The following is a 140,562-nucleotide window of genomic DNA, read 5'->3' as shown; positions in this document are numbered from 1 at the left end:
ATATCTTTGGAACCAAAACATTGAAACTTGTCGAACTAGGAAAGAAAAAAAAATGACATTTGGCATATCTATCCATAAAATCACCTTCAAATTTTGCATGTGTATAATGAGACCTTCCCTAACGACTACATCCCACTATACGCTCCACTATCCATATTCATCTTCAAAACCACTACAAAATCCTGCAAACCAAGAAGTAAATCATCCAAAAAATCCAAACTTTTCCCTAGATTTTTTAGAAAAATGAAATTCAAGAGAGGAGACGAAATCGAACAGAGCAACTGAGAGCAGGGTTTCCTAGGTTCCTATTATGAAGCAACAGTGTCCAAGAAGATTAGCAAAACTATGTACATTCTGGGGTATAAGAATTTGATATGGATGACAATTTAGGACCTCTAACAGATTATCAGCATCAAGGAGATTAGGCTGAGGCCACCGGTCGTTCCTTTCCTTGTAATACCCGGAATTAATTTTAAAACTTAAAATTAATGCATAAAAGTATAAATTTTAATTTTATAAATTTTTATTTAATGTAAAATTAGAAAAAAAAATAGGTGGATAATGATATTGAAAATAATTTTAGAAAACAAAGGTAAAAATTTGGGTTCGGTGAGTATTTTTAACAGAAAAATTAGAACTGGATGTCAAAACATAATTTAGGAAACATATGCCATGTAGGACTGCCAAGTTAGCAGTCTCGACGAACCGGAGCATGCCGCGTGGCAAGGTACACTGACACAGTGCCACACAGGAGCCATGCTGGTAATCTGCATTTTCGCGATTGGACGGTCCAAATTTATTTCCACGCACACAGACGGTCCAAATCTGTTCCCTCCTCAGGCACGATCGGACGGTCGCAATTAAATACAATGAACGCTCTATATTTATTTTCTCTTTAAACGCGATCGTACAGTTCAGATCGAATCACGATGAATGGTTCAGATTCCTTTTCTCTTTAAACGCGATTGGACGGTTTAGAACAAACGCGATAAACGATCCAGATTAGAGGAAGACAGATATAAATACCTCACTTCACACTGAACCCTAAACCTAGGCGCCAAGCCCCCCTCCCCCCGCCCCGCCGGAGAAGAAGAACCCATCGCCGGAGAAGGGAGCCAACCGCTGCCGTGCTGGAGCCATCTTCAACTGCCAGAAAAGGTAAAAATTCTTCCAATCACTCAAATTTTGATTTTGAACACCTCTATGGCTAAATCAGAGCTAAAGGACCGACAGATGGGCCAAAAATCGCATATAAAGTCTAGCAGTGCCGCTATAGTAAAAATTAAAAACTGCCTCCGATGAGCCCTTCCCGATTCCCATTTCATATGATTTTTTCATTATTGTAATCACCATTCTATTTTCTATAGGTTGATTGAAGAAAAATGTCCAACCGCAAAGGTGAGCCAGCGGAGTCACCGCACTTGAAAATTCCGCCGCCAGTGAGTTTTTGTTTTTCAATTTTTTTTTGCCAACGAAGCCCCTTTAACGTATTTTCTCGCAATGATAAGTATAAAATCGGCCGAAATAGACCAAAACTAGCCAAAGCACCACCGCAGACAGCGATACCGTCGCCGAAGCACGTCGGCGCCGCCGTGTCCGAATTTTAAAATTGGCCAAAAAAAAGGTTTTTAACACCGATTTTGAGTTTTTTTGGGATATTTCTAGGTACTTGAAGTGTGTTTTAATCCCTGAAAGAAAATTCATAGAACCCAAGGACCGCCAATGGGCGCAGTTGAAAGTTTAGCAATTTGGAAACCAATTCGGGTAAGAATCCCTCACCTTATTTCCTGTTATGGAATTGAAGTTTAATTATAAATAATACAGTATTTTGTATAATTTAAAAATTTTTTATAATTAATTACAGGTTAATAGTGCAAGCGAAACCGATTATTAATTACTGTTTATCCTATTTTAACTAATTAGTTGATCTTACAGTTTTAAATGCATAATAATACACTAGAGTTGGTAAGATGATTCAGTTGTGTTTCTTTGATGTATGTGTTGCTTGTCTTACGTGATTTACAGTTAAATTGTGAAACTGAAAATTAAATGTAAACGGAAAATTGTTTAATTATGTGAATGAATGAACAGTTGTCTTACTGGATATCCTGGGAGATGGTGGACGGACCAGATACATAGAAAACCCTACTTTAAACGTTGCATCATACCGGACGGGGTATCAAGGATTGGTATTTTGGCACTCATATCAGACGGAATATGGGGATGGCCTGTTTCACTCTTATACCATACGGGGTATTGAGGGATGGTATTTTTGATGCTCATATTGAACGGGATATGAGGACGGCTGGTTAGTTAAATAATGGTTCATCTATAGTGGGGACATCACTATGGACCCTCATGGATACTAGTAAGCAGATAAAAAAGAAAAAGTTGTTATTCTTACTTACTTGAATATGAGGTTATGATGTTGTTGAGCTATAGTTCCTTTAGGTCGTTGAGCTATTGAATTTGTTTTCGGGGATTAAAACATGCTTAAAGTACCTAAAAATACCCCCCAAAAATCCCAAATCGGTATTAAAAACTTTTTTCGGCCAATTTCAAAATACTGACACGATGGCCTCGCCGTGCTCCGGCGGTGGTTTGCCTCAAACTACCCGTTTTTAGCCAGTTTTAGCCTATTTCAACCAATTTTATACTCATCCCTACAAGGAAACACGTTAAGGGGCCTCGGTTAGCCAAAAAAAATCAAAAAACAAAAATTCACTGGCAGTGGGATTTTTTAGCGTGACAGCACCGCCGGCTCACCTTCGCAGTTGGACATTTTTCTTCAGTCAACCTATAGAAAACAGAAGGGTGATTACAATTGTGGAAAAATCATATGAAACGGGAATCAAAAAGGGGCTCGTCGGAGACTATTTTTGGTTTTTTTCATGGCAATGCTGCTGGACTTTACCCACTATTTACAACCCATTCGCCGGTCTTTTGGCTCCGATTTGGCCATGGGGCTGTTAAAAATCAAATTTCGAGCAACTAGGAGATTTTTTACCTTTTTTGGCAGTCGGAGGTGGCTCCAGCGTGGCAGCAAGTAGCGGTTGGTGGTCAGCTCCCTTCTCCAGCGACTGTTTTTCTTCTCTAGTGGGGGGCTAGCGGTTAGGGTTAGGGTTTGGTGTGAAGTGAGGTATTTATATCCATCTCCCTTTAATCTGGATCGTTCATTGCATTTGATCTAAACCGTCTGATCGCGTTTAAAGAGGAAATAAATCTAAACCGTTCATCACAATTTGATCTAGACCGTACGATCGCGTTTAAAGATGAAACGAATCTGGGTCATTCATCGTATTTAATCGCGACAGTCCAATCGCGCCTGAGGAGGGAACGGATCCGAACCGCTCGTGTGTGCAGGAACAAATCCAGACCATCCAATCGCGGGCATGCAGATTGCCGTCTAGCCTCCCGCGTGGCACCGCATCAGCGTGCCTTGCCACGTCGCTCGCTCCGGCTCGTCGGGACTGCTGACTAGGCGGTTCACATTTTTTTTAAATTACAGTTTGACCCGTAGTTTCTAATTTTTCTTTCAAAAATATCCCCAACCCCAAATTTTCACCCATTTTCCCAAAATATTTTTCAATTTCATCCTCCACCTATTTTTTCCTAATTTTACATTAAATAAAAATTTATAAAATTAAAATTTATACTTTTATACATTAATTTTAATTTTTAAAATTAATTTCGGGTATTATAACTCTCTCCCCCTTAAAGAAATTTGGTCCCTCAAATTTGTCTCTCTCTCACTCAATCAAACAGTCAGGGATATTGAACTCTAAATTCTGATTCTAGCTCCCATGTGGCCTCTTCCAGTGTGTGATTCTGTCATAGGACATTAACAAAGGGAATTTTTTGATTGCGGAGTACTCTACTCTTTCGGTCAACAATACCGACCGGTACTTCCTCGTAGGACAGATCCTCTTGAAGTGAAAGAGACTCGTGGGCCAAGATGTGAAAGGGGTCCAGGTTGTACTTGCGTAGCATGGACACGTGAAACATATTGTGGACCCTGAAAAGTTCTGGAGGCAGTGTCAGTCTGTAGGTGGTAGTGCCAATTCTGTCTAAGATTTTAAATGGCCCAATAAACCAAGAAATTAGTTTCCCCCTCTTGCCAAACCTACTAATTCCCTTAAAATGAGTGATCTTAAAAGGAACACCCGATTACCTTTTTCAAATTCCAAATCTCTTCTCCGGGTGTTCGCATAGCTCTTCTGTCTGTTCTGAGTCGTCTGAATGTTCTTCCTGATCTTAATTATTTTAGCTATAGTCTCCTCTACAAGATCTGGACCAAACAATCTCCTATCACCTACTTTTTCTCAACAAATCAGTGATCTGTATGGGTGGCCATACAACGCCTCGTACGGAGCCATGCCAATACTTCCTTGGTAGCTGTTATTGTAGGTTAACTCTATCAGGGGTAAATGATCATCCCAATGGCCCCTGAAGTCAAGAACACAAGCTCGGAGCATATCCTCTAGTGTGCAGATCGTCCTTTCTGATTGCCCATCGGTCTAATGGTAGAATGCAATACTAAGGGTCAGTTTCATTCCCATTGCCTACTGAAAACTAGACCATAACTGAGAAGTGAACCTAGGGTCCCTATCGGACACTAATGTCACTGGCACTCCATGTAATTTGACTATCTCCCGGATATACTTTCTTGATAGCTTGTCCAATGGGTCAGTCATCTTGATGGCCAAGAAGTGGAAATACTTGGTGAGCTTGCCACTAATTACCCAAATGGCATCATGTCCAAGCGTACCCTAGGCAATCCTGTGACAAAATCCATTATGATATGTTCCCACTTCCACTTCGAAATTAGTAATGGTTGAAATAGCTCGCCTTGGTGTTGATGCTCTGTCTTGACCTGTTGACATACCAAACACTTGGAAACAAAGTCGGCCACATCTCTTTTCATCTTGTTTCACCAAAATCAGGGTCGCATACTTTGATACATCTTAGTGCTTCCAAGATACATGGTAAACTTTGAGCTATAGGCTTTTGTCATGATGTTCCTTTTCAACTCACTGTCATCTAGAACACACACTCTATCCTGAAATCTAAGCAACCCATCGGCAGAGACTCGAAAATCTGAATTAATTCTCTATTATGCATCTTTTTTAGGGCTACTAGGGTGGAATTTGTGGATTGGGCTTCCCTTATTCTCTAGATCAACTCGCGTTGAACAGTCATGTGGGCCAAACATATGACTCTCTTCAGGTCCTGAAGTCATACCTGTTGTGCGGCCCCTATTACCCTGCATTCTGAAACCATCAAGTGAGCTGACATACCTGCAATTTTTCTACTGAGTGCATCGGCTACTACGTTACCCTTACCCGGGTGATACAAGATGTTGCAATCATAGTCCTTGAGGAGTTCTATCCCTCTTCTCTTATGCATGTTGAAATCCTTTTGAGTGAATATATTTTTTAGGCTCTTATGGTTAGTATAGATTTGAAAAGTCTCCCCATACAAGTAATGGCGCCAAGTCTTTAAGGCGTGGATAATCGCGGCAAGTTCTAAGTCATGGTTGGGGTAGTTTTTCTCATGACTCTTCAACTGCCTAGACCCATAGGCTATAACCTTCCCATGCTGCATTAGAACATAACCCAACCCTAGATAGGAAGCATCACTATAAACTGTATATCCACCTGATCCGCTCAGCAAGGCCAACACAGGTGCAGTAGTCAACCATTTCTTTAGTTCTGAAAAACTCCTTTCACCATTCTCGTTCCACTCAAACTTGATGTTTTTCTTTGTGAGCCGAGTCAGAGGAGCAGTTAGGCTAGAAAATCCTTCCACAAACCTGTGGTAATAACCTGCCATCCCCAGAAAGTTACAGATCTTCTTGATCGAGGTCAATGTTTCCCATCCAAGCACTGCTTCAACTATTTCGAGGTTCACTGACACTTCATCCTTTGATATGATGTACCCTAGGAAGGTAGTCTGCTCAAGCCAAAACTCACACTTACTCAACTTTGCATACAACTTATTCTCTCTTAGAACCTGCAAAACCTGAGTCAGATGGTGAGTGCGTTCCTCTCTGCTTTTTTTTTATTTAAATAGACCTAGATATCATCGACGAATGCAATGACGAACTAATTCAGGAATTGTCTGAAAACCCTGTTCATCAAATCTATGAAGATGGCTGGTGCGTTGGTTAGTTTAAATGGCATGACCAGGAACTCATAATGTCCGTACTTGGTTCGAAAAGCTATTTTGGGAATGTCTTTAGCCTTGATCTTTATCTGATTAGTTGATCTTATAATTTTAAATGCATAATAATACACTTGAGTTAGTAAGATAATTCAGTTGTATTTTGTTGATGCATGTATTGCTTGTCTTGCGTGATTTATAGTTAAATTGTGAAACTGAAAACTAAATGTAAACAAAAAATTGTTTGATTAAGTAAATGAATGAATGGTAGCCTTACTAGATATCCTGGGAGATGGTGGACGGACTTGGTACATAGGGAATACTATCGTGAACGTTGTCTCATACCGAACAGGGTATCGAGGATTGGTATTTTGGCGCTCATGTCGAACAAGGTATGAGAACATCCCGTTTCACTCTCATACTGGACAGAGTATTGAGGAATGGTATTCTTGGTGCTCATACCGAATGGGGTATGGGGACAGTCGGTTAGTTAAAATGTTGAATAATGGTTCACGAGTAGTGGAGACATCCCTATGAACCCTCATGGATACCAGTAGGCAGATAAAAAGAGAAAGTTGTTGTTCTGGATAATTGAATATGAGATTATGATGTTGTTTGTGTTATTGACTCTATAAGTCATTTTTGGAAATCTCGTTACGGTAAGTATACAATAAATGATTTTATTTATGATAAATGAATTTACTTAATTTAAGAGCTCCATTAGTTGTTTTTATGATTTTTACCACCATTCATTTCTCTATCAGTGAGTAGTGTGACATTCTTACTAGACTAGTGTAGCTCACTCTTTCATTAACCATTTCAGATCAAGAGGATTAAGATCTAAATCCCGATCCACAAGAGGGTTGCGAATAGGATGCCCAGTTATTTACTTTCCATTTATTTCTTTGATTTTTCATTTATTCTTTTAGAATGGTCATTCCCATAATCCTATTGGGTATTTTAAATTATTGTGTAAGAAATGTGAACTCTAACTTTATTATTTTGCTTTCGCATTCAATTTATAATTAATCTCTTTTTTAGATCTGGGTCGTTACATTCCTAGCCAGAGATTTATCTCCGGGTAATAAAGTTGACCCCTTTGACAATAATGGTTGGTGGAGCAAAACTATCAGTGAAAAGAAAGGATCTGGGTATGTTGTGCATTTTCATTCCACTGGAGAGACCATCACTTTGATAGTTCCGCTCCACCAACCATCATCGTCAAAGGCATCTGCTTTATCACCCGGAGATAAATCTCCAGCCAGAAAAGGAACGATCGGCGGCCTTAGCCTAATCTCATTTATGTCGATAATTTCTCTCAAAGGTCCTTACCCATCATCCTCTATCAAATTCTTGTACTCCACAATGCACACAGACTATGACTGTCCTTGATACTGAGAAGTTGAGGATTCATTTGGATTGGGTTAAAGAAAAATGAGTCTCTAACAAGTTTTGGTATTTTTAATCTTTTCTTCTTCATTGTTTTTCAAGTTCAATTTTTTTAAACTTATTTTTTCATTTTTTTCAACATATTATAATAACTATTGTTATTATTACTGATGTCTATATTGTTATTGTTACCGTCACATATGAATAAATATTTTTAGTTAAAATTTTAAAGACTTTAAGAAATCTTGAAAATTTTCTACCTTCAATTCATCACAATCTAGATCTAACATTATTAGACATAGTTAAAGTCTCATACACCCTTTAAGAATTTAGATCTCTTCTAATATTCGATGATTTTTTTCTATCATTTAAAGTTCAAACAATCAATTTAAAAACTCTTTTTATTGAAACAATAATTATAGATCAGTTCTCAATGTTATCCTTAACTACCAAGAAAATGGAGATTTGACTATAAAAATAGTTGAGAATGTGATAGCTCGAAAATATTTTCGAGTTAATTTCTTATGTTTGATATATTTAATTTAGCATTTATGTATTTAAAATATATAATAACGTTAAGAACATAGTTTAGAGTTAAACAAAAAGAAAAACTGAGAGACGTGTAAAGAAGTTTATAATGACTTGCTATTTTGGTCTTATGAGCTTAAGTGGGTCTAATGGAATCTATTGGGCTCCATTTTGGCTCAAATTTAGCTAGCAAGTAGCTAAATGATAGATAAAGATGGGGAAAGAAGTGCAAGAGTGTGGAAAAATTTAAAATAAACATTAAAAAGTATAAACAAAAGGTAGAAACCTTTTAGATGAGGTAGTGATCTTTTAGATGAAGTGGCATGTGAAAATTGGTAACATTTTAGATAAAGTAGCGTGTGAAAAGTGGTAACCTTTTAGATAAAGTAACATGTGAAAAGTGATAATTTTTTATATAAAGTGACATGTGAAAAGTAATAACCTCTTAATGAAGTAGCATGGTAAAAGAGTGACAAACTTTCTCTCATGGCTCCTCACTCCTATAAATAGGGGATAGGATAATGGAGGAAAAAACATTGTGGATGGGAGAGAAATAGTAAGAAACATAGAGGTGAGGGAATAAGAAGTACGAAGTCTGTGATTTTGTAAAAGTATTGTGAGATTTTTTAGATGAAAACCTTGGAAGAATCTACTAAAATTATAAGAACAAAGAAAAAGAAAGATAAGAGGAAAAAGGCTCACTGTCAAAAGGAGGTTATAAATCGTGAAAAAGAAAGTGACCAAAATCATCCCAAAACTTTGTCGGATTTTTTAGAAAAAAAAAATCATAACTAAAATCAAAACTATGTCGAAATTGAGATTGCGTGTTACACAAGGAAATTGAAGCAATATAATGGGAGATTCTATCCGAGTTGATGAATAAATCAATAAACAAAATTAAATATTTAAAATATAATTGCTAAGAACCTAAGATAAGTGGGTATTATAGATTCATTAGTTTACGTAACTTTGAAATATTTTACGTATTTTCAGTATAAAAAATATACAAATAGATGTTGTGATATTATGTTTTACATATTTTTGGAAAATATTTTATTTGTACTTTCGTATGTTTTATTATACATTGAATGAATGTAATATTTCTACGACTCTGTTATGGATAATAAAGTTAATTTATTCAAAACTAAGTTAAGTATATTTTACATAAATAAGTGTGCTCCAGTCATTACTCCATAAGAAGGGGTGTAGTCCATGACAAAGTAACATGTGTGGAAAAGTTACTTTTGTTCTTGTACATTTCTCGCTCCTATCATATGAATTCATGGATTTGAGGAATTTTTTGTGATATATTTAATAGTTAAACTTTTATACTAAATTAATTAGAGTGTGATAAAAAATATAGAGGAAACAATATGGTTGACACAACCACGAATCACAATCACATAATTGTTACAATCATAATCACATAGTTATTAGGCACTCAATTTAACTTAAAGAATATTTATGATAAGTTTTATTCATAAGTAATAATAAAAATTGTGTTAAGTCAGTCATGTAAATGTCTATATAACATGAGTGTTTTACAGTATGAATAAACCTTCTTGTGTGTCTCAACCTCTTGATGTTTTATAGTTTGTTTTAGCTAAGTAGGTTTTAAGCACTTGTTCATGCTTACATATTATCATGACTAACAACATAATGAAACAAAAGTAGGAAATAAAATTTTAGAGAAATCCAAACTAAAATGAAATTGATTTAAATTTGAAAAATCAATAATATCGATATCATTGTGATTTGTAAAATTTTCATACGTGTGTTATACTATATAGATCGTAAAACTTTTGTATACATTTTTTTTTCTTGAAAAAATCTTTATCAATATCATTTTAGCTTAGAAGAATATGCCAGTAATAAGTGAATTGAAAAAGAATTCTATGAAAATTGAGATAATATACTCTTGAATATATATACATATATGTATATGTACATATACATATTGTGATTGAGGAATGTAGATAACCATTCTATTACCTTCAACTACAAAATATGTATTTGCTTGTTTCAATAATTTAGGACCTGAATTTTCATCATCTATTTTCTGTACTAACTTATCTAGTCTACATTTTTTCGTCATTGTTCTTTTATAGAGTGATTGAAAGAAATTAAGTTCTTAGAAGGTGATGGAATTGGCTAGCAAACCACAAGAAATTACTAGATGTTAACAGATATAGTTCGTCGAATTGTAATGTTAATCACTGTGATTCATTAGTAAATTTAATGTGAATAAGATAACTGAACTTTTCTCTTCACAAATAAAAAGTTTGATCATATTTTTGTTTCATTGTGACTACTCCAATTAAGGAAATCTAATTGTTATACAATATTTTTTTTATTTGAATACATCATGACTCATTAGAAATAAATCTAACTCACTCATTATAGCTTCACTAATATAATAATAATTTAAATATTTAACCTCTTTGTATCAAATATTATAGGTCGGCTACCAGCAGCACATAATACACTTATAAAATGGTATATTCTATATTCTCAATGAATTTGAACTTATGATCTTCAAATAAAGCACAAAAATATTAATCATTACGCCACTGTGTCTATGAATTAGATAATCAAATGTAATTGGTCACAAACATTAACTTAACTTTTTTTTAAGTTTTCAGTAATTGTGGAAATTATGTGTTTAATATATCCAAGTAAATTATAAGATTTAATTTATAAGATAATTAATTTTAAGAAGATAAGTCTTAATTGAAGTTTTTGAAGTCAAAAACTTTGGATTTTTTTTAAATGTTTTGTGTTTTGAGTTTATAAAAAAACAATTTTCTGTTAAGATTATAATTTTGTGACTTGAAATGAGTTTTAAGTTTGATTTATGCTAAAATAGTGGAAATTAAATTATAATATAAGATAAAATAATTTATCTTATATTTTATTATGTAAGTCGTACTTTGACTTACTTCAATTGCATGAAATTTTTATATTTAATAAATAATTTTAAAATATAGTATAGTAGGAATATACTGGTAAAATTTTTAAACCATAAATACAATAAAATTTATTATTAAAAAATTTTAAAATAAGAAGTACTAAATCTAACTATGTATATACATGTATACAAATAACTGGCAAAAATTTAATGTTAAAACAAATCTGTCTTTATTAGGTAAAAAAATCTCTATAAACAAACAGAAAATGTTATGAGGTCACACAAGGAAATGGAGTTAAAGGAGAAGAAAAATAAAGAAGATGAATGGTGGAAAAATTAAAAGAAATAAATTATTGGGTGAAAAAAGGAAATATATCTACTTTTATAGTAAATTATAATTTGGAAAGTTAAGATGTTTTATTAGGAAAAAAAAGATAAAATTGTAAATTCATTAATAGAATACCAAGTCTTTTTACATTTAAATTTATTATTTATTAATATTAAAGGACTTAAAATTTTCAAAATATCTATATAATTCAATGAATTAATTAGTATAATTTTGGAAAGAAATCAACAAAAGTTGGCATATTAGGAAAAGACAACTAGAAATTTTGGCATATCTATCCAAAAAAATCGACTTAAAATTTTGCATATGTATAATGCCACCTTACCTAACAGCTATAAAATCCTACAAACCCAAAAGCAAATCATCCAAAAAAGATCCAAAATTTTCCCCAAAGAAAAATGAAATTCAAGATAGGAGACGAGATTGAAGTGAGCAGTGGAGAGGAGGGTTACCTGGGTTCCTATTATGAAGGAACAGTGACCATGAAGGTAAGCAAAACTACATGCCTTGTGGAGTACAAAAATTTGATAGAAGATGACGGATCAGGACCTTTGACAGAGATTACTGCCATCAACGAGATCAGGCCTAAGCCCCCCGTGGTTCCTTTCCCGACTGAAGATTTATCTCCAGGTGATAAAGTTGATGCTTTTGACAACGATGGTTGGTGGATTGGAACCATCTGCGAAAAGAAAGGGTCTGGGTACGTTGTGCATTTTCATATCACTGGAGAGACCATCACTGTCCCTAATACTGAGAAGTTGAGGATGCATCTGGATTGGATTGATGAAAAATGGGTCTCTCCCAAATTTGGGTATTTTCAATCTTGTCTTCTTCATCATTTTTCAAGTTCAATTTTTCTTTTTTTTCCACGTATTTTCGCATTACTTTTTGATGGATTTTTAGCTATGATTTTGTGGTTATTATCATTGAGTTTCACTTGTTATTGCTTGCCTTTCTACTGTCATTTTCTTGTTTGAGCTTAGCTTTACAGATATAAACTAGTGAACCTAAGATCAGGTTGTATGTGGCTAAGGTAAGAGGATGGATAAGCTAAGGCCCCTTGAATTTCTTTAACTAAGGTTTATAAGAGAAGGTTTATATATATACATATAAATGAAAATGATAAGAAATTACTTATTTAAGGGTTGGTAGAGTTATTCATCTCTAATACTACTATTATTGTTGTTATAGTTATGAGAATTATCGTAATTATTACTATTATCTATGTTGTTATTATTACTATCACATATGAATAAATAATTTTCAATTTAAACTTTAAAAGACTAGAAAATATCACAATATTTCTACCATCTATGTATCACAATCTAGATCAAACATTATTAGATATAGTCAAAGTCTTATAAATTCTTTAAGAATTTAGATCACTTTAACATACAATGATCTTTTGTCATCATTTAAAGTAAAAAGCTTATTTATTTGAGATAATTATTGGAAATCAGTTATTGATATTATCCTTAGCAATTGAAAGAGTAAAGATTCGACTATAACAGTAGTTGACTAACGTATGTGCAAAATATATTGTCATTCTTGTGCATTTCTCTCCTATGACATGAATTTACGTATTTTAGGGTTTTGTGATATATGCAATAGTAGCTTTTATAGAATAAAGACTTGATATGAGAATTAAAAATTTTAATTATAATACTAAATTAGTTTAATATAGTTAGTGAGTGATTAGAAATATAGAGAGAAATACAGTGAGTAATTCTAATTATAATCATAGAATTATCATTATCATAATCATAATCATGTGGTTGTTAAGCACTCCATTTGATTGAAAAAATATTTATAATAAGTTTTATTCGTAAATAATAATAAAAATAATGTTAAATCAGCCACTAGTATCTATATAACATGAATATTTTACAGTATGAATAAACATTCTTGTGTGCTTTGACCTCTTGGTGTTTTACAGTTTATTTTAGCTAAGCGGATTTTGAATATTTGCTGGTACTTAAATATTATCATGACCAACAATAGAATGAAATAAAAGTAGGAATTAAAATTTCAAAGAAATTCAAGCTAAAATGAACGTGATTCAAATGCAAAAAATCAATAATATTAATATAATTCGGATTTGTAAAATTTTTGTATGAGTTATACTATATAAATCGTAAAGCTTTTGTATACGGGTTACTGTTTAATAGTATTTAAAAAAAAAACCGATATCAATATCATTCTAGCTTTGAAGAATATGCTAGTGGTAAGTGAATTAAAAAATAATTTTATGGAAACTGAAATAAAATTTACTCCTCTATAATTGAGGAATGGAGATAATCATTCTATTATCTTCAATTGAAAGGTTTTGTATTTGCTTGTTTCTTCAATTTGGTATCTAAATTTTCATTATCTATTTTCTATACTAATTTGTCTAACCTAAATTTGTTCTTCATCGTTGTTTTACAGAGTAATTGATGGAAACTGAGTTCCTAGAAGGTGATGGACTTTGCCAAAAAATTAGTACATTTTAACAAATATAGTTCGTCGAACTGTAATATTAATCAATGTGATTCATTAGTAAATTTAATATTAATGAGATATTTGAATTTTTCTTATAAATAAAATAGTTATATCAGACTTTCATTTTATTGTGACTATTCCAATTAAGAGAATCTAAGTTTTACGTTATATTTCTTTCGTTCGGATATATTATAACTCACTGGGAGTAAACCTAATTTATTTACCGTAACTTCATCAACATAATAATAAGTTAAATCTTTAAACTTTTTGTATTAAATATTATAGATCGGTTACCGCCAATACATAATACAACTATAAGATAACAAATTTTATATTCTTAATGAGTTTAAATTTGTAATCTCAAATAAAGTACAAAAATTGGAATCGATATACTACTGTATTTATGGTGATTAGACAATCAAACTTAATTGATCACAAACATTAACTTAACATAATTTTTTTTGGAAATTATGTGTTTAAATAACCAAGTAAATTTTTTGGTTTAATTTATAAGATAATTAATTTCTTTTTTTTTTCATTTTGTTAGCAAGTTCTTTGCTTAATATGTTGGCCAAATAAGATTTAATTTTTTTTATGTTAAAATCATAATCTTGCAAGAAAATTTGTGTCTTGAAATGAGTTTTTATGTTTGAGTTATGCTGAAATAAAGAAATTAAATTGTAACATGAGGTATAATTGGTGATTAGACTAAAAGATAAACTAATTTATCTTTTTTTTTACTTAATAAATAATGTTTATAATATAGTACCACCATATAATATACTTTTTTAATCATAAATACAAAAATAAATGCAAGAGATTAATATATCTAACTATATATGTATATGTATTAAATTTAAATGTCCAAAATTTAATGCTAAAACAAACAAAAAATCTCGGGAGGTGACACTAATAAGGAAATGGAGTTAAAAGGAGAAGAAAATGAAGGGAATGAAAGTGGACAGAAAAAATTAGTGATATCTTTCATGTGTATAATTGCCCCTACCATAACAGCTATATATATCCCACTGCACGCTCTACTTCCAAATCCGTCTTCAAAATCATTACCAAGTCCTGCGAACCCAGAAGCAAATCATCCCAAAAATCCAAACTTTTCCCTAGATTTTCAAGAGCAAAATGACGTTCAAGAGAGGAGATGAAATCGAAGTGACCAGCGGCGAGCAGGGCTTCCTGGGCTCCTATTACGAAGCAACAGTGACCAGGAAGCTCAGCAAAACTATGTATATCGTGGAATACAAAACTCTAATGAAGGACGACGGTTCAGGACCCTTAAAAGAGATGCTCAACATAAACGAGATCAGGCCGAAGCCGCCTGCAGTTCCTTTCCCGACTGAAAATTTATCACCAGGCGACAGAATTGACGCCTTCGACAATGACGGCTGGTGGAGTGGAACAATCACCGAAAAGACAGGGTCTGACTATGTAGTGCATTTCCCAACCACTGGAGAGACGATCCGTTTCTCTGATATTGAGAAGCTGAGGTTTCATCTGGACTGGGCTGAAGAAAAATGGGTCTCTACCAAGTTTGGGTAACTTCAATCTTCTCTTCTTCATCGTTTTACTAGTTTACTTTTTTTTTTTTTCCGAACCTATTTTCGCATTTCTTTTGGATAGTCTTTTAGCTGTCACTTTGTGATTATTATTCTTTGAGCTTCATTTGCTGTTGCTTGCCTTCCTGCTGTCATTTTCTTGCTTGAGCTTAGCTTTGCAGATATAAACTGGTAAACCTGAGATCAGGTTGTATGTAGTAGCATCGGTAGGCTAGGGTAAGAGGTTGGGTAAGCTAAGGCCTCTTTGGACTACTTTATTTAATGTTCAGGAGAGAAGGTTTATATATACATATATATATATATATACATATATATAGATTGTTATTGAGTAATGTGGATATCCAACTGAAAGGTTTATATTTGTTTGTTTCTACAATTTGGGATCTAATTTTTCTTTCTTGTTGTTTTACAGAGTGATCGAAGGAAATTAAGTTCTTAGAGGGCGATGGGATTGGCCAGTAAACCACATGAAATTAGTACATGGATTTCATGTATGAGAGAATAAAGTAGAAGTGAAGTGAATGATATTTGTATTTGGATTGAAAGTTAATGTTTATGCATATTGAATTCTTGATGTTTTATGATGATGGATGTTGTTTTTGGGATTTGAATCCATCAAAATGTTAATCGGATATTAATCATCTTTTAACTCTATAATTGATTTGAAGTAATTTGAATAATTTACCAACTACGATTTATTTACATGGTTATTACGTCCATTTTTGTATAATTTTTTAACGAGATCGAATACCATAAGAAAACTTTTTTATTTAGTTTATAATGTACATTATCTACTATAGATACGTACTATAGTTACGTGTAATTTATGCAGTAGATTTATGATAATGAATGTGTAGTTTTCTCGTTGTTTTATGATGGTGGATGTTGAGAACAACGTTGTTTTTGGGATTTGAATCGATAATAATGTTAATTATATATTAATCATCTTTTAGCTCTATAATTAATTTGAAGTAATTTAGATAATTTATCAACTTTGATTTAACTGCATGGTTACTACGTTAATTCTCGTATAATTCTTTAACGAGTTCGAATGCCGTAATATATTTATTTTATAACGTATATCATCTACTATAGATACATATTATAGTTGCGTGTTGAATATATTAATCATCTTTTGACTCTATAATTTATTTGAAGTAATTTGGATAATTTATTAACGATAATTTAACTGCATGCTTATTACATCAATTCTTGTATAATTCTTTAGCGAGTTCAAATGTCATAAGAAAAATTTTTTATTTAATTTATAATATACATTATCTACTATAGATACGTACTATAGTTACGTGTAATTTAAATTAATAATAATGTTAATTAAATATTAATTATCTTTTAACTCTATAATTAATTTGAATAATTTACCAACTCTGATTTAAGTACATGATTATTACGTCAATTCTTGTATAATTTTTTAACGAGTTCGTATGCGATAAGAAAATTTTTTTATTTAGTTTATAATGTATATTATGTATTATAGATACTTACGTGTAATTATATATAATAGATTTTTCATATCGTTTTATTTTAAAAATAAAAAAATATATATAATTAATATAAGAATAAATTGTTTGAAATTTAGTTATAATAAATATATGGCTGCTAAGTTACTATTTTCTAAAAAATATATTTAATCTAAAATTCTTCGTATAATTTATTTGAAATTTAATTTAATAAAAAATAAAATATATGGAATGACGTGGAAAATTGAAGTACGTCGAGTCTTAGATTTTTTTATGTTTTTTATTTTTATTTTTTTTGGGTCGGCCATATCATATCATATTAAGAAAACAAAAATAAGTATCAAGAGCAGCAATTTACCTTCAGTGTATGACAATGGCGATACTGAACTACATATCGGCTGCTTCAACAACACCACCAATATCTCAAGATTCATCAACACCACCACAATCTGCTCCAAACCCGAGACCCACCAAGATAATTTTGCCCAAGAAGAAGCCATTGAAATGGTCGACAGGTGTGGCACCTGGCGACTACGGCGGCCCACCCGCCACCACGAAGCTGCGAAAGTATTGGGGAGGAGAAGAAGAAGACCCAATAACCTCTGATGAATTTATATGGAACAAAGATTTCATGGGTCGGATGAAGAGATTAATTCAGGATTCAGAAGTTTCTTCTCCGGAGTCAGTTCCAATTAAGGTTTAAATTCTCTCTTCTTAGTTTGTTTCAGAATTTCATTCATTCTTCGTCAAGCTTGGTCCTTTTGGTTACTTTTCTCCAATAACTTTAAAATGGGATTTTGTTGTTTGAATGAAATATATGTTTGGTTTGTATATGGAGAAGAGGTTCTGAGCTAAATTTGTTTGTTTTTGTGGCTTGATTTTCGATCAAGTTTTTTTTTCTCCCCTGGTTATAGTTTTTTAGGCCTGTTAAGAATCAATGCAGTTCTTCTTCTAATTGCCTAAATTTCCATGGATCTGTTAAGAGAGCTTCTATGATACTGTTAAGTTTGCTCATCCAGGAGTAAAGAAAGAGAAAGGGATAATTAGTAAAGGATGACTTTTCTTAGTCTGTGGAATCTCTTTAATTTTATATTGAATATCATCCTAGATGAGACCAAATAATGGAGATATTAAACCTCCAAAATTTCTTTTTCCCCATCTATCTGCATTCAAATAAATTGGACGAATTGGCTTTGGTGTGAACAGGAAGAGCCTTCTGGTTTTCTGAGCTTAAATAGAGTTATGAGCCTTGACAGGTTTGCTCTCACATACTAAGAATTCTAAGTTACTTGAATTATTTTAGAAATTTTCTGTCTACTAATTTTCGATCAATTATTCATGTGAATGGTGGATGCATTGATAGTCTGGAAGTTGACTTGAGCAAAGAACTTACAACTCTGTCAAAGCCTGTGTTAGAGCAGCATGATGATGTTGCACCTCGAGTAAGATTAATGGCGATACGTTTTCATTTGGATTTCCAACTTAAATGCTAGTTATGCATTTCAATCCTTTCTATTCCTCTATGAAAAAAACATAAATGATCAGCAGAGTAGTGGGAGCCTGTCTCGTAAATGGAAGTTGGTTCCAACACGTCGTGAACAAGAGAAGTGGGATAAAGCAAGTAAGGCTGCTACTGGTGGCAGTGTAAGTTGTTAGCCTATCCTACATGTTCATTGTCGTTTAGTATGCACTCACATCGTTACATAAGCATCCATTATGATGACATCTTTCCAATTTCAGTATGTAATTCTTTGATTTTGATAGTCTTTTGATAGAGGTCAAGCTCTAATCTTTTGTTTAAAAGAAACAAAGAAGAGTAGCATCGAGAACGTGATATATACTTGTCAAAACTTTAGATTTAGGATGTTTTGCAAGGAAAATGCTTCATGCTGCTTTATACATTCACAATGTTTTTGTTTCCTTCACCACAAACAAAAGAAAACTGAAAATGTAAGAGGAATTCTCTCCGAGCAATTCTGTCTCCTCTTTTTTTCTCTCTTCAGTTTTCACTCAGTTCATTGTCACTATTTTTTCTCTCTATACATTGTTGGTACATGGAAAATGATTTTGCTCCTCTTCAGAAATTGCAACTATACATGAGAAAAAGTGACACTGTTGTTGTAATCTATTAAATTATAGGACTGTTAAGAATTACACCATCGAAAATTAATACAGAGTAATATAGGAAATTTGGGCACTGCCTGTGTATCAAATGTTTCCTTGTTTGATTAGTTCCCATTTCATCTGTTGACGCCTTTCTTGCGAGAACCACATTGATGTGGCACAACAAGAACGAAGTAGAATTTAGAAAAATAGAAGAAGAAAATAGAATCAAATCCATGATCATAGAATTGGCAGCAATCACCATTACAGGGTTGTTAGGCATTTGATCAATATAATAATATCAATAGTTTTTACAGTCTAAGCAGTAACAATAAAGCACCCATGCATGGGGTGCCTACTTAAACTAATATGGCTAAATTTATGAAAAGTTGACATAATAGGGCTGGAAATAAAAGGAAAAAATATAACAAACTATAATAGTCCTATACTAGTACAAGTCTTGTATTAGTAATGATACTTTAGGAACGCAGTCTTTTCCGTATAAGATTACACCTTCTCAAAGAACTAAGATCATCCCGCATCACTTCAGTTTCTAATTTTTGCGTTAACATCTTCCTTGCTCATTCAAGTAAAAGAAATAAGATATAAGAGCTTTTGAAAGTGAATGAAGAGGGACGAAGAAAAACAAACTTGGGTTTCATTTCCTAACAAATGAAAAGGGAGGAAGGAAAACAAAGTTGCTCTTCATTTCCTAAACTTGTATATGTTTATACTTATAAACATTTAAGTGACAGTATGTAATAATTTCCAAAGATTGTTTTCATTTTTTATTATGGCGCGTGTTTTATGTAAACATGTATATGACTTTAGGAAATTAAGCTAAAAATGTTTTTTTTTTTTTTTTAAATAAACTAAAAATGTTTTTATGTATGAAACTTAGCCTTATTTTTCCGTTTTCAGTTTTGGCTTCTAATTAGCTGTGGTTTGTAGGATGTGATGTTTCGAGAAATAAGGCAGCCTCGAGGTGATCCGGAAGTATTGGCTGCTCAATCAAGGGAGCAGTACTTTAAGGTAATTTGTTCACTTATTCTAGTATCTAGACTTAAATCACCATCTTCTCATTTTACACTCATTTAGATCCATGTTTCCGGCTCTGCAAAAATTAAGTTCTGTTTCTTGTGTTGATATATTTTGGGTCTCTTTTGCAGTTAAAGAACAAGTTGCAAATCCTCACCCTTGCTATTGGTGGTGTTGGTTTAGTCTCATCCTATGTTTCGTATTCTGCTGAAGTCACAGCTAGGTTAGTATATGCGTGCAAATGCTCAAACTTTAAACTATTGGTTAATGCAGCCGCATTTTCTTTTCGAAATATTGTTTGTTAATGTCAGTTTTCTGAAAAAAGGTTAAGGAATTTCCTGTGAGGCCATTCTTAAATGGAAAATGGTCCTTACTGAATGGGAAAATGGCTTCATAGTTAAACTGGTCATATGGTTGTTTTATGTAGTTATAGTTCTGCACTTCTATTTGATTTTTTCCCTTCTGAATGCCCATATATTTAAAATCTTTTTTAGGTCATGTTTATTTGAACTGGTTATGGAAATTTACAGGATCTTAATCTTTAAAAGATTTTGAAGCATCATATTGAAGTATTTCGGTGTTTATTCTTCATGATACCTGAATTTCATTCAATATTTTTTGTTTGCAGCTTCGGTGCTGGATTGCTTGGTTCTATTGTGTATATACGAATGCTGGGGAGCAGTGTGGATTCCATGGCTGATGGAGCTAAGGGGCTAGTCAAGTATGTATCTCTTAATCCTTTATTTTCAGATTTCTACTATCTTTATTCAATTATCTTACATGATATATCAAAATTTTAGTATCTTTTGTTCATTTATGAACTAATGCTCTCAATAAAAGATCAACGAGGCTTGTCAAGTATGTAACTCTTAATCCTTTACTTTCAGATTTCTATTATCTTTTCTACGTCAATATTTAATATTTTTAGTTCATCAGTGCTTTCAATAAAAACTCAATTAGAAATTAACGTTACTCTCTAAGAAACTGAGTTTTCCTTTTTCATTTTTCCAAAATTGAATTAACCTATAAAATTGTAGAGGATTACACCAATGGGATGTGCTTGAAATAAGGAACTAAAGAGTTAGTGTTGAATCTGATGAAAATAAGTTTCCATTTGTTTTTGTTCGCCTCTAGGATATCCTTGTTAAGATGACTTACCGGAATCTGTTTGCAGAGGGGCAATTGGGCAGCCAAGGTTGCTTGTTCCTGTTTTATTGGTCATGCTCTACAACCGGTGGAATGGGTAAGTTCATTGCCAATTTCTCTCATTCCTACACTAGTATGGAAGCTAATAAATATGAAAACCTATCTGTCCAGGGAAATATAGTTTTCTACCTCTTCTGATTATATCTCTGCCTTCTTTCGGCGATTGCTGATCTGTTAAATCAGATCTTGTGACAGAACTTCTAGAATTATTGGCTCTCTGAAAGATGGTTTCTACGGGAATATTTGTTTTTTGTTCAAATGATTGTTGCAGCAACTCATTATTCATTCTAGAATTTGAAAAAAAAAGTGTCCGATTAACTACATTATACTTATGCTGACTATGTGTTTGCATGGGTGCAGAATCCTCGTTCCAGAATATGGATACATGCACTTAGAATTGATTCCGATGTTAGTGGGATTTTTCACATACAAGATTGCCACCTTTGTTCAAGCTCTAGAGGATGCTCTCCCTGCCGTTGGCAAAAATACCTCAGTTTAAGATACTGCTTATACTTCGGCAAAAGCTATCGTGCTTAAAATATACCCTTTTCATCATTGGGAATCTTCAAAGAATATCCCCATTGCAGCTCAGAGAGGTAGTTGACAGATTTTTTTTTTAACTGTTGCTACATACTTAAATAATAATTATAAATTGTTAATGAATATTCATTTTAGCCCATAATTGGAATTGAAATAGAGGTTCATGAGTAGAAATTGGCAGCTTTACTTCATCCAACTTCCTATTATGTTTGCTGAAATTCATTTTATTTGGTATCAGTTTCCCTAAGGCTTATTAAAAGTGAAAGATTTGTCTGGTCACTCCCAAACTCGAGGGATAAGATTTATGTGCTTTATGCTTTTAGGGTGAAGTTAGAGGTTCCACCTGGACTATGAAAGTTAGGCTTAGATTCTTGCAGAAAAGTTTGAGGAAATCTTGACGAGAAGCAAAATTAGCAAGTATAGATTTGCGTATTTGAATAAGTTCTCTGGAATTTTTCGAAGCCTGTGTTTTACGTTCAGCTGATTGCATTGCCAATTTGTTGGTGATAATTTGCTTTCTTAATAGCCTCGTGATGGTTAGAGTAATGTTTATTCATTGTGATTTTCATGATATTTTTCTGATATTAATGTTTCAGTTGCATATCAGACTTCTGCTTCGAAGTTAAAGCGCAACCAGGATTTTGGAGGGAAGTTCTATTTCGGGTGTAAAGAAAGAGAGTCTTGTTAGAAAGGCAAGAAGCCATCACTGTAATTTTTATTTGATTTATCGGTCAAATATTTGCATCATGAACCCAGAAAACTGTCACTAATATGGGAATTAGATGATTTTTTCTTTAATTTTTTTTAATCTTCGTGTCAGTACAATGTATATGTAGAAATATTCGTAAAAGTTGAAACTGATTGTTTAGTATGAAAGAGAGAACATAATTATTGAACTAAAATCCGTTGATTTTGTTTGGTTTAATACGTGTGAAGAAGATTTCATCTTCAATTCTCAGGAACCTCATTTTTGTTTTATTATTTTTCGAGTCTGACTATTAATCTGTCGATCTTGACAGTAGAGAGTGAATTTCACAGCTTAAACCTGGGAAGCTTTTTAACTCATTTCCTTGTCGAATAACAAAAAGAGATGCTTGATTAGATAAGACAGACTTGTGCTTTTGCTTTTCTGTAAGTTGATCCTACAATGCCATGTAAAAAACATACAGTTTGCAGCATTAGGAACATCAGAATATATTAACATAAACAGTTTGACAATTTATTGGCTATTGGTTGAAGAGAAACACATTTGTTCGTCCGAGATCTATATAACATCGAAAAAGGGTGACATACATACATAAACATATTTAACATTACGGGGACACAAAAAGACCTCCTCAACCAGTGTTCTGCATGCCCGCTGCAATACCCTTCATTGTCAAAATAAGGGTGTCCTCAAGGCCAGGTGCATATTCACTTGTGGGGTTAAGCTTCACAAGCTCTGCCGCAGGCTTGCTTGATTCCATATAATCTTTCGACAAATGTGGCCTCACCTTAACATGGAAGTTGGGATCACGGATCTGCTTCAGAGTATATGCTTGGCATACGTTGAGTGTTGTAATGTATGCATCACGAAGACGAAGCCTTTGCTTCAAGTAGGGATCTCCTTCGAGGAGATCTTTATGCCCAGCAATCTACAAGAATACGAAAAAAAAAATTGAAGATTGTGTTAAAACCTGGCTGTAGCAAGCAGTTATTGGCGATGACTTTATCCCTGATTTGCTTCACTCTGATTATAGAAGTGCATTTACCTTTTAATATATATATTCAAGGATTCAAATTTCCATTGGAAACTTTCCGTTCCTAATAAAATATCTGGAATTAAAGCTAACGAACTTTCCTAATATATAGATCTTTAAAAAAAAATAATAATACTAATAAAAAGTGTAACCAGTATAATAAATCTATAGTACCAAATCAAAGAACCAAAATAATGTAACCATCTCTAATTTCGACATTTCATTCTCTACTTCTTAAAAGCTCTTTTATTCCTCTCTTTCCACACCACCCAAAAATTTGTCAAAAGAAATTTACATATTTTTTCTTTTTACATATTCCCCTCTAAGCCCAAATCTCCTCCCTCATCAAACCCGCAACAATCCAGTTAAACCCCTAATAATCCATACACCATTGACCAAAGATTATATACAACAGGATACTATAAAAGTATGTGATTGCAGGATTCAGCTGCATCCTTGGCAAAGGCAACATTCCCTAAGTATATAGATAAAAAAGGCTTAATATGATGATAGTCTTAAGAAAGTAAACCTTAGCAACCAAATGTCATGGAGACTTCTATTTTTGGATTTTCGGATTTTTAGTTTTTCTTTTCTTCACAAGTATCAAATGTCATGGAGACTTGTCCTGTCCTACTTGTCATGACACAAGGTCAGATAGGAATCCTGAGTCCCCAACTTCTCCCTTAATTTTTAGACAAAGGTTAGAAAGTGCATAGTAGATTGATACCTGGAGGAGAAGGCTCTTTGTTTCTTCATAGTTATTCCTCAAATGCTCACCAAACGACCATAACTCTTCTGACACAAGGAGTTTATCGTATAAAGCAGCAATTCCTGGGTCTCCCTTGGCGAACACCATCTCAACTAAGTCAATTGTAACCCTAAAAAAAGGCCACTGATTGTACATCTCCTGGAGCATGTGAAGATTCTTAACATCTTTCTCAATGATATACTTAAATGCAGCTCCAAAGCCAAGCCACACAGGTAGATGGAATCTCGTCTGCGTCCATGCAAAGATCCATGGGATTGCACGGAGTGATTCAATTCCGCCACTTGGCTTTCGTTTTGATGGACGACTCCCTATGTTCATCCGACCATACTCCAACTCTGGGGTTGCCTGCAGCCATCAGATCAAAAATTTTAATAAAATGTTGTTCTGATGGTTATCACAAATTATTATGGAGCATTTTGTTTCAGGACTGCTCGGCAATATTCTTAATAACAACTACGCCACTTATTCCATGCAAGAAACTGACAGTGCCATTAATTCCAAACTTGAGCAAAGTAGACATAATTTTGTAAGACCAAATTAAACTGAAAGACAATAATTAGTTGAATGATTACCAGGCGAAAGTACTCGACAAAACGAGGTTCCTGGAAAACTATAGAACGGTATTCTTTTGTTGCAATGACTGCCATCTCATCCATGAGTGCACGCCATTCTGGCTTTGGGGAGACTGGAGGGTGCATACCGTGTTCAAGAGTAGCAGCTGTAAACCGCTGTAGTGTTCTGAAGCACAAATGTTCCTCTCCAAAGGATTGTTCAATAACTTCACCTTGAACTGTAACTCGAAGTGATCCATGAATTGTGTCAGGGGGTTGAGACAATATAGCAAGGTGAGTCGGCCCACCTCCTCTTCCCACTGTTCCACCTCGGCCATGGAACATTGTAAGCTTAATGCCATACTGCTTTGCCACCTTTACAAGCTCTTCCTGAGCTTTGTATAACTGCCAAGCAGCAGAGAGACGACCAGCATCTTTTCCCGAATCTGAATACCCTATCATGACTTCTTGCTTCCCATTGATCCGATTTTGGTACCAATCAATAGAGAAGAGACGGGCCACAGCTGCAGGAGCAGCTTCAAGATCAGCAAGTCTCTCAAACAATGGAACAACTCTAAGTGGATGCTTCACTCGACATTCACGTTGTAAAAGCTCAACAAGTAGTACATCAGATGGGGCTGTTGCCATTGAGATTATATAGGCACCAAAATTATCTGCAGGAAGCTCAGCAATGACATGAAATGTGTCTAATACATCAGTTATTTCTTCAGTTTTGGGAAGATCAGGACCAAAAAGGGGGCGTTTGCCACTGAGCTCAGATAAGAGCCATTCTTGTCTCTTCTCTTCAGACCATTCACGATAAGATCCAATTCCCAAGTGTCTAGTGACTGCATCGATAACATCAGTGTGTCTGTCAGATTCTTGCCGGATATCAAGTCTAACAAGTGAAAGCCCAAAGGTAGACACTTGACGTAAAAAATCAAGAAGGCTTCCATCAGCTATTGACCTATCACCGCAAGAGCAGAGTGACCCATAACAGAGTTCAAGAGGCTCCAGAAACTACAGCAAAATAAACATAAAATTAGATCAGATGGGAGAAAAAAACAAATTAAATCAAATAAATTCCAGTGGGAAAATTGAACAGTGGCAACCGATTTCTCGTGACTTGCACTAACCATAATGGTTTTCAAGCTAAGCACGTGGCTTCTTACAAACAGTAGTTGACTACTCAGGGCCTTAATCTATAAATGAATAATGCAAACACCTAGCGACAAGACATTCCAAGTTGATATAAATAGAACTTCAGTCTCTTTCTAGAGAAAAATCAGCAAAAGAAGTTCCATTTCAAAATAATACAAATATATTTCATATTGACTGCTCATATGGAATTAACTTTACTTGGTGCAGAAATATTTCAACAATATGATCAGTAAAACCAGCCGCATCAAATGTATGATAACCCTTACCCAAAATATGAAGGGTTTTATACCCATGATCCTTGATACTTTTTTGTTAATCTCCCCTACAAACATTAGGTTTCTATACTTAGGTACAAGCATATATGCAACCATTGCTAGTGATTCATGCTATAAAAAACTTACTAATAACCTCTCCTGTTAGCCAATAGCTCAAAATTTCCTAATGTTTTGAAATATTTGATCTTGCATCAAGGAAAAGTTAGTTTTGAGAACTTTGAACAATCTAGTCTCGATATTACATTCCAGAAAAAGCAGTTAGGATACATAGAAATGTAAGTTCAAATGTTCTTCAAATCAAATTACAACATGCATAATATGGTGCGAATTTTTAAGATATGAAAATTGCAGCGAAGACCTGCCTCACACAAAGGGCATGAACCTACTGGTTATAATATGAAGAAAGTTTGGCAATCTAGCTCTTACTTACATCTTTATGTAAGATCCTATTTCATATTTTCTTTTGAACTATTTTACATAGATACAAATCTTTATTTAACTTTAGTAACAATATACTTTTTTTTGAGATACACTTTAGTAAGAATTATGCATTTCAAAGATTACTCAATAAACTAAAAGCAGCCACAAAGACCATAAATTTTAGTGTCAAGGCAACAATAAGAGTCTAGCACCACAACAACGTATTTTCTTAGCGCGCAAATCACCATACTTAATATCATCTGATAGAGGAACAATATTTTTGTTTATGCTGTTCAAGAAATTTATTAGAATTGCAATCAATAACTTCTTCTGAGTTGCATAAAGATAGAAAAGGAAAGGACCTGCTCAACATTTGTAAAAGTTGCATCCTCGGGAATCTCAGAAATCCCATTGGCTAGTAACTGACGAGAACGTTCACGTGTATTGTACAGCTTATCCCTCACATCACCAAGAATAACACGGTAGGGTTCATTGGGAGGAATTTGTTTCCAAAATTCTGCATCCATGAAAGACATTGAGGAGAAAGAACGTACTGTACTTATCATGTCCAAAGTGTAAACCAATTTAGCAAAGCTAATGAAAATATCTTAAAAGAAATTATTCTCCCACTCAGCTTAAAAGTTTGTGGAGATTTCTGCTGAGAAATATTGACATCATCACTCTAAAAGATCGAACACAACTGACAAATAAGAGCATTTGAAAAAGAAAAAAGGAACACTGATGAGTTCTCGTAAAAACTACTTCCAGTAACTCTGGAGATTGAAGTAGAAGAGGGCACTAGAATAAAAAAGAACTAGAGTTAAGTTTAGGAAAATATAAGAAAGATGAACAGGTTCTAGAACAGAATGAACACAAAAAGAAAGGAAAAGAAAATGCCAGAAATGAGTTTCATGAAAGCATCAATAATTTAGTCCAGAGCGTATGGAAAAATCTATTTCTTCACCTATATAATGTTTTGCATCCCTCCTTGAGGACCTATGAAGTTCATCTGCACGAGCACGTAGTTCATCATTGCAGCGCCACATTGACAACTATGAACATAATTGTAGAAACAAGAACAAGCGCAAATGTCAGTGCCATAAAAAATTATATACGCTCAAAGATTAAAATGGAAGAAAAAGAATGTCCGAGAAAGGAAGATGACTTGAGCACTAACAAAGTAATAATGCTTCAAAGACTAAAATGACAAGGGAATGCCTAAGAAATCATGATATTCCTTTGATACCTCAAACATAAGGTCTTCTATTTGGGAGAAGTACATGTTAGCAGCCATCATTCTGGCCAGTAAGCATACATCTCTGGTTACTTCAGGAGTTACCCGGGGATTTCCTGTAGTCCACAGACATGTCAACAAACTACAACCAAGAAAGAGCTCATGTTTCAGACAACTATGATGCATAAATGATTGGTATGGGCAAGAATGACAGTGAAGTAAAGAGAGAAAAAATGAAAAGGGAAAAGGAAAAGTTCACCTTTCCCGGAAGAAAAGAGTTAAATCTCTAAAAAGTTCAAATATTTTTATCCTCATGTCCTGTGACGTGGTATAGGACAAGAACTCAATGTTTTTGTGTCAAAATAAGAAAGCCAAATAACAAATGTTTCATTAATCAATTTCTTCTACATTGTAATTCCAAAACAATGATGCAGAAATAAATGTGTTTGTATCCATACATATTTGTATATCTAAATCCTGCTAGTAATATCTTCACTACATACTTTCATCCTGATGCAGAAAAGGAAGATCCTAAAGGGGAAGGACTACAAAATTAAAGATATTTATGTAATTACGATATTTTACATATCAGAATATTTACACTCCATTTGGTACTTCAAAACATTTTTCTTGTTTCTATTTCCTAAATTCATATATGTTTATACATAAAACATGTATTATAACAATAATGCACAGAAAATGATAGTAAAAATTATGGAAGGAGTTTGAAAGAATTAAAAACAGTTCTTAAGATTTTCTTTTAAGAAACGTATCAAGCAAGCCCATTCTACCGTACATACAATTACATAGAGAAATATATGAAGTTAAGAAATAAAAACTAGAAAATGTTTTATTTACTAAATAGGGTCTTAGCTTTTCTCGGAAATAGTAAAAGGATTAGAAGGTTAAGAAATTTATGTTGCTTCTACCATAGTTTAGTTCATATTACGAATTCCTATTTGGTTAGGTGTTGTATGTTCTCTCTGTTTGCATGGTCTATGCCTCCACAAAGTGTAACCCTATTTAAAGATCTCCAAGTTTTGCTCATTGTTAAAATTTTCTTTAGTATTACTTCAAGGCCCTCTTTCTCTTAAATCACATCCTTTAGCTTCAAAGACCAGAAAGAAGTTAACATTTGTTGCAGCAATGGTCTCCTCCACCAGTACACAGAAAAGAAGCATGACAAACAGAAGAATGGAAAATTAAAAGGTCAGGAAGGACATAAATCCAGCAACTACAGCATGTGGAGAAATATGTACCATCACGATCTCCACCCATCCAAGAAGAAAACTGAATGAGCGGGGCATTGTAAGGAACACGTTCATTTATTCCTATGTTCTTCAAAGCAGTGTCAACACGCCGCAAAAATTTTGGCACGCCTTTCCAAATTGTTTCATGGAAATAACTCATTCCTGCTCTCATTTCATCTTGTGGAGCTGGCTGAGTTCTTCTGATCTCATCTGTACGAAATGCAGCTTGAATCTAGCAAAAAGAGAAGATGGATGTAGTTAGCCTTTTGACAAACATGTTCCTTCTAATATTGTATTTCTTTGATAATAAAAACAAAAAGAGGAAAGAACCTCAAATATCCAATCATGATTAACAAAATAATGTGTGATTGGCAGTATTAGGAGTTTCTGATTAACACAATTCCCAAATACTTTCGAACGGTAAGAAGACGACAATTAATGCCAAACTCTTGAAATCCAGCATTATAAATTTACTTTCCAATTTCAAACAAGAAAAGGACCTAAGCAAATCAACTAAGAAAACAAAACCAAAAGTCATCTGTGAAATCATAACTGATAGTTACACAAAGGAGTTTTAACTCTCTTGCATAGCTAACCAAATCAAATAAGTTAGCACAAAGCAGATTCGCTCAAAATGAAGCATGTGATGCATGCCTATGTTACAAAAATGTCAAACTTACACAAATGTGGTTCAAATAAATCAAGCATATATAAAATTTCTTTCTATAAAAATGCAGCCCTTTCTAGTAATTCTACACAACCATATTGACATATGCACAGGTTACAAGGTATAAGTATCTAAAACATGACGTTACCTATGTGCATTTCTGGACTCTCATTACCTCAAACTTTTCAATCTTCATTTAATATCATACAAGAAAAAAGTTATTTTACCTTAATTTAGAAAGCAGTTCTGTACCTACATGCATCTGGACATATATGCACACAGATGTTAATGTATCCAGTGTGCATGCAGCCCATGTGTGAGAGACGAATTTAAATATTACATGATTAGCTCCGGAGACTAACAACAGAAGCACTATTTTTAGAATTCAGAAACAAAGACTGGTTTGTGATTCGGCATTTTAATATGCCTAATATTTACAGCATATGCTCTCATTAAAAAACGGGGTTCTTCTTCATTACATCAAATATGCTCAAACTCAAACATGTTATTTGCATGTTAAGGGATATTAGAATTAGAAAAATATAAAGAGCAAAAGAGAATTTTAATGGTATATCCTAAGTAGCATTCATGTCCTAAAAGGAAAGAACTAACTAAAAGTTTAAGAAAGGAAAGAAGCGCCATTATATTGTTACATTTACACTTTGATTTAAGTAGAAGGTCTACATGAATCCATGAGCCATGAGCCCTTTATATAAACACATAAGATAAACAGCATTATATCAACAGCATCTGCCTACCTCTCTTTGTAAAGCCTCATCAAGTTCCTGCTTATCATCAGGAGTGATATCCTTCGCATATAATTGGGTCAAGCAATTGCGGATCCTAAAAGGTTAAATTAACAAACAATTATGTCAAACTTCTAGTAGATACTATCTAATAACTGGAAAAATTTCTAAGAGACATTAATCATAATAGCAACTCTCAGATGCTCTCCAAAGACTGAGAAACAGTAAGACAATACCTTGCATGCTTCTGAAGCAAAGATCTACGGACAGATTGAGTAGGATGTGCAGTCAAGACCAAGTCAACAGTCTGGTTTTTCAAAGCATCAAACACTTCTTCAGGTGACTTCTTCAATTGCAAAAGCCTCTTGAAGGTTTCTTCAATGTCTGATTCAGTTGTTGCAGAATTCTCATCAGCAAAATCACCCTTCTTAAGTTTGATCCTTCGCCGATAAGCAATTTGAACTTCTTCAGCCAAATTGGCCAAGCTAAGCATGTGGGAAAATGATTTTGTAATAACTATTGAATCTCCAGGATCCAAACTTGTCAGCACATTCCCAAGCTCCTCTAATTTCTGAGGGTCATGCTTCCCTTCATACTCAGCTGAAAACTCGTAACATTCTTGAACCTAAACAACATTAGATTGCAAAATGCAGTTACATATTCTGTCCGTTTATAATCAAAACTCTGATTAGAACCTTCCAAAATCTTCATCAATCAACTCATTTAATAAAATTAACTTTACTAAGTGCAACAACATTAGGGGAAACAATTGATGAAAACTAAAGGCTTGACTCAATAAATCTCATATTTCCACAAGTTTCATTTTTCTTTCTCATTATCACTCCTCTGATTTGTTTAAATCATAAAAGTGAAGACCCAGAGAGAATGTATTTTTTCCCTTCAAAAAAAAAAAAGGCGATGAAAGAAACTTTTAACTTAAATCTCAGTCCAAGGCTTGAGCATCAACTAACATAACAACAATCTAAGGAAAAAAAAAATCCCAACTAGAATTCAAACTTAGCCCGTCAAAGCTCACACAAGGCAAGAAAAACAAGGTAGAACTTCGCTTGCTTTACTTTTCAAATTGAAATGAAGTCTGAAATTTCGATAAAACCGAAAAGGGTCTCGACGAATGTCGACCAAAACATCTCTTTTATGGTTGCATGCAGAAAAAGTTGGTCCCCAATTTTTGCGAACATAATTTTTTTAAAAAGAAAGAAAGAATTGCTTGGAAATGAAAGACAATACCGTTTCTCTAATCTCCTCTCCATGTAAATCTTGAAGAATATCAAGAAACCGATCCAATAGCAAAGCATCATACTCCACCAGCTTATCATCCTCAGAGACCTTCCTCGGTGCCAGTAGTCTCAACTGAGCATCTATCGATGCCATCTTCTCCAAATTCCTAGTCGGCATTTTTCCTCCTCGCTCTCACTTCGCCTTCTATCTGCTACTCTATATTTTTCTGCCTCTGTATTCAATAAAAAGGTGATCAAAACCACGCAGCGAATGATACAAGACAAGGAAGAGTTAAAAAGAGTAGAAATAATCCAAAACCCATTTGAAGAAAAAGAAAAAACAATTGAATTGAATCTGTGGATGAAAAGAGCAATACAGTGAAGTGAATCTCGTGACGAGCAGATGATAGAAAATGGCTGAAGAAACAAGTTTCTTATGAAGTTCAACACGAGAAAGCTGACGAGAAAGGAAGAGACTTGACTCACGAGAGAGGAAGAGGGGAAAACTGAAAATCAGAGTGATGAATATGCTGTTTATTTATAGACTGATGGAGAGGAGTCTGGTGTGGGTTTTGGTTCTTAAAGCTCATGAAAAAAGAAAGAGACAAAGATGGTGAAGCGTGTTTCTCTGTGGATCACCTCGATTTCTAGAAATGAAATTACAAAAAAATAAATAAATGGAAGCTTGTTCTTATTTCCATGGATCGGTGGGCGCCGCACTAAAATCCACCACCCTGCTAGGCCTGTTGTAGTTTCGTGAAATCAAAAGGACAAAAAAAAAAAAAGGGAATTTCATGCAAAATAAAAAATAAAAATTATTTTTGATATAAATTTATATTTTATGTTAAAATTTATTTATAAATTTATATTATTTAATTAAATTAAAAAAATTAGCTTCATATGAAATTTAATGTAAAACTTAAATAATATTTTTTAATTCCATAAAATTTAGTAGAATTTTGAATGTAATTGTTCCAATTTTACTTAAGCTCAAATTTTATTTTTTTTATATGAAACTTTTATTATCTTTTAGATTATGTTTATGACAAATTTTAAAATATTTGAGAATTTATTTATAAATCTATAGGTTATTATACTTATAAAATTACATAAAATATATTAAAATGACTAGAAATTCTATTTAATATTAGAATAATGTATTTTAAATTTAATTTGCATTATTTTAATTCAATATAGAATTTGATATTATCTCCTTTTTTAATTATTTAACCTAAGAAAGATATTAGCAATAATTATTATTATAATAATAAATATATATTTCACCTAATTAATAAATATATAAATTATTTGCTCAAAATTATTGTCATCATTATTCATTTTATTAATTAAAGAATATTTTTTAGTAATAAAATTTAGTACAAAAGCAAATATAATAAGGAAACAACTACAAGTACCCCATATATAAAAATGACTACTAATTTCAAGACCACAATAAATTTGTGTTAAGATTATTTATTTGTAGTAGTACGGGATATAAAGTCAATAAATCTCAGTAAATTATAAAATAAGATTTATAATTACATAAATTATTAAAAATAATTTTAAATATAATCTAAATCAAACTATCGTGATTTACTGAAACTATTGAATTTAGAAAATAGTGAAGTAGTTCGGGAATTGAGAATAATATATAATGGAGAATGTTTGAGGTTTGATTTGATAATAGATGAAATTAAAGAAACCTAAAGCAAGGCATGGAATTTGATTCTTGTTGCTTTTGGTGAAAGATGATCTCCAATCCTTTTATTTTATTGCTTAATTTTCTCATAAAATATGCTAATTTTTTTAATAAAAAAAATTTAGTTAAAAAATGATAGAAACAAATTCTTTGAGATGATCTTGAAAAAGAAAAATTAAAACACTAACATTAATTTATTACACATGTTTTTCATTTTTTTCAATAGAATATGTTACATCTATAATTAGTTTATGTGGTCATAATGTTTTTAATTGTAAAAAATAATTGGATTTAATATGTAAAGAAAATAAATAGAATTTTATATGAATTCAAGTTATGAAGATGAAGTCAAACAAATGTATAGATAATAATTATTCAAACTATTCTTATAATATAACGTTTAAAATTATATTTGAAATAAATTTAAAATTGAAATTATATTCGAAGAAATTAGTTATGAGGAAATGTAAATTGTGTATTAGATAACAAAAAATTTAGAGATATATAAAATTTCATATACAATAAAAACAATAAATCTCAACTTTTCTCCTAACAGTTATATAAGTGAAAATAAACTTATTATCTTTTAATTTAAAGTTACACTAACGTGTTAACTTATACGTAAATTTGTTTCATTCTTAAAATCTTTCCCTTCTCATCATTCATTTATTATTTTTAGACAATATAATATACATCAGATTTTTCTTTCTCGCACAAATAAATCATAATATTGAAACTGAAGATTGTATTTAGTGAGTTTAACAATTTATTATTTAAATTACACACAAATTCTTATGCCTAAAAGTAAGTAACAACAATTTTTTTTTTTAAAAGAAAAGTTTTACGAACCAAATGCAAGTTGGATAGTTTCATTAACTATTAGAAGATGATATTGGTAGCCAAATGGTAAAACCAACTTGAGTTTCTTCGTGTTGTTTAATATTTCTTATCGGTATATTTAATAATTAAGTATTTTACAAGATTTTGTGTATAGTAATTTAGATGAAGATTTTTTTTTTCTAACTCACAAGTTTTCATCTTTAATTTACTGTCTCCCTAATAAATTTTTTACGAATAACACTTTCTCTTATCTCCGATCTAATTTTACATTAAAATATTTAGAAAACAGATATATAATTACTCACTTATAAATAAAAAATGAGTTTAATAGATTTATTTAGAATCATATCAAATTTAATTATTATTTTATTTTAAAAAAAAAGTAAATACGAAATAGCTTTTTTTTCAACATTTTGCGGGAAATAAACATATGTAACAATAACAATATGCATATATACATATATATATATATATATTGTAAGCAATTTTCCAATGGGATGAATTTTTTTTTTTTTTTTTAAAGAATTAAAAAGTGGGAAATGGCCCTTAAAAAATTCGAAAGGGTAACTTTTAATCTTTCTGAATAAGCAAAGTGGGAGAGACAAGTTTCGGATGTGTTTCTAAATATTTGGACACAATTAATTGCATGACATTTATTTGAATTTATTTCTATTTTTATTTTTAAATTTAATTATTAATAATTTATGTTTTATATATAAATATTGAACTAATTGTATTCATATTTTTTATTTTTGTAATAATTATTTTGTATTTCTTTTATCATACTATAAATTATTTAGAAAAATAAAATAAAATTAACTTTGAAGCTAAAAATAATATTTTTTTAAAATAAAATTTATTATAATTGTGATATAAAATTATTATTTTTATTTTTAGAAAACTAAAATTTAAGTAAATTTGTGGCTGGAGATGTTAAATACACCAACGAATTTTTTTTTCTTGATAGAAAAATCAGATACGTTTCTATTCGTTGCCTCATAGACTACTAGCTGGCTTTTGTGATTTGATTTTTGGCTTTTTCTTTAAAATTTAATTCTATGGTCTTGCACATGCACTTTTTTTGTCTTATATATATATATATATATATTATTTTTAAGAAAAATCTCTATTTGTTTAATTTAGTATGTATTTAAAAAATAAAGATGCTTTTGTTTGAAGGAAAATTATAAAAAATTATTTTTTAAATTAAAATTTTAATTTATTATAATTATTTAAACTAATAGAATTTAATATTTTTTAATAGAAATTATAGGGTATTCTTATTTATTAGTTGATAATAATAATAATAATAATAATAATAATAATAATAATTACAATATTTAATAATTTAAGGTTACGAATTTTTGTTTTTTTTTTTAAATTTGAATAGTATTTTTGAATGTTACATATAGTTTGATTATAAAGTAACTCATGAGAAGAGTTATTAAGAGAATTATGATATTAATTAACATACCCTAAAGTTTGCTTCTCTTCTTCTCATAAAGACAATTAGTATGATAATATTAACATTGTCATATTAATATTAATATTATGTTATTTTTCATTTAGTTGTTGTACATCATAATTATTTTAGCAAAATATTTATAACAGAATATATAACATTAAAAAACTCTTTTCATCCCGTATTAAACTTGTAGTAAGACAAAGTATGTGGTGATAGAAAAATTAACTTAAAGTACATTTGGTGAGTAAGGATGAACATTTTATGTTTAAATTGAATTAACCAATAAAACTAAACCGACTAAACTAATCTGTAATACTCGGATCCGAAATTTGGTCCGGGATCAATTTTTGTGTTTATAAAAATAATTAAAAATATTATTTTAATTTAATTTAATTTAATTATTTGAGAAAAATAAGTTAGGGACATAATTAAAAGTAATTTTGGAGAAGATTTGTGAAAATTTGAGTTTGGATGGTATTTTTGAAAGAAAAATTAGAAATAATGGAATCAAAATACAAAAATGAGAAATTCGGTCACGTGGGACGACCCAATTAGTAGCCACGGCGAACCAAAATACGCCGTGTGGCAAAACACGCTGACATCAGCGCCATGCAGGAGGCCTTGAGGGCGATCTGCGTGTCCAGTGATCCGATGACCCAAATTCAATCCAATGCACGTGAACGGCTCAGATGCATTTCCTCCTTAGACGCGATCAGATGGATGAAATCAATTGCGATGAACGATCTAAATTTGCCCACGCAATCGACCTAAACAAGCAACGATCGGACGACTATTCTCGTTCCATGTCGACGCGAATGGACAGCCCAAATCGATACGGGATAAGTATAAAAATATCGCGTTGTAAGAGAACCCTAACCTTAGCTGCACCTGCCTTCGCCAGAGAAGGAGACCAACCCCCAGCTGCTGTCTCACGGAGCCATTACCGAGCACCAAAAATGGTAAAATTCTCTCATACCCACCGGAATTCAATTCTGAGTCTCTCTATGATCATATCGGAGCAAAAGAAACGGCAGGTGAGCCGAAAACTGCCGACAAAATCCAACGGAGCTGCCACGTCTGAAATCCTAAAACCCCTCAAATGAATCCCTTTTTGCTTCTCGTTTCACACGATTTTTCGACCATTGTGTTCATCATTTTTTTCTGTACAGGTTAACCGAAGAAGAAAATCCAGCCGCGAAGGAGAACTGGTGAAACCGTCGCACCCGAAGATCTCCCGCCGGTAGGTTCGATTTTTTGTAATTTTTCGATCAACTGAGGCTCCCTAACATATTTTTCTGCAGGGATACATGTAGAATCGATCAAAATCGGTAAAAACCAACTAGGCTGAAGTGAACCATTACCATGGGCGACAGAGCCGACGCCCGAGCACGGCAGCACTACCATGCCAGAACCCTAAAATTGGCTAAAAATGAATTTTCGACATCGATTTGGGATTTTTTGAGTATTGTTAGTTGTGTGACGATAATTTTTTATTTATGCAGGAAAATTCAGAAAATTTGGGACCCTTTAGGAGGCGTAGTAGATAGTGCGGTGTCTCGAAACATCAATCCAGGTAAGGATCCCTTATCCTATTCTCAATTACGGTAAATTGATGATTAATAATTGATAATTATATATTTTGAAAAAATTAAAAAAATCTTTAAAATATTACAAATTACTAGTGGAGACAGAACCAGTTAGTTCATATTGTCCTGATTTTCTATATATTGTTTTGTACTGCCCATATTTGCTTACTATTATACTGTGCATGATTGAATTGATGATTTTTATTATTTCCTCGATTATTTGGTTATTTGGTTCGTCCTGCATTGTTTATTCGGTATTCTGATTATTTGATTATTTGGTTACGCTGAACAGTACTGCGTATTTAAATGTCATTTGAATTAATATGTGAATATGAAATGAGATATTGGTCTGCTTTAGTGGTTGTTTGAATTATGAGAATCTAAATAAATGAAAGCTTACTGGTCATCTTAGGAAATGGTGGATGAATCCGGTACATTAAAAATCTACCGTGGACATTACCTCAATCGGACGAGTCTGAAAAGTCCCATACCGAATAGGTTTTGGAAAATATAGTTCACCCTTATACCAAATGGGGTATTGAGACGATGGCGTTTTTGGCGCTCATTACTGGACGAGGTATGAGAACGATCGAGTTAATTGTCAAATCTTGATACTAGGTTCACGAGTAGAAGGATATTCTTATGAATCCCCAAGGGTCCCAATAAGTAGGGTAAAAAGGAAGGATTGCTGATCTTATGCATAAAATTAAAATATCATTTGGTTAATTATCTTCATAGGTTGATTTTGGAAAAAATCGTACGATAAGTATCGAATAAAACGTTTTAAAGTCAAATGTATTTACTTAAAACAAGGACTCTATTAGTTGTTTTCTGATTTTTACCAACATTCAGTTTTCTGTATCAATGATTAGTATGATATTTTTACTAGATTAGTATACCTCATCTTTTCATTAACCATTTCAGATAAAAAAAATCAAGATCCAAATTACCGTGTGTCTTTTATGAACCACGTTGAAGGGATATTTCCGTATCCCTATTGGAAAATTTAATTTATTGTGTAAAAAATGTAAATATTAACATTATTATTCGCTTCCGCATTTAAATTATAAATTCATTTCCCTTTAAATTCTGATCCCTTACATAATCAATTTAATTTAGTTAGTTATTTAATTTCGATTGAATCATTTTCGATTTTCTCAGTCAAGTATTATGTTAAAATTTTTAAAAAATTGAAAAAATAAACTACTTATTTTAAATATTATAATAGTTAATATATATTATTGTTAATTTATTTTTTAAAAAATATATTATATTTTTTGTTTTTTTGTAAAACTAATTTGATTAAACTTCCTTCATGGTTATATTATATGTTTTGGTTTTTTTTTTTTGTATAAAACTAAATTGATTAAATTTCTTTTGCGGTTCTGATTTCAATTCTAAGAGATCTTTTAGTTCAATTTAATTTAATTCTATGATTAATCAAATTTTTTACTTTTACAAAAATTTTAAACTTAATGAACTAAAGATTTCTCCTAATTAAGTCTAGGATTAAAAACAAACATAAATTTTTCGAAGAAAAAAATGATTCATTATGCAATAATTTATTATTAAAGCATGGGAAATCAATAATTTGAGTTGCTAATCATCTCTAGCTTTTAAAAGAAATTCTAGGGTAATTAAAATGCGTCTTAAATAAGTAACATAATGTATGGGAATATTCTAAGGATTGAAACATAAGATGCCAAGGCTTCCGTATATAAATATATATATATATATATTTATATAAAGGATGCCTAAGGCATATATAAAGGGTAAGCAATATGAGAGTATAAGGTATAATGCATGTCACATTTGTTATCTTTTTTAAGGATCTCACCACTTTTACTTTTTTCTTTTGTCCCCCAAAATAAATAAATAATGATAAATATTCGATTTTCATATTTGAGTGTACAACTTTTTTTTTTTTTCTCTTTTCTCTTTAATTAAAAATTTATTTGTGTATAAGTTCAATTGGGTGAAATTTATAATAGAAAGAGAATATTAGGACTCAATTATTTAGTTTTTTTTTTAACTCTAAAATCATTTTAAACAATAAATTAAATTAATTATTTCAAAAACTAAAAATAATACCATTTTAACGGTCAAAATATTTAACTGATTCTTATACTATTTTAAAATATTTAAATTGACTCATTTACTTTTTTTAATAATTTCAGTCATTGTATTTTTTAAAAAAATTATTTAGTATTTGATCGCACTAACATTGTTAGTAGAAAATGTCTCGTGGACCTGAGTTGGAAATATGTTGTAAAGGCTCAGAGCTTACATGAAAATAAAGTCATAAATTAAATGCGAAAGCGAGATAATAGAATTAGGGTTTACATTCCTTACACAATAATTTAGAATGCCCAATAGGGTTATGAAAATGTCTCTTCTGAAAGAACAAACGAAAATTAAAGAAATAAACGAAAGACAAATAGCTCCCAAACCTTCCTAGTAAGGGACTTTCCAGCCCCGTTCGATTGAGGTAACGTTTACGGTAGGGTTCCCTATGTACTGGGTCTGTATGCCCTTTTATGGGTACCTATTAAGTCTTTCCTACATAGATTTCCATCAGTATAACAATCAACCATGCGATAACCAAATCTCATTTTATATTCATCGTTCACTTAAACAATAATATAGTTTAACACAGCCAAATAACCAATGACCGGGATAAAGACTCGTAATGCAGGGGAAATAAATCATAAAATAGCTAAAAAGACCATAAAAATTATCAATTGAGTTACGCACAATATAATAGTAAATAAATATAGCCAATATAGGAAAATAAATAGAAAATCGAAACGACTGTGAACTAATCGGTTCTGCCTCTACTAGTGACCTGTAATTATTTTTAAGGTTCTCTAATTTTTTCATAAAAATAGACAATTATAAATTATTATAACAGATAAAAGGGTGAGGGATCCTTACCCGAATCGATGTCCGAAATACTGAACTTTCTACTACGCCTACTAGCGGTTTTCAGATTTTCTGAATTATCATTGTAGAATCTAAAAGACTTGTCACGTACCTAAAAATACCATAAAAATCCGAAATCGATGTAAAAAATCATTTCCTGCCAATTTCAGAGTTATGGCACGGTGACACCGCCGTGCTCCAACGATGGCACCACCGCCCACGACAGTGGTTTGCTTTGGTCTGGCTGTTTTTGATCGATTTGGCTGGCTTTATACATATCTCTGCGAAACAATACGTTAGGGGGCCTTGGTTAGCCGAAAAAAATCAGAAAATGAAAATCTATCGGCGATGAAATTTTTCGGGTGCAGCGGCTCTGCCGGCTCACCTATACAACTGGGACTTTTTTCCCAGTCAACTTGTAGAAAATAAAACGATGAATATAATGGTGAAAAAATTGCACAAAATGAAAAACAGAAAGGGGCTCATCAGAGGAGGTTGCGGGTTTTGCTCGCGGTTTTCGGCTCACCCGCCGTTCCTTTTACTCTGATTTGGCCATGGGTGTGCTCGAAATCAAATTCTGAGCGGATTGGAGAATTTTTACCTTTTTATTTGGCGGTCAGAGGTGGCTCCTATAACAGCCCGTGAAGTCCAAAGGAGATAAATTATAAATTTAGTGCGGAAGCGAAATAAATAATTAAGTTTTACATTCCTTACACAATAATTCAGATTACCTAATAGGGTTACGGGAATAACCCTTTTAAAAGAAATAATGAAAAATCAAGGAAATAAATGAAAAATAAACAACTTGGCATCCTATTCGCAACCCTCTTGTAGATCGGGTTCTGGATCTTGGTCCTCTTGATCTGAAATGGTTAATGAAAAAATGAGCTACACTAGCCCTGTAACACCCGGAAAATTGGAAAATTTTGTTATTTTATTATTAATTATTTATATTAAGTTTAAAAAAAAAGTGTCACGTCAGTAGACCCAGTCAGCAGTCCTGGCCAACCAGGACCTGCCACGTGGCAAGACCACGTCGACCGGGGACGGGCCACGTTGGCGATCCGCGTACGCGCGATCGGACGGCCCAAATCTAGCGTGTGCACGGACGACCCAGATTAAATCAAAATGGACGGCTGAGATCAAAAGGCAAAAGGGTATAAATAGAACCCCCACACCTGACCACAAAAACCCTAGCCGCCTGCCCTCGCCGGAGAAGACGAACCAGACGCCGGAGAAGCTGGCCGCCGCCACCCGCCGCCGCACTGGGGAGATTTTCGATCGCCGATCGAGGTAAATTTCATACCCTCGACTCATTTTTCCACGCTGATTTCCCCTGTGGCCAAATTGGAGCTAAAATCCCAGCCAAACAGCCGGAAAACACGGCTGAAACCCAGCGGCGCCGCCGCGTCCCTCTTCGGTTTTTGCCTCCGATGAGGCCCTTCCCGGCCTCCGTTTGATGCAATTTTTATATCACCGTGATCACCATTCTTTTCTCTACAGGTTGATCTGAGCCGAATCACTAAAACACGAACCTCACCGGAGAGCCGCCGCACCCTAGAGCACCGTCGCCGGTAAGCTTCGATTTTTCGTAATTTTTTGGCCCCCCGAGGGCCCTAGGGTTGTTTTATCGCAGGGACCGATGCAAGTGTGGCCGAATTCGGCCAGAAACGGCCGAAAACGGCCAACCCGAGGCGAATCGCCGCCGCTTGCGTCGCCGAAGCACGACGGAGCCGCCGTGCCAGAATTGCGATATTGGCCAAAAAGGGGCCCTGGGCCTAATTTGGGATTTTTTGGAACACGTGCAGGTACCAGTAGTGCGTTTCAGTTCCCCGGGAAAAAATTCAGGGAAAAATAGGGACAGCCTGTAGGCGCACTGTGAAGCCGTGTTCGGACCCCGAAACGAGTAAGGACCCCTCACCCTATTTCCTATCACGGTATTAAAGTTTAATAATGATAAAACGGTAATTCTTGAATCAACGAATGTGTGAAATTGCTTAAGGTCGCTAATGGAGCCCGAGTCTAGTGTGTTTGTCGGTTAACTGTTATTTGGCATATTTTACAGTTTTAAATGCAGTATGAGGTCTGATGTTTTCATTTCATTGTTTCGCGTGCATATTTTACTGTTTTATTGATTATGGGTTGAATAACTGAGAAACTGATGCTGTATGTTGTCTTGTTTGGCATAAATTACTGTTTGCTTGTTTGTATGTAAATTGATGATGCTGACTGAGGAAAAGGAGAATGAAAGATTATGTAAATTGATAATTGTATAATGTGGTCAGCCTGACTAGATATCCTGGGAGATGGTGGACGGACCGAGTCCGTAGGGAACCCTACCGGGATTGTGGTCTCTCATATCGGACGGGGTATGGAGACTTTATATGTTTTGGCGCCCATACCGGACGGGGTATGGGGATGGCCTGTTTCACCTTCATACCGGACGGGGTAATGAGGTTTATAGTTTTGACGCCCATACCGAACGGGGTATGGAGACGGCCCTGGAATCTGATTTCAGGTGTTAAGGGTTAACGGGTAGCGGGACCCCTATGGATCCCCATGGATACTAGTAGGCTGGTAAATGAGGGAAATATGTTGTGTAATGATTGAATTACAAAAGGTGTGATAAGTATTATGTTGTACAGTTTATATGATTTCATGATGATGATAATGTTATTGTTTTTGTATATTGTTTTATGAATTTCGCCGAGGTAAGTGGATGGTAAAGGTTTTATTATTAATAAAAAGGATTTGTTGTAAATCATGCTCCATTGGTCTTTTTGTGTTTTTTACCCTCCTTTACCTCCGTGACGGTGAGATATCGTGATGTCTTTACTGGGCTAGTGTAGCTCATCCCTTATTTAATCATTTCAGATCAGGAAGACATTGTTCCCGAGCCCGTCGCGCAGGAAGACGACGAAGGGGACGCCTAAAGACTCCATAGTCATATTCAAAGCTTTTACTTTCGAGTCTCTCTTTTAGTTAATTTGATCTTTTATATTTTGAGCACGTTTTTGATTTTAGTGTAAGGGATGTTAATCGAAATTTTGACTTCGCTTCCGCATTTGACATTTTTAATACACATATTTCATTTTAAATTTCCGGGGCCGTTACAAGCCCAGTAAGAATATCACGCTACTCACCAACACATAAATGAAGGTTGGTAGAAATTATAAACCATTTACCACATGCTTACCATAATGAGATTTTCAAAACCAACCTATAGAGTCAAGAACACCATAATCTCATATATAATCATTCGGAACAACAACTTTTATCAGCCTACTTGTATCCATAGGGGTCCATCTTGATATTCTCACTACACGTGAACCTTTATTCAACATTTTCAAATAACGAGTCGTCCCCATATCTCATCTGGTATGAGCACCAAAAGATACTATCCCTCAATATCTCGTTCGATATGAGCGTGAAACGGGTCATCCCCATACCCCGTCCGATATGAGTGCCAAATTACCAAGTCTCGATACCCCGTTCGGTATGAGACAACGTTCACGGTAGGGTTCTCTATGGTATTCAATCCGTCCACCACCTCCCAGGATATCCAGTAAGGCTATCGTTTCATCCATTCACTTAATCACATAATTTTTTCGTTTTTCCTTAGTCTCTATTTTTCAAACCAACCGTAATCACATAAATAAACAAACATGCATCAGGGAATGTAATCATATCTCGATTTTTCAATTTAACAATAGTCACGTAAGACAGCAAGACATCCATTCAAACCATAAAATTGATAAATCAGATACTATCATGCATTTAAACTGTAAAATAAATCAACAAAAATCAACAGAAAATAATTTTCGGTTCTGCCTCCATTAGTAACCCATAATTAATTATAAATATTTTTTAAATTTTACGAAATACCATATTATTTAAAATTAAACTTTAATTCTATAATAGATGATAGGGTGACAGATTCTTACTCAATTTGATGCCCGAAAGGCTAAACTGTTGATTGCGCCTACTGGCGGTTCCCGGATTCCCTAAATTTTTTTTTTGGGAATCAAAACGTACTATAAGTACCTACAAATGTCCCAAAACAAAAATCCAAAATCAACCTCATGGTCCAATTTTGGCTAATTCTGAAATTCTGGCACGGCGACTCCGCCGTGCTCCGGCGACGGGCGGCGGCGGTCCACCTTGCGTCTCTTGTTTTTAGCCGTTTTCAGTCGAATTTGGCCGATTTTGCATCGATCCCTGTAAGAAAACACGTTAAGGGGCCTTGGTTGGCCAAAAAAATACAAAAAACTGAAATTCACCGACAGCTGGGCTCTCTAGTGCGGCAGCTCCTCCAGCTCATGTTGCGGTTGAGTGTTTTGCTCAGGTCAACCTGTAGAGAAGGAAATGGTGATCACAATGGTGAAAAAATTACGCCAATCGGGAATCAGAAAGGGACTCATCAGAGGCATTTTGTGAAATTTTTCATGGCAGTGCCGTCGGACTTTGCCCGCAGTTTCTGGCCAATCGACTGGTCTTTTTGCTCCGATTGGCCATGAAGGTGTTTAAAATTGAATTCCAAGCAAAGGGAAAAGCTTTTACCTCTTTTGGCAGTCGAAAAAGGCTCCGGTGCGGAGACAGGTAGCGGCGGCTCTCCTTCCCGGCAGCTAGGTCTTCTTCTCCGGCGAGGATGTCTGGTGGCTAGGGTTAGGGTTTGGTGTAAAGAGAGTTATTTATATTCGTTCTCATTTAATATGGGTCATCCATCACATTTAATCGAGACCATCCAATCGCGATTAAATAGGAAGTGAATTTGGACCGTTCATCACAATATAATATGGGTCGTTCATCACGATCTAATATGAACCGTCTGATCACGTTTAAATCTGACCATCCAATCGCGTTTGGGGATGGAACGCATTCAGGCCGTCCGTGCGTACGGAAACAGATCTGGGTCGTTCGATCTCGGGCACACGGATCTCCGGCGTGGCACCGCGTCAGCGTCCGTTGTCATGCGGCGCGCCCTGATTCGTCGGGGCTGCTGACCGGGCATTCTACGTAGCAAAACTTTTTAAATTTTATTTTGACCCCAGATTTCCGACTTTTCTTTCAAAAATACACAAAAAAACCCAAATTATTACCCATTTTTCCTAAAATTATTTTCAATTTTATCATCCATCACATCTCCTTCATTTTTACACTAAATTAAATTAAAAAAAAATCAAAAAATTATATTTATAATTAATTTAATTTATAATTAAATTAAATTGGGCGTTACAATACACGTTCAATTTGAATCTATATCTAAAAATGAATTTCATGTGGAATTACATAACTACAATATTTTAAATTTGACAAAATAATTTGTTTAAAAAATATTTAGTATTTAGGTGGCATCACTGTCCACAGAGCCCAAGAGAATGTTCTTGTTGACGTGAAGTCCAGTTTTGGGCTAGTGACAAATTAAAAATTGGGTCCATTATATATATAATTGGGTTTATTATATATAATTAAACTATATTAACATGTTAAAAATATTACATCGTATATTACAACATTTACATTCAATATATGTATGTATGTAATTATGTAATATTTATTTTAAAATTTTCAATATTTTTTAATTTTTTTTTTAAAAAAACCCACATTTATTTGATGTTTTTTTAATATGAGTATGCATATATACATGTAAATATATGTGGGGTTTTGAAAGATATTCACTGTCGTCAAAATAGGACAAAAAAAAATTGTGAAATGTCTTAAAACCAAGCGGCTTCAGAGGCAATGTCCATTGTCATGTCCAATATGTATGTATATATAGGGCTAGGGCACCCGATTAAAACGTATCATATCATATCGTAGTCTTTTTTATGAAAGTAAAAAGGTTGTGCTCTTATTATATATATATATATATATATATATACATATATGTGATGAAACTGACATATTTGTCTATGTCTCTTCCTTACCGGCCGGTAGGGATCATCACAAGTACCTACATTGTTTAAAATTTTCAAAACAAGTCGAAGTGAAAATTTATATCATCCTTTGTGAAATGTAATGTTAGACATGATTTACAGACTTTGTTTTGTCTTTCATGGTTGAAGAACTCTTTGTTTATTTTAATGTATTTGGATAATAATTGAGAGCGTTCGTTTCAAATTTTCGTAAAAATTTGAGAACTTTATCTCCCGATTTCAATTAATAAATTTCGATGGAATAAATTTTTAGTCCTAAATTTTTTTATGTTTATTACTGTTATACATATTATACCTGTATAAAATCTTAAGAGAATGGAATATGTTCGAGTTGATATAAAAGTTTATTTTACTTTGAGGAATACTATCAAGGTGTTAATAATTTTTCGAATAGGCATATTCTCATAATGGAACTATACTCTCTCGATCATATAAAAAGTGTTGTTATTAATATGCATGTATGGATGTTCAAATTTTGATTTAAATTAAAAAAAAAAAAAGGCTATACTGAACCGAACAATCCAAATATTAAGGAATCAAATAGAGAAAGAGAGTCTAAAATATGCCTCGAAATGAACTCGGATACACTACAAACAAGCAAGAGAAAAAGAAAAACGAAAATGATACTAATTTGTCAGACTTATAGAAGAAAAAAGAGTATCTTCTTTCTATTATCTCACGAAAAAATTATTTAATACGTTCATAATGTGAAATCTTGGTTAACACTTCATTGAATATTGATATAAAATCAAAGATATTTTGATAGTAAATTTTGAATTGGTTGAAATGAGTATTTGGCCCGAGTTTCATTCTCAGTTGCTTTCAAGTGGAGGTTAGCCTCTAGATGAGCAAATTCAATTAAAATAAAAACGATCATCGTGTGTTTTGATTTCTATATTAGCAAATTTTTTATCCAATAACGTTTGTGCATGATTACATACGGTAGCACATCATATTGCACAAATCATCTACATATTCGATAGTGATATGTTCCTAATTTGATAAAGAAAGACACTCGTCATGTTGTCCTGGTATATACGATTGAATAGAAATGTTCTTCCACCTAATGCCATTTGCTTTATAAATTTCTTAACATTTTTCTTTGGATATATGTATAAATATGCATGTATGTAGATGGATGGTTATCATGTTAGGCCTAATTTTACAGTAGAAAAAATAGATTTTATAGCATATTAAAATATAAGTAACAGAAATTATTCAAAAAAATTTTATAACTATAATAGAAGTGTTATACACGAGAGTAGTAATAAAAAAAATAATAATTATGAGAAAGAAATTGTGGGTTTTATCTAAAAGTAGTATAAAATTTCTCTAAAGTTTATTTATTATAATAATTAATTTTATTAAGATTTATCGTTATAATATATATATATATATAGACAAATTGAGTAAGACAATAATAATAATAATAATAAAGAGGAAATTGAAAGAAGTCGGCAAGATACTCGAAAAGTGAAAGGTATGATTGTAAGTGTGCATGCTTTCTTGTCACCCAACGACTACTCTATTCTTAATCGTTCACTCATCTTTTTAGTTTTATTTAAAAAAAAAATAGAAAAAATAGGAAAATCACGAAAAAAAAAAGAAATTAATTTTAAAATTATCTATAAATAATCCAAATTTAATGAAAAAATTATAAATTAATTTTTATTTATAACGCTCTAAATCTCGAATGCAGAACTAGTTGTATCTGAAATAATAAATTTGTGCTTTAATAAGTTTCATAAATGGGTACGAAGACATCTCATTCAGAAAAAATGTAATTTACTAATATAGTCCTGACACACTATTTCAAATTCGTCCAATCATTATGTCTCATAGAAATATCATAATTCAATTTATATATTCTTTCTAAGAAGGAAAATCCAAATAATATGAGATTTCAAAGTATAATAGTATCCATTCCAATTGTAAAAAGCTCATTGGGAGAAAAAAACAATACGAGCAATTAAATTATAATTCTAAGGAATTCAATTACCAAAAATATATTAAAAAACAGAAAAATAATTTTAAAACTATCTGCAGATAATCCGAGTTCAGAGTTAATAGAAGAATATGAAGTAAGAGATCTAATCATTGATTACGAATCGATTTTTATTTGTCATACTCTAAATCTCAAATGCATATCTAGTTGCACGTAAAATAATAAAACTTGTGCTTTAGTGAGTTTTATAGATGATGGAGTACGAAAACATTTCATTTTGAAAAAATATAACTTAAGAATATAATCATAACACAGTACTCTAAATCTATCCAATTATTACTATAATTCAGTTTATATATTATTAGCGATCTGAGTCAGCCACTCATCTTTTAAATGATGTACTCAGTGATGATTGATAAGAAAACATATATAGTTAATATTTCTATAAAAAAAAAAAACTATGTCTTATTTTATTTAATATTCTTACATTATGCACATATTATTGCTTGATGGAGTGCACCAAATGTATATAAAAAAAACATTATCTCATGTTATAGAGACACATGGCTTAAAATTTATTATTACATATTATTGTTTTAATGTTTTTTTTAATTTATTTATTAAGAGGTAATAAGCTATCTAGTAATTAACTATGGGATTGAACCTCTTGTCTAATTCTATCCCACCCAACTAAAGGTAGAGAAATACACTTTCAACCAATTATTTAATTAGATGAAGAAAAAAAGTTCCAATAGAAATTATTTTATTAATTTTCATATAATAATCTTTATATATACCAACACTTGAATTAAATTTCACTCATTCTTAATAAATAAAAAAAAACAATCAATAAATTAAAACTTGTTGGTTTATTCCATGAATTTAATATTATATTAAAATTCTCGTTCTTATATATATTTCTTCTGGTTGATCTACGTCATATTCTATTCACGTAAGATGATACACACCCACTAAGAATTTATCTGGTACTACTACATTATAGACACGTTGAAAACATAAATAATTGTAACCATATATAATCTAAAATTAGAGTAATAAAACGTCAATCCTCTGAGTTTTATTTGTAAAATCTCGATCTTTGGTAATCGAAATCCAAAATTTTATTTATTTTGACCTAGATTTTTATCGTGTAAAATATATATTGACGTAAATATATTTTGAATAATGGAAAGTAAATAGGTAAAGAAAGAAAAAGTTAAATACCAATTTTGAAGCTACCTTTACAAATAGTTGAAGAGATTTCCCAAATGGGGGGCAGCTTAGGGCCTCCAAAAGGTTGCCACAGTGCCCAACAAGGACAAGCCTTAAAAGTAAAATCGTACGTGAGAAAAAAAAAATGTGAAAATGAGAAAAAGATTAGGAATCGTACATTACAAAAGCTGGATATTATAAATTAAATTTTTTTTTTCTTTAAATATAATATCTTTTTTGGTCAAAGATACAATGAAAAGCAATACCCACATGAAAATTCATATATATATATATATATATATACATACATACTAGTAATTATTTTGAAAAATAGAAATAATTATTATTAATTATAGATAATTATTACTAGAGAATAATTATTTACTCCTCTATCTACTTTAGTTATTAATTACAAAAAAAAAATATTATTATTAACACTTGGTTTATAATTTGTTTCCTAAAACAATAGGATTTTTACTTTCTTGAAGTATAAGTATAAATGTATAAGGCAAACTTTCATGAATTTGTATCTCACATGAACAAAATAAAACATATAAATATATATATCTATATGTAGAAGGTTTAATTAAGAGTAAACATGTAAATATTTATGTATAAGTAATAAATATTATTTATTGAAACAATTATTGCTTAATTTAATAATTGTTACATTTTTTTTAAATCATAATAAATTAAAATGTATTCTCGTAATCTTTTTCTTCGTATTTCTTTCTTAAATGAGTTTTTTTAATTTAGATAAAAATTTAAATGTATCGGATGAACGAAAGATTTGTCTTTAAATAACGTAAAAAAAATATTTTATGTTATTAATAAATAATATTACGAGTATTTAACATATGTTAATTTTGAGTATTTATTGAAAAAAAATATTAAATCTAAAGGAAAAAAAGAACATTTAAAGAATTAAATAAAAGAAAATTACAATATATATATATATATATATATGCGCACAAACATGGTGGCAGAGTGCAACAAAACACACAGCTTTTGCACATAAAAGTCCAGCTTAAAAGAAAGCTTCAAGTCTGAGCATCACACAACGCAAAACACATACAAATATACATATACATACACATATACATACACCGTAGATGAAAACAAACGAAGCATGTCAGAAGCTGATGGATTTTGTTTCTACTTCACTGCTGCTGCATTTTGATTCGAGTCTTGTAGATTTGTCAACAAGAAGCTGCCTTCCATCTCAATCTGCTACACTGAAACGAACCCGTCTTCATTTCACTTTGTATATATATTTATACATACGGGAGTCACTGTATATATTGAGTGGACGATATAAATTCAGACTGTCGTTTGATGTTTGGTGCATGTATGTCTAGGGCTCTTTACATATTTCTTTGGAACTGTAGCTGGACTTGGATTGTGTTCGTGTTCTAACTTTTGAGATTTAAGTTACTTGAAAAAGAATATTTCAAATTATGAACAACACTTTTAATTGCTTCTTTTTAGAATGTACACTTTGTAAATGTCTATAGAATATTGACCCTAAATAATCATTTTTTTTAATTAAAGTATTTTGAAAACAGATGGGTAAATAGTGCTATATATATATATATATTTATGCAATTTATCAAATTTTAACAGAGTAAATTAAATTATTTGGGTCGAAAATTATTTACTTAACACATTAAATATATAGATTATGAACAATGTTCATACATTACATAGTCAAAATTTAAGAACTGAATTGAATTAAACCAAACCCAATATTGAAAGAAAAGATGGTGAACAATCCTTCAAACTCCATTTTTTTTAATTTTTCTTTTTTGAATTTCAGAATTGAAATGCCAAATGCAGCCTATGAAACTGTGTAGTGATGAATGGCAGAAGTGTAAGTTTCTGGGGTGCAAAGTTCATACTTATACCTTGGATCCCTGATCATCCCATTGTGTATACGTGCATATACATAGCATACAAATATATATATATATATATGTATATGATGGTTTATTTATATAGATGTATGTAAAGGGTTTGTGTATGAAACTTGAGAAAACTAATTTAGCATATATATATATAGAGAGAGAGAGAGATACATGAATGGAGTTAAACGAAAACTGAAGGCCCAAACAGAATCAAACAAAAGAGCATATAGACATACTTAGCTGGGCAAAACGATCCCGACAAGCTGCATGTTCATGTCAATATAATTGTAAGAAGTTAAACATTGAAATCGAATTGATTCATTTTTAAAAAAAAAAATGATTTAAAAAGGCTATAAAACATATAAATAAACACAAATTTAATTGCAAAAGTAGTTTCCGAATTTCTTTCTCAACTCACATTATCTCCGATACATTTCAATTGTGACAATTACCCGTTTCGGAAAAAAACTTTCTTTAAAAAACCCGTGATTTTATTTTATTTTTTTTCCGAGAAAAATAAATTCAAAAAAAAAAAAAGAAATGTGTTTATTGAGTTTATAATCAGTAGAAAGAAAGTAAAATAGTTAAAAAGAAAAATTATGTTACACAATTGGGTACGAGACTAGATTAATGTAGTGATGAAGAAAGAAGAAATCAACGGCTGTGATGATATGATGAAATCAAATGGTCCCACTTAAAGGGGGGGGGTATCTTCTTCAGAATATGGTAAGGGTCCTACTGGGAGATTGTTCAGCTGTCATGTTCATAAAATAGACCTGTAGTGTACCTCATGGTTCCCCACTCTCAAATCATGGCAAGTAGGAATATATATTTGGTGTTTGCAAAATCAACCGCATTAGGTTTAGTGCCAAAATGTGGTCACATGCCAACCTAATCTTTATTTTCAGTAAATCAATTCATGGTGACCCCAAAAATATATATATATATAAAGAAGAAGAAGAAGAACTCATCATTCAATTTGTTGCCAAGCTTAGTTATAATCACTTAGTTGACTAATTGCAATATGTTGATCATGCGTATGCTCGCAACAAATACATACATATATACCTACATATCCCTAGCTAACTACCCATTTAAAAGCCAAATTACCATCTACTTTGTATATCTATCTAAATCTATTCCCAAATATTCATATCTCCAAAATTAAAACTCACGGGTAGAATCTATCTGTCGAGAAATGAGTTCTTGTACTTAGCAATGCCTAGGAGCATCTCCTGGTTCTCAAAAATAATATCAACTATTAAAAACGTAAGAATTATCGTACTCAGAATATTCAAAGAAAGTTTTAAATAATTTAGATACAAAATATTTTTAAAAAAATTTAAATATGTATGTCTTAATTTACTCAAAATATTTAAGAATACAGTTGTGGATATCAATAATTTTGTTATATGATCATTATGAAAAACACACCAAATTAGTGAAATGCCCAAAAAATAGTTCGTAATACCTTTAGATGACGATTAGAATTTTAGAATTTTTAAGTACTTTAATTACAGCAAAGTACTTTGAGTACTTGCTGATTTTTAATTTTATGAATACGTTAAAATCTGTATGGTTAGAATATTGTCTTACATTCTTGATATTCGAATTTGTTCTTACATGTTTGAATTACCGATTATGTTTTTTGGAAATTTTATCTACTTAAACATATTAGTTGACATTTTAATTAATTAATATAAAAACAAAGGAAATAAGGGTAAAAGTCTAGAATTAAAATTTTTTCCTAATTTATTATCAAAAACTTTTTTGTAATTGATGATAAAGGAAAACATATAAAAATTCAAATGAAAGTAAATGTATGTACTACATGGAGATCAAATGATGAAAATAGAATTCAGCGTTTTGAGGAAGAATCTTTCTGACATCATAGAGAGACAATGTATTTTAACAATGATGTTCAAATGATCTGGGGTATTCTAAATATGAAAGTGTTAAATTAGTTAGATGGTGACTTAATATAACACTACTTGTTACCTTTTGGTCGCACATCTCATATCCTGTATGAAGCATAAGAGATATATTGATGTGGTAGGATATTATAGTTAGAATGACTTGTGTGGTCGAGTGAGAGATATTGTATAAAACTAGAAATGTTCACAACACTTATTATAAAAAAAATACGATTATTTGTAAGACTATAAGAATTAAACCTTTATCGTAAAAAAATATGACTATTTGTGAGTATATAAAGAAAAAAAAAATTATTTTTATTCACTTAAGAAAGCAGATAACATTTAAAAAAATATATATTACAATTCTCTCTCTTACGTTGAGTTAAAGCATAAATAAATTTGGGTTTTAAGGTGTGAAGATTATTTAGAATTCTAGTAGTATTTAGAAGAAAACAAAAAAAGTATCAATAATTAAGAATCGTGGGTAGAAAAATAAGCATATTGTCCTATTACTTCCATATTAAGATTGTTCCTAATTTTCTAATAAGAATAATTCAAACAACTAATGTTGATTGGAAAAATTCAAAAAACGTAAAGATTTCTCTTTGTATGATAAAAAACAAATAAAGAGAAATTAAAAATATGCACATTACTAAATATTAATTAAGAAATTATTATTTTAGCTTTTATAGAGATACTAAATTGTTAGTTTTTACAAAATGTTATACCTAATTGTAATTACACCTGAAGGATAAAAATTTATATCTACCAGTAAAATAATGATTTACTAGTTAAAATTCTTGCACTTTATTTGGATGTCATAAATTTAAATTTTATTGAGAACTTAAAACTTTTCATTTTATAGGTACATTATGATATGACAGTAACTAATGTATAATATTTAATTTAGCGAGTTAAAAACTTAACTCATTAGTGTATTGATAAAGTTATAGTGATTAAATTAAGTTAATTCTAATAAGTCATGATGTACTTACATGAAAGAAATATTTCAAAACAGTTATATTCTCTTACTTATAGTAGTTATAATGGGACAAAATCTTGATCTAACTTTTTTTTATGCCCATCTCTTCCCTTCAAATCCAAAGAATATGTCCGATGAATATATTAATCAAAGATCATATATGACGAAAAAATTCACTTGTAAGCACGTGGAATTTCTTTCTCTAATAAATTTTCACACTTGATTAATTAGATAGCAATTAATAGCTCATTGATTAGTATTTAAAATATTAAGTACTACCACCATTATTAATCACAGTAAATTTACATAGTAAAATCCTCCTTCATTTCCCTTTAACAAATCTATGTAGGGACTATGACAAAATGTAATTTTTGTCACTCATTCGAACAGAACTCAAATTCAATATTTGATTCATTTAGAAGGGTAGAACTTTTTTATTAAATTCATATATTGATTAATTATGTAGTATATACACATTGATCACGAAATAATATAAAAGTTTTCAAACACCGACATATACAGGAGTACATTCCAACTCAAGCTGATAATCCCTTGTAAAAAATGAACATTTTAATCATTAAGTTAAATAGTAATTGGTGAATAAAAATTACATTCGAGCCTATTAAATTTTACTAATAAAGATAATATGACATTTGAACTAAATGCTCTTATTTATAAGTCACTTTACATTTTAAAATAAACAAATTATGTGTTCAACAAAATATTAGTACCTTACTCATATCTAATAAAACAAAATATTTTTGTTATCCTATTTGTAATTGACAATTGGCTTGACTAAAATATGTTACCCTAGAGATAACGAGTCTTATATTTAAATGAAGTGTGCTTGGATTCAAATCTTATAAAAATGATTTCTACTTTCATCAAAAGAAAAAATGACAATCGATTTCATATTCTCAGTGATTGGTCGTGAGAAAACTACGGAATTAGTACATGAACCAAGCTGGAGGCGTGTTTGGATAGTGAAATTTTTTATCACAAGTCGTACTCTTATCCTTAATCATAAGCGCAAAGCTGTAGTAGAAAGGAAGTATATATTAGTGCCATTAACTTAATCATAAAATGGTACACATGTTAAGACTAGTAGCAATATTGGATCAAGTACTGATAGACAACTGACATATATACAATTATTGTATGTATATAGGGAAAATAAAAAATAAAAACAAAGACTTAAATGTTAATGCAAGGTAAACGGACACTAATTGAAAAAGAAGAATAAAATGAAAGTTGAAGAAAAGAGGAGTAGAAAGGGCCCATGTCATGTCTATTCAGTATCCCCCATGATGTAGACATCATCTTCCCTCCCTCTACTCATCTCCATAATTCTCTTCATCATCATACTATTCCTTTAGCCCCCCCCCCCCCCTTCAAATTCTTTTGCCTTATTTAGAAAAACAAGATTGATTTTCAGATACTTAATTTGATCTATATAGATCAAAGCAATGTCTAACGAAAGAGGAAAAGACATAGCAGAAGGATCTTCATCAGTTGATCTTCATCATCAGCAAGCTGCTCCCAGTCGTTATGAATCTCAGAAGAGAAGAGATTGGAACACTTTTGGACAGTATTTGAAGAATCAAAGACCCCCCGTTGCTCTTTCTCAGTGTAATTCTAATCATGTTCTTGATTTTCTTCGGTATCTTGATCAGTTTGGAAAGACTAAGGTTCATTTACAAGGCTGCATGTTTTATGGTCAGCCTGAACCGCCGGCTCCTTGTACTTGTCCTCTCAGGCAGGCTTGGGGAAGTCTTGATGCGCTCATCGGAAGGCTTAGAGCTGCATACGAAGAGAACGGAGGATCACCGGAGACGAATCCTTTCGCTAGTGGAGCTATTCGGGTTTACCTCAGAGAGGTAAGGGAGTGTCAAGCCAAGGCAAGAGGGATTCCTTACAAGAAGAAGAAAAAGAAGCCTGCTCAAAGCAAGGGAGGTGATGAATCAACCTCCAACACCATGCACTTCTCTTGATCTCTCTCTGGTAATTAATTAATTAATTAATTTCCTCATCTATACACATAATTTTCATTTAATCAGTCATATTATGTGTTACAAGCTTATTATATGGGTGTATGTGTGTGTGTATAGATGGCACTATATGAGTTTTTGCACACTTAACTTCTTCAAATCACAACTACTAGAAAGACCAAGTGAATTATACGTAAATGGTGTTAGAAATTAAGTTGTAAATTATAAAAATATACTGGAATTTTTCGTGGATGTTTGATCCAGTATAAGTGCATTGAATTGACAGATGTAGATCTCCATTTCTGTGCATCCCCAACTCGTATAATAATTCTTTGAACAAGTTAGCTCAGATATATACATATACATATGTATATATACTACCGAAACCCTAATCTGCAAATAACACATGAAAGATTTTGCTGAGGTTAATTTTAAACATCTTCATGGAACCTAGCTAATATATATGTCCAAGAGTTCATCATGATTTGATTTTAAGTAGATCTGATATTAAATAGAATTGGGTCTGTCAATTTACACAGATATATAGTTGGGAAAATTTTGCAGGTGCTTTCCGCTGATATGTGTATGTGTATATATTCATACCTCTGTACTTAAACTGCGAATACAATCTTACTAGGACATTGAAGACTTGGTTATAAGTAAAGGATAAGTACATGAATTAGCTGTGTGTGTGGGTGTGTGTAAATATATATATACATATATGTGTGTGTATGTATATAGCATACAGAAGTTCTCTCACCTTCAAAGCCTTCGTCTTCTCGTCTAAACACATTATGCAAAACCAATGTGTTAAGATCAGTTGCAAAAAGTTAATAAAATATTGTATTTACCATATATAATTTCTTTAATTTGACTCTTTTAATTAAGATTCTGCGGATCTTGTGCCCCATGAATGGTCAGGTGAGATCATAAACTTTTGTATACATATACATATACACACACACACATTAATATATATATATATATATTATAAAATCCAACAAATGATTGAAAGCAAATGATTAATCAACGTTTAAGGTTTCTTGAAAAACCTTCTCGAGGAAGGATTTCGTGCTTATTAATTTAATTATTCATGCTTTTTACATAGCTTTTGTTAAAATATAATTTAATGGTAACCGGCATTATTATTATAATTATAATTATTATTCTTATTATCATTTTTAGTTTATTAAAAAGCGAATCTAAATTATATTATAGTTAATCACAAGATGATTTGGTAGTTTAAAGGTTAATTAACAGCACCCTCGAATTAATTACTAATTAATTAATTAATTAATTAATGCCCCCCCACTGATTGCTTTTGTTTTTTGCTTAGTGCAGAAGATCTTTTGTTTTGTAAGGGTAATTTTGAAATTTTGTCTGCATTGTCGTTGTTCTTTGTACCTTCAGTAGATTTCTTCTTGTCCAACTTAGATTTTGTGGGTCACTAAGTTTTTATTCCATTCACAGTACCTGGGTTCATTTTAGATTATATATTTTTAACTTATATCTCCCTGCTAGTAACCTTTTGTTGTATGGGAGGTCCTCAAATCAGCTTTATATATATATATATATATACATATATATGTATATGTATATATGTGTTGATTTGTTTTCAGTATAACTACTCACTAATAAGTTTCATCGTAATATATTCTAATTACTCCATTGTTTTTGGTTTAGCTAACACTAGTTAAGTTGTTTACTTCTACTTACCAGACACACAAAAGCACAGACATATACATGTATATGTATATCTATATATATACACAGACCCAAGTGCCGTATTAACTTAATTTCATCACCCACCATATCTACTTGTAACATTCATATATACATGGAGGTAATCTCATAATTACTTTAGTTTCTTTTGTAAGAGAAGTATTTTGCAATTAAGAGCTATATATATATACAGATATACACACACATGTATACAGGAACATGACAATATATACTTTTATTACGGTCTGCAATTCGTACTAGTGACCTCTCTCCATCTCTTTTTAACTTATCTCTACACATATCCCTTTCAATTTCTGCTGCACGTTATAAGTTACTTACTAATCATAATTACAGCTTGTTTCATCCTTGCCTTTTCTATCTCTCGTTTATAGTGCCCTCACCACTACAAAACTCTGTATGACTTTTTTCTTTTTGTTTTTTTAACACAGATATCTTCAAGACTGGTTAGCTTTATATATATATGTTTATATTTATATTTATATACATTCCTGATTCTGCATTATATTATATATATGTATATATGCCTGTATATGTTTGCCATAAACTTAACATGAAACTCTCCCCTATCTAGCTTCATTTCCTGCAGAGTTTTGTTTTAGATTGACTACAAAAACCTATATATACACTGCTCGGCCAAATGTATATATTCAATACTTGGGTAAATTACTAAGGTAATAATGTATGATTGTTGACTTTGATTTTGTTAGTGACTTGGAAAAAAAGAAGATCAATTACAGGCAGTATATGTGTTTAATTTACTCTTTTAGGATATGCCATTACTTGGAGAACAACTTTACAAATCTATATATATATAGTTGCCTTACATAGCTAGCTACCACAGAGATAGAATAGATGACTACTAATTATCTTCAAGCCACTAAGTTAAGCTTTATGGTCTGGCTAGCTTCAAGGTCTGATTATTGGTATCAAATTAGAGAAAACTATTAAATTAAGAATGGCCTTATGTGATAATGAAATACTAGAATCTATTTCAATTATGAAACCAATAACACAATTTTCTAATAGTTAGAATTTTTATGTTTTATTTGAAAGTTACGAATTCTAACTTTCCTAAAAACGTAGAACTTGTTACTTATAGATATCTTATGAATTAACGGTGACTAACTTATTGTTTAATAGAGTCAAGAACTTAATTTATTAGTACGTTGATGGAGTTCCGGTGGCCACTTGAGCTAAGTATGAGCAAAGTTATCGTGTTTCTGACAAAGTGAACATTTCATAATGCTAAGTTTTTCTCAATTTGAGTAACAAAAACGAGTTAAAATCTGATCTAATATTTTTATGGATAAAAAAAATTATATAACATACTTGGTTCTTATTAAGATATAAAAACTAATCACGAAATAATTTCTCTTTCTCTTCGAATGTTTCTTAATTATCTTTAATAATTTCTCCATCGAACCCAATAACGAGAATCAGTTTTATCATATCGTAAATAAAATAACTCAGTTTGGAATTGATTCTTGCAGGTTAATGTTGAAATGAATCAAATGGAGGTGATGACATGAGATTCAAGGAGAGAGAAGTGATTGAAAGTGTGAGTTGCTTGTGTTGATTTAAGATTTTTGTCAATATTGGCATGCAATATATATATATATATAGTATATATAACTCAGGAGTTGATTGTTTACATATATATATTGCTTCCAGAAACTTGTTGCTTAGGCTTCTCCATTTTGTTTGCAATTATGTCGAAATTTATAAGCTTTTTCTTTTATTAGATCAGGAACGTAAGTCATTTTACTTGCATTTCAATCTCTTTATAAGCAAATATTTCTACAGCTTGGAACATTATGAACACAATATATATATATATATATATATACACATATATAATGATTTGTTAATTTATTTGTTGATTCACTTGTCATTACTTTGTATTATATCATGTAAGCTCAAGCCTTTGGCAATTATAATTATAGTTGGCACGTCGTAGCATTGCATGCCCATGAGAAAAATCACAAAAACATGTATGGTAGTGGAGAATATAAATTATTATATTGTTTGTTGTATAATTAATTTTGTATTTATGGTGTAAAAATATGTATTTAATTTATTTCACTATTACTTTGCAAACATGATTGTAGACATGTCTATATTGTGGTATCGTAATATTATAAATTATATTTGCTATTTCATCTAATAATATGGTATCAAACCCAAATAATAAACTCTGAAACAATCTCTCTCTCATCTTTATCATAAATCACTCACGATCATAATTTCTATAACCACTTCTAATTGAATACTAGCATGTTTCTATAATCGAGTTTTGGTTTATATATATATATATATATATATATATATATATGTATATCAATATAGAATTTGCTAGCAATTGCTACATTTTCTATCATCTTTAATAATGTCATCTCTTTTACTTCAATAAGAGTGTCTTTATCATTTAAAAACTTACTTCTCCGTAAATATCACAAGCTGACACTTTGCCCTACTTTAAAATCGTGCATCGATCACATGTTGTCTCGAATGCATTATTCATAAGTTATTATTTTAGTAGGTACTGTCTTTTGTTAATTTTATGACGACTATTTTATCTGTATAGTTTAATATAATTTTTTAGTTACTGTCAAAATTTGTCAATTCTAATATGTAAAAAAAAATGTTACGGGTTGTGGGATTGATTATTGATGTTGGGCATGGCTCATGTGTGTACTTTGTTGGAATTTAATAATTATCTCATCTTCTTAGACCAACAAAAAAATTTTACCTTTAAAAAAAATCAATTCGATCATATCGTCCATCTCCTCCTCCCTAAAATACTCTCTCACTTTTCATATTCCATCAAACTCAACCATCATCAGTTATCTTTTACGGAAGATACAATTTTAGTTTATACTTAACTATCAAAACTTTTCAGGCTATATCGATGGCTCTCTATCCTCTCCTTCCGAATTAATAATTGATCTTAATAGTTCCTCCACCACGAATCCTAAATATATCATTCGGTTTTAAAAAAAACACTATATATGCTCGTGACAATAATATCTTCTTCTATAAGAAGATATATTTTCATATCTATTAGACCCGTCAACCACAACTAAGTAGAATCTTTTAAGAATTGCAATACAATGACAAATACGTATCTAAATGCCTAAAAGTAGGTAAGTTTTATTGCATATGCATATGCAACTAATGATAGACTTATTTATTGGAGGATTTAATGCAATCATATTTTGCAATCTTGTATTAAACTACAATTCCCTTACTACTACTACTCTTAAATTAACTAGTCATGTCTCAAGTAAAGTTTTTAATTTAATACACTATGATTAATAAGGTTCTACACTAATTTTTCTCGTTGCAAAGGTCGAAAATATTTGTATCGGTGGTTAACATGTATTGTATATTTCTCGAATTTAATGTGTTGGTAATAAAAATAATTTTTTATTTCTTAAAATAGGTTAAACAACAATTAAAATATCTACTCTTTAACTTCATAGATTAAATCCAGTCCAAAATCAAATCTCAAATTCAGGCCGACCAACGAAGACAAATACAAATACAAATACAAATACAAATACAAATCTTACTCAGGCCCACATATGGCTTGGCCCAACCTCACGAATGGCTCCACAAAACGAGGTCGTTTTAAGGACCTTCATGAGGGCTCCCACTTTGACTCCTTAAAACAACGTCGTTTTGAGGAGCAATGTAAGAGTTCCCACTCTCCTCCACTTCTTCCTCACCTGTGACACAAAAGGATATGTTCCATGCCATTAATGTCAATTATCAAGCACAAATAAATGTCAAGTCTGTACCAGTTTTGGAATTGTGTTAATTATGACATCTGACTTCCAACTAATTTATTTGACACATGAGAAACTTAACAAGAAAATTTACCAACTTTGAAAAACTAGTGTATATATATATATATATATATATAAAACATGTATATATAAGAAACGATTCAGCAATCAGGAACAGATTTGCTGTCTGAAAAACTAGAGTTCCTATCAATTTTCTTCTTCCAACACTGATGCTTCAAACATTGACACTGACTCTTCTTCTTCTCATTCAACATGGTCATCCCTTCTTCCCCTCCATCATCTCCTTTCTCATCACTGATCTCATAATCCCCCATTGATGGTGAACCCAACTTACCAGTCTCCTTTCCTTCTTCACCGCCACTAAAATTCTCCCTGCAATTTCTCCTCCAAAACTCTCTCATTCTCTCCCTAACTCCACACCATCTCTCCTCATGTCTCCCCTCACAAAACCCACATTTCATATCCGAACCTTTCATTCTCTTCACTTGCTCGTACCCAAATGCAAGCCTCAATGCCTCTTTTAGAGTCTCTGGTTTTTGTGGGATTACCCATTCTTGAATCTCCTCCTTCAATCCATCCACGAACACCACTTTGACCAAATTATCTTCAATCCCATTCTCAGGCCATCTCTTCAATATCCATTGAAGCCTCAAAAAGTATGATCTCACAGACTCTTCCCTTCCTTGATTCATCATCATCAATTCATGCCTCAACTGCTCTGTTAGGTTAATTTGTTGGTAAGCCTGCAAAAACGAGGACTTCATCTCTTCCCAAGAAAGTGAAAAGAAGTAGGGTTCAATGTTTAGATCGTACCAAAGTGCTGCCTCGCTTTCAAGAGTAACGGGGAAAATCCTCATCAGAGCATCTGGGAATTCCACGTTGTTTGCTCTGCAAACTTTTATGAACCGGCTTAGATGGGAAACAGGGCATTCATTGGAATTTCCATGGAAGATCGGTAGAGGTGCCACATTAATATATGAACAATAAGGTTCGAAATTTCCCCCTGGAAAATCTCGAGAATCTACTACTTCTGGGTTGTTTAGACCAGATCTTGATCTGGGAACTGATTCACTGCATCTGGGTTCGGATGGAGAGTCAGTGCAAGAGGCATCCATGGGTGGTTCAGATTCATCTTCTTGAGATTGATAAGGAGACGGAGAGTCAGAATTCTCAGTATAATTTTCATGGATTTGGTGTTCTTTGGTGGGTAATCTACGATGTCTGCGTCGAGAATAGTTTGTGCTGCTAGATTCTGAGAGGAATTTGTGTGATGGAGATGGTTTTTTAGATTTGTGAGCCATCTTCGATTTGATTTATCAGAGAAAAAATTAAATGAATTTGCCAACCGAGAACTCAGTTTCTTCCTTCGCGGATCAAATGCATCGCTGAAAAGACTTGTAGAATGCTGACGACTTTTGGATGAAGGGATAGGGACGCGCAAAAAACAAAATATATATATATATATATACACACACACACACCAAACTAGGTGTATATATATATATATATATTTTTTTTTTTTCTCTTTTGATTTTATCATAAATTGCCTAAAATAAGAGGCAAACGTAGATCATTTCTTTTTTGGTCATTTATATATATATATAGACACCAAAGTATGGATCTTTACAAATGCTCATTATATATATATATATATATATATTTAAATTTATTGGTAAATTGCCTAAAATAAGAGTCGAACTTAGTTCACTTCTGTGGAGGTGACCAAAAATAGTATATATATTTAAAATATATATATATATGTTTGAATAATTTAAAATATTAAAATATATATTTAAAAATTTTGTGTTCTTTGTGGCCAAAATTTAAAAGGTAATTAATTTTTTTAGAAAAAAAACTTATTTGACAAATAAAAAAAATATTAATAAAAAAAAAGGCACAGTCATTGAGAATCAGCGTCCCGTTGCTCACGCGCCTAAGTCCCACCTTAGGCGTCGACTCGACCTTACTAAACCATCTCCCTCATAAACCCAAACGAATACATGCAGTCTTCAAAATCCTCACCATCACCGGCCGATACTCCTAATCTCGCTCACCGTCCAACTGTTTTCCACCACGTCTGCACCGCCGTCAACAATGGATGCAGTTGCGGGCACTCCGTCATCAGGCCGTGACGACTGCTGGAGCGAGGACGCCACCTTCACGCTCATCGAGTCATGGGGCGACCGCTTCCTCCAGCTCAACCGCGGTAACTTACGGCAGAAGCATTGGCAGGAGGTTGCAAACGCCGTCAACGACCGTCACGTTCATGTCTCCGCCGCTGGTAAACCCCAGCCTTTCCGTACAGATATCCAGTGTAAAAACCGCATTGATACTCTTAAGAAGAAGTATAAGATCGAGAAGGCTAGGGTTTTAGATTCCGGCGGTTCCTACACTAGTTCCTGGCTTTTTTTCCCCGGCCTCGATGCTCTTCTCGGTCCGAACTTCCCGACCGCCGGGACTTCCCCGCCGGTTACTATCCCCAAGTTCACTCCTCCGGCATTGGCGATCTCTCCGATTCCGGTGGGACCTAGATCGGCGACGCCGAGGCGGCCAGCGTCGTTGACGGCGGATGACTCTAGCTTCCGCCGCAACTTCTCGGCTTTTGCCGCTGCTGCTGCCGCCGCTGCCGCTGCTGCTGAGGAAAATTGCTCGGAGAGTTCAAGGTCGAGTGGCGGGAGCGGAAGTACGCGGAGGAGGAAGAGAACTAGGACGGTGGAGAGCGAGGTGGGGTACAGGGAGTTGGCTGACGCCATAGATAGGCTAGGGGAGATATACAAGAGAGTAGAGGAGAGGAAGCAGAAGCAGATGGTCGAGTTGGAGAAGCATAGGATGCAATTCGCCAAGGATTTGGAGTGCCAGAGGATGCAGCTCTTTGTGGAGACTCAAGTTCAGCTTCACAAGCTGAAGCGCGCCGCTGCTAAGCGGTCATCTGCTGGTAAGACTTGAGAATCTTCTTTCATTTTGAAATCATGATACTCTGTTTTACCGGCGCATAGTAATTCTCCAAAACTGTTAGCAGTACCTTGACTGATTTCGATAATCATTTGTTTCTGTTTGGACTGTCAACATGATGAAATTTCTTTTGCTAGGTAAGTAATTTTTGGCGATTATGTTAGAGCATGTGCTTTTATTTTCTTTTTCTTTTCTTTTCTTTTCTTTTCTTTTCTTTTCTGTATATATTATTCTTCTTCTTTTAACTTAAAATTCGATTTATGAAGTTACAGTTTAGGCTTATGGCTTTACATGATCTCACGTGTCAATGACCTCCTTGATTCTCGTGACAACCATTAAAACTTGGTAGTTTGTTTTGACTTCTAATGGGATCTTAGTGGGGAATAATTGAATTTGAAGGGAGTGTTGGGGGAGGGGGGAGGAGAGAGAGAGAGAGAGAGAGAGAGAGAGAGACAGAGAGAGACAGAGAGAGACAGAGAGTAGTGAATGGTAAAGGAATTTTGCACCTCTGCAAGAGATATAACTATTTGATTAATTTTTAAGCACCAGATCAATTTGTTTTGCATGATATACGATTTTCCATGATAATATAGCAAACTAGATTCTAAAGTGATCCTCCTTTTTTTCTTTTTCAACTAGAAAATTCGTCACCTGAGAGTGAAAAGGACAGTCCTTTCCCTTGTTTTGGAGCGTCATGGAACTTGTTAGCGATGAATTGCTATTCTTTGAGCTGCGATCTTGATGGCGGTCTGATTTTCTAGGTACACATCCTGTATATTGTTTTCTCTAGTAGCCAATAATCTTCCAATTATAAAAGAAATTGGAAACATGTTAGAGTAATATGAAGCAAGCTTTTAGTTTCTTCATCATTCTCTGGCAATGCTGGACCATCGGCCACTATAGGCTTTTTATGCAATACCATTATCCAAATGTTTCATGTCTTGCATATGTGAATTTTGGTGCAATCATGATTTTTAAGTGGCTGTGGTGAATCGTAAGTGGGACAACAATTCTTAAGGTTCATTTGAACTTTTTGGTTAATCTATTTATTTCATCATTTAAGCCAAATAGATATTTTTTGTGGTGTGGACATTATCAAAGTGGATAGCTTTTACTATTTTGACAATGATCATTTCATGATGGTACGTAATATTTCTCATAGAGATATCTAGTACATCTTTATATTAGTTTGTCAAGGTAGGATCTCTCTGTATCTTCTCTCTTCTTCTTCTGGTTGATATGTTATATGGGTAAAGTGCATCAGTGCCAAATTTTAATCACTGAGCACCTTAAATCACTGAAGTTTCTGTCTGAAGAAATAGATCTTCAATCTTTCAATTACCACAATGGTGACAGTTCCATCTTTGTTAAAATTTAGAAATCACATGGGTATAAATACTGAATATTCCCTCTTCCTGTCAAAAACAGTTATTTTTTGGACATCCTAATATTTTGAATTGCAGATCTGATGTTAACTTTATAATCACCTAAAAGATAGAAGGTTTTGTTCAAAAAGAAAGTTCTATGGGTCTGTGCGTGAAATACAGGGACTTGTACTGTGAATTACCTATGTGATATCCAATGCAAATAAATGTTTAAATCATTAAGGTATTAGAAAATATTTACATTTTTGGAAGAGTTCATTGGTTAGTAGCTGTAGAAAACTTCAGATTCTTTAATTCACCATTCTGAAATGTCAAATTTTATTACTTGTAATATTGAACATTTTATGGACAAGTTGTCTAAGATTCTCTGTGGAGTTTGTCTACTCTGTTATGTGAGGTTATTTTACATTTTAGTTTTTTTCAATTGATGATGTGCTTAGGAGACTCAAGCAATCCTTTATGAGGCTTCTAAGTTCTTGAAGTGGATTCCTTGATGTTCAGTACACAGTTTCTTATAACTCTACTTCGATAAGATTCTTGAAAATGAGGGTGGAACAACAATGCAGGGATTGTACTTTTAGGCCTAACTATCTTTGAAGTTTCAGATACAGCTATTATCGATATTTACATATACATATCAAATTGATTTATGGGATTTTTCAGCTGATAGTCAAATCTATAGTATCAGAAAATTTTCTGGATTACATATGCAAAAATTTAAGCCATATTGTATGCTAGCAATTGAATTGACAACTTACAGATAATGTACAGTTTAACTGACTTGAATTAAGTGCCTTACTATATAGTTATATTCAGTGATTGCTGTTGGTTTAAGTTCAAAAAAAAAAAGTTTAATCAATCCTCGGAATATGACCAGGGGAACTGTTTGATGTCACTCATCAACCTGATGAGTGAACCTGTAGTACATTTTAAAGTGGACACATAAATCATAAAACACCTATTGGGGAAATATCTTGCTTTGTTCTTTAGGTCTAATTCCATCCACATGGTGGATTGAACCTGAGCCTGGCCCAATTGAGCTAATGCTCTAGTTAAAAACTTTTTTTGTTACTATCTGAAGTTTCTAAAACTAATTTTTTAATATATATATATATATATATACATATGGAAGCAAGATTTCTCATTGAAGCAAGAATTCTCATGGGAAATTGTTGTGGTCCCACTTTAGATATTGTTATGGTATCAATTGGTATGGGCTTGTTAAGGAGAATTCAATGATCTCCAAGAGTTTGAAAGATGCACAGAACCTTTCTGGAATTACTTTTCTGCTTAATCTTTATTTAGATCATGCTCTGTGGTCTTTTATATCAAAGTTACCACTGTCCTAATGATAACTGCCTGCCAGGATAGAAGTAACTGCTTACATAACTGTAGGATCTGTCCTTACAACTTATCTTAACTGTCTAATTATGTAACTGTGCAACTAAATATAACTACATAAGTATATAAAATAAGATTCCAAACCATGTGTCTTTGGCTCCTGACATTTAATCCACCCTCAACAAGTGAGACCTCAAGTGTCAAAGTTGGGTAGTTTCTAGATGCTGCCACAGGGAACAAGCAACCCAGTAGATGATGGAATTTTTCCATTGCAGCACCATAATCTGCTCATGCTGGTTTTACATCATTACCTGCTTAATTTCTGGTTGTAGAAAAAATTGACAATAGGAACTCTTAGAAGGGGACAATTCTGTTGGTTCTGTGAAGATACATGTGAATGTTGTGATGAAGTGCACCGTAAACTGGATGAAGGAATTGCAGAACATCCAAAATCTAGAGTTTGTCCTGAGTTGATGAAGTCCAAGCTATAGATCGGGGAAATTTCAAAATAAATTCCCGGTTGATCTCAAAGCAACTAGAAAGTCTGCCACAGGCCGCCATAATTTCTATTTTCTTCCCCGTGACAGAAATAATTTCTACAACCAGCTCTCCTTTTATTGCAGGATAATTTTCTATCCCACTTCAGGTTCTTGCAGAATTTAATAGTCCCATGTGTACCAAAGTTACTGTTAAGATACAATCTTTTTTTCCCTGACAATTTCTGGATATTTAAATGGAGGATGCAGCTGAGAAGATAAGAACTTGACTAGCGCCTGAAACTGGGTAGGGTCAGGTAGCTAAAAATCTCCCTTGCCTTTGGAACAATCTGCAGACTGATCCCCAGATAATGCTTCCAGGAGATTCACTAGAACTTCTTGTTGGGCAGCAAAAGCTATCCTGTCTTGCTTCCACTCAATACATTCCTTTGCCCAAACCTCTTAGCACCACTTAAGAAACTTCTCAATCTTTTGCTCGAGAAAGAGATAATGATCCTAATTGATAAGCTCTGGTACCTAACTTTATGGTTGCTACTTTATGATTTTTTGTGTGATTATTGGTGTAGACTTGTTAAAAGAGAAGTCAAGGACCTCCAAGAGTTTGAAAACTCAATTAACTTTTTTGTGGAATTACTTATCTGCGTAATCTATTTTAACATCATGCTTTGGTCTTTTACTACAGAGTTAGAACTGCCCTAATGATCAGTAACTTCCAGGACAGAAGTGACTCCTCCCCCATCTACAAGAGCTACCTTTATAACTTAGCTTAACTGCCTAATAATATAAGTACATAATAAATAAAACAAGAGCAATTAGCCTTGTGTTTTTAGCTCTTAACAGGGAGCCTATGTTTTTCCTTTTATCTCAGTCACTGTTTTGACAAAGCGGTAAACTTAAATTAAATTAAAATTATTTTTTTAAGTTAAAGTAAATGGAGGAGATTATGTTTTCATTTTCATCTTGATCACTGCTTTGGCAAAGCAGTAAGCTTGTGTGTAATTTGACTTTTGTCTTGTTTTTTTTTTTAATTCAATTGAAGAAAAAAGAAATAGGTGGGTGTTTCAGTAAAACTATAATATTGAAATTTTTTTCAATCAATTAACCAAATACTAAGATACCATTTTTTTTTACCAGATTGACTAAACTTTTATCGGTTCAGTTTTTGCTTTTTCCTTTCCAAACTTTAACCTCTACAAAAGATATGGAATCTTCCATCAAAACTACCCTTCATACTAAGAGTCATTATGGAACCTTTGGTTGTTATTGAGACCTTTGGAAAGAATCCTTGCTTGTCTTCTCATTCTACACTACAGTTAATGGTCAACCATTTTGTACTGAAATCATGATATTGTGCTGTTTGTTTATTTAAAATTACTCTCTATTCCCTTGCCTGAACTGACAATCCTCTTGAATTATACTCGCACATTGGAAATTGTGTATTCAATTTTGTGATGTTTCTTACAGACGAATCTTCATGGAAAGCTCTAATATGGCAGCAAATTAGAATTGGATCTCGTTCCTCCCTGAATATGAGCTTTGTCTTCATTGGGGTTCATGAAGTAGCTACCTGATCTGAATGGCTGGACAGTAATTTCCATGAACATTTTGTTTCTGTTGGTGACCTTTCTCAGTTTATGAAGTTATGCTAGAGGTTTTGAAACCATGTGATAAAATAGTGATTCTCTGCAAAATGATTATGTTAGAATCCTTGTCAAGTCCAACACATGATAGATGATAAACTTTGCTGAACTTACTAACAAGTTTCTTATGTTATTTAACTCAATTTGTCCTATAAAATTGATTGCACTGAAGTTGAAGTTGCTTATAGAGCTATACCCTATTAACTTGCTTTTCTAAAGTGGGGTTTTGATTTATTGCAGAAAATTACTGATAGTTGGGAGGTGCTGTACTGCCAGGCAATGTTCTTGACTTAAAGGCATAGGTGGAATAGATCCAGATAAGCGAACATATTATGACTACAGGTCTTTTGTTTTTATCCTTTTTCAGGGAACATATTTGAAACTTGGATGAAAAGTTGGCTCTTCTTGTAATGCCTCCTTTTTTGAAGTGATTTGTTTATCGTTTTTAAGCTGTAAATCACCAGGAGGGCTGAACCAGGATTAAAATTTGTCAATATCTTGCTAAATTATACAAAGTATTTTCCTTTTTTGATCTCTCCTTCTCATACCTGTATGTGTTTCACCTTCTGTTGCTCATATGTTTTGGGCTTGGGATCTTAAAAATGCTGAGAGAATGCACCCAACTAATTAGTAATGTATGTTACTGATTGATTTTTGCACATGCAGCGAGCTCGATTACCGACATTAAAAAACTTTGTTGTTGTTCTGTGGATAGCTTGATGTATTTCAGACCCAATCAAGTATGGAGAGTTTGCATATGTTCTTGCATATATGCGGCTATCTTTGTTTGAGCTGTCAAATTCGTTAAAGCTGTCTTCTTTATGGCTATCTTTGCCATAAATTTTGAGGTCGCTTAGAAATTCATTTGCAAATTTATACTTGTTTACTCTCCCTCTCTCTCTCTCTCTATATATATATATATAAAAGTGGTCTTGTTTAAGGATATTTGTTTTGTCATATCCTGCTATAAGTGAATGTAATCTTGGTACAACTTGTTTATAACATGTGATTTATCATATTCATAATTTTTTATAAAAAAAATAGTTTAAATAACTGTAAGGTAATTTGGAAAGATTTAAAAGATTTGGGGCAAATAAGGAATTTTAGAGGGAGAAAGAAATAGAGAGAGAAATAAAGAATGTTTTAGAAAGAGAGAATTATACATACATATAGAGAGAGAGAGAGAGAGGCTGCTAGAGAGAGAAAGAGAGAAATGTAGAGAGAAAAAAAGATAAAAAATTTAGAGAAAATAATAAATTGAGATTTTATTCAATAAAATTACTAGTTTTGATTTAATTTACAATTATTATTAATAGAAATAAAATGATACATGAGAACTTTTATCAACTATTATAATTGTTGGGATATACGAAAATCTTTATTAATTATTATAATTGTTCAGAAATTTTAAAAATAGTTTATAAAAATTGTAAAATTAACGTGATATCAATATTGTCGAGTTTTGATAGATTAATATAAACTACTAATTTTAAGATATTATTTTATTTCATTTAATAATATTAGAGTAAATATTCAAAAATTATATAGATTTTTTTTTATGTGAACAAGTTTGTTAGATTGACTTAATTACTAGTATACCCTTGTAATTGTTTGCCATGAAATTTCTTATTTGTGAATCTCTAATAATAAAAAATTTGACTTTAATTATTCCATATTTATGCATACAACATCATGCTTTGGTATTATAAAATTAGAGTATACTTTTCATAAAATTAGAGTGTACTTTTACGTGTCCTAATTAAAATAGTTATTATGTATGACTTTGGTTATATAGAATTATGTAAGTAGTTAGCATCTATTAGTCTAAGCATAAAGGATACGTACCATCTTAAATATATATATATATGTGTGTGTGTGTGTCATTACAATGATAATAAAATTTGTGGCTACAATAAGATGTGCCTTGAGAGAAAAAGCACGAACCATCGATCTACAATAACACGTGTAGATGTACTTGGACCAATAAGGCTTGACAATTGTCAATCTTTGATTCATTTGGTGGGTAATCTTATAAGAAAATATTCTTGGAGTTTAGGACTTGATAAAAAAAATGTCATCTAAACATATGATATAGTTCTTATGCATGATTTATTGTTTGAGTAAAATATCAAAATACTCCTTAAACTATATAAAAACATTCAATATTCTCTAATAATATTCAATCTCACTGACGAAGAATAAGATATAGATAAATTATGTCATGATAATTTTAAATTTACTAATATGACATCTACGTTTGTATTTATATAAATACTATGTTACCAAACTATTTTACCCATTTTTATTCATATTTTCACTCTTTTTTACTTTCTTTCATTTTTTTTTTCTTCTTCCGAGAGATACTATCAACATACATTAATAGACGGGAGAAAGTAATCAAAATTTCGTCTCAAGCCCTCTTATATCACTATGAACAACCACCATATCTAGCATACAAAAAGAAATCGAAGAAAACATACCAAAAACCCAAATGCATCCAAGAGAAAGCAAAAGAAAACTCGAAAAACTCCACATTTTCTTTCAGCTATTTCAAGCTTACAAAACCTTTTTCTTTGTTTTACTCTTTATCCTCCTATAAAATCATAATTATTCATATTACCCACAAATAAGAGTTTGCTTATAATACTAGTAGTCACTTGATTTAAGGCAACGCGTATACAATTTTTGATCAAGTGGTAAAATTCTTTTCATTTTTCAAGTTAAGAATTCGAGTATTGTCAGGTGTGTTTTCTGAATAATATGACAAGTTAATTTAATAATAAATGTTGAATTTTTTTTTTATGTATAGTTGACTATTTTAAAATATTAAAATATTTTATTATTTTTTTTAATAATTTATTATTCTCTTGATTATCAGTTAGTAGCACGTCAATTCTTAAAATATATTAAAAAAATATATAATCAATTAAAATTCAAATCAATAACAAACAATTAAAGTTCAAATTGGTTTCTTTTTTTTTAAAAAAAAAAGTGAAATAAAATTTTCAAAAATTTTCAAATTGTTTTCAATCCCTAAAATAAGAAAAGTACATAACTTTGACTTGGATACCAAATTGATAGTGTGACGTAGTGGGTTAGTCCCCCTTGGTCCTCCACACCCACATAATTATAATCAATAATGTAATTATTTAATGTCTTAAAATTTAATTATACAAAAATGAAAACCATGTCGGTCAATACTTACACCAAAACCCAAAATAGTATATCCTTTTCCACGGAAAATGACAAAGGAAAATTAATAAATTCAATTTTCTTATTTAAAATTTAAAAATGTATTTAATTATTTAATTTTTTTTTAGTGAAATAATTGATGTTTTTAAATAATTGTGCTCATTTTTAAGAACAAACATATAAATTTATATATATATATATATATATATATAGTTAAAGCCCAAAACCAAGTATCATGCATTTAGATAATTAAATTTTGCATATAATTAGGAAGAGATGGTAATTAACATAGGGTGTGCAAAAAGTTGATTAGGGTAATTAATTTAGTAAACAAAATCAAGGATGAATTACTTTACTAATTAATTAATTAATGATAATAATTATTATAGATTGTGGGTTGATGGGAAAAGGCAATAAGTCAAAGTTGTCAAATTTTAGTTTCAATGAAGCAAATTATACCATGTCTTAAAATTTGTGGGTTACACTTATTATGATTTGAAGGATTACAAGCAATGTTGGGTTAATCTAATCTAAGCTTATTAATTAATTAATTAATTAATATTAAGTAGAATGGTATTGATAATTAATAATATGCTTTTCTAATCAAAACCCAACAAGATTGATCTCTAGTTTTCAATCCCCAACAAAATTTAAAACATATGTCGGCATTATGTACAAGAAATATATATATATATATATATAAATTGTATAATGCATTAATTTAACTTAATTTGTAATTACTGAATTGATAATTGAATAGAGAAAGTGGGTATGCATTATAACCCATCGAAAATTGTAGGATTTGTTTGGAAGTCATTTTCGTTACCCAAAAAAATTAGATAGCGGAGGATCTTTTTGCTACCTAGATGAGAACCATGTCAATGTCTACCAAGGTTGCATGATCCAAGTTGTTGAATGGAATGGTGTGAGTGTTTGTATTGAATCTTTTCTTTTCTTTTTTTTTTTTTTTTGTTTTGTTTTAGTGATGTAAAGGGTATATAAATTTATAATGTGCATGAACTTGGAAATATTTAAATACTCTTAAGAAATAATCAATTGGTTGGTAGGACTAAAAAAAACTTTAAGTTAAAAATTTTATTAAGAAATAATCAATTACACCAATGTTCTTTTATGTCATTAGTAGATAAAATGATTTTTGAAGATTATCAACTTAACATTTTTTTACTCTTTATTACTATTTTAATGTTGAAATATATATATATATATTAATTATATTTAAAAGATTTGATATGAACTATAAGAGAATTAGAACCGCTATGAATTAGAGATGAAAACTAAGTTAAGATTAGCACTTGATGAAATTATGTAAGAAAAGCTCTTTAGTAATAAAAATTGAGAAGAAACACATCCATTATATAACCTGATTATATTATGAACAATATCTACCCATATTAATAATATGTGAGATCTGAATGCAAGTACGCTCTATGATCCTAACAACATTATAGAAATTTTTATCGAATTTTATAATAAACTTTGCGAAGATGATATTCAAATAGCTTTACAAAAAATTATAATACATACGTTACTATCTAAAAAAACGTTAACAAAAATATGTTCAAATACAACTTTTGTACAAAATATCTACACGTGTTTGAATTTTTAATTTACAATAACGTAAAATTTAAATATTAAATAAATTGAAATAATAAATAATTTATTTAAAAAAATATAAAATAAAACACGCGAAATTACTGATTACGCACGGACCACATTATTGAGACTACAATAAAACAAAAACCGTATATGAATTTCAAAAAAGAAAAAAAAGGGTATAATGAAGAAATTTTGTAAGGTGTTTGGTATATGAGTGGTGGTCCAAAATTTGAAACTTAATTTGTATGAGTCAATTAATGAATTGATGGTGGTGTTGATGAATAAGTTTGGATTGTGGTTAGAATCAAGCCTAACAAATCCAAAGATGGGATTGAATTTTTTGGTAATGAATTATTATTGGAGTGATCAAAACTTCAAAGTCAAGCAAGTTTGTTGCATTGAGGGGGTCCAACTACATAATGTATTTTTTATACATCTTTTTTTTTCTACATGTTGTGGAAATTGTTGGGGGGCTCCTCTTTTAACTTTCATATCACAATTCCCCAAAAAAATTGGATAAGAAGATTGTAACACCCAACATTTTAATTATTTTTATTTTTATTTTTATTTTATTTTTATATAAATATAATTATTTATTAATTTAATTTATTTTATTTTATTTTATTTTGATTTAAATAATAATAATAATAATAATAAAGGTGAAAAAAATAACTAAAAATTTAATTGAAAACAATTTTGGAGAAAAGTTGTGAAAATTTGAGTTTTGGAGGTATTTTTAAAATAAAAATTGAAAACCGGTGGTAAAAACGCAATTTAAAAAAGTTACGCCAGGTGGCAGAGGCGCTGACGCGGGAGGCCACGCGGGGGGAGCCACATCGGCGATCCGCGTGCACACGATCGAACGACTGAGATCCGTTCCCGCGCGCACGGACGGTCAAAATTGAATCGCGATGAACGGTACAGATTTATTCCCTATTTAATCGCAATTGAACGGTTCAGATCAAAAGCGATAGACGGTCCAGATCAAAAGAGGATGGGTATAAATAATCTCATCCACACCCAAACCCTAACCCTAGCCGCCAGAGCCCCTCGTCGGAGAAGACAGCCAAGCCACCGGGGAGCCGACTGCCGCCACCAGCCGCCGCACCAAAGCAATTTTCGACCACCAAACGAGGTAAAAATTCTACCTTTTGCTCGGAATTTGATTTCAAATCCACTCATGGCCAAATCAGAGTGAAAGAACCGGCCAATTGGTCGAAAAACGCTGCTGAAACTCAGCGGCACCGCTGCAGAGTGTTTCGAAGAATGCCTCCGATGAGGCCCTTAACGATTCTCATTCGATATGATTTTTCCACCGTTGTGATCACCGTTTCCTTCTCTACAGGTTGACCAGAGTAAAACACCCAACCGTCACGTGAGCCGGAGGAGACGCCGCATCGGAGAGCCCCACCACCGGTGAGTTTCGATTTTTTATGTTTTTTCGGTCTACCGAGGGCCCTAAGTGTGTTTTCTCGCAGGAACCGGTGCAAGTTTTGCTGAATTTGGCCGAAAATAGCCAACCGAGGTAGACCACCGATGCGGGCAGCGGCGCCATCGCCGGAGCACGGCGGAGCCGCCGTCCAGATTTTTGAAATTGGCTGAGTAGGCCCTGGGACTGATTTTTAGGTTTATTTGGGACATTTGTAGGTACCGTAAGCGTTTTTCAGTTCCCGAAGGAAAATTCATGGAACCCAGGGACCACTCGTAGGCGCAGTAACCATCTAGTTTTCGGCGTCGAATCAAGTAAGGAGCTCTCACCCTATTTTCTATCATGGATGTGAAGTTTGAATAAATAATAATACGGCATTTTGTACAAGTTAGATAGATATACATAATTAATTACGGATTGCTAATAGAGCCCAAAATCGGATATTGTTCTCTATTGATTTATATTGATTTATTTTACAGTTTAAAGGCATGATGGTATCTAGTTTAGGGTTTAAATGCATATATTACTGTCTTACTTGACTACTGTATGATTTTCGAATTTAAGATATGATTGTATTATCGGGTGCATATTTATTGTTTATGTATTTATGTTTGATTTGGTAATGGAGACTAAGGACGAACAGGAATGAGGTATGATCTGATAAATGGATAAAATGACAGTCTCACTAGATATCTTGGGATATGGTAGATGGACTGGGTTCATAGGGAACCTTACCGTAAACGTTATCTCATACCGGACGGGGTATGGAGACTTGGTCAATCGGCGCTCATACCGGACAGGGTATGGAAACTTGGTCAATCGGCGCTCATACCGGACGGGGTATGGGGACGGCCCTGGAATTAAGATTGTTAAGAAAAATGGTTCATGTGTAGCAAGGACACCCGTATAGATCCCTATGGATACTAGTAGGCTGGTGAAACGAGAAACGGTGATGATTAGTTATTGTTAAAGAATACGAATTTATGATATGTTCTATGTTACTGATTATGTATAAAATTACGATCTGTATGATATTACTATTTCATTAATTTGTTTTCCATAAATTCTCCAATTGTAAGAAAAAAAGGTAAATGGTTTTATTTTAAATAAATGTGTTAGTTTAAATCTACTACTCCATTTGTTGTTTTGATTTTCTACCAATATTTGCTTATGTGACGGTGATATAGTATGATGTTCTTACTGGGCTAGTGTAGCTCATTCATTATTTAACAATTTCAGATCAGGAGGATCTGGTTCCCGAGCCCGATCTACAAGAAGATTGTGAGTAGATGCTAGATGCTTTATACTTTACTTTATTTTTCTCATTTCTCGTATTTCTTTCAGAGAACTTATTTCATGATGTTTGTTTAGTACTTTTAGTTATTGTGTAAGAAATGTTAATCTTAACATTTTATTTCGCTTCCGTACTCAGATTATTATATGTATTCCCTTTTGAATTTCCGGGACGGGGTATGGAAACTTGGTCAATCGGCGCTCATACCGGACGGAGTATGGGAACGACCCTGGAATTAAAATTGTTAAGGAAAATGGTTCACGTGTAGCGGTGACACCCCTACGGATCCCTATGGATACTAGTAGGCTGGTGAAACGAGAAACGGTGATGATTAGTTATTGTTAATAAATATGAATTTATAATATGTTCTATGTTACTAATTATGTATGAAATTGTGATCTGTATGATATTACTGATTCTATAATTTGTTTCCATAAATTCTCCAATGGTAAAAAAAAAAAAGTAAATGGTTTTATTTTAAATAAATGTATTGGTTTAAATATACTGCTTCATTGGTTGTTTTGATTTTCTACCAATATTTGCTTATGTGACGGTGATATAATATGATGTCCTTACTGGGCTAGTGTAGCTCATTCATTATTTAACAATTTCAGATCAGGAGGATCTGGTTCCCGAGCCCGATCTACAAGAAGACTGTGAGTAGATGCTAGATGCTTTATAATTTACTTTATTTTTCTCATTTCTCGTATTTCTTTCAGAGAACTTATTTCATGATGTTTGTTTAGTACTTTTAGTTATTGTGTAAAAAATGTTAATCTTAACATTTTATTTCGCTTCCGTACTCAGATTATTATATGTATTCCCTTTTGAATTTCCGGGACGGGGTATGGAAACTTGATCAATCGGCGCTCATACCGGACGGAGTATGGGAACGGCCCTGGAATTAAAATTGTTAAGGAAAATGGTTCACGTGTAGCGGTGACACCCCTACGGATCCCTATGGATACTAGTAGGCTGGTGAAACGAGAAACGGTGATGATTAGTTATTGTTAATAAATACGAATTTATGATATGTTCTATGTTACTGATTATGTATGAAATTGTGATCTGTATGATATTACTGATCCTATAATTTGTTTCCATAAATTTTCCAATGGTAAAAAAAAAAAAATAAATGATTTTATTTTAAATAAATGTATTGGTTTAAATATACTGCTCCATTGGTTGTTTTGATTTTCTACCAATATTTGTTTATGTGACGGTGATATAGTATGATGTCCTTACTGGGCTAGTGTAGCTCATTCATTATTTAACAATTTCAGATCAGGAGGATCTGGTTCCCGAGCCCGATCTACAAGAAGACTGTGAGTAGATGTTAGATGCTTTATACTTTACTTTATTTTTCTCATTTCTCGTATTTCTTTCAGAGAACTTATTTCATGATGTTTGTTTAGTACTTTTAGTTATTGTGTAAGAAATGTTAATCTTAACATTTTATTTCGTTTCCGTACTCAGATTATTATATGTATTCCCTTTTGAATTTTTGGGACTGTTACAAAGATATTAAATTTTTGTAATACATAAAATAATTAGGCCATGTTTGGTTGTATTTCTCTTTTATGTTTTAATCTTTTTTTTTTTTGTTATTGTGAAAGAATTGAAGTTTTATTAAATAATAAAATATTTTTATAAAAATACAAATATAATTAGTATATATTATTAAATATAAATTTAATTTTTCTTAATATAAATATAATTATAATAAAATAATCAAGTCATATTTGAGTCTCTTAACCCGTAAAATTTAACGTGATCAAAAAAATAAAATAAAATTTAAATTCATTCCGAATTCGAATTAAATTCTTTATATAAGACAGAGTATGTTTGATTATGCATATAAAAGAAAGTTTATTTTTAATTTTTTTCTACGGTCTAAAATCAAATTTGTTATTTTAAAAAAAAATAATTAATTATAAATATTGACACTTTCTTTTTTCGGGGTCCTAATCCAATTTAGTTATCATTAATGAAAGGAACTAATTGTAAATTAATGGTAAGGGATTAAATTAATTACGTTTAAAATTTGATTAGCGGTGGAGAAACTTATCAATCCACTCCACTTGAAGGGACCCACAAGTGACACGTCAACAGTCAGCGCCCGTCAAACTCATACAACTTTATGACTTGGAAAATAATGTGGGGCCCAGGTAAGTGGTACGACGGTGTGGGGCCCACATCATACTAATCCACTCCGTTTTGACCCAATCCATGTCGCCTCGTGTGCCGACTCTTATTCCTACTTAAATACACGTGAATCACTCAATTCTCATTTCACTCCCAATAATTTGAAATTTTATTTTTTATTATTATTTTCTTAAATAATTAAGCAACTCTATATATATATATATATATATATTTAAAATGTAAACTTATATTCTTTTAAAAAATTAAAATTACATTTAGTTAAAAATATTTATATATATATATATTTTTTACATGAAAGATAAGAAAATATGTATACATTTGATGTCAATTAATTTCTTATGCAAGAAACAAAATAAATTTTGGTTTAACTAAAATAAATTAAATTTTCCTATGTGTAAATAATTTTAGTTAATTTAGTATAAAATAATAAATTCCATTTTTATAATTATCTTACTAAATAAATTTATATCATTTGTATCTCTAAATTAGTTAATTATTAAAATATTTATATTATTTTAAAGATTACATTAAAAATATGAAGTTTATCATTTTATAAGTTTTACTATAATGAAATTATAATATTTGATTCAGTGATATCGAAAATTTAATTTATTATTAAATGAAGATAAATTTTAAAAAATTATTGGATTTTTGAGGATTTTTTTTTTTGAATTAAAATATTTATAATAAATTAAATATTAGATATCATTTTTTAAAAAAATAAAAAAGCTATCTAGTTGCTAATATATCTATTTGCCATCTTAAGAAATAGACAAATGCAGCTTCCCCAAAAGGTGGAAAAGGCTCCCTTGCATTTTCTTTCCTTTTATGTTTGTGTGTATATACATATACATATACATATATATATATATATATTCCCCAAAAACATATGTATAGGTCATTGATAAAGGAAATAAACGAAAGAAATTGATAAATATTTGTATCATTTTATGTGACTGGTCCAATAAATAACTTAATTTGACCGACTCATAAATTTATTAGTATTTATTGATATAGGTAAATCTTACAAAATTACAATATATGAGGTTCAAAACAACAACTCTAGCAAGTTTAATCATATGCATACTACCATTTACAAAACAATCTCGAAGAAAGACTAACATCGAACTAATTTAATACGTATTTTTATAATCATTTCGCTTATAAAATGAATGTTGAGTATATGATCTACTTTACTGTTTACGCACTTATTATAAATAAAAACTAATAAAAAATAAGAACGACAGGTAAAAAAATAAAAAAAATAAAAATTTAATTTAGAATTTCTAAACTCTAAAATAAAAGCGTATTATTGTCTTAAAAAGATTTATTATATTTATTTTAATATATTTTTTATGTATATATCACGAGCATTAAATTAAAATGTATAAATTTAAAAGAACGTGGATAATCAAATTTAATTATTGTTACCATGGGTATAATATAATATATTTATATATATATTATTTATTCATTACTAAAAAATTAAATCTCTAAATATTCATAACTCAAATATTGGATATTTGTAATTACAAAATAAATGTGGACCGGTGAGGGTCAAGAAGTTGATAAAACAGTGGAGATAGCTTACAGTGAGACTGTCCGTAGCTTAAGATTACTAACACTGTGCAAAATGACAAAACATAAGTGGGCCCACAAAGCTCACAGGTTGAGTATCGGACAGGCATCAACAGGGTCCCCCCACCCTAGAAATCAGTATTTTAATCTAGCGGCTCTGATCATGCGTGACTAAATTCATTAAAATAATTGCGGGTGCAGAGCATCGAAGTCTGCGCCTAACACCCTTAGCTTACGTCATCACTCATGAAACCCAAGAACTGGGCCCCACTCCCCCCCCAACCCACTCCAATTATGCACATTGCTTTTGCCTCCACACTGTAATGGAGGAGATAAACCATCATCACACGGTATCAGGTTTTCAAATGAATGGCCCTGATGATCTATTCCCCCGGCGGGTCCCACCTTTGAAATTGAGATAATTCAGTGAGAGGTAGGATCCTGTGTGGATATATGTAGGAATTTTGGGGATTATAAATTAAAAATAAATATATATATATATATATATATATATATAAAGATATGATGAAGTTAGTCATATCATCTCCAATGTTTGTTTTTCTACGACGCTTCCAAACGGGAAGGTCAATGTCACTACACATTAGACCTGCCACGTCACCACCCTCTTAAGAACCTTACAGCCTGGCAATACTCCCCCTCACATTTTCTACCCAATCGTCACTTTCCACGTGGCTCCTCTCGATGTTGACACTTTCCCATCTACAGCTGTCTTCCCCTACCCCTCGTATAAATACCCCCTCCTTCCTCTCCGCCATGCATATCTCCCTCTCACTCTCATCCCACGCAAATCTTAGTACACGACAAAAAAAAAGTTAAGCTTAAATTACCTAAAAGCCCTTCGCCATGTCTTCTTTTTACAATCTTGCAATCCTCTATCTTTTTGTGTCTGTGTTAAGTTCGTCTTCCATGGCGGAACTGGTTCAAGAACAGCCCCTCGTGTTGAAGTACCACAACGGTGCTCTTCTCAAGGGTAATATCACCGTTAATCTTATCTGGTACGGGAAGTTTACTCCCATCCAACGCTCCGTAATCATCGACTTCCTTCACTCCCTCAACTCCAATCGTCCACCACTTCCCTCCACCTCCTCCTGGTGGAAAACTACATTCAAGTACAAAGGAGGTCCATGCAACCTCGTTCTCGGAAAACAAACTCTCCTAGAAAATTACCCATTTGGAAAATCTCTGAAAAACCCTCATCTACGGGGTCTAGCTGCAAAATCCAACGGCGTTAACTCCATCAACGTCATTTTAACGGCGAAGGACGTCGCCGTTGAAGGGTTCTGTATGAGCCGCTGCGGGACTCACGGCTCCATCCCTTCGGGTCGCGGATCGGCTCGGGGTGCATATATCTGGGTGGGGAACTCGGAGACTCAGTGCCCCGGCCAATGCGCTTGGCCCTTCCACCAACCCATCTACGGCCCGCAGACTCCTCCTCTCATCTCCCCCAACGGAGACGTCGGCGTTGACGGGATGATCATTAATCTCGGCACTGTTTTGGCTAACACCGTTACGAATCCGTTTAATAACGGGTATTTCCAGGGCCCATCCACCGCGCCGCTGGAGGCGGTGTCTGCTTGCACGGGAAAGTTTGGGTCGGGGGCGTATCCGGGATATCCGGGTCGGGTTCTGGTGGAGAAGACGACGGGGGCGAGTTTCAATGCTTACGGGGTTAACGGGAGGAAGTTTCTTCTCCCTGCGATGTGGGACCCTGAGAGTTTCGCGTGTAAGCCGCTGGTGTGATTGTTGAACATGTGGCAGTGAGTGAGGAGGGAGTATGTGTATATAGGTGGGTCGGGTACGGGTTGAGGATTTTGGTTTTCTGGGTTGATGTTTATGTGTAAATTCTGTTTTTCCTTTGAAAAATAATAAATAATAAAAAATATATATAAAGAATCTAAAGGGAATTGGTGTAAAGTGGGATTATAATTTGTAGGGCAATTTTGTTGTTTAGTGGGTAATGATTTTTAAGAACGAGAATAAAGTTTGGTGTTGTGATGATGCCGGAGCTGTGGGTCCTCCCACACCCATTATGGCAATATGGGGATCATCTCATTTTTTAATATTTTTCTTAATAATAATTTATATATTTTAATAATTAATTATTTGGATAATTTACTTTTTAGTATAAATACATATTTATATATATATTAATTTAAAAATCTAGCAATTGATTTATGCTTTTAAAAGAGAAGCACAATTATTGAGGTGTTGCATTTTTTAGCAACGAACCTGCTTTGTATAACAACACAGAGCAGACAGATACAGATGGGAGAAATGTATTTGTGTGTGGGGTTTGATATATTTTTTTATAATCATTTTAATCAGACTAAACACAAGCATTCATTTCACACAAACAATCCCTCAAGGGCATACACTAGAACCTGGGAGATGCCAGAGAGCGCTGGGAAGCAAGCCTTCTCTTTCGTAAACGCTCTGAGATGATGAAGGCAAGTTCGAGGGATTGCGAGGCATTGAGCCTTGGGTCGCAGTGGGTATGATAACGTGAGCTCAGATCGTTATAAGTTATGGTCCGGGACCCTCCTACGCACTCCGTCACGTTCTGGCCCGTCATCTCCAAATGTACTCCTCCTGGGTAGCTTCCCTCCTGCTCATGCACATCAAAGAATGCTCTCACCTCAGCCTGTCAGCATACAACAATATGATTCATTATTTCAGGTAACTTTACACCAGATTATAAAAAGCTAAGAGACAAATCAAAGCAAGTCCAAGTAATTTCATTTACTGTGGTTTCTACAGAAGTTATATCATAATTCATCACAAATAATTATATAGTTGATTATCTGGCAGCTTATTAGATAAGAGTCTAAAAGTTTGAAAACAAAAATTCATATATCAACATTTTTAATGAATGCACAGTGAAATTAAAGCTTGTTAAAGCTAAAATGTTAAACTGCATATTAACGTGGGGATAAAATGGCTGTTGCGGCGGAATCGGTCAACAAGCAGTTGCTGCATTATCACATTTCCTCCATTGTCTTTAGTTGCTTAAAAGTAGGAGCTTACGGCTGTATTTTTATGTATTTAAACCATTCCCAAGCAGTAAGGAATGCAAGCAATTATTAAATCTAAAATCTTGTGGTTTATTCTCGCCCGAAGAGAATTTCTTTATTAATTTACTTTGGCTTCTGACTGGGACCTATCAATTAGTATCAGAGCCATAGTAAGATAAAAAAAAAACAGAAAATCTGAAAATCAGTTTGGGAAGATTGCAGGATCGTTTGAGCAGAATGGAGGTGGGTTTCGTTGACAGATTCCACCAGCTCGAGGACACCCTCCGACGGCTCACTGACACTTTGGTGTTGAACAGAGAAGGATCCAGCAGCAATGCCCTAGGCCGACCGGGCCAGACGCGACCGAACTGCGACGACAACACAGAGAAAAGTAATGGGGGCCGACCGCCTTTCTACTCTGATGCAAAAAGTGTTGCTTTTGCGGGAGATGTGTGGAGATCTCTTACACATGGAGGGGGAGGCACTGGGGAAGATGGTAACCTCCAGATTGATAGAATTGATGAAATGGATGTTATTTCTAAACAATTTTCTGCGAGTTTGGATGATGCCCAGATGCAGACTATTGGTATTGATGATAAAATAGCGGAGGTGTATGAGATTGACATGGAGAAACTGAAAAATCTCCTGTCTCTTTTACAAAGCTCCGTTGGCGATGCTCTGACGCTCTGCCTTGCTAATATGGATTGGAATTTGCAGAATTTGTTGTTGAAGTACTTAGAACTCCATATATTCTGGGAGAGATTTTGATTATGTTTTTCAAGTGGGCAATGAAGAAGCCAAAGTTCAAATTGACAAGGTCTGTTAGGGAAGCTCTTGTTCATGGTGTTAGTACTGGTTTGAGGAAGAGGAAAGTCTATGCTTTTGGGGATTTGATTAAGGAGGTTGGGGAAAAGGAGAATGGTCTATTAAGCATAGATATTCTCAATGAGTTAATAGCTTCTTTATCAAAATTGAGTAAATAAAAAACAACTTTGGAAGTTTTTAACAAATTTTGGGGAATTTGGGCGCAACCTGAATGCAGAAATTTACTATTTCACCATTGAAGCACCTTCGTTGGTGTGGATGGTGGCCGCGGCGGCGACAGTCATCATGAATGGAAGCTTTGATGATGAGAACGCGGGTCCTGAAAGGGATAAAGAGATGACGAGAACAAAACTTGAGGAGGAGATGGGTTTTGGATTTGATGGCGGAGGGAATGTGGGAGAGTTGATTGAAATTTGGTTGTGAAGCTTCTCCATACTATGTGATCAGGTTTGAGCTTCTTTTTCAAGCTCATGTAACTTCTCATTATGGGATGATCTTGTACAATAAAACTATACAAAAAATATATATATATATATTGGGTTGGAGAATGGTGATGCTGGAGAGCAGCAAAAATATATACATATATATATACATATATATATATATTGGATTGGAGAATGGTGATGATGAAGAGCAGTAGAAAATATATAAATATAGGATGGATTGGAGAATGGTGATTATGGAGAGCAGGAAAAAAAAAATAAATAATAATAATAATAATAATAAAATAAAAAATAAAAAGACCATTAGATGAAGAAGTAGCATGGGAGAATACTGCCGGCAAAAAATGAATTGATAATCTGAACCTTGAGGACAAGGTTCTAAAAAAAAGAGGGAGACAATGATAAGATCCGAAGACCTGGTACAAGTTGACAGTTAAATCATTTTCCCACAACCAAAACAGTTCTTCCACGAAGTCCCACGACCAGATCAGTTCTCCCACAATCAGAGCAGTTCCAAGCAGTTCAAGTAGTTATTCTAGATTTTTCTATTTAAGCATGTACACAATTGCAGAAAAGGAGTGAAAAATTAATAATTCAACTACTGAAAGTGAGACCACAAACAACATGGGCTCTGTTAAGGACAGTGGATCACGCAGCGAGTCAAATGCAGAAGTGACCCAAGAAAAAATTCTTTTGGTACACCAGCTTGAATCAGAATATTTAATAACTACAACAATGGGCAAAAATATTTTGACTATCTGTTTTATATGGACTTTGAAGCATCAATGGTTTAGTGGAGAATGCTCTCAGGCATCTGAAGGAGTGCTACTTTCTTGCGAGCGCTAAGAAGCTCCTATTGAAGAAGATGCCCAAGGAAGATACCACATGGGAAACTACTACAGCGTTGCGAGAAAAATTTCAGTCATCTGAACCTTGAGGACAAGGTTCCTAAAAAACGAGGGAGTAATGTTAAGCTCCATATTTTGGTCACAGAATGTGGGGATAAAATAGTTGCGGCGGAATCGGTCAACAAGAAGTTGTTGCACTATTCCATTTCCACCATTATCTTTAGTTGCTTAAAAGTAGGAATTTGCGCTTGTATTTTTATATATTTAAACCATTCCCAAACAGCAAGGAAGACAAGCAATTATTGAATTTAAAATCTTACGATTTATTCTCACCCGAAGAGAATTTCTTTATTAATTTACTTTGACTTATGACTGGGACCTATCATAAAAGTCATAGGAAACATTAAGCACAAAAATAATAAGTTATTCAAACATCTTCATACTACATCTCCAGCATGAAGCTATAAGCCAATGCTTCTGCACCAGTCATATGCAGGCTGAAAAAGATAGTTATAGTAAAAGGTCATATTGCCAGCCAAGCAGTTTCCACAAATTAGGTAATTGACGTCTTCAACTGCATTAATTGCCACGTTTTACGTTAAAGAAATGGTAAAATATGAGATAGAGAAGGAGAGAGAATTGAAACTCTCAAATCTCAAGGCTTCTTCATTTCTGGAGTGAGCTTCTTCAAAGGAGTGAACTCAAGAAGGCCCCATGAGTTCTAAAGGTGACAAAGCCTGGACAGTTTTAATATTTAGGTTTTTCCAAAACAAATTAGAGGTCTTAAAAGGTGACATCATTGCTTTATTCTTGAGTTTCATGAATCAGAATCCTTTGTGAAGCGTCTGAACTCCAGTTTTTTGGTCTTCATCCCGAGATCCAAAGGGCCTCAAATATTAAAGAATTCAAATCCATCAATTTAATGGGAGGGGTGTATAAGCCAATTGCAAAAATTCTTGCTAGGAGGATGGCCAGGATGGTCGGAAGTGCAGTGGGGAAATGCCAACACGCTTTTATGAGGGAAGACAAATCCTTGATGCTGCTCTAATTGCAAATGAGGTTGTGGGAATTTAGAGAAAAAAGGAACGGGCAAGCTGTTATATAAGCTAGGCATGGAGAAGGCCAATAGTACGTTGCCTGGAGCATTTTCTTTTACATGATGGAGAGAATGGGGTCAATGGCGGGCATAGATGAAAACTTGTGTCAATTTTTCCTCTTTCGCAGCAATGGTGAATGGCTGCCCTTCATCTTTTTTTAAAGGCCTCTAGGGGTTCAAGACAGTTCACCCACTGTTTTCCTTGCTCTTCATCATTTTCATGGAGATTATGAATAGACTGCTCCTTGAGGCCAGAGAATTAATGTTTTTTCAGAGGTTTGAAGGTGGAGGATGGGAGCTGATGAGGTAGAGGTGACTCATTTATTTTTTGCTGATGGGACTCTTTTATTCTGCAAGCCAAATTCAGAGGTTATTCTTCATATTAAATGTGTCTTACTGTGATTCCAAGCCATCTCCCGTCTAAATATCAACAAGGGGGAAGTCAGAGTTAGTTCAATTGGGTGACAATAATGAAGCACATAATTTGGTCAATATTCTGGGTGTAGAAGTATTAGCCTTCTGATCAAGTATATGGGTCTCCCTCTGGGGTAAAGTTCCAAGATATCTTATCATGAGATCCAGTAGTAAGCAGATTTAGATCTCATTTGGTAGGAAGGTAACGAGGTATTGTACAAGGGTGGTAGACTCCCTCTTACTAAAAGTTCTATGCCCTATCCTCATCTATTCCATGTTCTCATCCACCGTCCTAGTAATTTTGTAAGATTCATGGTTCCGGACCCTAAGATTTTTTTTATTAAGGGTCAACCGCTATGTAGTGACAGGGATCTTGGGTTCTTATAGACATGGTGCTTAAGTTGTAAATAATTTTTGTATTCCGGTGGCACTCCCTTGGTACTCTCGTTTAACATAATTTACTTTTCCTTCTCCAAAAAATAAATCTCAAGAAAACTCATGTAAGATTCCAAAAAAAGCAGCTCATGAAAGAAAATAATAGTTCCAGGTAGCGACCTTACCCTGATTGCATCAAAGGAACGAGTTTTGAGTCCACAAGGTGCTTTGATGGTGTTACCATGCATGGGGTCGCTAACCCAAGTGACAATTTGGCCTGCTCTACGCACTGCCCTGATCAAGTGAGGAAGCTTCACTCTCATGTTCTCAGCTCCCATTCTTACAATTACTGTTATCCGTCCCGGCTTGTTCTGAGGGTTGAGAATCTCGATGAGCCTAACCAGCTCACTTGGATTCATTTTGTCACTCACCTGTATCATTATAATACTGGTTTAGTTGCCAATTCTCTATTAGCAATTCCATAGAAAAATCATCAACTGCTGTGCCAAAGCAAATATATTAAAAAAAAAAAAGCTAGAAATGAACCAAACAAAAGACAGAGAGAGAGAAAAACAGAAAGAGAGAGAGAGAGAGAACTGAAAGAAAAGATACATTCTCGATACCTTTATACCGAGAGGGTTTGCAACTCCTCTCAAAAACTCAACATGAGCACCATCAAGTTGACGAGTCCGTTCCCCAACCCAAAGCATGTGAGCAGAACAGTCGTAATAAAGCCCAGAAGTTGAATCCTCTCTTGTTAGTGCTTGCTCAAAAGGCAAGAGCAGACATTCATGAGATGTCCAAAAATCTGTTGTTGTCATGATCGGGTGGTCAACTGTGAGTCCAGCTGCCGCCATGAATCCCATGGCCTCATCGACTCGGTGAGCCAGTTCATGGTACCTGTTTGTTCACACCAAAAGGCACCTTCAAATGCAAATAACTCTAATCTTTAAACAGAACTGATTCAGTTAGTTTAAGCCAGCTCAAGCCAATGAAACTAGTATTTCTCACACGATTCCTTCAAATTCAAGTATTGCCATATGGTAAGTGTTACATTCTCAGGAAAGAGAGAAATAGCAACAAAATGCTAGGGCTTTTCTCTTTCGCATTTTCTTGAGCTTTTAGTCATACAATAAGAATTTTCTGATCAAATGATAGAATAGCACTCAAAACCTTTGCAGTTCCAGTACTTACCCCCAAGATCACAATTTTGAATGAGATGTAAATCCAACAGCAAGAAATCTGAAAAAAAAAAATGTGGAAAGGCTCCTTCTCGCTTGAACAAAGCCACTTACCATACTGGCAGTAAATATGCTCTTATATACACATACATACACACAACTTAAAGCTAATGGAATCTATTGAAAGACATAGATCTCAAATGTTTAAGTGAAATTTTGAAATAGGCAGCATAATGGAATAAAACTAAAGGAAATTATGGAGGCCAGACATCAAGTATATTCTAAAAGCTGTATGGTACAACTCCAACTTCCAAAGCACTAGTAGATTCAGTGAATGGCAGAGTTAGGGAGTTAAACAAACCTGTCACCCTGTTCACTGTGCTCTGTGAAATCTAGGTTCCACTGGCTGACTCTTTGCATGGCTGCATAGCCTCCAGTTGCAAACGCCCTGAGAAGGTTCAAAGTTGCCACTGCCTGGCAATAGGCCCTAATCATCCTATGGGGGTCTGGAATTCTCGACTTCTCGTCAAAAGCATCACCATTTACATTATCACCTCTATAACTTGGCAGCTTCACTCCATCCTTTTCCTCAAAAGGATCTGACCTTGGCTTCGCAAACTGACCCGCCATTCTCCCCACCTAAATGATCATTTACCTCACTTCTTATTCTCAAATTATCCAGGGACACAAAGGGGAAAAAACAAAAGAAGCCACAGCTAAACAATGCCATTATTGACTTTCCCTCATCAACTTATCAATAGTTTTCCCCAGCTGATAGCCAACATAATTTCAGTAGCACAAGAAAAGCCAATATTTTGAACCTATTCTAATCCCCTTGAATGGACTCTCTAAAATCCTAGAAACAGTTTAAGAAGAAAACAATAACTTCATATGGTTGGAAAGAGAAATGAGTTCATGACAAGCATTAACATACAATTAAACTCTATAGTTAAAAATGTGAAGAAAACAGGAACAAATAACTTAGGTAAACAAATTTCTAGAAACTGAAAGAACAAATTTTCCAAAACAGACAGATCTCATTTCATCTAACACAATGTTTGGATTAAGGGGAGTTATGCAAAAGGAAAGAAAAGTATGAGATACTCGCCATCTCTTCATTCATTAAGATTAGAAAGTTAAAAACAAGAGAAAAGAAAATAATAGTGCTAGTAACTGGTGATTATCTCTCACTTTTTCTAAAAATTTCATTTTTTTTTCATTCTCCAAATTGGAAAGGAAAAACACCATTCCTTCATTTTCTAAGCTCATTTTTTCCTTTTCTTTCCTTTCCTGCCCATTATTTTAACCATTATAATTCATATTTAGTGTAAATTCTCAACTGTGGATAACCTCTAATACAATTCCACTATCTACACATAATAAGAAAAAGGAAAAGTAAAGTCACTCTGTAATTTAGCCTTTCTGCACTTTTTGTATATTGCAGTTTCACGCTTAAGAACAAGTTCTATATCTCCATCAAATCATACCCAAAATTCCAGCTCAACTTTCCATAAAATCTCACAAAATCACCGAAGAAATTTGAGGAAATAAAAGAGGAACAAAAGCAAAATAAGAGAAATCACGACGTAAGAAGGCAAAAAAAGAAAACCTTGATGACAGGCATTTGGCCGCCAAACATGAGGACAACGCTCATCTGAAGTAAGACCCTGAAGGTATCGCGAATATTATTAGCATTAAATTCCTTAAAACTCTCTGCGCAATCACCACCTTGAAGTAAAAAAGCATTCCCCATTGCAGCTTGGCCGATCTTCTCCTCCAATTTCCGTGCCTCCCCAGCGAACACAATGGGAGGAAAGGTGGATAAGGTTTCAAGGACAGATTCTAGCTCGTTTTGATCTGGATACTCGGGGAGCTGCAGTGCTTTCATATTTTTCCAACTGTCGAGACTCCATTTTGAGGACACTGATGGAGTGGTGGCCGAGGCCGGTGATTGGGTGAACTTGGAAGGGTCGATTGAATGGACGGCGGTGATTGGTCTAACGACGATTTTGGGGCCGTGATAGGAGCGGCGGTGATGGTGGCTGAGAAGGGATTTAGCGGAGAAAGGAGAGAGATTGGTGAAAGCCATTTTGGAGAAGAAAAACAGTGACGATGACGGATAGAAATGGCCCCTGATATTTACAGAGTGAAAAGGCGATCTGATACCCACGAAAAAAGGCTTAATTACTGTAAAGGTCTGAGCTTTTCATTTTTTTCTCAATTCGGTCCCTAACTTTTTTCACTTTTGCAATCAAGTCCTTAATTTAAAAAAAAAATTTGGACCTTTCACTTAATATGCCAAAATTAATGGAGTTTGTCATGTAAGTATCACGTGACTACCACGTGAAAAAATTCATACCCAAAACTAAATCGACTCAATCCTCAAAAACATTATCATTCAACTCGTGTATCAATAACTTCGGTCAACGACATTTTTTCTCTTAATCCACGTGTATTTAGTGTTTTTTCAATACATATTTATATGATTCTTTGTTATTCACTAATCAATCTAGTTTTAAATTCTGACTCATATCTAAAATGTTAAAATCAAAAATTTGTGAAGAATATGCTGAAAATTATTAAATTTAATAAAATTATAATTAATTTTTAATTTTATAATTCTTTTTAACCTTTTATAAATAATGATATATTCAAAAATTATATTATTTTAGAATAAGTAAAAAAAAAAATTCGAAACACTAATGTTGAATTTCTATTTTTCTTTTCGTAAAAGTAAGTGTAATAATAGTTACCCAATTTCTGATTAAATAGTATATACTAGTATGTTCATATTCGTTATGTCAAAATTTTTTTTGCTCATATATGTAATTATATACATAAGAAAAAATAGAAAAGAGGATGAAATAAAAGAAGATTTTCATTATTAAGGGTAAAAGAATTATGAGTTATAAAAATTTATAGATTTTCAATTCAAATTTGTAAGTTAATAAGTTAGTGACTTTTACGTAACAATTATTTTGTATTGTATAAGCTATTATAAATAAATACTTTAATCGTGTATACTTAAAAATATATAGAGTTGGTTATAGCCTTAATTATATTTGATGAAATATTTCGATATAGAGGGATTTATTTAAGGGAATTAATGAATGATTAGTAATAATCATAGTATACTATTTTGTTATTTAGTAATATTTGCTTTAGAATATTTAAAGTTGGACAAATATACACATAATTTAACACGTTATATGTTACATAAATATGTATAAACCGACGTGATTAAAAATTAATAGAGATAAATAATTATATATATATATATTTTAAAGTATGGATAACATTTTAAAAAATAATAATAATATAAGTAAAATTAAACATTTGTTTATAAGTGGAATTGCGCTGACGTGGCAAAACAAATGAAACTGAGTGAGAATAAATAGAGAAGAAAATCGAGCTTTACATTATTATAGTTTGTTTATAAAACGGACCTGCACTCTCTCTCTTCCTCTTGAGAGAGATGGAAGGAAACGATGTGGATATGGCAGCCCCTGAAAATAACGACACTGTAAATCTTCTCTTTCTTTATTTTCATTGATTTTTCATTCTCTCGTTCTTTTTTTATTTTTTATTTTTTTTTATTTGTTGGAGCTTATTGTTTCGTATAAATCATGAGGATGTGCAAAGCCCTAGTTTTCTAATTTTGGGGTTTATAACTGTTAGCATTTATGAATTGCAGGAACTTGATGATATGAAAAGACGTTTGAAGGAGATGGAAGATGAAGCTGCTGCTTTAAGAGAGATGCAGGCTAAAGTTGAGAAAGAGATGGGTTCCGTACAAGGTAATCACCCCCTGTAATGTGTAGTTTCTAGATATGTGATTGTATCTTCTAGTATCTTTTAGCGTTGGATACCAGAAGGAAGGATGGACGAGGAAGCGGGGGTTGGGGAAAGGGGCGCTTGGTGCTGAGGAGCGAGAGTAGGAAATTAATGGAATTCTATATCCTGTAGGTTATTTCTATTATTATAATTCGTTGATGTCCCTTCTCGAAGGGAAAATAGTAGAATGGCCATAACATGTTAACTATGATTCAAATGGTGATCCATTTCTTCAATAAGTAGTCATATGATCCTTTCATTTTACTTGCCAATAAGATTTATGGCCACTACCATGTATAACCATGGATGTTTACCTCTACAAGCTTTTTACTCTTGCTTTCTCATTGTTCTCATGCTACTAGATCCCGCTGCTGCTGCTACATCCCAGGTGAACCGAGAGGAAATTGATTCTCGATCTGTTTTTGTTGGTAATGTAAGGGTCTTTTCCTTATTTACTTTATCATTGGGTGCATGTGTTTTATGTGAATGTTGGGACTTGATTCTCTCAGGTCAATTGACTTGTTGTCCTTAGTCAGAACATTGTTGCTTAATCTAACTTTTTGCTTGCTATCAGAGCTTCTCCATAAGTTATTGGACATTGGCTATCGAGCCATGATTTGAGGTGTATGCGAAATGGAGTTAGAATGTGATATTTATGTCTATAACTAATGTATTTCTTCCCGAAGTTGATAAATCCACAAATGTCTTTAGTGCCGTGGGTTTGAGTGTAGCAACATGGGTATCTTCTTTTACTGCACTTCCATTTTATTTTATTTTATTTGGTTTTGTGCTGATGTGCATTTGACTTGAGTATCTGCTGGAGTTTCTCAGTTTTATTATTGGTTTTGATTTATCTTTTACTACAATCGCAGGTCAGGCTTCCTTCTTCAACTTTTCTGATTAAGTAGTTCTTGGGATTTGGTGGAAGAGTTCTAGTAATGTGTCTGAGCTAGGAAAAAAACTAAATTTACTCTTCTACTTGTGTGAACAGACTATGACTTTAAGGAGAAAGAAATAGAACAGAGGGGTTAGGCAGAAAATAAAGAATAAAAAGCCCATCTACCCCACAACATCAACCATGCCAAAACATTCTCTAAGATTTCACTCTTAACCCCTCTATGCCTTGGGTTAATGGCTTATCTCAAAAAAAAAAAAAAAAAAAAAGTCTCAGGGTTAATGGCTTTATTATGTCAGAAAAAGAAAAGAACAAAATGGTCTAACTGTTGACAAAAATGAAAGAAATGCTTTTCAAAATGGATGGTTGGATGAGGAAGAAAGATAGGAAGAAACAACTAGTAAAAAAGAACAAAAAATTTCTATATGAAGAGTAAGAGTGATCATCGTGTGAGGAGTTTGAACTGAAGCTGTAGGAACATCATATGGTATATAGGCATGTGTTTCTGGTTTGGATGGATGGTGAAATAAAACGGTTCCCAATCATTCAGTCGAAAGAATGTTCGTTGAAGAGTAAAGCCTAGCCATTGGTATTTGCTGTTTTAAATGCAGAGCCAGAGTTCTGCTCTTGCTGGTGGTAAATGCTGAAAGGATATCTAGGTGTTTGGTGCTTATGGTGAGGAGTCTGATCTCTTTTATTTCATCATTTGGAATAAATCGGGATCTCTAATTTCTTTCCATTTGTAATTCTTTCTGTCTTATTCTTCATTCCTCGAGATATCATAAAGCAACTTAAATTCAAAATTGTAACGAATACGTATACACGAATATTAGAAGTTTTTATTATTATTATTATTTTTTTATTTTGACATCAATAGCTTATGAAGAAGATGACATTTGCTTAGAATTTAAGCAGCAGACTTAATCTTTACGAGCATTCCTTGTTGTGGTAAAATAGGGATTCCACATGATTAGTAATCATAAGAGCTTACAGTCGCTCTATGGCATCTGAAGAAACATGCATGTAACTATGGATTATGAATGCCAAAAATGAAACATGCCTTTCCAAAATGGAAAATTAACCTCAAGAATGACAGGTAATAGGTTTCATTTATCTATAGATGAGGTTGATTGTGAACATCTGATGTGATGGTAGGATGGCATTCTGAAAATTCTGAACAATATGTACCAGATCCCTAAACCCCTATTTGAAGAAGGAAAAAAAAAGTACATAATAAAATATCTTTTCGTTTCTCCTATGTCCTCTGCTATGGGATAACACTCCTTGTCCTTTTGAAGCTGATATGACCGGACTGCTTCATGTTTTCAGATCGATTATATCTACTTTTTAACTTGTCGACTTGTTGCCGAGTTAGATAGATTAAAATAGTGTGCACGATCATTTTTATACCCTTAGGTATGGATGGTCCACTAGCTGGCTTTACCTGAAGAGGCTGGTTTTACTAGCATTTAGCTTGATTATAACATATAACATCTGCTTTTAAATTATTGAAGTTTTGCTTGGTTACTTTTTTTTGCTGGCCTAAATTTTTATATCTTCTGGCTTTATACTTACATTAGGCTTGCAGGTAGACTATTCATGTACTCCTGAAGAAGTGCAGCAGCATTTCCAGTCTTGTGGGACTGTAAATAGGGTCACGATTCGTACTGACAAGTACGGCCAACCAAAAGGGTATGCTTATGTGGAATTTCTTGAACCAGAGGCAGTCCAGGAGGCTCTCCTTTTAAATGAATCTGAATTACATGGCCGTCAATTGAAGGTAAGCAGTGTTTTGCCAATTTTTTCTTTATGTTAATTGCCAATCATCATGGTTTTGTAGTGCATTCGAGTTTAATATTTTTCTCTTTTTTCTCAACATATCCCTCTTAAAAAAATAGTACTTTTCTTTCAACCTCACAATTCATAGGTTACTGCTAAGCGGACAAATATTCCAGGAATGAAGCAATATCGTCCTCGACGATCTAATCCATTTATGGCGCCTCGAGCCAGAGGCCCATATATAGCTCCATATATGTTCTCTCCTTATGGATATGGGTACGTTGTACACGACTTCTTTTCTCATCTTGGTTAGATGGGTGAATTTCTCTAATTCCTATTATTGTGCGGCTTTCTTCTTTATTCGGATTCTCACGGCCGTGGAGGATTCTTACCAATGTTTCTTTTGTTTTGCAAATTTCAGGAAGGTTCCGAGATTCAGAATGCCAATGCGTTACAGTCCTTATTATTGAAGATTCAATTTTTGATGAGGAGAAAGATGTTATCCAACAAAAATCTTGCCCCTTTTTATTCCCTAATGTTTATAGTGAGATCAGTGAGCAACTTTCCACCAGTTTGGTTGATGTAGTGCAAGAATTTGAGGATTTAGTTCCTTTTGGTCTTGAACAATGTAGTGATGATGATTGTGCTTGTGATGTTACCTTCTATATATTTTCACATAAGGATTTTTCATTTCAACCCCTTGTTTCGATGCCTGCAAATTCTCATGGTCACCGACAGACTATTTCGCAAGTGCGATATGGACAATGGAGCTCACCCAATTACTCGGATCTTCAATTGCTGTAGTAGTTATGTAACGAGAAAGGGCAGTAATCTGAAGCATTCTGCTCTATGTATACACACACACACACGTACATATTTTACTGATGCGGACGAAAAATGATTTGATTGAATTCCCCAGGAAATACATTCTCTTGTAGGTTGAGTTAGCCCAAGTCCAAATTTCAATCATGTATACGAATAATGAGAATACAGTATGATTTAAACAAAAATGATATTTTAAATTTTAGATTAATCTCATTTGAAAAGAATTTTCAATCAAATAGTTAAGTTGAATTTTTAATTGGACTTCTTTAATTTCGTAAGCTTTTGGATTCCTTCAGAAAAGAATTTTAAATCCAACCTGTTTAAAAAGACGAAAGTACCCCTCAACATCACTGTTGTTTCGCCGGAAGTACCAATAGCAGTATAACACTTGACAGAGTTTTCCAGGACGTCCCAAAATTTGGAATAACAACCCGAAATTAAGCTAACGGGTCAACAGCAACCCGAACTTATACCCGAAATGGTAGAACCCTCATCACCTTCAACCACATCCGACTGACTTCTCTGCACCATCCTTTTTCCTACATTTCCCATCTCTACACCATCGCAGCCCAAATAATCATTGATCATCTTTCCTTTATTTCGCTTTCTTCCCTGCTTCGGTTTTCCCGAGATATTAGTGCATTGAAGAGATGGAGGTTGGGCGGCGGCGTCGGATCCGAACGACGGGAACAATCTCCCTTTCCACGAGGTGACCGTTTTGACGGAGCAGCACTCCTGCCAGTTGAGATCGTTGAGGTCTCCAATCACGTCTTCCACAGTCAGAGATGCGCCAGGGCTGATGTTTTCTCTCAGTGTTGAGCGCGACGGATCCATCAGATCAAGTTTACTCAGCGCATCGACTATCTCTTTCTGTGGAGTATTGATCGAAAACAAAAGACGTTTGGTTGCAGAAATATTTTAGAGAATCTGGACAACAACATACTGCATTTCGTGTATTTAGTTTCCTTGTGGTTTAAGTAAACTAAACAGTAATCCGGCTCTCATCTAGGTGAAATATTAGAAGCTGATCTGGACTGCAACGAAACAAGATTTTAGCATAACGCTATCATTTGGCTAACTCATTATGTTGAATTTTGTTTCCTACTCATAATCTAAAGACAATAACTAATAATTTTTACTTTCCTACATTTTCTCGATAACCAAACAGGGATTTAGATAGGAAATTTACGCATAGACAGGAGAAAGCAGTAAGAGTACCGAGAATATATCGTTAGTACCTTGCGAACTGTTCGGATATGCCTGAAACCGTGCATGTTAATGATCTGCAGATGATGAAAACACTCAGAAATTTTCCGAACGAGAATCAGAGACAATAAAATAAGACGAGAAAGAAAAGAGAGAGGAAAAAAACTCCGGCGAAATGAAAGAACCTGATGGATGAAATCGACGGTGAGATTAAGGTCATTGCGAGAGAGAAGGAAATCAAGGTAGCAATCGAGAGAGATCTTCTTCTTCCTATTCAGTTTCTTCATATTATTCTCTTTGCGGTTCTCTGCACTCGTCTCCATCAATCGAGTACTTAGCTTAATGTGAGTCTGCTTTGAATTTGATTTCAGTTTAACCATCGGTGTTTAATCAGTGATTTTATTTGCTACGGGCGGTTAAGCTTGCTCGTACAGAGCAGCCAATCTCTTCTTGCCACGTCACTCCTTGGTCATTTGATCAAAACTGTGGTCAAACAAATATTTCATATTTGGTTTAGCAACTAAAAACTTAATTAGTGTATTTAAGAAATAAACTAACTCTAATTAATAATTTATTAAAAATTAGAAAAGAAGAATAAGAGAACAATAGAAAAATTCATTTTTAATTTTTATGGTTATCACAAAATTGTTTTTAAGTATATAGATATATATAGACAAATCCGATCACTTACGCTTTACCATGTCGTTACTCTACTACTGAGTTAAAACGGGTTTATTTAGTTTAATTACTGAATGAGTCATTAGGGTAATAAAGTTTATCTATAGGTATGTATTGTAAGTAAATACAGTAAACTCGTAGTGGTTAGTAGCTTATTCAGAAAAAGAAGAATAAGAGAACAATAGAAAAACTTGTTTTTAATTTTTATGGTTATCACAAAAAATCTTTAAATATATGTTTATATATATAGACAAATCCGATTATTCACGCCTTACCATGTCGTTACTTTATCACTGAGTTAAAACGGTCTCTTTAGTTTAATTATTGAATGAGTCATTAGGATAATAAGGTTTATCTATAGGTATATATTATAAGTATATATAATAGACTCGTAGTGGCTAGTAACTCATTCAAGAACGAGAATTTTAACTGACTTCTATTTTACTTAACGGGTATAGATTAAAATAAATTTAATGATATTAGATTTGATAAATATCAATGCAATGAATTATTTCAAAAACTAACCTTAATTTGCCCCGTTAGAACAGAACGAAATTCATTTAATCGATATATACATGTACCTACCAATTCGACATAGATCCAAGATATTTCATCGAAACATGCAATGAAGAGATTCGGTTTGTCCCCAAGATTGAAATTTTATGCTAACACAATTTAAAAATTTTTAAATACATAAATCATAATTAAATTTAATATATAAATCCCTATAAAAATTTAAAAATATATATTTAAGTCTAATACATGAATTACTTACGAAAACTCAAAAAAACATATTTTAAATCTAATACATTAGCTACATAAAAAATTTAAAAATACATATTAATTATCATATTCATAATTTACATCATTATTTTTAACATTACTAACAATTAAATTTCTTTACTTTTAAGTAGTCATAACTTCAAAATATAAGACTTAGGCTTTTTGAACGTTAAAAAATTTAAGTGTGTTAACTATAATCTGATGACATAACTCAATGTCGTTCGAATTACAAGCTTTCTATATATCATATATGTATAATAGTATATTAACCCTCGTTTCGAGGACTTCAATTATATGATTAAAGACAAAGAATTACAGACAAGAGTTTGGAGGAGAATTACATGAAAGAATATAATAACAGGACGAATATTCCAACGCAGAACGACTTTGTTTTCCACCACCAAGTTTCTAATTATTTATTTTGCACTAGGTACGTATCTGTGTATACATACATATATATATATATAGAAGCTATATCTATCTTCGTTCTCACATCAACACTCGAAGCCCTTTAATCATTCCGTAAGTTGAAGAAGCTAATTGGGATAATCAATGGCAGATCATAAAGAAGGAGGAATCGTGAAGAAAGGTCAGGAAGAAGGAATGAAACTGGCGGTTTCACTGCTCGAAAAATTCGAGTTGCCGGGAGGTTTGCTGCCGCTGGAGAAGGTGGTGGAAGTGGGATACGTGAGAAGTACAGGGTATATGTGGATTGTGCAGGAGAAGAAAGTGGAGCATGAGTTCAAGATGATAAGCAAACTGGTAAGTTACGATACAGACGTTCATGGGTTTATAAGCAAGAAGAAGATCAAGAAGCTGAAAGGAGTGAAGGCTAAGGAGCTTATGCTTTGGCCTCCTGTTAGTGAAATCACCATTGATGATTCACTGACTGGGAAGATTCATTTCAAGAGTCTTGCAGGGATTACTAAGACCTTCCCTGTCGAGGCTTTTGCTCCTGGGCAGTGATTGGATCGTTTGTTCGTCGTTGGATTTGCATGCATGGCCTTTTTGGAGTGTGGGTGTTGAAATTGAAGGCCATTTTCAGTTTTTATGTAAGAAAGAGAATAAATGAAATTACAATACTTCATTTGCTTTTGAAGTTTTATTCTTGTTGTTCTTTGGTTTCTGAATCTTAAATTGAGCAAATTTTAAGTTTAACCCAGAAAATTTTTTATTTACGATTATGTGTATAGATATTAGTCGAATTGATTAACATATTCAAATGCATTATATATATATATATATATATATATATAAAAGAGAATACAAGAATAAGCCTAAACAATACACATTTTAGGCTAAGAGACACTAACGAAATTGTTTCTGGTGAGTTGAGCCAGATCGGCTCATGAGGGTCAGAAAAGACGTAATTGGCTAAGAAATCAGCACAACGATTCTCTTTTCTGTATGAATTTGAACCGTACAAATGTGTTCTTTAATTTTTGTAAATATGAGATAATATTTTATTAAAAAAATAACTTATCAAAAAATACTTGAAATTTAATACCTAATATTTATAATTATTTTAAACACTCAATTTTTTTATTTTTAAAAAATGGTTAACATAAGTTGAAATATTTTTAAAAACATAACTCAAAAAATTGACTAATTATGTAAATGAATAAATTAATGATAATAATAATAAATAGACATAATCATGTTATCAATTTATTAATTAATCAAAGTTATTTTTTAAATTATATTCTAAAATATATAAATATAATTTAATAAATTTAAAATTCTTGATTAAGAATACAAAAAATTAAATGTTTAAAATAAATAAAAATATTAAGATATCAAATTAATAACTAGAAACTAATAAAAAAAATATTAAAATCAAAAGGGATGAAATTACCGCCGGTAAAATAATTTAACTACAAACAAACGCTTTGGATTCTGATTCTCCCCGTATATGCTTTTTAACACCGAGTCAAGAGAGTAGCGGCCGACAAGTTTGCGGTCTCCTGACCCCAATTCAAAACTCACTGTCGCCCCACCTCAAAATATCAAGTCTTAAAATCTTTCAACCATTCTACAGTTCAAAACTCCAACGATTTTAACTGTTTCAAATAGATATCTAATGGAATAATCTTTGAACCATGCCACATAAAGTTCACAGATTGTAAAGTAAAAACCTACTTAATTAATGCACCCACTAATTTAAATTATGTGGGTTAACAGAATCTTTACTGTTCTTGATTGTCTAGTTTAGTACCAGACCATCCCAAAAGCTACACTTCCTTTTTCCAACACTTTTTTACCAATCAGTCACCTTAAGCAATGGATGTTGTGTTTGATTCTCCTACAAAAGAGGCTTTTGTTTCTCATTTCTGTATTCAAGTCTACAGGAATCCTTAAGAGCGAGCTGAACGTAAAATGTAAAAACATATAACGATAACCCCCCACCCACTTCCTTAACGATCCTAATGATCATTTTCATAATTCTGAAAGATTCTCGCAGGAAATCGATTCTGTTGGGTGTTACTTGAGCTTTTCTTGAAAAAATTTACTATAGACAAACTCAACGCCCGAAACCTAGACAAGTGAGAGCCACGGTGAGGGTAAGAAAAGGAAAGCAAAAATATCCATCATGCATCTCCTTCCTACTTGACTACCGTGCAAAGCATACATCCATTTTGCCTGCCAACAAAAATTTCCCAACTTCTAGCCAATACCATCTCCATCTCATTTCCAACTCTCTCTTAAGCTCAACTGTAAGTGATAACAAAATTGGATATCCATAATTTTACAGCTTTGCTTCTAATAATCAAAGATTGGATTCATACAACATATATACGCAACTGAAGTTTCCGAGAACAAAAAATGAACTATTGCAGTTGTAATATCAAGAATAAACCGGATAGCATATGTAAATAAAAAATATATATAATCCCTCAACTGGGAACTATAAAAGCTATTTTCTTTTCTAGGGTTTCTCTGCCTTATAACTGTATGAAACAATTATTATGTCACAGGTAGACTTGGCGATGAATCAAGAAGCAAGAATGAATAATGTGGGCAATTACCATCAACTTTACTGTGTACAGCTTGAACTGAGAAGATGCACGAGGATATGTTCTATAGACTGCAGCTCCTGACAGATTCCTCCAACAACTGATAGGTTGGGTGGACCATCTCCTTCACTTTGTGTCCGTTCTTGTAGATCTTAAATGTTGGAACTTTTCTTATATTCTCAGCTCTAGCTACTGCTAAGCTCTCCTCCAAATCAACCTTCAAGTAATTAATCAACGAGAGATTAGCTGTCCTTACCGGTGGATAATGCAGTATGTTCATGAAATATGGTTAACAAACATGCACGGAAGACCATCAGCTTTTTTATGGTTTTGCGTAAAGCATTTGAGATCCCAGCCCCATTTTGTTCTGCTTATGTATAAATATCACTAACAGCTTTATCCTATGGCAACTTTACTATTGAAACGAAATTGAGGAAGAAACAAATAACTTGTGAATATAGATGGTAATTAGCATCAAATGCAATAAAAACAATTTATTAACACAGGAAAAGCAAAGAGCATTAAATTGCCCACCTTAAAAAAATGAACAGATGGATATCGAACACAGAGCATATTAATGAACGGGGATATCTCTTCACATTGTTCATTTGATGCCACCTTAAAGTAAACTACAGATACACCTGAAAAATTTAGAAAATTGCGACTTAGTGGAAAAATCACGTGGTGTATAGATATATTTCTGTTGGAAGCATGAAACTTACCTGCCATTGATATTGCAGCTTTAAATCTATCCATGCTAGAGACATCTTCCACTTCATTATTAGATTCTATATTAAGAACCTCCTCTTCACGAGAGATGTTCAGCGCGATTTGTGCACGTCGGAAAGATTCAGCAACCTCCTTGTCTCCAGGAAGCTCCTTTGTCAAGACCTCATAATCTCTCACGGCTTCTGTCCACCGTCCAAGCTATAACATCAAACATGAAAAAACTGGAAGAGATGAACTCTAGACCTAAAAAAGATAAAGATGAATACAGATGTAGGTAATAATTCCAATAGCATGAATGCTAATTCACCTTTTCATTAGAAACAGCCCGTCTAAGGAGGGCCTTCGTATAATTTGGTTGGATTTTAAGCGCTTGGTTGCAATCGTCCACAGACTTTTCCCACAGCCCAAGCTTGGACCAACAAACTGCTCTATTGCAATACAGAACAGAGTTGAAATGATCATATCTAAGACCCTCCCCATAAGCCATGCAGGCCTCCGAATATCTCCCAGAGCTGAAAAGGTCATTACCACGGACACGAGCCTTTGCCACCATTTTCACATTGCTCAAAAGGGTTGCAACCTCTAGATTGCTGTGGTCGAATAACCCTGCCTTCTCTGCCTTGGAAACTGCATTCTCAAATCTGCAACAAATCTATTATCCATTCTTGCTCACCCGAAAGGCAATAAACAAATTTGAATTTTAACTTCACTTTAAGGAGCTCACCTTCCCAATGCCATCTCCATTTGGGCTTGGACATAGAGCACATAAGCTTCAGCAACCATACCAAAGAACTTGATCTGTGAGGGAGGATCGTACTCCAATTTAGGAATGTTAGACAGACAAGAATCTGCATCCTCAATTTGATGGAGCTTCAAAAAGGCTTCTCCTTTACAAGCAACAAGCTGTAAAACCATCCTGGTAAGTTCTCATAATCGTTCATGTTTATGTCAACTAGGATAAATATTCAGATTATGGTTAGAATTTACACCTGCGGAGAGAAGTCTGCACCAACTGCTATTGCTGCATCAGCTTCCCTAATTGCATTCTTCCAATCACCTATTTTTCGAGCATCTGCACATCGAGTAAGATGCTTCTCTAGTCCCAGCAGCTTCTGCAACTCAGCAGAATTAGGTTGTTGCCCAGGAGAAAAGAGATGGCGCCGCACATTTTCAGCCTGCCCTAACCTGATAAAGAAACCATTTGAAAAGGATTCTAATACGTAGTAATGAAACAATTTTTAAATAGAAAGAACACTAACAAGGAATCCATGTAGCTAAATGAACAAAACTACCATAACCAGACAAATGAAATGGAAAACAAAAAAATATCGAGCAAAACTGGATGACTCATGAAACTTAAAACCAAGGAAGGAAAACTAGAGTCTACTGGTTTTGATCCAAAAATAGGAAAAACAAACCCTAATAGTAGATGAAGACACTGTTGACCCTTGGAAATGTATTAACGCATCCATATAAATCTAAAATAACAAAGAAAGCGCGAAAACTGCATAGCAGCCAATCAGATTATAATCAACATAAGGAACAATCAAAACATGTAGCAAAAAATATAGAAATATGTATGAAATAAGAACTTAAGCTATATTTAATGCAACTCTTTGGTTAAATTCTTTTACCATAGTTACTAGAAAATCCTTAATATACGAATCATGGTTATAGTTTTCGTGTTTGATTGAGGATTAAAGCAACTTCGAATTCAAGATATATTTCTGATTACTACCTAGATAGCAAGGTGTCAGAAATCCAAACTTAATTAAAAGATAAAATGAGAATACCATTGTAATTCCAAGCTTATCTCGCTCCCACTATGTTGTTAAAGTAATAAATCAGGAAAAGAGACTGAAACCCAAAAAGCCTCCTCACAAATTCCAATCATAAAACTCAAATCAAATGAACCATATATAAACTAATCACGAGTATTCAACCACCACGATTACTTATTCCAAGGAAGCATGAACGAACCATCATCAAATAAAACAAGTTAAAGCAGAAGAAAGTTTAAAAACGTCAAGAAACACACCTAAGGTAGAGAGAAACCAAACGCTGATTAGCCCTTGTATAGCCAGGGTCCAGCCTCACAGCCTCCTCACACTCCCGTACAGCCTCAGCTATTCTACCTAATGCTGTCAACGTGGCCGCCCGGTTACTCCGGTAGGCAGCATTTTCCGGCGATATCGAGATGGCCTTATCATATAACGCTAAAGCCTCCATAAAATTCCCCTTCCTATACATCTCATTGCCTGCCCTTTTCACTTCCTCTGCATCAATGGTGCTACCTGTTACTTTCTGCATATTTCCTTCCACTGCATTTCCTGCCCCACCCAACTTTCCATTACCACGAACAATATTTCCATGCCCGTAATTCCCTGTGCCCATACAAAGGGTGTCGGTTCTGTTGGAAACACGAGCAGCCATCCCAGTTTTGAGAATTTTCCCGGAGGGGCAAATGTTGCCGCTAGGGAGCACGTTCGGGTTCGGATGCGACGAAACCGAGGTTGCACCATTGCCGTGACTGACGTTACCGGTGGTAGTAAAACTCGAACCGGAGTAGATCAATGGAGGTCCGGCAGAGACGGATCTTCGGTGACCCGGTTTCGCGTTCCGGATCGTTGGGACGGATCCGTGGGCGGGCGGGCTGATCTCGGACAAACCCGAGAACTCCGCGGAGTAGCTTTTTGCTCCGTTTTCGAGTCGTTTAGGCAATTGCGGAGTACTGGTTGCTTTGCCGGAGACTGAGCCAGAAGAGCTTGCGCTACTGCTGGAGTTGGAGGGAACATGATTGGTGTTGTTGATTAAACCACGAGAAGTCAATGGTGAAACAGGCGAACCTAGATCGAGCTCTTTGAAGTCAGGCTTATTACTGTCTTCGTAACAACTCACTGAGTCACGGAATCGGCTGGTTAGAGAATCAAAGGCAGCGTCATGCGAGGGTTTTCTAGAATGCGACATTATCTTCTCCGATACACGACACGAATTCTCAGGAAGTTAGATTTTGTTCTCGTAAGAAATCTTCTCCAACTTATTTACTTCGCTCAAAAATGCTAATCTAAAGAAGCTGCAGCAAGGAATAAGCAAAGCAAATCGATAAACGAGAAGAAGACAGAATTGGCGAAGAATACATGAAGAGAGATTGTTGGAGATGGAGAAAGATGACGGAGGAGATGAGGATCTCGTGATATAAAAGGAAGAAGCAAAGAATGAATGTGACTGAAACAAAGTTTTTGCAGAAACTTTTTTATCTTCTTTTTGATTTCAACATTGATCTTCACACACTCTCTCGTTTACCTGCTACTTCACGAGACACCTCTTCCTTCCTCTCCTCCTCCTCCTCCTCCTCCTCCTCCTCCTCCTCCTCCTCCTCTTCTTCTTCCTCTTCTTCTTCTCTCTCCGTCCTGGTTCCTGTCTGTACAGTTACCTCCCTGTGTGCGTCTCCTTTTCATTATGTTTTTTTTGGGGGTTTTAAATTAATACTTTATGGTAATTACAGCTATGCTTACTTTTACCGGCAATGGCATTTTCGTAAATAACTGTTTTATTTTGCCCATTTTCGTAAGCGCCGCATCCATTTATGTACCCGCTCGAGTCTATCAATCCCTTGGCCTCCTCCCCTTTTTTGAGGCAGCAAAGCAACGGATTTATTTCCTATTTTAATTTTAATAAATAAATTGTAGAAAAATTATAATTTAATAAATAATATAATTAATTTTTTAGAGGGATGATTTATTTCCTTATTTTAATTTTAATAAATAAATACTATAAAATCTATAATTTAAAAAATAATTTAATTTAATTTTTAGAGGCATAATTTATTTTTTTATTTTAATTTTGATAAATAAACGATAAGAAAATATGGAGTTTACTAAACAAGAAAATTAATATTATGTATGTTCAATGTTTATATTAAAAGTCAATTTAAATTAAAATAACATGTTTAAATAATTTTTTTTTTTTAAATAATTAATTGTATTAAATCACAAAAGTAATACAAAAAAAAAAATAGAATTAGAGACTCATATATGAAGTGCGAGTAAAAGCGAGCTGCTCTTGCTAGCTCCCGAGCCATTATATTGCATTCGATCTCTGGTTCAACACAGTTATTTATAGTCGACGACAATGTAGTCGAACTCCGATCAATCGTTGTCTTTAATTATCAAAGCTTTCTGAACAATCAAGACATTAACTTTAACGACTTTTGATTCGTAAATATTATAAATTATATATAATAAAATCTAGCAACATCTTTTTAATTCTATTAAATACAGTGTTAGGTAGTAATTCAGTGAATTAGAGAACGTAGTTAGTACTCTGTATTTATAAAAAAAATTATTTTTATTTTATGATAAATATTATTTAAATAATAAGAAATTATATGAAATTAATTTTATTTTATAATAAGTATTATTTTTTCATTATATACTATACATGTATATATTAATTATCATAAATTTCAATTTGGGTATGTATTGAGACTTATATAAATTAAAAAGATTATTAATTGTAATAATTATTTTTCATTGTTAACTATAATATAATTTAATATTATCACAGACAATATATTGATGATAAAAAATTTAAATGTTGCAATTTTTTTTTATATATAAATAAAGGAGAATATTAAATAAATTCATGTATACATGTTCCATAAAAAACAAGCAAAAAATTATTTATTGTCATAATTTAATTTAGTTATTGTTAAAATATTTACAATTAAATACAATATCATAATTAATGATCATAAAGTTACATGTATATATATGACAATATTAAATATATTAAAACAATGCATTTGAATATATATATATGTATATATGTGTGTGTATTATTCCATATAAATAAATAAAAGTATGTAGATTAGTTATTCTCATCAAAGTTAAAGTTTGCTCCTCGTTAATATATGAGAAATAATATTACAATTTTACCTTGTAGATCCATTAGTTTTGTCTTTACCAAATACACTTATAACATATTAGTTTGGATAAGAATAAAAAAAAACTTTATTATATTATATATATATATATGTATTATGTATATAGACTTTACATTTATAGATAAGAGAATCAAGAGAAATTAATAAAATTTTTAGAAAATAATATATAATTTCATATTATATACGTATATTTGATTATTATTTGGAAACAGATGGCTATTTAATTATTTTTTAAAAAGAAAAGCGAATATTACAAGCATATTATATATATATATATATATGTATGTATTTATAGTATATATAAAGTGGATTGTAGTGATGGGGCAATGGTCCCGCCTTGGCCTCTTCTTCCTTGGGCGATTGGGTATGACCTATCCTTCAAAATTCCAAATTAGTTTGACTTAGATCCATCCACCACAAGAAACATATATATATATATATATATATGTTCTCATAAATATTAATAAAAATGCAAATTATAAAATTAAAAAAATAGTGGGTAAATACATATTTTCATAATTAGTTGTAATTTTCACTTGCCAAATGGTTTTTTTTTTAAAATACTTATTTAATAGTTTTCATATATTCAAATTATTTGAAAAATTTATCAAAATTAAGATACACAACTCAAGATTTGAATATAATAATATAATTTTATAACGAGAACACATAAAATGTACAATTCAAAATTTAAAACGATGGTTATACTAATTTAATTTTGTCGAACTAAATAAAATTTTAAGATATGATTATTAATTTAATCGGACATTTGTTAAATTTCTTTCGTAATTCATAAAATTCGATAGTTATGATAATACGTATCAAATTTTTTTTATTTTAATTTGAAACGAGAAGATATCAAATTTAAATTATTATTGTTATTGTTAGTATATTATTATTATTATTATGATGCAAATAAAATAATAAGAAAAACTTAATGATAACATAAATATTTCACTTGAAGTTCATTGTATCAGAAGTTCAATTTTCAAGTCAATGGTATAAAATAAATAATTTCCTCCAAACATTACTCTAAATTCAAAATTAACAACATATTGGTTGCACCAAAAACAAAAAGAAACCACTAATCCAGTAGCTTTTCAGATTAAAAACAGTAATTTCTTGAAAAATTCAAACTCAAATTATTGGTTGGACATGCAATTTCTTTTTTCTTTTGAGGTTTGGCCCAGAGCACCGTAAAGGATAGGAAAATGGTTTAGGGTTTAGTCAAAATCACAGTGTGTGCTGCTGGTGACAGATCATTGGCGTCTTCTAAATGCATAAAAGAGTCAGGTTCGTGATTTGCAGGTAATAAGAAAAATAGTTGACGGTAATAAGATATGATAAAAAGCCCAAATTAGTGCTAGAGGAAACATAATTAGGTTTTAGATGTTCACCAGAAAAACTAAAAGACTCCACCCTAGTAAAACTATAATGCTCGTGTAGTCTTCTAAAGTCCGTCTCCGCCTCAAACAAACCTGTAGAATTCAACTTTAAAGGCTATCAAAAACTACAAAAGCCATCTCTAGGATTCTCAATTGGTTGATTGACGCAGCTCTGGGCGCACAAAATCGGCATCTGGTGGCACTGAGATGTCCACTGTCGGCCTCAGTTGAGCGCAGACTTCAATGGCTCCGTGCACTGGATCTGAGAGGAAGTTGCTGATGAGATCTCTGTTGATAGGAGCACCATTATCCACTGCTACTAATGCTTGCTGTGTGATTATGTAATCAAAGCGAGGAGCCCATTTCCTTGAACCCAATCGAGCTGTGGTAGAGCAGTTGTCAACCATGAAGGAAACTCCACGGGCATGCATAAATGGATTCAAAGAATCTACAGACTCAATCACACTCTCATTAATGATCTCTGAGTACGAGTGCCCTTTCTTTCTCAAGATCTCAATCTGCAATTTTTTACACAACGAATTCAAATTATTTGGATGGCACACAACGAAAGACTCTAGCCACGAAGCTGCCAAACGTAATAAATAATGTACAATTAATTGGCTACCTCCCAATTCTAAAACACAGGAGCCTACACATTCAAATAGATCTAACCATATCAAACACTCGTACCTGGGCCATCATCAATGCTACATAGACTCCAGCAGTGAATGGATGTAATGGACCCAAATCACCAGCTGGTCGTGCCCTTCGGACACGCTCACCAACTTTCCACATGCGTGTCTGATCAATTTTCCCCATTGGGAAAGCTGGTAACCCATCCTTTTCCTGTAAAATAAAGTATGCAAAAGATTACCTCCAACAAGACATGAATATAAAATTTACTCCAAATGTTCTTAGAGTAGGAACTTAAATAGCCTGAACATATTATAAGTACCATTATAAGCCTACAAAAATTTCCAGATATAAAAAAAAAAAACAAGCATGCATACATAAAAGCGACGCCCAGCCAAGACAACACTGCGGATCTCACTGCCACTGGCAACATCCTCATAGCACTCATACAGAATATCCATGCATGGATAGTATGAAGAACTATATGCAGTCTCAAATTCTTTCTTCTCTTCTTCAGAAAAGGAGTTGTATACAGCCAACATTCCCTGTTGGAAAAATTTAAAAAGGTAAAACTTAGAAGACAAACTCATGGACAGAGACCACTTATTAAGCAAAAGAGAGGAAGATTTTGTAAAAGAACAGCTCAAAATGAGATAAGAAGGCAACCTGAGTTGAGATTGTTCTGGAAATTATGCCTGTTATGCACTCAACAGTATTTTTGTAAGCCAGATCTTCACTCATTCTGTTTTCTGTGTATCTTCTAAACAAGGATTCCACAACTCCATGAACAGCACCCAATAAAATGCCTAACAGACAGTATAAATGTTAGGAACTAAGCATTAAATTTTTTTGTAATAAAGGAACTAAGCATTAAATATACTCCTTTATGGTTAGTATTGAACTCACCCCGCTCCCCAAAAATGTCACTCTTGTACTCCTGCTCAAGGGTAGTGGCAAATGTGAAAGGAGAACCAAGGGCAACGGACCATCCCAGGGCAACATCAGTAGCTCTACCATCAATATCCTGCAAACTCAGAAAAGTTCAATGCACAAACAACCTCTCAATGAAATTAGCCACAAGGAAAACTCACTGGCATGCAATGAGAGGATGAAAGGGCGAACCTGGTGGACCGCAAAACTTGAATTAATTCCTGCACCATTGATCTCTTTCCCTTGAACATAAAGTCTCCTTACAGATGGACCCATTCCTTTCGGACACACAGCAATCACACTGATGTTCTTTGGAAAGTCAAGTCCAATTGACTGCAAGTGCCCAAGAAGGAACCCATGGGAAAGCCCAAGGATGCTGTTTGGCTTCATGTGGGAGAATAATTTCTCGTAATTATCAGCCTAAAACAAAAAATAGAAGCAAACTTCCATTTTAGTAAAGAATTGTGTAACAAGAAGAAATAGCAAAAATAACTCAAAAGAATGAGCACCAAAAAAATGCAAACCTTGAACAGAACTCTAAAAAAATTGCTACCATCTCGTACAAAATGAGACTATGAAACCAAATTGCCCATGATGATTAATCATTCTTTCATTAACAAGGACTCACCGATCATCAAATTTTTACCCAAAAGGTATTATATGCCATGAAAAGTTACAAAAAAGAAATATTAAACATATGCATAATCATAAGTGAAAACAAAGCACAGCCACAAAAAATGCACAAAGTCAACTGAATTGAAGAGCAAACATGAAATAAAACCACAAAAGGATCATTAACATAGCCATTTTTTTTCAAGCAACAAAACTTTCAAATATCTAATGCACCAACCTGAGCAGAATCAGAAATCAAAAGTAGCACAAGATCGCTCCCAGATACAGTTTCCCATATATCACCCAGAGTGCCATTCTCTTCAGTAAAACCAGCAGCTCGAGCTTCATCAAAAGAGCGGGAGCCCTTTCTAAGTCCAATCTATGGTGTAGCAAAGCAATCAATAAAACAAAGATGAGGTTAAAAAAATTGATCTAATATAAAAAATTCAGTAATAGAGAAACAATAAGGAAAGAAATGAAAGCAACGGCAACTATGCAAAAGAAATTTGAAATCACCTTGACAACAATATCAGACTTAACATCAGCCAGCGAATCTCTCAAGTTTTGAGCCTGGGCAGGTCCCTAGAGGGAAGAAGTCGGCAAAGAACACACTAATTGTCAGCACATTAACAAAAAGCTAAATGACGGATTAAGCCTTAACATCAGCCAAAATTATCAATATGCATGGTAGTAAGTCAAGTTCTATTGCATAAACTATCAAATTGTGCAACAACCACAAACTGATTAATAAAATTAGTAAAAGTAAAAGCTGAGAAAAGTATCAACCTGGGAACCCCAACCAATAACCCCAATTTGCTTGACGCCCTTAAATGCATCTGGAAGCAATTTGAACAAGTCTCTTCCTCCTTTTACGATGTACTATGAACAAACAACAAAATAATTATTAAAATATCAAATTAGAAATGTATATAAAATGAGAGCAGAACCAAAAAGTGTAGAAGTAACAAGAAAAGGAATGCTAGTTAAATATAAGACTTCGTCCCCCTCAAGAAACCGTAAACGAGAAAACTAGATAGTACAGAAATTTCATCGATAGAAAAAGAATTACAAAGAGAGAGTGATATTAAATCCACGGAAAAAGTATATTTTCTTGATTCGCAAACAGAATGACAGAAATCGAGGGGACGGAGACGCAAAAATTAGGGATTCTTGATTAATTTTCCACGCTTAAATCATACATTTCCAAAAAGAAACTCTATGCTAAAAGAACTAACTCTATTATGCTCCCCGAAGCACCGGAAAAAAGAAGAACAAGCTCGAAGAGCTCATCTAGATCATAAACAAACCTAAGTCCACAAACACATGCATATTCCACAAGCTACACGTAGATTAAAAAATAGGAAATAAAGGAAAGAAATAAACCTCATCGTGACCCGCAAGGGAGATCTTCTCCTTTTTGAACACCGAGCTCTCGAAATCGAGAGAAAGATATGGCTTGACGGCCGGCATCGACACCATACGAGCACCGAGAGCGGAGCGTGAGCTGCCACTGCTTTTTACACCAGCTTTTAGAAGCTTCACAGACTTGGACGATGACGAGAGGAATCCCAAACTGACACCGGCTAGGTTTTTGGATTTGGAAGTTTTTAAGGTAGAAGATGAAGACGATGGAGTGGAGAGAGATGGGGTGAAGGATGCAGCGGCCGCCATTTTTCACTTCCACACAGACACAGAGGAATGGCTGAGATGAGAAATGAAGAGCAGCTGGAAAGGAAGAATTTATATGCCACGTGTTTTCCCTCTGCTTGCTATTATGCGCCCGGTGCGCACTACATCACGCACAAATAGGATCCGCCCTGGGTTGGTAGGTCGGGACGAAATGACAAAATTCAATAAACGGACACCGTTCTTCGTATGAAAAAAATCGTAAACGGTCACCGTTGTTATTCCAACTCCGTTAACTTAGGGCATCAATGTAATGAATTATCAAATAAATTTAAATTGAATTGGACGGTTGGATTTTAATCAGATTAATTCCATAATAATAAGATTAAAAATTGCATACATTTTAATTTACTTTTTTAATCAGATTAGATTTTACCCAATGTAAATTTTTTTTAACTGATTTAAAAAAAAAAAAATTCTATTAATTTTTAATTAACAGATCTATAAAAAAAATGAAAATTTAGAGGATCCAGTTCAATTTAGTTTCCAATAAAAAAAAAATTAAACAAAAAATTAGTTTATTCATAAGAGTGGCAGATGGACGGCCAGATTTGAGTAGGTGTCACTTAATCATAATCGGACGGTTCAAGTTTAAGATGGTACCGACGGAAAACTACACCTGAACAGAAAAGCTGTGCGCTTGGCGGAGTGAAAGAATTAAACGTTGAGACTCAGAACAATCTCCAATTTCTGAATTACCCATCAGCGATTCCCAACCCAACTGGAAGATCCTCTTTGTTTCTCATCTCTGAAACTTTCCCAAGCTTTCTCAATCTAAAAATCCTCTCTTTCTCTCTCTAGATATGGAGAAAGAAAAGAAATCATCAACTGATCAAGGAAATACTGATCAAAACGAAGAGACTGAAGCTCTGGAGCTTCTTCTTTTTCAAGTCTCTGAATGTTACGTTTATTTGGTGAGTCTCTTTCTCTTACCCTGTAATTAAATCTGTCTTATTATTTTTTTTTCGTGGTTTGGTTCATTGGGTTTTTTTGGGGTTGGAGTGCATTTTTTTTTAGCTTTTTGAGTTTTCTAGTAATTATCCATGTCCATAGCAAGATTTTTAGCTTACTTTAGTTGATTTACTGTAACTCTAGACCGGGATAGATGTAAGAGATAACGGTTGGGATTTAGCAAGAGAATGTGTTCTTGATGGATGAAGTAAGGAGCTGGTTATGGGACTTGTCTTGCTGTGCCTAAAAATCAAGTCTTTAGGTTCTGTGTCTTCAAAAGGGGTAAAATTAGACAGCAGAATTTGTTAAGTAGATCAAATTAATGGGTACAAGTCAATCAAATTTGTAAAGTCTTTGTTACCATTGTCATTAACACGCTTATACACTGTGATTAATCAAAAGAGGGAGAACAGAAAAGGCATGTGTCGTTGGGAGAAAGAAGAGGGAAGGAATGACAAAGGTGAGATGCATCATATACATTGCAATAGATTGATTATTGACCTGTGGATGCTAGATTGTACGTGAATACAATTAAACTAAATAACTTAGCAAATGAGATGAGCCATCTTGTCTTAACATGATCTGGACTGTTAAAGTTCGAAACTTTTATATTGGGGAATCACAGCTTGATAAGAAGAGGAATACGTATGGGAGGAGGGTGGGGGAATCCTAGTTTAGAATTTTTGTTTTTTTGGGACGAAGTTGTTAGTAGGGTTTCTAGGTGGCTTGATCTTTGGAAGGGTGGCTTATTCTCGATAGTGGTAGAGTTATTATTGTTTCTCTCCAGCTTTCCTTTGTACTTCCTGTCTTTGTTCAGAATCCCGAAGAGGGCGGTTGCAAGAATTGAGACAATTATCAGAGATCTCTTGTGGTCTAATACAAGGGGGCATTGAGAGATCATTTGATGAGATGGGATTTCTTATCTTCCTAAGAAGTACAGTGTTTTTGGCATTGTGAATTTGGTTTCAAAAAAATTGTCTTTATTGGCTAAATGGCTCTGATATTTACCTTGAACATTTTTTTCTATGCTTCAAGGCAATTAAGAGTATTTGTGGTATGCAAATCTATTTGTAAGAACTCCAGAACTCAGAAAAGCTTTTGGAAAGTTATCTCTTAGCGTTATGACCTTTTCATTCCTTTTACCTGGTTGAGGTTAGGGGATGGATCTCTTATCTTATTTGGGAAGATAATTCGATTGGTTATTGCTCTTTAGCTTCATGTTTTTTTGTCTCTCTAACCTTCTCCAGACCACAATATTCCAGTTAACGACTTTATGATTAACTTTATCATTAACCATTATGAGCAGCAATATTCTTGCGTATGCACTTTTTTTGCATATCTCAAAGACTGGGAATCTGTTGATATGGCATCTTTGATTCACATGCTCATGTTTTGTTTCCTTCAAATCAAAAGTTGACTGTAGAGCCTGGACTCTTGATATGTCAGGCGCCTATACATGCAAGTCTGTTTTCACCTACTGCCCCATAACCCAAGTTATCATCTTGAATTTGCCGCCACTTACTTTTGGAAGGTCAAAATTCCCTCTAATATGAAAGGATTTTTCGTTGGTGGCTATTATGAACAAACTTAATACTGATGACTTTTTGCCAGTTTGCATGCCATAAAGATTCCCCATGTTAAAGTCATAAAAACCCCACACAGCCAAACAAAGAGAGAACACAGCTTTAAGAATGTTATTGCAGTAAGCAACTGGATAAACTAGTGGAAGTGTTGAAATTTGTTTTACCATGATTTGTGAATAATGCTTATCTTTTATGATGTAAAGCTAATTTGCATGCTGTTTCTGCAGATACCTCCAAGAAAAAGTGTGGCTTCCTACAGGTTTCCCCTCTTAACTTGCCAAAGCATAACTGAAATTTCTGTGATATATACCTAGAATTCTTTTCTTCAATGTTTCTTTATTTTAAGGAACTGAAATCAGGTGTTACTAATTAACTCCATGTTTTTTTCTAGGGAGAATTTTGAAATCTCTCTTATATAAACAATTTCTTCATTTATTTAATGAAAGATCATTAGGAGTTCCAATTTAGATTGATATTAGTGACTGAAAGTTATAGGCTCACTGACTGACATGCTCTCACACTCAGTAAACTGCCTTACATTTGTATCAATCTGTAGTAAACTAGCAGAACAATAGCTTAAAGCTGAAGCAATATTTCTTGGATTCGGACTTCTGGGAACTGTTATCTTTTATTAGTGAATGAAACTTACAGTAAAGATCATTATGGACATTTATTCTTGGTATACTAGTTTATATTGATAATATTAGAAAACAGAAATAGGCGTAGCCGAGCTTATTTTCCAAACTATATTCATTACAGGTAATCTATAAAGATCAGAATTTTTAATTATCTTTGATTATTTTTTGCCCGGACTCCAACCAATTACAAATTTCTTGACTTCGATCAACAACTGTTATAGGTGTATCTGGATGTTTTCTGTGTGTGCATATGTTGTCCAGGAAATATAAAAAGAAAAGAGAAAAACGTTTTGACTGCCATGGGGTTTTGCAATCTATTGAACTGGATGCTCTTATCTCCTGGCCCCTTTTTGTTCATTTTTAAATTTGACCCTGTGAATAAACTTTAAACTCAATTTGTGTTTATGTAATTTTTGTGCCAAGTGCAAACTCATATCTATACGACTTTCTCAGGGCTGATGAGTGGAATGTCAATAAATGGGCTTGGGCAGGGGCCTTGAAAGTTGTTAGCAAGGGGGAAGAGTGCATCATTAGACTTGAAGATAAGTCCACAGGTGGTGCTATACTATGTTCTTTATTAGATGAAACAAATTTATAGTACAAGTCTTCTTCAATATGTTGATGGGTTTGAACAGGTGAATTATATGCTCGAGCTTTTCTGAGAGAGGGAGAGCCACATCCTGTTGAACCTGTAATTGACAGCAGCAGGTATGCAGAAGCATAGATTTAAAATTTGGCACTATAACTTAGTTTCATTATGCACACATTGTTATCTAGCTTCTGATTCATTATTTATTCTTTTGTCTGGAGGCTGTCTGAAAGAAAGAACTTTCTTCTGCAGATATTTTGTTCTTCGCGTAGAAGAAAATATAGGTTTGTCTCCCGTCAACTTCTTAACTGAGTTTGGTATCAATTCTAATTTCATTGAATAAGAATGATAATGCAGCGTATATATAATAGAAATTTGAACAAAATGGCATTATAATTTTAAGTCGATGCTTTTTTGTTTCTTCTTTAACAAGTAGGAATATAAGATTCATGGTTGTGGAATTGAAATCTTAAGAAGTAATTTAATTATACATCAATAGTGTAAATCATGACAGACTTTTATATATTAGATCACTTAATTCTAGGTATGAAACAGGAATAGAATAGGTTGAACCAAATGCAAAGTTAATATTTTTCCCACCACCCAGGAAGTTGGTAGCGGGAAGACTGAACCGAAAGAAACAAAGGAAAATATATTTGAGTGCTGTCCTTTAGTTGAATTCTCAATTTCTATTTGCCAATTCACTTGCAGAGGTAGGAATAACCGAGAAAAGCTGCTAGTCATGTTTCCATTTGTATTTCATGGTTGCATATCAAGTTAGCTACTGTCTCCCCTTTCCTCCTCTCTTTTCTTTTTGTTTTTTTCGGCTAACCCTTGGGACTAAGTTTGGATGAATGGTAAGCAAAGACGAAGGAGCAAAGTCTTTAAGCAAAGTGACTCTTTTATGAGTGAAGAGTAGGTATACTTGGTACCAGGCTTGTTGTGCCCGTATCTCAACCAATTTTCTTTTTTTTCGGTCACTATTTGACATGAATTCTAAACATTCTTTCGAGTTTCTTTTCTATGAAGAACTGGACACTATGAATTGTTATTGTTCCAACGAGCTTGGGTGCGGTGCCTATATGCAATTATGCATAATGAAGAATTACATTGTTAAATTTGCTACTAGTCCTGTACCATGAGCCTTATCTCAAACCTTACTTCCTCCGTTTACTGAGGTTCTAGTTTTGGGTTCAATACCCACTTCCAAGAATGGCTTTTAAACATTGTTATTTTTCACAGTTCCTTCTCTCTCTGAACTTGCCATAACCCAGCTCAAGTCCGATAAACCGTATACTATAGACCAAAATGGTGGCAAAGAAACACCAAAGGAGAAAATGATACAAGTTTCAGCACGTGACAGCCATTCACAAGGATTTTTTCTCTCCTAATCAACTTTTCCAGTGTTGGAATACATTCCCGTGTAGCTTCCCAAGTAAAGAACGCCACCTAGGAGTTGCCTTCACCCAATGTCAAAATTTTAGCACATTTCCATCCAATAGTTTCATTCAGGCCATTCAAGCACTAGAGCTCTCTTTTCCCCATTAGTTGAAACCGAGAGTTAATTATAGTTTGAGATTAAGTTCATATCCTCCACAACTGGATTGGAAAAAAGAAACCAGGATTTTATACTTGTGAGGAAATCCCTGGCCTAGAGGCAAACCCCTATTGAACTTTAATTTGATCTAAATGGAATTCCCTTGTACTTAATGTAGGTACTTGACACAAGTTTAAGAGGAAACCCAAATCAGCTCTTAGGCATGGCAACATGGACACTTTCATACATTTGCATGACTTTCCCTGTTGCCAATGCAATGGCCCCACATGATCCTCTACAACTGGATTGGAAAAAAACAAAAAACCTAGGATTTGGAACTAGTGAGGAAATCTTGGCCTAGAGACAAACTCCTATTGAACTTTAATTTAATCAAAATGGAATTCCCTTGTACTTAATGTAGGTCCTTGACACAAGTTTAAAAGGAAACCCAGATCAACTCTGAGGCATGGCAACATTCATACTTCGATACATTTGCTTGTCTTTCCTTGTCGAACGGCCTCACATGAACGCAGCGTTCCAATTGTCATGGTGGAGCAAATAATAACTAATCTCTTTCTGGGTGTTGGTCCTAGCATTGCCAAGAGGGTCTCCTGCAACCTCACCAATTTATCAAAGTCTCAATTTTTTTTATTTTTTTTCTGATTTCTAAGTTAAAACCTCAAATATCATTTCATAAAAGACCAGGTTTGAGTTTCTTACCAAATGCTTCAACTAATGAGGAACCAAATTTTTGTCTGATAGGAAGTAGAAGAATGGGAGTTTCCAAATAAGACTTGTATGGCAATGATAATGATGATGCCAAATGGTGATGTGAGTTTCTCGAGCTTTTGAAAAGAGAGAGAGAGAGAGAGATCAATCTCAAATGAAGAGAGGCTTGACTGAGAGAGAGAGATTTGAAGAAGGCCAAACAATTTGGGTTTTTGATCATTTTTCCTGAGAAGTTCGACTGAAAGTGTTTTGGTTCTATAGTCTTTTGTCTGCTGGAGATTGGAGGGAGAGAGAAGAGGTCAAAGAAAAAGATGGAGGTCTAAAGAGAGAGACAGAGACGTGATAAATGGCTAAGAACAAAGGAGATATTTTGAGTGTAGTTTGCACATGTCACACGGGTGATATCTCTATCAAGTTAAACAAAAATTTCAAACAAAAGTTCTAATTTGATCCAATGATATAATGTAGGATGCACATTTCTACATTCAAGTTGCAGGATGCAATTTGATATAATTGCACAAGTGAAAGAATTACTTCCGATATCACCCTTAAACAATGAGTATCCGGAATCAATGTCTCTGTATACCTATGTAACGTGAACTGGTGAACTGAAAAAAGCAAAAATGTATTTACTCATGCATGTGTCCACATTGAGGGAACATAATTCGGTAAGCAAGAACTAAAAAACAAGGACCTGTTACATGTGAATATAATTGTTTCTGCTCTTGTATATGTGTATGCATGCTGGTATAAAAACAAACATAACAAAAATGAGAACCGATATTGCTGATGATAATGATGATACTATTAAATTTATTGCATGTTATTGATGATCACTATGAAAATCATGCAGGGGGTCGCCTTAGGCATGCTTTTATTGGCATTGGATTCCGAGAAAGAACAGAAGCTTACGATTTTCAAGCAGCTCTGCATGACCACATGAAGTATTGTTCCTGTTCTTATATACAGTTTTATTTTCTTTACATAGTGTTTGGTCTTGCTTGTAGTTTTCGTTACTAATCTTTTACCATATATTGGCCAAAAGTTGAATACCAAGCACAATATTTAGAATTGAAATTTACCTTCATTAAATTCCATTGAAGGTATTTGAACAAGAAGAAAACAGCAGAAGAGATGGAGCAGCAGTTCCAGAACACATCCTCAGTCGATTACAGTTTAAAGGATGGGGAAACCATTGTAATCCAAATAAAGAATGTGAGATTATTTTGCATCCTTTCCCAACAATTGAGATTATTTTGCATATTTTCCCACCAATTCATTTATTTTGCATCTTTCCCCAACAATTGAGATAATTTTGCATCTTTTCCCAACAATTTCATTAGATGCATGTATTTACCAGTTTAGTTATGTTTGGAAATTTTTGTAATTCATCTGGAATTTCACACTTTGTTTAACTTGGAGATTATTGAAATTATAGTAGGAGATGAAAACATTGATTTAATAAGAAATTTCAAGTGGAATCATAAAAATGTGTTCCAAATTCTATCAATTTTGCTTAAATTTGGAACGCGTTTCATATTGAATTTCTCACAAGTTTAATTTTTGTCTTTTTTTTAAACGAAATTTTTAATATCTCTTAGTTAAATTACAAGTTTCCAAGTAAACATCAGAAGCTACTTCTTTTTCCAACATGGCATTAGTGTATTCTTATAAACTCGTAATTTTCCTCCTTTCTTCTTCTTTTTTTTTTTTTTTTTTTCTGTTTATGAAACAGAAAAGCAGCCAAGGTGTGAAGTCGAAAATTCTTGAGCATGGCATGAACAATCTTTCACTAGAAGATAAGGGCAATTCCAAAGAGCCTATACTTCCCATCAAACCACCACCACCACCTCCTTCATCACCGCATTCTCCTGTTTTGTCACCTGTACCTGCTGTTCAGAAATCTCAATCGACCTCGCCATCAAACCCGAGTCATGAAGGAGCTCCTAAACCAAATTCTCCAGACTCAGTAAAACAAGAAGCGAAAGAACAGCATTCCCCAGAAGCCGAAAGCGGAGAAGATGCAACAGACGATGATTTTGGAGATTTTCAAGCTGCAGGGTAAAATGGTTTGTGAAACTAATCTTGTACTCAAAATTTTAGATTTGCCCTTGATTATGAACACTTTTGCATTGTGAGGTTTCGAATTAGATTGTTACTTGATAATCTTTATTCACTTTCAGTAAATATTTGGGGAATGTTATACAGCATGAAGTTAACTACAGTTGCCTTGTGCTTTTCTTGAGTGATTCTTGTTTTGATTTTCACATTTAATTGGATTGACTTAATTTTGTCCTCTCTCGTTCTATATGATTAGTGTATTATTAGTGAAAGAAAATGAACATGGGCAGACTTGTTGAGCCAATCATTAGCTAAGAATCTATATGTATATATTGTTTGTCGATCTATTTTTTCAAGTAATAAAGAGTTCGTTATAAAATTGTACTTTGTATTCGGAACATAATAGATTCACTGAAATTTATCTCAATTTAATCATAACAAATCTATTAAGATATTACGAATTAAATATTTAATTTTATTAAATTAAATATTATAGATCGATCATTATATCGCGTAATATACTCGTTAAATGATAATATACTCGTTAAATGATAATTTTTACATGTTCAATGATATTAGAGTTCGTGACTAATAGGATCCCAATCAGAACATGAATATTTTACATATAACTTTTCTCTTAGGGTGAGAAATTAACCACACAATTTTATTGCCGATAATTTTCATATCAGTTTCTTTTGACATATATATTTAAATAGAAAAGGAAATACAACAGTTTCTCTAATATAATAGATTGCAAATAGCTATCAGAAACTATCTGATCATATTTGCTTTAACAACGAATTCAGTAACTGGTTGATCACATTCGGTGGTCACTGAAGTATCGGGGATTATACATCTTTTGTCTATGATATATTCGTACAGTATCAATGACCTTTTAAGTAAAACACAAAAATCGTAACTATTAGATGATCGTGTTGATTAATTAGTTAAATTTTCTATTCTACTGAATCATATTGTACTCGATAAAATTAAAATGATATTGTTTGACAAAACGATAAATAGTTTTTATATATAAAGAGAAATATTTATAGTTTATTTTTGATTCTCACAAAATACACGTGTAAATTTAGCTACTATCTTGATTGCAATAATTTTGTGATTAATTTAATTATTCCTTCAACTTCACATTACATTGAAAGCAAAAAAGAAAAATTCCTTTTTGTTGCTTTCTTTGTCATAAAAACACAAATTGATGAAACAAAAAAATTAATTTTTTAATAAATTAAAATAATGTTTTTTAAAAAATAAAATTATAAAAAATACCCTTAAAAATAATTTCTAAATTTTAAAATAAAATGTTTAAATATAAAATTAAACTGTAATTTATCAAAAATAAAATTATTTATTTAAATAAAAATTGAGAATGGCAAATAATGGGCTCGAACGGAGACCAAACATTATAAACCTCAATAAGGATAACAAAAGGGTCCCACCAACCACGAAGCTTTCAAGCAAAAGGTGGACCCCACTGGTGGGCCCCGTAAATTCACCAAAAGTTAAACACGTCACACGTGTCCTTCAATTACGACCCTGAAACACAGTGAACCCTGTTTGTACGTTTCTCTTCCTCTCCTCTTTCTTCTCCTACTTGAGTTTCTTGCTCCTCAAAAACTGTAAAAAAGGGCTGCGGCATGTAAAAACCCTCGAATTGAATTTCTCAAGCTCTGCGTCATCTTTCGCTTCAAGTGAGTTTTATGTAGCTTCAATTTCAGTAAATGAGAGAGAGAGAGAGAGAGAGAAAGCAGATGATATTTGAAATTTGATTTTCGATTGTGCCTGTTTTATTTGGTACTGGCTGGATAACACTAGCAAGTGCTCGTTGGTTTTCGAATTCCGATCGTCGGTTTCTCTTTTCTCTCCATTTCGTATGCAGTGGAGTTGTTTTTTTTTTTTTTAACGAAATTTTGGTTTCGTGTGTTGTTGTTTGCGTGTGCTGGAACATTTCATCCACGCTTCTTCATTTCGATGATCACGTGCAGGATTATATTGGTTTTCGATTTTTAATGTTAAATTGACGATAGTTTTCTTGGTGGGTTGAAGTTGTGCAATAGTTAGTTTTCTTGAGTCTTACGGAGCAATCGAGTTGAAGGCTTTTTCTTGGTTTGCAAACATGTGTTTCTTGGTTTGTGCAATTGATTTTAGATGACAATTTATTGGTAAACTGGGAATTCATGCGGCAGAAAGCATTTTGGTGCATAATCATTTCGCTGCTATTAGCTTTTTGTGATGGTGATGATGGTTTTGGTCGAATAATTTTACAAAATTTTTCATATCATTGGTGCCCTTTGGAGTTATTTAAATGCATCCGGTTAGAAGTTACTTATTATTTCTCTCCTGATGATCTTATGATGGAGTTTCATACTCTTTTTGCTCATTGATTAAGACCTTGTAGAGATGTGAAAGTCAAGCTATGTTGCAAGGCTATTGTTTACTTATGCAATTTCTTTAGTTAATTGAGCAAGCATGATAGCAACTGATAACGTAACAATTGGACTGCTTGGTTGTATATTGGAATTATCAGTGTCCGGTCCTTTTGCAGTTTAGTGGGAATAAATGAGGTTAAAATTTGGAAACTCCTGCAAATTTTATATAAAATGAAATAGAAATGTGGAAATGGGTTATCATTATGTAATCTTAGCTAGTTAATATGGTCCTTTTGTAGTTGGTCTATCTTTTTTTTGAGTTTGTGACATGCATTTAACCTTTCATTCAACTACTTCCTTATTTCTGATGGTCCTTTATGTACTGAGGTGCCTTGCATCATATTGACAGCATGTCACTTTTTTAATAGGCACCCTAGAATACTTGTTGGTTCGGGCAAAATAATTAGTTAGATTGAACTTGTATGTTTTTCTATTCTATTGTTTTGTCTGTCACTTCGGTGGGTCTCAGAAACAAGGAAAAATTCTGAAGTGAAAGTCGATTAGGTACTTGTATTGTGTTAAGATTTCACTCAAATCTAAGCTAATGTGAGAGGAGAGTACCTTGACAGGCAATTTGAAAAGAGAAAAGTTTACTCGGTGAATGAGGTTATATTTAAATATGTATTTTGTGACTGTATGTGTTTATGATCATTTAATAACCACATTTTCCCATAACTGGGACAATGAAGTTCATAGGGCTGCATATTTTTGGTTAAGTTCATAACTTAAATCTACTGTAATTTTTCTGCAGATAATTACTACTTCTTGGTGCTTGAAAAGAAGAGATTGATGCTTTTTTAGCTGTATAAAAGTGGAGCAAGTTCAAGATCTATTCAATTGAGGCTGGTTTATGATTATTATGGATTTCAAAGGTGTAACCTGGGTAGGGAATGTATACCAAAAATTTGAAGCTATGTGCTTGGAGGTTGAAGAAATTATTGTTCAGGTATGCTTTCTGTGATTGTTTAATTCTGTCTTTCTTTAGCTTCACTGATGGCTTCTGTGGACTTCATCACTTGAATTTGTCAATTTAAGGGGGCAGCTTTATATTGCTAGCCTGCAAGGCATGTACCTAATGATCTAGTAGTGTGTAGTTTAGAGAGGGAGAAAAACAAAAGATCCAATTCGCAATTCCTGGGATTGACATCAACCAGTTGTTAGCCACTCAACCAATGAGGGAATATCCATGTAGTGTATTCATAAAAATACTGAAAAATAATGATGAATCACCTGTAGTTAAATGTCTACATAACTTAATAGGACTAGAATAAAAAGATATTAATGCAATAGACTCAAACTTAAATGAACAAAATATAATAATTTTACCAGTAAAACTGCTATAGTAATACTTAAAGAATGCATTCCTAACCTTATGAGAATACACCTTCCCATATAAGTTGATGATTCACATCTTCCCCTCACTTTAGGAGAACTCAACTCTTAGGAGGAAGCCTGGATGTTGTAAGCATGGATCCATCAAACGTGGAATCCAGCTTTTATTACTTATGAGTTATCTGATTCATGACGGCACCTCTTCATGAGGGACTTGTCATGACCTCCACCGGTAGTAACATATGCAGCATCCAGCATGTCTTCTGTAACATCAAGGAGAGGTGATGGAAATGTTTTTTTTTCCTGAATAGAAAAGTGGAGGTGGTGGACAACTTGGCGCCCTCTAGTAACCTGTTCTCCTGCAGAAACACCAGTGGGCAAAGCAGCAGGCTCAAGCCGGTTGGGGAACATCTTCTATGTTGAAACTCAAATCATATACATATTCATAGAGAAAGAAATATATTAGATAATGGAAGAGGAGTTACAACCTAAAGAAGGATAAGCTGTTCTCCAAAAGATAAAAACAGTAAAGGACAAACATCAGAATGAAAAGAAAGGGCAAAAAACAAAACAGGACCAATACAAATAGTATTCCAACGCCTTTGGATTGCAGAAAGAGGAATTTCCCTGAAGAAACCATGTGTTGTTGGCCACATAGAAGATAGGCACTCAATCCTATGCCACAAATTGGTAATAGTGTACAACCACTGCTTGAAAGTACAAGCATTTCTCTCTTGCAATAGAACCCAAACAAAAGTTAAATCAAGTTAAGCATGCATTAGGTCAAAGTTTTCTAGGAATACGATAAGGGCCCATAGCTCAAGCATGTAACTCTTTATCATGGAAAAGAGATCATTATGGCTTAATGGAACCACGGCATAAACACCAACCTTAAACTATTCTCCGAGCAATGCACATCACATGCCGATAGGACTCCTAAGAGGCTAATGGCAGGAGAAGTGTCGACTAACTCCTGACGGGTGTTTGAATTTCTAGATTAGGTTGATTAGTGCTGGCTGTTTTATGCTGTCCATGTGAGTTCTGTCTTACAATTTTCTGGTTGTTTGATTTTTGACTAAATCAGAGTCTTGTGATTTGAGAATTTGGTACCAAAATCAAGGGTTTGGCTCTGTTAGCAAATTGATCTGGCACTGTGGAATAAGGCATAGAGAGATATAAAAAAGAAAAGAAAAGACCTAATCCACAGTCAGAAAAATTGCTAACAACCACTCTCACATGATTTTTAGGCAGTCACTCAATAAGAGAATATCACTGTAGTTATTCATAGAGACTGAAAAATAATGTTGAATCACCCAGATATTGTGTGTATATTATCTAATAGGACTAGAATAAGTAAACATAAACAAAATAGCAGTCTAACTAGGAAGGAATAAAGTACAATAAAATTGTAATAATCCTATACTAGTTAGGCTCTTGCTAGTTACTAATAATAATCTAGGAAGGCATTCCAAATCCTAGGAGAACAGACCTTCCCATATAAATTTGATGGTTCCACATCACCAACTCCCCCCCTCGTGCCTCACTACTTTGAATTTTTTTGACATGATCTTCATGTCTACTCTTATTCCCAATCATGTTAATGAAACTGATGTGTGATTGGATGAAGAGGAGAGTGTGTGTGCATACATGCATGCGGATACATATATGTATGCATATCTAGAGTTCTAAGGCTTAAGTTTTTGTTTATCCTTCGTCACCTTTGGCCTTCATGATGTTATGACCATGGCCTGTTGTTGCCTCATGAATGTGTTACATATAGTAGTATCACCAGCACTATTTGATCAAATTTGCAGGGTCCTTTTATTTTTGGATTATTCATTAAGTTGCATGATTTTTTTTTTTGTTTTTTTTTCCTTGAGACAGGATACGGTTAAATATGTTGAGAACCAGGTGCAGACAGTCGGTGCTAGTGTCAAGAAGTTCTATGCAGATGTAGTGCAAGATCTGCGTCCTCCACTTTCAGTAGATCCTATTAAAGTGGCAGCTGGTCCTGAATTGCCTGAGGAACAATATGTTTCTTTCTGTGCCTTTAAAGGGGAAAAACAGGGTGCAAGCGAAGAGGTGAAGGTTGATAATGAGAAATTATCCGAGGATTCAAAATCTGTCACTCATAAATATAGTCATGCACCAAATTACCATGGACTTTATGTTGGAGATAATACCTTCCAGCTGTCTTCTCAGATTCCTGATTTGTATTCAAGGCAGTATAGCCATGGGATTATTCGTAGAAAATCAAACTTGGGTATCAAAAGAATCTCCAGAAAAGACACTCTAGTTCCTTCTGTAACATCTGAGGCAGTTTGTTGCACTGAAAAGGATTTCAGCACAACGCAAGCAACATCCTGTAGTCTCTCAGAAACATGTAACCTGAAATCCAAAACCTCAGCCCCAGTTTCGGTTGAAGTTTCGAGGTGTAACCCAATAGAAGAAACCTCTAATGAGATTGAAAATGCAAGTGAGTGTAGTCCTGCTGCTTCAAACGAGATATCTTCTCCTGATATGAGACCATCCGGCAATTCCATTGGGGATAAACAATTGGAGACTGGATATTTCTGCTCTGGTAGATTATCAACAGAACCAAATGGTGACTATTTTCTTATGCCAACTTTTTTTTTTATCTATTATTTTCCTCACCTTTTTTATGTTTCCATTTGTCGTCTTCTGATTTGGCAGCTGTAGATCTTTGTATAAATGATGGGGTGGTTTCTGAAGCAGGATCATCTGTGGATATGGATGTACAGCATGATATATTACCTGATAAAGTTGTATTAGTGTCCTATCCAGGTATTGAGGATTTTACTTTCTCAAACTTAAGCGGTGACTGTTTAGAATATTGTTTTTGAAAAATTTGTTCCCTTCAGTTTGTGATAGTTTTATTTTCTAAACTCAATTATACATAAAAATATGGTCTAATATAAAAAAGTACCCATGTATTCTTACATTTGTATTAAATTGCATTATACATTTTTAATTTATCAATGTGCACCTCAAACTATCACATGACATCAAATTGTATGTTTTCTTGGTAATTTCTGTTAACATTTACTGTAACTACTTTTTTAGCAAATAAAAAGCATAATTAAAATGTAAAAAAGAAATGTGTCAGTGCCCCCATCTCTTCTCTTTTCACCATGGTCTCTCTTCCTTCCAGTCTAAACCTCCAGGGTTTTCATTCATTCATTCATTCTTTCCTTTTCTTGATGTACTTCATTTTGTTTCTTCTTTCTTCCTTCCCCTCTTTTCTTCTATGCTTACTCTTTTTCCCCTGGCAGTACCTCCCTTTCTCACTCTTTCAATCATCAAACAGCAAGTTCTAAGTGAAAATATGTGGGGTATAACCACCATTCTTCGTCTGAACTTCAAGTACGTTCCAAGTTTCAGGCTGCCTTAGTCATGTAGACTTCAAGAAACCCATCAAATCAAAGAGTCAAAGAAGCTTTGTTATGCTTGTACAAAACTGAATTATAGGCAATAATATAGTCATTCCAGCAAAGCCTATTTCAAATCAGTCTTTGAGCAAACAAATTTAGTTCTTGCTTCAGTTACAATCCTCTCACAAAATCTTCTAGAAAAGCCTATATGTGTAAATTCAGTAATTCTAGAAGCATTTCCAATCTGTCCATTTTTTTTACATGATACAATGATTGACTTCTCCAAAAATTAAGTATTTTCCCGAAGGTAAGGTAGAGTTACTCCGGGTGTTATGCAAAAGGTCCAGTCATTGTATTTTGTCAAGTTCACTTACAGAAGTCTCTTTACAGCCATCTACATTTACAAGTTCTGCCAGAGAGGTAGCTGACTGTGCATTGTAGTGATATCAGAGTGCTTCTTTTGATATATGACTAGGCCTGATCAAACCCTGCAGTGTGGCAATATGCAGGCTTTTACCTCTTAGGTTGGTAACATGATTTGGTCAATAAGGTCAATCAATAAAACAAATTTGGTAACTGAGAAAGCTATTGATTCCTAGGATAACTTTTGCGATGTTGATCAATCTGTCTCGTAGTGTGCTCATGGTCGCTTGCTTAAATGTCTTTGTACCATTTAGTGGGTTCCCTGTTTGTTGTATCCTTCTAGTATCTGATGGCCAAGAATTGTTTAAAAGAATGTTTTTAAAACTATACTTGTCAGTATAAGTTACTGTGAAGACTTGATGTACATCTTCAAAAATGTCACGAGTGAAATGGCAGGACCATTGCAAAATCTTTGTAACAAGCAACAGAATGATTTTCTTGTTCTCCTACACTCAATGGTTTCTTCCTTCCTTGGAGGTTGCCTAAGGAGTCACTGTAGGCACATCTACAAACGCACTCCTGCTTGTACACAGTATTGCTACTTGCACAAATTGTATCCAATATTTAGAGTTACTAACTCCATTTAATTCTGTTGGAAAAGCAGATGCATGGACTAGAGATTCAATCAAGATAAATACTGCTGTTGAACAGGGAAGCGAAAACATTCAACAGCATAGTAAGAAACAGCTTGAAGAAAGCTGTGTTGTTGTGAGCAAAGATGATATTCATCATTTCCCTTCCAAGGAAGGAAAACGGAGGCCTTACAAAGTATTTTTCTGCCCCCTTTCTATGCACACAGAAGAAAATGAAGCCAAAATAAGAGAAAAAACTTTAGTTGCCTTTGATTGACTGTTTTTCTTTCTTTTTTCTTTGGTTTCAGAAGAAGGTCCACGATGCTCTCTCTTTAAGAATGAGATTAGGAAGGAAGAAGGAGTATGAAGAGCTTGCTGTTCAATGGCATGGAGATATTGCTACATCCCATGAAGAGTGTCGTGGAAATTCAAGTGCAAGCCTGGTAATGGTGAACACCAGAAGATCACCACCTCAGGATACCTGTGACTCTGAGTGGGAGTTTCTCTAAGATGCCAGTATGACAACTTGTATGTGAATAATTATTCGACTACAATGCTTCTGCAGCCCTCTCCTTCGGCTCTTAAATACCGACAACTGGAATTGCATGCTGATTAGACTGGCTGAAGTTGATAGAAGTGAAGAACAAGGTGAATAGAAAATGAAATACCATCTCCTAATCTACATTTGATAAATAATATTAAGCATCATTTTAAGTATGGCTGCACGCAATTTATGTTTTAATATTTAGAACTTTTTACGGTATAATACAATGAAGCCTGGTGGATAAGAATTATCAACTCGATGCCTTTACCACGTTCATGAAATCAATCACTATTTATTAAGCATAATATATCTTTTCTTATATAATGCTGTGGGAACTGGAGGATATTGTGATTTGTTCTCTGCTTCTTCATCCCGAAGGGAAACTGTTAATTCCCAGATTTTGTTCTGCTGCTGTGCTTTCTCACCTTCAGTAAGACCATGTTTGGCTTATGATCATGCAGAGTTTTGCACACAAGAGCTTTTCTTTTTTGAAAAATGTCTTAGATGGAAGAGGTGCACCGCCATGGATACATCTCTCTTACTTTGCCCTTTTTCTAAGTTGGCATGTAATATGTATTCAGTGATGGATCGGAAAAGAGGCTGGTTGGGATTGTTAGGAAAAAAACGCAATTAAGGTATTTAGGTGCTAATCTAAGAGTTGAACTCCTCTAAGATATGTTAGGCTTAATAATTTCAATAATTTAAAAGATTAATTTGACAATAATCTCAATAATTAATTGTACATGGGTATCTAAAACATGTATAATTTAATTTAAAATTAAAGTGTTATTTCAATTCAACTTATTAACTTATATATATATATACACATATATATATTGTTATCTATTTAATGGAATTGAAATTTACTTTGAACTGGTAGAAAGATATGAAGTGAAGATTCCATATTAGACAAAATTATCAGGAATCTTGAATGGCTTTGTATTGGACTGAGTTTTTACTTGTGTAATTTTGATAATTTTGATTTCCATATACAATAATCAATCATTTCAATCATACAATCAAATGTAGAAGTGCCTTCCTTCAATTTGTACAGATTCATGAGAATGAAGATAACCCAGAGGGCCAAAAGGGTTTTTAAGTGAAGAATTATATGTATGTATATTTGTATATACTAATAGCTAAGAGGTATCTAAGGCCATCAATGCATACAATAATCTGTTCCAAGTATCAGGAATTCCAGGCAAACACCAGTGACTGCAATCAGGGTGGTACTTCTTCTCCATCATCATCTTCATCTTCATCTTTATCTTCTTCGTCTTCGTCTCCATCTTCTCCTCCTGCAACTTCTGCGTCACCATAAACTTACCTATCTTTGTGGCATAATAAGAAGGGTGACCGTCTTTTCTATACTGGGAAAGCTTTGTGATGTTCAAATACTTTACCGGAGTCTTCATCTCTGTAATTGTTCTCTCAACGACATCTATGATTGGTCTGAAATATTTTGGCAGACGAGTCTCCTCCTCCTCCTCATCTTCATCATCTACTGGCTCTGTTTCATTGTAGCATTCTTCTTTTTTCCCTTTATGTTCTGGAGATAACCCTCTGAAAAATACTCTTGTTTTGTTTCTATCCACATTTTTCTCTACCCAACTCGCCCATGTCTTCATTCCCATCTCAAATGCTCTTTCAATCTCCATTTCCTTCACCACCTTCCTTCCATATCCATACATGTCCCACCTGAGATTTTCACATTATGTTCTTCAACTGATCAAATGGGTTAATTTGAATCATCATGATTTTACATATTTACAGTTCAAAAAGTTAACTTACGCTCTCAATCTTTCACCATGTAACCACCAGTGACCTGAGTTGAAAAGCATGATGTCTGCACCAACCCATTTTGAAGCAAATGGAGGAAGTCTATCAAGTTTCAGAATCCTGCTGCTGCTATTCCCCTGTTTCTTTTCTTCTACTTCCACCATAAGTGGGTTCCAGTAGAACTCAACTGAACATTTATAGCGCTGTAAAAGAAATTATATATAAGCCCATTATGGCATACATGCATATACATACAGAAAGAGGAGACGCATGTTTTCTTACAGTTGCTCTGAAGAGTTTATAATCATTTCTGTGAAAGTCAAGAATTGCTCCTCTGGGATGGATAGAAGAATAGAGAAGACAAGCAAGAGATTCCCATTGGTTTCTGTTAAGTGAGTCCCCAACTATTATCAATCTCTTCCCTCTAAGTCTCTTTAACATCTTCTTCCCATTAAACCTGTAAAAAAAAAAAAACAAAAGAAAAAAGGAACACCCAGTTCTTCTTTCTCTGTTTAAACCAGAAGATATATGCAGAGAGTTGAAAGTGAAGAAGAAAATTTACCTAGGAATCTTACACCCATGTGGTTGCCAACTCCATTTTTCATATTCAGAGTCAGGCCTTCCATTCCTTTGGCAGCTAACTTGGTCACTTAAAAATGGACATACTGTTGCATTGTATACAGGATTTGACTTAGGATCATAAACCCATTTTCCATTAAACACATTGCATTTTTCTTCTTCTTTTTTCTGTCTTTCTGCTCTTGAAACTTGTTTTTCCAACATGTTCAACTCAACCCATGACTTTGCTTCCCTTATATTCTCTGTTAAGTTTGATGGGTTCAACAGTTTTGGCGTGCTGCTGTTTGAGAACAGAGCAGAAGAAGAAGAAGAAGAAGAAGAAGAAGAAGAAGAAGAAGAAGAAAGAGTTAAGTTTAAAGGATGAGCAAACAGCAAGCCAGACAAAACAGGAAGTTGATCATGAAATGTTTGATTTTGGAGAGATGAAAATTTGGGTTTGTTTTGACCACCGTAATCATAGTTGAAGAAAACAATGATTACAACAATGAAACTTGCAGAAGTGCAGAGCCACCATTTTTGCTTGAGGGTGAAGCAAGAGTCCATGACTGACTGATAAAACTCCTCAGAGTTCTAACTAAACTATAAAAGGGTTGCAATAGTTACTTATGGTTCGTGGACCAGCAAAGTCTTTTGGGCGGTAACAGAGAATATACTAAATACTTGTAGGACATGAAAATTCCCAAACTACCCTTTATCCAGGTACTCAAGTTAAGGGTATAGTTTGGTTTGTTGTGTTGTGATAGGCTTAGTGTGGAAGGCAAATGGTGTGAGACTGAGGGTATTGTTGTAAATTCACATAAAGTCATTAGAGGTAGATTTGTTGTAATTTCATATAAAATGTATTTTTAAAGTTGATAAATTTAAATCTTACTGAAAATATAAAATTCGTGTTATTTTATTAGTATATTATATTTATTATAATTTTATATAAAATCATTATAGATACTATTAAAGTTAATAAATTTAAATTTTATTAAAAATATAAAATTCGTTATATTTTTATAAATATATTATATGTTATATTTGTTGTAATTTTACATAAAATCATCAAAAAATACTATTAAAATCAGTAAATTTAAATATTAATGAAAATATAAAACTCAATACTTTATAAATATATTGTGTGTTTTGTATTATATTTGAATCAACAGAATCTATAATTAATTATTAGGTATGTTGTTGGAACTGCAACAACTAAATTAAGTTTTAATTTTAACGAACATTAATGTTTTCGAACAAAATAAATATTTTATAATATGATAAAATATTAAATTTAAGTTTTTTTTTTTAAAAATAATTTATAAAAAGAAATATCTATATTTTATTAATTATATATAGTGTTTAGGTGTGATTTTGCTAATGGCCATACTTATTAGTTGAGAGGTAGATGTAACAAATCAGACTTTACAAAACTTTTTGTTGAACTTAAGATTTATAAAACAATTATGTATACAATCTATAACTCCATCACATTCCCCTTCTACTACCATCTTTATATATATATATATATATACATATACATATATATTCATTCCTAAATAGTAATAAAACCAAGCCTTGAGTGCTTAACAAATTTAGCCATAAAGCAAGGAATCATATGTTGTGCACATACAAATTTAAATTTTAATGGAGATTATTAATTAACATTTTAGGTTATCACAAATATTTTTGTTGATTAAGTTATAATTACACGTTAATAATAATATAATTATTGATCATATTAAACTCTTAATAGTGATACGTAATAAAACTAAAAATTTTTAAATTCACATTCTATACAGACAAAAATATTAAATATTTAACGAATGAATGGTCTGTAAATAAAAAATTAAATTAACTAAGAAATTTTTAAAAAATAGTTAAAAAAATTAAACAATATATTTCAACTATTTTAATTTTTTTTTTCATTAGAAAATAACTAAACATTTTAAATAAATAAAAAATTAAATTAAAATGAAAAAAAAATATTTAAAAAATAACTAATAAAAATTAAGAAACACTAAGAATTTGTGGGAAGAGAAGATATAAAAAGTTTATATTCAATCTAAAGGAGATGCAGATACATAACAATCTACAGTCTATACACACACAATGATAAACTCGTTCACTTATCGTTATTTAATTAATTATTTATTTATTACGATTTAATTTAATTTAATTTTTTATAATTATTAATTAATTTATAATTTAACTCTTACCTAATAATTTATGATTTTGCGTAATTTTAAATTATTATTATTATTTTATAACCACATCAATAATTTACATGACATGCAAGTATCCTAATTAATGGTCTGGACTGTGTTTTATTTTTAGCTTGTTATTTGACTTCCCTTCCACTGTAACCTGCAACTTACTTTATATATGTACATATATGTATATGTATATGTGTATGTGTGTGTGTGTATATATATGTATATGTATATTATGAATTTCCAGCTCTATAATACATTAAAAGCTAAGCTCATCAGGTAGGTTAATGCTACAAATATGCATATGGGTTTAAAACTCTAAACCAGAGTATAACGTTGAGCGAATGGGACAAAACAAAGAAGGCAACCTACGACTGGACTTTCCCTATGAAAATTATTTTTTTCCAATTTATAATATATACATATATATATATATATATATATATTATACAGGTCCACAAAAACCAAATCTCAACCCCACCCACTCCCACTTCAATATATATATATATATATGTAGATATATATATATATATATACATACATGGGGCAAGGAGAATTGTTACGTAGGTAGCTGATGTGAAGGAGAAGGTGGAATATATCAAATCAAATTTTGGGGATTTAATTTTACTTATTGGTAATAAATTATTTATGTTTGTTATTAATTTATTAATTAAACGTGAATAGAAAATATTGAATATAAAATTATAATTAAAAAAAATATTATACAATAAATTATAATAAATATCAAAATTAATAATTTATTCTAAAAAATTATAATAATTTTCTGCCCGTTATCTTCTCTTTTCTCACCTGTATTTGCAGAGAAACGGCGCCGTTTAGGTACCAAAAGGCTACTAGAAACGGTGCCGTTTGAATGATGGGCCGAGAGGTTGGGCCCGAGCTTGGACTTGATTGAAACGGGTTCTACATATACTCTTATTGGGCCTGAAGCTGATAGTTCATTTTCTCTTAGGGTTCATGGCTCGGTTATGGACGCTCGGTTATGGAGCCCCACTTGGCGGGTTGGCATATAAAAACACCCATTCTGTAAACCCTAAATTTCTCTAATCCCCAATTCACACACGCACACTGCACTGACTCGTAAGTTGCCTCCTTGACGGCGAGAGCAATAGCTGATCCAGCCACATGAAGGCATGCAACAATCTGAAAACTCTGATTTTATCTGCAATTGCTGTGTTTCTGTTCTTCAAAGTTTTATCTTCAGTAATTCGCATTTTGATATTCCTTTCTTTTTTTTTTTTTTTTTTTTTGCGGTGCAGTTCAATATTGCGAATCCCACCACTGGCTGCCAGAAGAAACTGGAGATCGATGACGATCAAAAGCTGTAATTTTATCCCCATCTCTCATCTCTCTATGTTGTTGAGTCTTGCGTGTCTCTTGTTTTGTTTCTCTGAAAATTTTCAAGCAAGTAATTTGATTATATTATCTCAATGCAAATTGCTTTGATTGTCAATTGATCGATTTGATGATGTTATATTCCAAATGCAAAAAATGCTGTCACAAAGCTTGTGAATGCATTTTTTTTTTACATTACGGGGGGAAGAGGACCGCAATCGTATACGTTCATGAAGACTGTTTAGAAAGTAGTACCTCTTCGTTTTCTTTTAAGTGCATGTGTGGCCGAATTCATTGGAACTCACTGTTTTCTCCTAGGTTATTGATAGAGAGCACGTAAAAGGGACATTATTTTCGAAATAGGTTAAATTTGGTACACTGAAGTCTTTCTTTCTTTTTTTTCCTTGGTAGCAGATGTAATTTGGCATATCTGACTGTTACTTGGGTTGTTAAAGAGTCAATTGAGTCTTAAAGCTTTGCTCTAGACGGTTTGTCACTTTGATACAAATTTTTATTTGTGTCATAGATTGGCTAGGACTAGTTGCACCTGGATCATTAGACGTTCTTTAATTTGATGCAACCAAATCTCTAAAAAGAAGTAGGTTTTTTCTTCTAAAAGTAGAATTAGATGTTTAATGGAGCTACAACAGTTAAAGGCTTGTTTTTTAGTGTGTTGCATCAATATTTTCTGGGCTTTTCTTGAGTTCGATATAATTTCAGGTAACTGAAGGAACAGTTTGTAGAAGGTAAAATGCTAGTAGCAGATAGGATCCAACTTGAAACTTCACTTTAGGAATTATTTTTTCTTTTACTCCTGATCTTTCAGTTAAGGGTGTGCAAAATCTTGTCTGGACCAGAAGACCAGATCGGACTAGGTGTTGTCTGGTCCTTGGTCCTATGATGTTGGTACCAAATATCCTGGTCTGTGCCAGCCTGGTTCTGGTCCGGTCCTGATCCAGACCGGTACATTAAAAAATAATTATGTATAATATACAACTCAGTTAACCTAGTTCTTTTCTATTTGAATCTGCTCTTGCTGCTGTTTCTTCTTCTTCGAGTCTTTTGTGTTTCCGCAAATGTGCACCCTGTTTCCTTTTTTGTGAAAATCTTTTGATGAAAGATATGATTGAGGACAGGGCAAATTTTTTTTTTTAGATAAGAGAGAAATATTATTATGTACAAAGGTACCAAGAGGGTACCTCCCCAATAATACAAAATTAACAATCGATCAGGTGGTTCATAACAGCCCCAACATCATCATCCCAATCAGTTATGTAATGACCAATCAAAATAGACCCAAAAGTATGAAACCAACTATCCCTAGTATTTACAATATCTGTTTGAAGACCTTTAAAAGCCCTAGCATTTCTCTCCCTCCAAACCACCCACATAATGGAAAGCGGGATAAGAAATAAATCTTTTTTCTTTTTACATAAACCAACTCACGTTCACAACTCCTTGCTACCACTACCCGCCATGGCCCACATCAAACCCATAATCCCATTCACATGCTCCCAAATTCTGTAGACCATAGGACACTGAAGTAACAGGTGATTGCAAGATTCTTCATCAGCTTTGCACATGTAGCACCTATTAGTTATTATCATTCCTCTCCTTCTCAGTGGATCATTGGTCGATTTTTTCTTTGACAGTTTCCCAAATGAAAAAAAGTCATTCTGGGCGGAGCTTTTGACCTCCAAATATGCTTAAACGGTGCTGTCTTGGCATTCTCTTCATCATTTTTAGCATTAAGATTATAGTAGGACTTCACTGAAAAACCTTTTTTCTTGTCCGGTTTTCAGATTCTTTTGTCATTCTCATTACTCACCTTATAAACAGCAAGCCACCGCAGCAAATTACAGAATTCAGCCTCCTTATCCTCCTTTAAGCTTCTTCTAACCTGAATACCCCACCCCCCTCCCCCTTCTCCACAAGAATATCCCTCTCCCTAGCAATCGCAAAAATCCTTGGGAATTTATCTTTCAGTTTGAAGTCACCAACCCACTCATCCTTCCAGAATTTTATTTCAGCACCATTACCAAGCTGCCAACGTAAGCAGTCATAAAAATTCTTGCAGTCGGAGGTGATTTTCTTCCATAAGCTAGACCCATGGCATTTATATTTCCCTCTCCTACCCCTATCCCTCTACCAATCACCCCATCTTGTTGCCACCACCCTCCACAATTTCCTTTTCTCATTCTCAAATCTCTAAAGCCACTTACCATGTAAAGCAGAATTTAATATTGAATAGATCTCAACCCCAAACCACCTTTATTGGTTGGCTTCTTCACGTCCTCCCATTTGACTAAGTGAAATTTCCTATGCCCCTCCTCATCGCTCCAAAGAAATCTGCACTGAATCCTTTCAAGTTTGGTGGCGATGCTTGCCGGAACAGTTAAAATGGATAGGTAATAGATGGACAGGGCAAAGATAAAGAGTGCTTATAAGATTCTGACACCTCTTGTATGAGAAGAACTTTGTTGAGCTCTTCCTTGAGCGCAGACAGCAGCTTTCTGAGCCCTTGGTTTTGACTTTAATGTTGCCCTAAGTCCAGGCTCGTTCTTCCTGTTTCATGCAGACTGCCATTGTTGAACAGCAGCATTTCTTCCTCTTTCACATGAACAGCAAGTGCGAACAACAGCCTTTCTTCCTCTTTCACGTGAACTGCAGCCTTCCTTTCTCTTTTCACTTGGCAACTCTATTCCTCTTCTCCTTACATGGGCTGTAGATTTATTGATTTTTTAATTTAAAATGGAGGAAAAATTTGGTTTCCACGTCTAGACCGGAAAAAATCTGGTTCAGAACAAACTGAACCAATTCCCCCACCATCTGGTCTTTGGTCCAGAGTATAGGAGTAATTTGGCTTTGGCCCGGATCCAGACTGATGCACCCAACTATCATTTCAATGACCTAGATATCTGTAGCTGATATATGCTAATTGTAACATGAATGTCTCATGTAGGTTATTGAAACTTGAGCTTTCAGTCCTTTTATACCATTTTATTGGTGATGTGAACTGTTGGCTGATGCTTATTTTTTGTGAAAATATTAATGTAGGCGGGCATTTTTTGACAAGAGAATCTCACAAGAGGTCAGCGGAGATGCTCTTGGAGACGTAAGAAGCCCCTGCTATTATACTCTATACTATTTGCAGCTCTCAATACTGAAAATTATCATTGGTGTATTCATCTAAAACAACATGATTTATTTTGCAGGAATTCAAAGGCTATGTTTTCAAGATTATGGGAGGCTGTGACAAGCAAGGATTTCCCATGAAACAGGGAGTGCTGACTCCTGGTCGCGTTCGTCTCTTGCTTCACAGAGGTAAGTAGATGTGGACTGTAGTATCTAGAGAATTTACTTGGATATGAGTGTATTCTGATGCACTGCATCTTTGCAGTCAATATATTTGCTTTTGGGTCACTTTTCTTGGAGTTCACAATATTTTGTATGTATCTATAACTCCAGATGGTGGATTTCAATCATTAACTTTATCAATAGGTCTTTTCTAGAATGTGGATTGAACTCCAAGAGCTTATGTTCATTATCTCGAACAGGAACCCCTTGTTTCCGTGGATATGGAAGACGCAATGGAGAACGCAGGAGGAAGTCTGTTCGTGGATGCATTGTCAGCCACGATCTCTCTGTTCTAAACTTGATTATTGTGAAGAAGGGTGAGAATGACCTGCCTGGTTTAACTGATACTGAAAAACCCAGGATGAGAGGTCCAAAGAGGGCATCAAAGATTAGGAAGCTTTTCAACCTCTCCAAGGAGGATGATGTTCGGAAGTACGTTAATACCTACAGGAGAACTTTCACCACAAAATCTGGTATAGCTGCATGTCTCATGTTCTCTGTCTTGTTATAAGGTCTTTTTTAGAATATTAATGTCTCGGCAACAGTGGAATATAATGATTTCCTATCATTATAACTTTATGATTGCAAGATTGCAATCTATTTGATTGCAACTTTATGATTTTTTAGAACTTCTTCTTGCTACCCGGTAGTACTGGGTGGAGTAGTATAATCCTTTGTGCCTCTGGGAGATAGGGAGTTAGTAGTCGGGGTGGGAAGGTTATGAGAATCTATTTGATTGGTCTATTGCTGGAAATGAGTATCGACAATCTGTATGTTTGGCAGGCAAGAAAGTCAGTAAAGCTCCAAAAATACAAAGGTTGGTTACTCCTTTGACTCTCCAGAGAAAGCGATCCAGAATTGCTGAGAAGAAGAAGAGAATTGCTAAGGCTAAGGCAGAGGCTGCTGAGTACCAGAAACTACTGGCCACACGATTGAAGGAGCAGCGTGAACGTCGTAGCGAGAGCTTAGCCAAGAGAAGATCCAGACTCTCGGGCGCTTCCAAGCCATCAGTTGCTGCATAGAAAGTGTCATGGAGTTTTGTTGTGGGTTAGTTCTCACCATTATTACTCAGTTTTTGGTAGAATTATTTGGTCTTAGTGTTTTTGGAATGTTGGTTGCTGTTTTGTTTTAATTATTTTCATAATACCTAGAGTTGGTTTGGATATCTTGCACCTGTTATAATGAGTAGACTCTGGATTATAAAGCATATGTCTAAGTCTGGCTTTAATATTATGTTTTTGTCCCTATTAAACCCTAATCCACAACCTTATATTCTAAGTATTTCAAAGAATATTATTAGATTCCAACTGTGCTTGTTAAAATTAAGTTTGCCTACTCATACTTGATCTTGTTAGCAGTCCACAAGGATCGAAATCAACAAGCGATATCATAACGAAGCGATTATAAAAAAGTTTATAATCGCTTCGAAAGATTGTTTAGTATGGTCGTAATAACTGAATCTTGAATTATTCTTGTAGAAGTGTAAATATTTTGTTATTAATGTATTAATTTTTA

The 140,562-nt window shown here is 33.5% G+C and overlaps 18 protein-coding genes and 1 non-coding gene across 29 annotated transcripts; 13 read left to right on the top strand and 6 right to left on the bottom strand.

Moving 5' to 3' along the window:
• Positions 1-11,731: 11,731 nt before the first annotated feature.
• On the top strand, positions 11,732-13,779 carry LOC110825179 (protein AGENET DOMAIN (AGD)-CONTAINING P1-like). The gene is made up of 2 exons (XM_088216106.1): positions 11,732-12,144; positions 13,761-13,779. Exons 1-2 carry the CDS (start codon positions 11,732-11,734, stop codon positions 13,777-13,779), a joined length of 432 nt encoding a protein of 143 aa, XP_088072232.1.
• A 1,172-nt stretch (positions 13,780-14,951) lies between these two features.
• Positions 14,952-15,368, top strand: LOC148268597 (protein AGENET DOMAIN (AGD)-CONTAINING P1-like). Its single transcript, XM_088216105.1, has one exon. It carries the CDS (start codon positions 14,952-14,954, stop codon positions 15,366-15,368), a length of 417 nt encoding a protein of 138 aa, XP_088072231.1.
• Positions 15,369-17,184: 1,816 nt separating this feature from the next.
• Positions 17,185-22,678, top strand: LOC110814779 (ATP synthase protein I-like protein). 3 transcript variants are annotated; one of them, XM_088216737.1, is made up of 10 exons: positions 17,185-17,563; positions 18,073-18,122; positions 18,230-18,308; positions 18,412-18,510; positions 19,921-20,001; positions 20,139-20,230; positions 20,636-20,728; positions 21,182-21,250; positions 21,574-21,809; positions 22,361-22,678. In XM_088216737.1, exons 1-9 carry the CDS (start codon positions 17,234-17,236, stop codon positions 21,710-21,712), a joined length of 1,032 nt encoding a protein of 343 aa, XP_088072863.1. In that variant the 5' UTR covers positions 17,185-17,233; the 3' UTR covers positions 21,713-21,809; positions 22,361-22,678. The 3 variants fall into 3 exon arrangements, with proteins under 3 accessions (XP_088072863.1, XP_088072862.1, XP_088072864.1); XM_088216736.1 differs by having other exon boundaries at positions 22,350-22,678; XM_088216738.1 differs by having other exon boundaries at positions 17,186-17,563; positions 18,415-18,510; positions 22,350-22,678.
• A 253-nt stretch (positions 22,679-22,931) lies between these two features.
• PPC2 (phosphoenolpyruvate carboxylase 2) lies at positions 22,932-32,449 on the bottom strand. The gene is made up of 11 exons (XM_022042235.2): positions 32,181-32,449; positions 31,814-32,036; positions 30,802-31,190; positions 30,578-30,662; positions 29,162-29,384; positions 27,915-28,018; positions 27,633-27,720; positions 27,031-27,185; positions 24,834-25,832; positions 24,220-24,606; positions 22,932-23,387 (listed from the first exon to the last, which is right to left on the bottom strand). The coding sequence occupies exons 2-11, from the start codon at positions 31,979-31,981 to the stop codon at positions 23,091-23,093; spliced, it is 2,895 nt and encodes a 964-aa protein (XP_021897927.2). The 5' UTR covers positions 31,982-32,036; positions 32,181-32,449; the 3' UTR covers positions 22,932-23,090.
• Positions 32,450-55,592: 23,143 nt separating this feature from the next.
• LSH10 (LIGHT-DEPENDENT SHORT HYPOCOTYLS-like protein (DUF640)) lies at positions 55,593-59,754 on the top strand. Its single transcript, XM_022031480.2, has 2 exons — positions 55,593-56,211; positions 59,432-59,754. Exon 1 carries the CDS (start codon positions 55,677-55,679, stop codon positions 56,199-56,201), a length of 525 nt encoding a protein of 174 aa, XP_021887172.1. The 5' UTR covers positions 55,593-55,676; the 3' UTR covers positions 56,202-56,211; positions 59,432-59,754.
• Positions 59,755-63,665: 3,911 nt separating this feature from the next.
• On the top strand, positions 63,666-70,097 carry LOC110806573 (sequence-specific DNA binding transcription factor). Of its 4 annotated transcripts, none has more exons than XM_088216735.1 (3): positions 63,666-64,685; positions 69,390-69,512; positions 69,806-70,097. In XM_088216735.1, the coding sequence occupies exons 1-2, from the start codon at positions 63,845-63,847 to the stop codon at positions 69,494-69,496; spliced, it is 948 nt and encodes a 315-aa protein (XP_088072861.1). In that variant the 5' UTR covers positions 63,666-63,844; the 3' UTR covers positions 69,497-69,512; positions 69,806-70,097. The 4 variants fall into 4 exon arrangements, with proteins under 4 accessions (XP_088072861.1, XP_021887166.1, XP_088072860.1 ...); XM_088216734.1 differs by lacking the exon at positions 69,806-70,097 and adding an exon at positions 65,342-65,463 and having other exon boundaries at positions 63,670-64,685; positions 69,390-69,518; XM_022031473.2 differs by lacking the exon at positions 69,390-69,512 and adding an exon at positions 65,342-65,463 and having other exon boundaries at positions 63,671-64,685.
• Positions 70,098-81,607: 11,510 nt separating this feature from the next.
• Positions 81,608-82,776, top strand: LOC110806558 (protein EXORDIUM-like 2). The gene has a single exon (XM_022031457.2). It carries the CDS (start codon positions 81,706-81,708, stop codon positions 82,600-82,602), a length of 897 nt encoding a protein of 298 aa, XP_021887149.1. The 5' UTR covers positions 81,608-81,705; the 3' UTR covers positions 82,603-82,776.
• A 233-nt stretch (positions 82,777-83,009) lies between these two features.
• On the bottom strand, positions 83,010-91,199 carry LOC110806557 (phospho-2-dehydro-3-deoxyheptonate aldolase 2, chloroplastic-like). The gene is made up of 5 exons (XM_022031456.2): positions 90,665-91,199; positions 89,417-89,694; positions 88,498-88,774; positions 88,060-88,305; positions 83,010-83,503 (listed from the first exon to the last, which is right to left on the bottom strand). The coding sequence occupies exons 1-5, from the start codon at positions 91,142-91,144 to the stop codon at positions 83,237-83,239; spliced, it is 1,548 nt and encodes a 515-aa protein (XP_021887148.2). The 5' UTR covers positions 91,145-91,199; the 3' UTR covers positions 83,010-83,236.
• LOC110806559 (uncharacterized) lies at positions 83,406-86,475 on the top strand. Its single transcript, XM_022031458.2, has 2 exons — positions 83,406-83,538; positions 84,096-86,475. The coding sequence occupies exons 1-2, from the start codon at positions 83,488-83,490 to the stop codon at positions 84,639-84,641; spliced, it is 597 nt and encodes a 198-aa protein (XP_021887150.1). The 5' UTR covers positions 83,406-83,487; the 3' UTR covers positions 84,642-86,475.
• Positions 91,200-92,445: 1,246 nt separating the features above from the next.
• On the top strand, positions 92,446-96,259 carry LOC110806579 (polyadenylate-binding protein 2-like). Of its 2 annotated transcripts, none has more exons than XR_002538311.2 (6): positions 92,446-92,578; positions 92,750-92,852; positions 93,252-93,322; positions 95,373-95,564; positions 95,683-95,839; positions 95,985-96,259. XR_002538311.2 is itself a non-coding variant. In XM_022031482.2 (6 exons), exons 1-6 carry the CDS (start codon positions 92,531-92,533, stop codon positions 96,031-96,033), a joined length of 591 nt encoding a protein of 196 aa, XP_021887174.1. In that variant the 5' UTR covers positions 92,446-92,530; the 3' UTR covers positions 96,034-96,259. The 2 variants fall into 2 exon arrangements, 1 of the variants encoding a protein (XP_021887174.1); XM_022031482.2 differs by having other exon boundaries at positions 95,712-95,839.
• Positions 96,260-96,741: 482 nt separating this feature from the next.
• LOC110806590 (uncharacterized) lies at positions 96,742-97,982 on the bottom strand. Its single transcript, XM_022031492.2, has 3 exons — positions 97,780-97,982; positions 97,627-97,671; positions 96,742-97,258 (listed from the first exon to the last, which is right to left on the bottom strand). The coding sequence occupies exons 1-3, from the start codon at positions 97,972-97,974 to the stop codon at positions 96,839-96,841; spliced, it is 660 nt and encodes a 219-aa protein (XP_021887184.2). The 5' UTR covers positions 97,975-97,982; the 3' UTR covers positions 96,742-96,838.
• Positions 97,983-99,607: 1,625 nt separating this feature from the next.
• LOC110806585 (uncharacterized) lies at positions 99,608-100,021 on the top strand. The gene has a single exon (XM_022031488.1). It carries the CDS (start codon positions 99,608-99,610, stop codon positions 100,019-100,021), a length of 414 nt encoding a protein of 137 aa, XP_021887180.1.
• Positions 100,022-101,972: 1,951 nt separating this feature from the next.
• TTL4 (tetratricopetide-repeat thioredoxin-like 4) lies at positions 101,973-105,909 on the bottom strand. Its single transcript, XM_088216731.1, has 7 exons — positions 104,837-105,909; positions 103,788-103,983; positions 103,523-103,701; positions 103,106-103,439; positions 102,792-102,996; positions 102,604-102,710; positions 101,973-102,286 (listed from the first exon to the last, which is right to left on the bottom strand). Exons 1-7 carry the CDS (start codon positions 105,763-105,765, stop codon positions 102,134-102,136), a joined length of 2,103 nt encoding a protein of 700 aa, XP_088072857.1. The 5' UTR covers positions 105,766-105,909; the 3' UTR covers positions 101,973-102,133.
• Positions 105,910-109,067: 3,158 nt separating this feature from the next.
• LOC110806560 (ketol-acid reductoisomerase) lies at positions 109,068-113,030 on the bottom strand. The gene is made up of 10 exons (XM_022031459.2): positions 112,687-113,030; positions 112,090-112,182; positions 111,820-111,885; positions 111,542-111,682; positions 110,884-111,111; positions 110,668-110,785; positions 110,428-110,567; positions 110,139-110,306; positions 109,819-109,974; positions 109,068-109,646 (listed from the first exon to the last, which is right to left on the bottom strand). The coding sequence occupies exons 1-10, from the start codon at positions 112,972-112,974 to the stop codon at positions 109,278-109,280; spliced, it is 1,767 nt and encodes a 588-aa protein (XP_021887151.2). The 5' UTR covers positions 112,975-113,030; the 3' UTR covers positions 109,068-109,277.
• Positions 113,031-113,644: 614 nt separating this feature from the next.
• LOC110806562 (Adaptin ear-binding coat-associated protein 1 NECAP-1) lies at positions 113,645-121,261 on the top strand. Its single transcript, XM_088216732.1, has 8 exons — positions 113,645-113,903; positions 115,751-115,782; positions 116,615-116,715; positions 116,797-116,869; positions 117,003-117,034; positions 119,870-119,960; positions 120,120-120,231; positions 120,752-121,261. The coding sequence occupies exons 1-8, from the start codon at positions 113,793-113,795 to the stop codon at positions 121,079-121,081; spliced, it is 882 nt and encodes a 293-aa protein (XP_088072858.1). The 5' UTR covers positions 113,645-113,792; the 3' UTR covers positions 121,082-121,261.
• A 1,363-nt stretch (positions 121,262-122,624) lies between these two features.
• LOC110806584 (uncharacterized) lies at positions 122,625-130,038 on the top strand. 5 transcript variants are annotated; one of them, XM_088216730.1, is made up of 6 exons: positions 122,625-122,783; positions 124,273-124,467; positions 126,738-127,434; positions 127,548-127,658; positions 129,273-129,436; positions 129,549-130,038. In XM_088216730.1, exons 2-6 carry the CDS (start codon positions 124,372-124,374, stop codon positions 129,747-129,749), a joined length of 1,269 nt encoding a protein of 422 aa, XP_088072856.1. In that variant the 5' UTR covers positions 122,625-122,783; positions 124,273-124,371; the 3' UTR covers positions 129,750-130,038. The 5 variants fall into 5 exon arrangements, with proteins under 5 accessions (XP_088072856.1, XP_088072855.1, XP_088072852.1 ...); XM_088216729.1 differs by having other exon boundaries at positions 126,738-127,458; positions 129,552-130,038; XM_088216726.1 differs by having other exon boundaries at positions 126,738-127,458.
• A 155-nt stretch (positions 130,039-130,193) lies between these two features.
• On the bottom strand, positions 130,194-132,685 carry LOC110806587 (protein trichome birefringence-like 36). Its single transcript, XM_022031491.2, has 4 exons — positions 132,126-132,685; positions 131,846-132,020; positions 131,576-131,766; positions 130,194-131,482 (listed from the first exon to the last, which is right to left on the bottom strand). The coding sequence occupies exons 1-4, from the start codon at positions 132,683-132,685 to the stop codon at positions 130,924-130,926; spliced, it is 1,485 nt and encodes a 494-aa protein (XP_021887183.2). The 3' UTR covers positions 130,194-130,923.
• A 2,666-nt stretch (positions 132,686-135,351) lies between these two features.
• Positions 135,352-140,328, top strand: LOC110806589 (small ribosomal subunit protein eS6-like). Its single transcript, XM_088216725.1, has 6 exons — positions 135,352-135,486; positions 135,615-135,679; positions 138,748-138,805; positions 138,906-139,014; positions 139,248-139,520; positions 139,831-140,328. The coding sequence occupies exons 1-6, from the start codon at positions 135,481-135,483 to the stop codon at positions 140,067-140,069; spliced, it is 750 nt and encodes a 249-aa protein (XP_088072851.1). The 5' UTR covers positions 135,352-135,480; the 3' UTR covers positions 140,070-140,328.
• On the top strand, positions 138,114-138,210 carry LOC148268596 (small nucleolar RNA snoR1). The gene has a single exon (XR_015818196.1). It is a non-coding gene; the product is annotated as a small nucleolar RNA snoR1 (small nucleolar RNA).
• Positions 140,329-140,562: the final 234 nt, after the last annotated feature.

The sequence above is a fragment of the Carica papaya genome, chromosome 3 (genome assembly GCF_054855325.1).
Source record: "Carica papaya isolate Zhongbai chromosome 3, ASM5485532v1, whole genome shotgun sequence".
NCBI lineage: Eukaryota > Viridiplantae > Streptophyta > Magnoliopsida > Brassicales > Caricaceae > Carica > Carica papaya.
Note: the sequence above shows the minus strand (reverse complement) of the source record. Positions and strands in the feature narration are given on the sequence as shown.

What these genes read in the sequence shown, in the direction of transcription:
- LOC110806562 (XM_088216732.1), top strand. Translation starts at nt 113,793, where the DNA reads ATGGAGAAAGAAAAGAAATCATCAACTGATCAAGGAAATACTGATCAA. An exon ending in GCTCTGCATGACCACATGAA is followed by an intron (nt 119,961 to 120,119) that starts GTATTGTTCCTG and finishes ATTCCATTGAAG; the next exon opens with GTATTTGAACAAGAAGAAAA. An exon ending in TTGTAATCCAAATAAAGAAT is followed by an intron (nt 120,232 to 120,751) that starts GTGAGATTATTT and finishes TTTATGAAACAG; the next exon opens with AAAAGCAGCCAAGGTGTGAA.
- LOC110806584 (XM_088216726.1), top strand. Translation starts at nt 124,372, where the DNA reads ATGATTATTATGGATTTCAAAGGTGTAACCTGGGTAGGGAATGTATAC. An exon ending in ATTATCAACAGAACCAAATG is followed by an intron (nt 127,459 to 127,547) that starts GTGACTATTTTC and finishes CTGATTTGGCAG; the next exon opens with CTGTAGATCTTTGTATAAAT. An exon ending in GAAAACGGAGGCCTTACAAA is followed by an intron (nt 129,437 to 129,548) that starts GTATTTTTCTGC and finishes CTTTGGTTTCAG; the next exon opens with AAGAAGGTCCACGATGCTCT.
- LOC110814779 (XM_088216737.1), top strand. Translation starts at nt 17,234, where the DNA reads ATGACAATGGCGATACTGAACTACATATCGGCTGCTTCAACAACACCA. An exon ending in CAAGGGAGCAGTACTTTAAG is followed by an intron (nt 20,002 to 20,138) that starts GTAATTTGTTCA and finishes TCTCTTTTGCAG; the next exon opens with TTAAAGAACAAGTTGCAAAT. An exon ending in TCTGCTGAAGTCACAGCTAG is followed by an intron (nt 20,231 to 20,635) that starts GTTAGTATATGC and finishes TTTTGTTTGCAG; the next exon opens with CTTCGGTGCTGGATTGCTTG.
- LOC110806558 (XM_022031457.2), top strand. Translation starts at nt 81,706, where the DNA reads ATGTCTTCTTTTTACAATCTTGCAATCCTCTATCTTTTTGTGTCTGTG.
- LOC110806559 (XM_022031458.2), top strand. Translation starts at nt 83,488, where the DNA reads ATGCTCTCACCTCAGCCTGTCAGCATACAACAATATGATTCATTATTT. An exon ending in AATATGATTCATTATTTCAG is followed by an intron (nt 83,539 to 84,095) that starts GTAACTTTACAC and finishes GGAAGATTGCAG; the next exon opens with GATCGTTTGAGCAGAATGGA.
- LOC110806579 (XM_022031482.2), top strand. Translation starts at nt 92,531, where the DNA reads ATGGAAGGAAACGATGTGGATATGGCAGCCCCTGAAAATAACGACACT. An exon ending in TACATGGCCGTCAATTGAAG is followed by an intron (nt 95,565 to 95,711) that starts GTAAGCAGTGTT and finishes CACAATTCATAG; the next exon opens with GTTACTGCTAAGCGGACAAA. An exon ending in TTCTCTCCTTATGGATATGG is followed by an intron (nt 95,840 to 95,984) that starts GTACGTTGTACA and finishes TGCAAATTTCAG; the next exon opens with GAAGGTTCCGAGATTCAGAA.
- TTL4 (XM_088216731.1), bottom strand. Translation starts at nt 105,765, where the DNA reads ATGTCGCATTCTAGAAAACCCTCGCATGACGCTGCCTTTGATTCTCTA. An exon ending in ATGGAGATGGCATTGGGAAG is followed by an intron (nt 103,440 to 103,522) that starts GTGAGCTCCTTA and finishes GATTTGTTGCAG; the next exon opens with ATTTGAGAATGCAGTTTCCA. An exon ending in GGGCTGTTTCTAATGAAAAG is followed by an intron (nt 102,997 to 103,105) that starts GTGAATTAGCAT and finishes TTGATGTTATAG; the next exon opens with CTTGGACGGTGGACAGAAGC.
- PPC2 (XM_022042235.2), bottom strand. Translation starts at nt 31,981, where the DNA reads ATGCCGACTAGGAATTTGGAGAAGATGGCATCGATAGATGCTCAGTTG. An exon ending in GAGAGGAGATTAGAGAAACG is followed by an intron (nt 31,191 to 31,813) that starts GTATTGTCTTTC and finishes AATGTTGTTTAG; the next exon opens with GTTCAAGAATGTTACGAGTT. An exon ending in CAAAGAGCCTTCTCCTCCAG is followed by an intron (nt 23,388 to 24,219) that starts GTATCAATCTAC and finishes GTATTCTTGTAG; the next exon opens with ATTGCTGGGCATAAAGATCT.
- LOC110806589 (XM_088216725.1), top strand. An exon ending in ATCGATGACGATCAAAAGCT is followed by an intron (nt 135,680 to 138,747) that starts GTAATTTTATCC and finishes ATATTAATGTAG; the next exon opens with GCGGGCATTTTTTGACAAGA. An exon ending in GCGGAGATGCTCTTGGAGAC is followed by an intron (nt 138,806 to 138,905) that starts GTAAGAAGCCCC and finishes TTTATTTTGCAG; the next exon opens with GAATTCAAAGGCTATGTTTT.
- LOC110806560 (XM_022031459.2), bottom strand. Translation starts at nt 112,974, where the DNA reads ATGGCGGCCGCTGCATCCTTCACCCCATCTCTCTCCACTCCATCGTCT. An exon ending in AGTCTGATATTGTTGTCAAG is followed by an intron (nt 111,683 to 111,819) that starts GTGATTTCAAAT and finishes GCTACACCATAG; the next exon opens with ATTGGACTTAGAAAGGGCTC. An exon ending in CCAGAACAATCTCAACTCAG is followed by an intron (nt 110,307 to 110,427) that starts GTTGCCTTCTTA and finishes TTTTTCCAACAG; the next exon opens with GGAATGTTGGCTGTATACAA.
- LOC110806590 (XM_022031492.2), bottom strand. Translation starts at nt 97,974, where the DNA reads ATGGTTAAACTGAAATCAAATTCAAAGCAGACTCACATTAAGCTAAGT. An exon ending in CCGTCGATTTCATCCATCAG is followed by an intron (nt 97,672 to 97,779) that starts GTTCTTTCATTT and finishes CATCATCTGCAG; the next exon opens with ATCATTAACATGCACGGTTT. An exon ending in ATATCCGAACAGTTCGCAAG is followed by an intron (nt 97,259 to 97,626) that starts GTACTAACGATA and finishes AATACTCCACAG; the next exon opens with AAAGAGATAGTCGATGCGCT.
- LSH10 (XM_022031480.2), top strand. Translation starts at nt 55,677, where the DNA reads ATGTCTAACGAAAGAGGAAAAGACATAGCAGAAGGATCTTCATCAGTT.
- LOC110825179 (XM_088216106.1), top strand. Translation starts at nt 11,732, where the DNA reads ATGAAATTCAAGATAGGAGACGAGATTGAAGTGAGCAGTGGAGAGGAG.
- LOC110806573 (XM_022031473.2), top strand. Translation starts at nt 63,845, where the DNA reads ATGGATGCAGTTGCGGGCACTCCGTCATCAGGCCGTGACGACTGCTGG. An exon ending in TGCTAAGCGGTCATCTGCTG is followed by an intron (nt 64,686 to 65,341) that starts GTAAGACTTGAG and finishes TTTTTCAACTAG; the next exon opens with AAAATTCGTCACCTGAGAGT.
- LOC148268597 (XM_088216105.1), top strand. Translation starts at nt 14,952, where the DNA reads ATGACGTTCAAGAGAGGAGATGAAATCGAAGTGACCAGCGGCGAGCAG.
- LOC110806587 (XM_022031491.2), bottom strand. Translation starts at nt 132,685, where the DNA reads ATGGACTCTTGCTTCACCCTCAAGCAAAAATGGTGGCTCTGCACTTCT. An exon ending in ATAAACTCTTCAGAGCAACT is followed by an intron (nt 131,767 to 131,845) that starts GTAAGAAAACAT and finishes TTTCTTTTACAG; the next exon opens with CGCTATAAATGTTCAGTTGA. An exon ending in CATGGTGAAAGATTGAGAGC is followed by an intron (nt 131,483 to 131,575) that starts GTAAGTTAACTT and finishes TGAAAATCTCAG; the next exon opens with GTGGGACATGTATGGATATG.
- LOC110806557 (XM_022031456.2), bottom strand. Translation starts at nt 91,144, where the DNA reads ATGGCTTTCACCAATCTCTCTCCTTTCTCCGCTAAATCCCTTCTCAGC. An exon ending in GCCAAATGCCTGTCATCAAG is followed by an intron (nt 89,695 to 90,664) that starts GTTTTCTTTTTT and finishes ATGATCATTTAG; the next exon opens with GTGGGGAGAATGGCGGGTCA. An exon ending in CAAACCCTCTCGGTATAAAG is followed by an intron (nt 88,306 to 88,497) that starts GTATCGAGAATG and finishes ATAATGATACAG; the next exon opens with GTGAGTGACAAAATGAATCC.
- LOC110806585 (XM_022031488.1), top strand. Translation starts at nt 99,608, where the DNA reads ATGGCAGATCATAAAGAAGGAGGAATCGTGAAGAAAGGTCAGGAAGAA.